The 116,235-nt window shown below is 43.5% G+C and overlaps 6 protein-coding genes across 7 annotated transcripts; 3 read left to right on the top strand and 3 right to left on the bottom strand.

Moving 5' to 3' along the window:
- Positions 1-6,654: 6,654 nt before the first annotated feature.
- Positions 6,655-20,366, top strand: LOC118771762 (neurotrophin-3-like). The gene is made up of 2 exons (XM_036519782.1): positions 6,655-6,766; positions 19,560-20,366. The coding sequence occupies exons 1-2, from the start codon at positions 6,749-6,751 to the stop codon at positions 20,364-20,366; spliced, it is 825 nt and encodes a 274-aa protein (XP_036375675.1). The 5' UTR covers positions 6,655-6,748.
- A 10,707-nt stretch (positions 20,367-31,073) lies between these two features.
- LOC118771758 (anoctamin-2-like) lies at positions 31,074-61,508 on the bottom strand. Its single transcript, XM_036519778.1, has 24 exons — positions 61,268-61,508; positions 60,558-60,896; positions 56,113-56,211; positions 55,746-55,900; positions 54,647-54,701; positions 54,181-54,232; positions 53,631-53,686; positions 53,415-53,465; positions 53,125-53,189; positions 52,844-52,978; positions 52,535-52,695; positions 51,182-51,264; positions 50,152-50,235; positions 43,855-43,929; positions 43,409-43,610; positions 42,072-42,183; positions 41,030-41,087; positions 40,538-40,638; positions 37,147-37,283; positions 36,140-36,292; positions 35,730-35,782; positions 34,863-35,044; positions 32,306-32,411; positions 31,074-31,957 (listed from the first exon to the last, which is right to left on the bottom strand). Exons 1-24 carry the CDS (start codon positions 61,298-61,300, stop codon positions 31,637-31,639), a joined length of 2,868 nt encoding a protein of 955 aa, XP_036375671.1. The 5' UTR covers positions 61,301-61,508; the 3' UTR covers positions 31,074-31,636.
- Positions 61,509-74,006: 12,498 nt separating this feature from the next.
- On the top strand, positions 74,007-89,771 carry LOC118771765 (CD9 antigen-like). Of its 2 annotated transcripts, none has more exons than XM_036519788.1 (8): positions 74,007-74,493; positions 84,148-84,250; positions 85,393-85,490; positions 87,402-87,476; positions 87,713-87,814; positions 88,934-89,023; positions 89,166-89,249; positions 89,386-89,771. In XM_036519788.1, exons 1-8 carry the CDS (start codon positions 74,425-74,427, stop codon positions 89,449-89,451), a joined length of 687 nt encoding a protein of 228 aa, XP_036375681.1. In that variant the 5' UTR covers positions 74,007-74,424; the 3' UTR covers positions 89,452-89,771. The 2 variants fall into 2 exon arrangements, with proteins under 2 accessions (XP_036375681.1, XP_036375682.1); XM_036519789.1 differs by lacking the exon at positions 74,007-74,493 and adding an exon at positions 80,194-80,315.
- A 10,037-nt stretch (positions 89,772-99,808) lies between these two features.
- Positions 99,809-104,546, bottom strand: LOC118771673 (forkhead box protein M1-like). Its single transcript, XM_036519681.1, has 7 exons — positions 104,177-104,546; positions 103,704-103,852; positions 102,256-102,423; positions 101,781-101,909; positions 101,116-101,170; positions 100,026-100,542; positions 99,809-99,944 (listed from the first exon to the last, which is right to left on the bottom strand). The coding sequence occupies exons 1-7, from the start codon at positions 104,544-104,546 to the stop codon at positions 99,809-99,811; spliced, it is 1,524 nt and encodes a 507-aa protein (XP_036375574.1).
- A 1,971-nt stretch (positions 104,547-106,517) lies between these two features.
- rhno1 (RAD9-HUS1-RAD1 interacting nuclear orphan 1) lies at positions 106,518-108,121 on the top strand. Its single transcript, XM_036519682.1, has 4 exons — positions 106,518-106,572; positions 106,876-107,088; positions 107,426-107,679; positions 107,986-108,121. The coding sequence occupies exons 2-4, from the start codon at positions 106,915-106,917 to the stop codon at positions 108,119-108,121; spliced, it is 564 nt and encodes a 187-aa protein (XP_036375575.1). The 5' UTR covers positions 106,518-106,572; positions 106,876-106,914.
- A 1,264-nt stretch (positions 108,122-109,385) lies between these two features.
- Positions 109,386-112,382, bottom strand: LOC118771675 (tripartite motif-containing protein 35-like). Its single transcript, XM_036519683.1, has 7 exons — positions 112,356-112,382; positions 111,633-112,043; positions 110,848-110,943; positions 110,539-110,769; positions 110,404-110,426; positions 110,196-110,311; positions 109,386-109,891 (listed from the first exon to the last, which is right to left on the bottom strand). Exons 2-7 carry the CDS (start codon positions 112,026-112,028, stop codon positions 109,386-109,388), a joined length of 1,368 nt encoding a protein of 455 aa, XP_036375576.1. The 5' UTR covers positions 112,029-112,043; positions 112,356-112,382.
- Between the last annotated feature and the right edge of the window lie 3,853 nt (positions 112,383-116,235).

The raw sequence follows: 116,235 nt of genomic DNA on the forward strand, positions 1-116,235 counted from the left end.
TTTTTCTAACCACACTGATTGGCCCTTAGCGAGCCACATACAGTTATGTGTGCCAAAACTTACTCTTTTTTTCCCTCTAAAGCTGATTCACTGCGTCAGAGCGCCTCATAAATTAGACTGTCTGTGGCTGCATTAACGGTGCTTCGGGGGCCCACCCACACTTCAGGCCCCCCCCCCCCCCCCACACTGTGTCCCTTGCTTGCTCCTCCGGAACACCACTGGGCTGATCCCAGGCCAGTTCATACTGCTACATGTTTCTAAATCTGCCGGACTGAGAGACTCAAAATCATCATAAAAACCTGATATTATTTTCATCAATTTTATGTCTTACAAATTGGGGGATATATTTCCAGGAGATGCCTACTTTTCAGATGCAAGCATAAACATGAGACTGGTAGAGAGCATAAATTTGAGTCCATTCTTGTACAGTACAGACCCAGAGAGGAGCTATTACTGTACAGTACTAACCCTGAGGAGAGTAATTACTGTACACTGCTGGCCCAGGGGGGGACCATCTGATCTCTTTCTTCAGACTGAGTACCCTGAGGCTGCTGAAACTAGTGCCTCCTTCACAGACCAGCCACATCACACATGGCCCCAGGAAACACTCATGTGAATCCCATAAACGCAATAGCAATATTCATGCTTGTACAATATATTCATTAAAATAATGGTAAGACTGGCCTTGTATTCAGATTAAAACAAATAATACATATTTATGTCACTTCTTAAACTTAAACTTTGTCACATAATTATATCATGACTACATAAACAATGTCCCCTGGAAGGCCACTATCCAGTTTTTCAGATAAGTTAAATAATCTTAATATTTATTATATTCTGCACATTTCAAACGTGAAAACAGACACTATCATATTCAATTCACAAGTCAAGTGCCTTGCCACAAGAAATGCAATTAACAGTTTGCCCTGCCAAAATGCTACATGCCACATTTCCTGTCCAAACAATTCTACAAATGCATCTATCTGGTAGAGCTTAACCACAAAAACGGGGGGGGGGTGTTCACTCTGACTCCAGCTCCTAGACAGCATGCATTCTACTCGAAGCATCAGCTGACTGGTTTCATTCCTTGAAGCTCAGGAAATTGTAGTACAGACTCAAATAAACTGAAATAAATAATATCTTTATGAGCAGCAATAATCAAGGAGTCAAGCACAAAATGTCCACCTCTTGTAATGAGTTTTACAAATGCGGGTGCTTATTTGGGACCTATGGGAGGGTTAAAATAGGGAAAAAATAATAATGTATACAAACACGTACAATAATCTTGGATTTATGAATTTTCTCACTACTGTCAAACATTAAGACACAAAAATCACCTTGTGGTGAAATATATAACACTGGAATGACTTGTGTGGTGTCCTGGAGAGAATATTTCGATCAGTGTGGGAGGGACGTATGGAATGATAAGGGTTCTGAATGTGCGTTTTCAGGACATGGGTGCACACATCCAGTGCCCAAAATAATCACTTCCTTGAAGTAACTAACATGAGAATGAGAAGCACCAGTGTGAAATTTTAAATCGCCATCTCCCTGCCTCCCCCTCCCCCTCCCCCTCTGCTGTCCCCCACACACCCTCTCCCAAATTAGTTTCAATGTTAGTGGCTTTATTGGCTTAACAAAGAAACATTTGTGTTGCCGAAGCACAACCACATTTATTGCAAACATTCCAAAGCAGATTTAAAAGTACCAAATGCACGGGTTAAAAAAGACACCTAGAAAACAAATGCATGAATTAGTTATTTTACAGGAGAATTTAATGAATCATAAAACCGATGAAATGACTGAAAATTTATGAGTTTTTCTCATTATATTTAGCCTGTTTTTGTACTTTCTAGGTTTCTTTTTAATGCACATGTGCACTTGTGTGCATAAAGGGTTTCACCTGGCTGTGTGTAAGATAAGTCAAATACAACCCTGTGCATATAGGGTTCTTCCTGGGAGTTTGTTAGGAAAGTGGGACATAACCCTGTGTAAACAACGTTTCTCCCAGGCATTTGTTTCATTTTGGAAAATCTTGCTCTGAAAGTGGATCACATAACACACCTCCATTTAGGACAATATAACTAGTTATGGAATGTAATATTCTTTGCCAGATTCTTCTTGGAGTTTAACTGTAACTACTTCTCTTTATGGCAAAGTCCCCTGCATGTTTTCTCTTCTACTCCCTTTCACTCTTCCCTGTCTGCACTTCTTTCACCTCTAAAGGTCTGATGTTGAATGCTGAATGCCAGTTCTGGGTCCACATTTGAGAGCCAGAATCTGACAACATTGTCCTTTCACACAGAGAAATTGTGTGCGCGCACACGCACACACACACACATATATGTACTGTTTATTCTCCATATAACACTATGTCTCTATTTCAAGCAATCTTTTTACAGTCTGTTTTATTATATTAATCCTGTTATACTATGTGGTGCATATGTGTGTGTTCTTGTCTCAAGAAACAACCCCATCTGCCTGCACCTGATCTAAACATCAGCTCAATATTTACTTAATGACTCCAGGTTCAGGCACTGCAACTGGAGCCTCCTGTGAGCTTTCCCCTAGTGGCTCCTGTGAGCATCTGAGGACCTGTCCGCTCTGGCTGTGCGTGATCAGTGGTGGGCGTGGTCACAGGTGCTCGGGGCGTTTGGGGGAACTGGAAATAGTGAGTCACACTGTTAATGGTCCTTTTCTGGAGGTCTTTTTTGACGTGTTTGTCAGCAGCACAGACCTGTCAAGACGTCAAAGGGTCTCATCACTGTAGCAGCAGGCTTCAGTGACTCACCTTGAAGGCAAAATGTCACAAATGGGATTAAGATGGCAATTAGGGACGGCTCCAACATACACGAGTGAGACAGACAGAGAGAGAAAAGGGGAAAGAGAAATGGAGACAGAGAGAGAAAGTGTGTGTGTGAGTGAGTGCATTATTCTTCCTGTTTTAGAAATCAAGCGTTTTTAAGAGATTAGTGGCAGTAGTAGTAGTGAAAATTGTTTTGGCAATACTGTATGTCTGTGTGGGCATGCTAGCAAAGATTATATGAATTTAAATTAGAATTTGAATGAGTGAAAAACAAAGAGAGAAACTGTGTGTGTGTGTGTGTGTGTGTGTGTGTGTGTGTGTGTGAGTGTGTGTGTGAGAGAGAGAGAGAGAGAGAGAGAGAGAGAGAGAGAGAGACAGATATAATTACTTTGGTTTGAATACAAATTCCACAGGAAATTTCAATCTGGCATAGAATGAGGTGAGAGAAAAGCACACAGAGCATTCTCGGCCATAAAAGGATAAATACACATTAAAATTCCAATTAATTTGGCTTAAAGTATTTGAATCTATAATTGAACTAATTGGCTTTTATAGCAGTGAGCCGCGGGATATACTTGCAAAGCAAGAGTTTACTCAGTGGGACAAACACCTAATTTAAACTCTACTTTAAGCTTTTTGTAAAAACAGTGCAAAGGAAAACAGCCCAGCGAAAGGGGGAGGGAGCTGACTGTGGCAGGCTGGAGGGTATAAATAACTGTGGCAGGGCAGTGGGGCAGTGGAGGGGGTAATAATGACTGTGGCAGGCTAGTGGAGGGGGTAATAATGACTGTGGCGGGGCAGTAGAGGGGGTATTGATGACTGTGGCGCGGCAGTAGAGCAGTGGAGGGGGGTAATGATGACTGTGGCAGGCTGGAGGGTATAAATAACTGTGGTGGGGCAGTGGGGCAGTGGAGGGGGTAATAATGACTGTGGCAGGCTAGTGGAGGGGGTAATAATGACTGTGGCGGGGCAGTAGAGGGGGTATTGATGACTGTGGCGCGGCAGTAGAGCAGTGGAGGGGGGTAATGATGACTGTGGCGGGCCAGTGGAGGGGGTAATGATGACTGTGGCGGGGCAGCATGGGGGGGGGGGGGGGGCGGTAATAATGACTGTGGTGGGGCAGCTGGGGGGGGGGGGGGGGGGGGTAATAATGACTGTGGTATGGCAGCTGGGGGGTGTGGGTGGGGGGATAAATAGGCACACAGGTGACCTGATTCAGTAAAACCTGTTATGTAAAGCTCATTAAGCTCAAACAGAAATGTCAAGCAGGTCAGAGGTCATGGAAGAGAGGCCAGAACAGCCCCAGCCGTGGAGCACACAGTCTGGGGTTATACACACCTCACACAGTGAGACAGTGAGGGTTTTAAAATAATTCATGATTGTAAGTAAGCCCAATTCAGCCAAAAATTGACAAGAGAAAAGAATGGCAAAATTTCATAATAAGCAGCTGGACACCCTGTACACCTGTGGAGGCTTTGCACCGGGCTGTACATAAAAAGTGTGAGAAGATGTAGCTATAAGTTTACAATATGGGACACTATTATTTCTCTCCCTTAATGTTGATCCATAGACTTACAGTAGCATTAATGTGGTAATAACATTGTTATTAAGTATTTAAACAGTCCATTTTAAAGAAATTTATGTCACATATGGCATGTATTTAATATTGTTAATGAAAGTTTCTACAATAAGTGAATGAACCAAGATCCAAAATATCTCAATATATCTCAATTTTCAACATGAATATGATTTTTTGGTGGGATCCCTTGGATATTATTGATCTCTCAAAACAAGCAGATTAATTGTCTGCACAAAACACTTATAATCCATCCTCAGACATATGAATCAGCTTTCAGGTGTAATACAATGGACCAGACACATGGAAAGAACCATTTCACATTTTCAGGATTTTTCATAGGCTTTTCATAGCAAATTAATAAGCACTGGTTAAATGATCAGGGAAACAAGGGGTAGTTATCCAGCACACTGATAGCAGGAGTCATACACATTCTTCACTAAGATCTTATATTGGCTGGTCTCTCAGCAGTGCAGTGTGGCAGAAGCTTTGAGAGTGGGAATTTCCAGGTGTCCCTGTCTCAGAAGAGGTCTCATATAGTTTATTTAGTCATTGATGAGAAACTGCACATTGATAATGGTTTTTATAAGTATGGGAATAAAAAATAATTCGGTTTTTATCTTTAGCAGGACATGGCCGACATGTAACATGTCCACAATGTGTAATATGGCTTGTCAAGTCATAGATGAGAGAAGAAATCTCAGCGTTAGAAATCTACGAGATAGTGGATGAGAGTATAATATGTCATGTTAGCCATGTGGAGAGGTGTGTGATGTGTCCCATAACATGACATACTGTACAAAGTAATGTGTGTTAAACATGACACATTGCATGCTTCTTTGCATGTGTAATGCATGTGTAACATGCAGAGAGGCGTGTAATGTCTCATGTAATGTTACACCTACAAAGAGGCTTATGTAATGCGTTTTGGTACACATGTAAAAATGTATGTAACATGACATTTTAGACAGGCAGGTAGGCGTGTAATGTGCCCTTTCTTGTTTGTGTGCCCGTCATCAGGCTTTGTCATAAACTGAGCTGACTAATTCATTTTTACTTATCCATACTGTATCCATACATATTTGATGATTTTTTTCCCCTGTCTAAAGTAATGATTAAACACGTACAGTACCGTGTGTTAAGAGTCACGCTGAGAGCCGGAGGGATCAGACCGTGGATTGAACTTCATTAATTTTTAACATCTTTATGAAAGCTGCTGGCCTCAGGCCCCTCTGTACAGGACACTACTCTTCTTTAGAATTCATCCTCCCAACAAAGACCTCCAAACACATCTTTTCATGCAAGGGATTGGAATATTCCACGCGCTTCCAAAAAAACAAAAAAAAACAAAATAAGCATAAAATGTTTGTCTCTGATGAAATGGATAAGGCTATTCATTATCACAGGAAGTGATTCACCTCATCCACAAAGTAAACATTCACCTCATGAGTTTACAGGTTCACAGACTGGGCTAATTTCACACCCACCTCCAGATACAGTACTCACTTATGGGCAGGCTATCTGTACTGGGCACTTACCAAAATGTTAAAGTACTGCAACAAGCTGCTTAATTACAGCATGAACTCATTTAGCCATCTGTCACAAGGTGTGTCTTGACATGAACAAGCAGGTAAACCTACTGACAGTGTCCATCACGGAGTAGATGAGAGGATTTTACAAAGGTATGCAAAGCTGACCAGTCTGCACATCCATTGAGCTTCCCTACTGTTAACAGAATCTCAGTACCGCAACATGGAGAGTCCCACGCTTCAGCTTCCAGCAAACACCGGAGACCAATGTCCAGCCCTACCACATCTCTCCATCACTACCATACTTGCCCAATGCTGCTCTGCATCTCCATCACTACCATACCTGTATATTGCTCTTTGAGTCATGCTTCTGGTGACATGGCCATGACTGAAACTACCACAAAAAATGTACATTATTATTAATAACTATGATGATGCCGACGAAAAAGAGGGTAATAAGATTGTGATGAGGTTGATGATGCAGCCTATTATTAGCATATTACTATTATTGTTAGTAGTAGTATACACACTTCAGTCACAGGTGACATATAGCATGTGGTAAAAGAAAGCTTCAAAGCCTGGCTTCCGGTTTGTACCGCCCAGGTCCTGAGGAGAAAGCACGCAGTGAGCCATCTGACTGCGCTGGATGGGTATAGAACAGCTGATTACGTCTGCAAGAGAACTGAGAGAGAGAGGCGGGGTAAGGAAGACAGATTACTCTGTGAACGCGGACAGGACAACTGCAGCACGCACGAGCTGTTCCACAGTGAGAAGTTTCAAAAGGAACATTTACACACAGATTACCTTAATGTCGACACCGCTGGGTCCGATGATATGGTTACTTTTATTACGGTAAGGCTGGTTCCAGCAGATTCTCACGTGGTTGTCGCTTGTTTTCACCGTACTTTATGTTCATGGGAACTAGAAACAAACTGCATGTGGCTCATGAGACCTGCTATATCGGAGCAAGATGCATGTAGAAATTGCAAAAAAGGCAAAGTTAAAAACACATAGGCGCTGCAGCAGCGGCAGGGACAGCACAGATACCAAGAGTGCGATTATTTTGAAGATCAGAAATAAAAAATAAAATCAGAAACGCCCGCACTGGAAATTGGGGCAGCAAGAACTATATCCGAGAGGAAGATGATACTTTAAAATCTCGTTTCTTCTTTTGATGGCTGTGGTCAAGTTGCGTTATTCCTTTTTCTTGCATTTACATTACATATTGTAAATCTACATGGAATGCAAAACTGTGCGCAGCGCGCGGCGCCTCAGGGGGAACTTAAAAACCAGTACGGGCGCTGTCTCCCCTTTACCGGCAGTGCTCTTCTACCTCAGTTGGAGGAAAAAAAAACAACAGACTAACGCTTCTGATGGTTCTGATGGTTGACTTTTTGTCCGTTGTTCATATGTTTTCTGTAACTTCATAGCAGGTGGTGTGTGTGTGTGTGTGTGTGTTTTAATGTCTTTATTAATGTTTGCTCGGGCGGTTCATCGGCACAGAGGCACAATTTATTGTCCCACGCTACACAGTATATGCATAACACAACTTTATGTTTGTGCGCGTGCCTGGCATTTTCCCTTTTTATCAGACAAAAGAAAGTTTTAACATGCATTGTTTGAACATAGCTACGCGCGTTTTCCGGCGAACGAAAACTACTAGAAAATCATACATCTAAAGTGTTGCGCATTACTTGGAGGATGGGTCAGTCTTGGTACGACTAGGACACAGTAAACGTGTACTCTGCTCGGCTATCAGCCTTCATGATCACCGCCTTTCTGAAAATGCTAATACACACTCATCTGTGCTTTAGTTTCCCCACATATTTGCTGGTTGTGTTCCTTGGCGCAGGGAGAGGTAGACAATCCCTACTACGGATAATCCACCGAAATCTGCGGTGGATACGCGATGGAGCCGCTTCCAAACACACAGCTGGCAAACTGTGGCGTTTGTGCAATTGTAAAGATACATATCCGTCAGTGCGCTACGCATGGCTTTACTTAAGTCTGTCCTGCACGTGCCTTTTTCCTTCACGAGTGCTGTCGTGTACAGGGTAGTGTCTTTTTCATGGAGGCATCTGTCAAAAGAGAACTTGATGTCTTCTGTGGGCCATATTGTAAATTAGTTTAGGTAGCAGGTACCTATTAACTATGGCATTAACTACCAGCACTCCACCTTTTTAAACGCAAGTTGTGACGCTATCATTAAGGGAAATGGCTAACTAATCAAAATGTAAGGATTCCCTGTTACACATACACAGTCTGCAACTAAGCAACACTTTTGAAACTGTCATTCCAAAGTAAAGAGCAAAATGGCAAAGGATGACAACTGATTTCCTTGCAGATTATTCTTGAAATGTCAGGCAGAATTTGCAGTCCGAACAACATACTGGCTTCATTTTCTAAGAAAAAAAACAGCAAGGTCTAATTTATCCTATCATGCACTGCAATGATATATCTTCATTGCATAAAGATAGGCCCCAATATTTAGCAGTGATTGATAAATTAGTGGGGAAGAATCCAATCCCATCGTATCTGGGAATACTGTACCACATTCGGATCAGAAGCAACCTGTGGGAATTCCCAAGCAACCATCCAGATAGCAGGCTGTAATCATCTATGTTTGGCTGCACTTGTGGGGTGGTGAACAGGGTTGTTAGATGATAGGTGATGTGGCAGGGAGAAGCATAGTGACATTGCTCCAATCAAGAGTGGCTGTACTTCAAATACTCGTATCTGCAACCAGATGGAGCCACATTCAATTTCACAGCTCTGCAGTAAAACGGCTTTATGTTTCCTGCTAAAACCTGAAAAATACAAAGATGCTATAGACGCTGAGCTGATAAAGAGGATGACATTAATCTTTCCGGTTTATAGTTCAGTGACTTCACAGTTCAGTTGGATATTACATCTCTGCGTATGTCATAATGACGTCATGCGGAAGAGAACACACATCCCTGCTTAACGTAAAGCTTCATTTGCACTAAATCATTATGTATATATTTTTTATATTACAGTTATCATCATAGTTGAGATAGAGGAGTTTTGGAAGTTGTAAGTCAAAAGACTTTTGTTACTTATCTGCATTTTGGATTGATCCATTAAGGCTGATTAACCCGATGAACTTCACTATCGGTGAGTTGAACTATTGGAAGTCACTAATTTCATGTGGTATTGTAACTCCTTTAAAAAAAATTAACTTAAACTCAGGTGTCCTTTATTATATGAATGTTTCACCAAATGCAGATAATTTGTTCTTGGTAATTTTACTGTAATTCATAGTCATATTCACAATCCCTAACATTTCTCATGACAGGATGATTGATCAATCTATCACAGTCACAGAGCATACTTCAGAAAAAAAACTATTTCGGTTAAAGGAGATATAGCAAGACAGGAAGGGCACTAATGCTGTAGCCACAGAATGGAGGTGACCAAGGGTGATAGCAGCAGAAACACTGAGATGCGATCAGTGTGTGAAAGACCTAAGAGAGAGAGAGAGAGATGTCCTGATGGAATACTTTGCAGTTATCCACCATATTGTAACAAATCATATAAGTGACTTACGCTTGAAGGAAGGAAAGAAAAGCAACCCCTCCATTAGTTCCCTTATTAGCACACTGCTAACAACACATGACATGCCAAATTGCTGATTGATGACACAATTATGAACACATCCTGTGTTCACTTGGTGGGTGTCGGAGAGCCAGAGGCTTTAGCCATTCACTCAGCCTGTGCTCAAACGGGCGAATGAACAGCCCCTTTCACCTGTTTCCTTCATCCATGTGCGATTCAGTCACCTGCATGCGATTGAGTCATTGGTGTGATTCAGTCATTATTATACAACAGGTGGCTGAGTGGTCTGTGTGATTCGAGTCGTCATTTTTATGCAACTGAGTCATCTGCATATGATTGAGTCATCATTATGTGATTCTGTCATCGTTATGGGACGCATATGCATCATCTGTATTCCATACATTTTAAGGTCTGTAACTGTCAGCCCTTTCAATGAGCTCCCCTTATCTCACAACATTTAAGCCTGTAGGCCAAACCACTCTGGGGGTAGAAATAACTCCACAGCAAATTTGAAACCAAGTGGCGTTTTACCACTTTATTTTGACATATATCGTTACTGGATGATGGTCCTGCTGAATACTCTTTTCCAGAGATAATCAGTGACTTGGGCAGTTCCTGAATATGACCAGGTGCTCTGCACAGGTCCACAGGTAAAAAGTACCTGACGGTCCACTATATGTTCATGTGCATCCTGTACCTCATGCTACTCACATGTGACATTCAGCGTTTGCATAAGGGACACACCGACTCACTGGGGATCATCCTAGCTCACAGTTCAGTGGTAGTAAATACCTAATTATTTTGCTGGTATTGCTACTTTTAACACACAGTAGTGGCTGCATACCTCCCAAACACAGAGGAGAGGGCATTCATGGACAGCAATGGGGATTCAGGCCTTGATTATTGGCCCATGATTATTGCACAAATTCACAGTAACAGTACCAAAAGACAAGCTTGCTGGACTCCAACTTGTCTTTAATGTGAAGCATGTTTACAGGCTTACTACAGTGGTTGTGTTGGTGTGTGCTGGACAAAGCAGGAGATGTGTCCATCTGGTGAGACATTGGTCTGACTGCACGGTCAGTGGTCAGTCTTGGTTACAGACACGGACCCAGTGACCACTGGTCACATACTTTTTTTTTTGGCAGCTGTTGATGCATTGCGTAGGGGGCATATCATTGATCTGGACCATGAGAACAACTGTGAAGTGTAAACACAACCCCAGTGCTAAACGGTAACACCATTTATGGGATCAGCTCACTTTATGGACTGGGAAAGAAGGCTTTGCTATTTAATAGGCCTGTATTTTTTTTTTAATTACCAGAATTTATGAGAGTTCAGCTAAAAACGCACTGACAAGTGACCTAGCAGTTAAATGGTGTGTTTTAGAGAAATGCTACTTGGGTAATGCTTTTAAAATATTGGCACTAGTAATGCAAGTGAAATCATCAGTGCTTTTTTTTCTTGTTTTATGGCTTCTTGCCGCTCAGGTTTCAGTGATATTTACTGCCTTGAACATCAGCATTTACTTTTATGTCGCAGAGGAGGAGAGACCGGGGGCGGGGGTGGGGGGAGAGGGGGGGTTCTTTCACAAGGATGGGCAGATTTTTTTTCTTGATCGCGATCAAATACAGACTGTGTTGAATCTGTGTAATAGAGAATGGATTTCATCACCGCATCCTACTGTCTGTTTTTTTGGCTTTATACTCCTCAATCTTTATTTTACTCTCTCTTTATGTATGCTCCTCTCTCTCCACTACTGTCAAAGGGCACCATAGGCCTCTTTACAGTAATTTCATTGACTGGTTCTAGATAATCTCTGTCCTGTAGGCATACAGTATTGCAAGGCATGTTTCAGAGGAGACATTGGAAACCCTTGTTTTTCATTAGATTAATCTTTCACTTTCAAAAACTATTAGCTCTCAAACATGGAATTACATACAGAGAAGCCAGATTAAACATGCATTCAACATGTGTGACAAAGTAACAATGGGACAGCTACACCATGTCATGTTAATGACCTACCAAGTGTAAATCTAGCACAATATCAGTGTAGTACAGTAAGGAATACCTTCATAAGGATGAGTTGTGAGGCAGTGTCACAAGTGATGCATAAATTAAATAAGTTTCACGTCTGCATAAATTTCACTCATCAAGTGACGTGCATAATTTAACAGCTACTGTTCCTTAAACAAAAAAATCCTGCAGGACCCAACCCAAGATAACTGTAAATCAGAACACACAGATACAAAGATGAACAGATGCAGACCTAAGAGCTAGCCTGGCGAGAGGAGTGAAAGTAAAACAAGGAAATTGATGCTGGTCAGAGGCGTAGCAGATGCTAGTGGTAAATGGTGGGGGTGCAGATTGCACAGAGCTCTGCAGGACCTTGTATACAGTCAGTAAAGTGCTTCGCGCAGACGACTCACCATGGCCTATTTCTAGTGTCAGGGCTAGCTGAGCTCCTACACATTTCACACATAAACCCATGTCCCAGAATCCCAGGAATCTGCAGCAGAATCACACTGCGGCTAAAGGGGATTGGATGTGACAGGGGCATGTGGGCGTGAGGGGGGCGTGGATGTGGGGGGGTTGTGGATGTGAAGGGGGGGATGGATGAGACGGGTGCAGATGTGCGGATTTTGTCCAGATCATGCATGTGATCCTCCCTTAATCCACTTGCAGTGGGAAACATGCTGAGTCACACGTTACAGAAATACCAAGGAGGCATCTAGAAGAAAATAAAACCCAGGGAGGGATTTTGCTGAGACTTACTGTGCATTTACAACTGTACTGGCCATGTACTTGCTCTACACTTAGGCTGCCCAGCTAAACACTTTCCCTGAAAAACATTTCTGCTGAAAATGGACATTACAAATCAACACATTTGACAAGTCGGAGCTCTGAGCACAATCACGCACACCCCTGCCCTCTCCAGATTCCTCACTTCATAGGAGAGGCTTTGTTTGATTCGCTACAGACAGAGGGGGCCAGTGGGGGGGGGGTTCATGTACAGTATTTCATCTCAACATCTGGAGCCTCTTGGAGGGCATTAGACATTTCCCTCTGAATCTGTGAGGCCCACCGCTCTTTAGTTCGTGTTAAATGAAGTTCATGATGTTCCCAGCAGCTTGGGGCTGACTAATCAGAAAGAGAAGACTGACAGCTCCCCTGCCCGGCCTCTGCATTTCAGTTAACAATAAGCGATTAATACATTTGCTCATGTTACTAGTAGCCCAAGACCTACAGTAGGTTAAGACATTTGTTTAGCAGAAGTCCTTATCCACAGTACCTTACAGAGATAATTTACAAACTGCATTTACACAGCTGGGTATTCAGAGAGGGTAAATTTGTCACACTCAGGAGTATCTCCAGATGTGGCTGGATAAAAGCTCTCTGATTGCTTTGGAGGGCCTGAATTGGAATCTGCACTGGGTGGAAGTAGTGCTTCTCTACCAGTATTTGAAGTTGCTGTTTAGCACATGGTTTCTATAGCTTCCATCTATTACTACAGAAAAGGGTTTCCATTCTACACTGACTCAAGCCTCAGACCTCTCAGATGCGACTACACTTTCCTGTTTTCACTGGATGCTCTGCTGGAAGAGCCCCGAGTAACTGACTGTAGGAGTCTCCAAGGTGTGAACCCAGCAGCTGCAGAGGGAGAACTGCAGGCCACAAACTCAAACTTACTGTTCTGTACTTTTTTCCCCAGCACGTAGGGCAGGTCACAGCGGCCCTGGCACAGTGCTCTTAAATAATCTCATGAGTTTACCTTCCTGGGTTCATATAATGGCAATATCTAAGCAAACTTTCTCAAATGCCATCAGAATTCCAACAAGCCTCCGTACGCACAAAGAACGTGGATACTGGGGATAACATCGAGCCCAGATGAATCAGAGGCATTGCATTTCTAGTGTTTTAAAAGACTGATAAAGAAATGCTGTTGCCAATGCATTCAAAGCAGGAAGTACTGTAATCTACAGTCCTCATGGTCAGTGGCCAGTTGCATCTGATCACTCGGAAAAGGTACAGCAGGAGAACATTCTCCCGCAGCACCACTCTTCTCAGTACTGAGAGGAGCCAGGTGAACGCTGGAATCTTTGCTAGTATTAGGGCAATTGATTTGTAACTGTGGTACACAGGTATTTATAACTGCACACAGATGAACCAAACTGTCTGATACGTTGCACTTGCTGCACAAGGATTTATGGTCAGAGAGCAGCGTAGTACTAGCACACACTTGAAAGAGCACAAAACACAATCTGGCTAAAACTCTTCTATTTAGGGGTCTTGAAGATCTAATTTTTCAACAAAATAAGCTAGCTGGCTGCTGGAACGAATTACACCGAAACTATGTAAGGTATCTTGAGGGCAGCAAACTGATAGCATTTGACCAATGTGAAACCAAACAATTTCTCCTATTTTTAGTACAAGCGATACGTTAGAGAGTGATTTGCTACTGGCATTTGAATGCTCAATTAATTTTGAAATAAAGTGAAGTCTATTTCAAATAAAGTGGACTGGGAAATGTCCATTTGAAAATATAATCAAAAATCATACCGTTTTCCCGGTGTGTCTATTCCTCTGTGATCTTACTATGGGAATCAAGCCCAGATTTTCAGCATGTCTTTGATTACGTTATGTTCCTGGCATCATCATGCCTTCAGGCTGAGTAGTGTGTGTGAGAGAGAAAGAAAATGGCAAAATATAATCTTGTTTACAAATGTTGAGCGTCCTGTTGCCATGGAAAATGGCAGTGTGTGTATACGTGCACAGTACCCGTAGGGGGTGCTCTGAAGCATGTATGAACATGGTCCGCACAGGGGTTTGGATGGCATTACTCCAAATTGCTTCAGAGTTGGCTCGCATTTATAAAAGAAACACCTCCTGCCAAGCTGAAGGAGGGTCTTGTGGTGACAACAACAGGGGGAACAGGAAGCAAATAGCATGAAATGTGTGCGTGTTTATTTTTCTGTGTTAGGCCTAAAGCAATTACCTCAAAGGAAACCATACACTGTGCGGTTCCTCGTGATGTGGACACAAATTAAAGTACACTTGTGTACAGCCGTTAATGACATGCACCTACACATCTTTACTGGAAGCGGTGCAGACTAGTTACAGCATAGTTGCAATGATTCAAATGGCTCTGTAAACCGCAACCCAAGGTCAGGCTGACAATGAAAATACTATGAAAAGGAAAGTACTATATAACAGTATCTACTGTAGCTGCTCATGTTCCTCTCACAAGGAAACTATGCCATGACGGGGGAGGTATCAGAAGATCAAAGTGCTCATTCCCGTTCACTCAAACTGATCCACCTAAATGTCCTTAGTGTAACTGAGCCACATATGACAGCAGTGCAAATGCAGGCAGAAAGCAGTGATCGGACACTGTGCAGGCAGCCAGAACACACCGTTTAAATGCCATTCTCACCGTTTTTCATTTAACGGTGGAACTGGTGAGTTTTTTTTTCTCCTTCATTAAGTTTTCCACAGTCATAGTGCGCTGAAGCAGTTGGCTGGTTACTGAAAAGCTGCTGGTTCAGCTCTGAGGCGCGGCTGCTGTTGCCTTCAGTAAGGCACTGAAGCTGAGCTGTTAACACTGTACAAAGGGGCAGCAAGTTCAATGCAAGCTGTGCAAGCAAATAGAGAGCAGAGAATCTGTGCTTTGTATGTAATGTACACACAAGTGCAACACATACATATACCATTACACATTACATTACATTACATCCATTTAGCAGATACTCTTATCCAGAGCAACTTCCATCACAATAGAACAGAAGTGTATCCATTCAATTTAAAACGAGCAACATTGTCAGACCAGGCTCACAGCACTCCCAGACCAGTGAGCATGAGCATAACACTGTTCAAGCTCTACCACAAGTTAACTTGTGCACTCTGACGAAAGCCAAGTATACTATGATACAACAGTCCCTAGAACAAAAATTCATAACACTACACATAAAATTAACATCAGATGCAGGTGTTAGGGGGTGGGGATAGAACCATGCACATGCATGTCTCAGACACCGTATGTCTCATGGCTCAGACTGCTGTCATTTCACAAGGTCATCAACACTGTGACAGGCACATGCAGAGCACCATGTCCACACGGAAACAGAGCGAAACCGCTGCTAATCCCGGGGAAATCCTCTCCAAGTGAGACTCTCACAAAGCCGAGGGCTTTAGGTGGTGTGCGAGGAGGGAGAAGAGCAGGGCCGGATCTGACCACTGCTGCCGCGTTGGGCGAGTACACAGATTACTACCGAGAGAAGCGCAGTGCAGGTGCTGAACCTAAACGCTGAATGAGGAAATATAAACCGACATCTTAGACACCTCCATTTGGAGGAGAACCAGAGGGGTGGGGTCTGGACACTGGCGAGGAACTGAAATTGCTGGGCAGAGCTCAGACAAGGGGGTGGGGTCAGGACACTGGGGTGGGATGGGATCATAGGACAGTGGGATGTACTGGGTGCGAACAGTGTCATAGGTCAGAGACAGCAGAGAGAAGAACAGGTCTCAGATCATCAGATGTCTCTGTGAGAGGCTCTGTGAGCCATCTGAATCATGCTCTGTGATCTGTATGTGCCGGGTAAAACTTAACTGTAAAACATAAAGCAAGCCAGTGTACAAGTGTCTCCAGCAGCGATAAAAATAACACTGAAAGAAGAGGCACCCGTTTGAACAGAAGATGGAATCCCTCAAAGTTTCACACATTAATATCACAAGATTTAGTTACATAAAAAGGAAAACAAATCAATATTCTTCTTTACTTAGATTACCATGATTAAGATTGCCCCTTTTGTAAAGAGTGATTGTGTTTAAAAAATAGATTTTCCTAATGCACCACCAGAAGCTTTTCTGTAGACGTTTCCCTTCAGGACTAAAGGCTGTGGGCAACAGGCCTTTCAACAATGGACCCTTGTGCTTTGAAAAAAACCCCTGACTACTCAATTAAGACACTCGCTTTAGATGGGCGAGGATGTAAACAGGTCCCGGGGTGTTTGGAGAACAGCTCCTCTCTGATCCCCCCCCGCTGGTCCTTAGTGCACCTCCAGCCCTGTGTCATGTGATCGCAGGAGCGGATCTGATAGCTCTGATTTAATTGCATAATTCCGCGCGGTGGCCCTGCGTTAGGGCCACTGGAACGCAGATTGAAGATAACAGCTATTTTGCAGGAAACAGAATCACTGTTCACTGAACCTCTAGGGGTGTAAAGATAAGTTTGGCAATAGTTTGCGAAACAAAAGGGTAACAGATAACATTTAGCTGCTTACGTGAATCGAATAAATTAAATAAGGTCTTTTTACACTCGATTCCCTCCCTCAATTTTGTGGTAACTGTTAATTCCCGAATACACTGCGAGTAAACAGCTCTCCCTGCGTACCGCATTTAAACAGATAAGAGCCGTAATGAGTTTGGGATGTTAAGATAAACAGGTGAGAGCCTCTGGTCTCTGCAGTCAGCAGGACCCGATGACCCTTAAATATCGCCCATTTTAAGACTATAATTGTGTAGTATCAAGAGCATCATGTGAGCTGTTGCCAGGGGTAACTGCTTCAGGGAAAATCTAGTTACATGCATCCACAGTGCTTAGGAATGCATGGTCAAGTGTTGTAGGGCAGAGAAGCAGGTAGGCCCTTTATTTTACCTTTGTAGAGAGATGTGTGAAGTTTCTAAACAGCAGAATGACAATCTAGACCAAACTATAGAATGATGACTGTTGCATTGACAAAAAAATGTTTTTAGTGTGGAGTGTTCATGGGCAGAAGATGGATATTCCAGTTTTGAGTGTCTGCTAAGCAGAAGCTGATATTCCTGCTGTGAACTTCTCACATTTCTTAAAATCGGTGTCATGCAGATTTCCACAGCACTTACATTGTGTGTGCACGTGTTCACATGCACATTGTCTGCATGTGTGTGTGTGTCATATTACCGTTTATCAGAGTCCATGCTGTAGCTGTATCCTTTTATTAAAACTCCAGCCTAATGAGGAAGTGCACCATATGTTTCTTACTGTAGTGAATAGCATTACAGTAAGCAAACTAAGCCTCTGTCCACTTGATTGTCTAAGGTTAGGCCTATCATGGACATTGCTTCCATCTCCCTCCGATCTTGCAGACAGATACCTCATGGTCATGTGTGGTCAGAACAGACAGGTACGTCACAGTTATACATGGTCAATGTGGACAGGTACCTTGCAGTCATGCCTGGTCAAAGCAGAGAGCTATTTCACGGTTACAAAGCAGTGAGTAGTCAAAGCAGATGGGTACCTTACAGTCACTATGGTCAAAGCAAAAAAGGTACTTCATGAGCATGCATGGTCAAAGCAAACGGGTACCTCAGGGATACAGCACAGGCTGTCTTCAGACAGCTGCTCAGCATAGCCATCTTCACTTCTTGAAGCTGGACATTCACAGAGACAAGAAAGAAAGAATCTTAAGGAAGTGTTTTCACATTTTGTATGTGAAATATTTATATTTTACAGCTAATTCTCTCACAACAGTGAATCCACAGCCCCACTGCAGCTGATGTTCCACTGTGGACAGCACAGCTCTTTCTGAAATCTAGAAGTGTTCTCTCTGTGTACACTCCTGCTGCAATAACCCTTCTTATGGAGTCCAAAACACTGATAAACCTACAATAAAATATTGTGGGACATGGTAGACTTTACCTCATTTAGTCCTAGCATTTCTGTTCAGCTTTCAAATTGAGTGAATAAATTCTTGTCCCTGTTCTTTAGGGGCCTTGTTATTTATCGTTAACAATTAGAATGAGTGACATCATTTTTAGCACATAATATTTACAGGGAAAGTTGAAAGTACTCAAGTGGGGGTCTTCTTTGTGTACAGACCATAATCAACCTGAGGGCACCTACGTGTTTACAAAAAGTGATGCCTCAGAACCAGCTGATTTGGTTTCTCTGTTGCATGCCAGTGTAAAGTTTTGTTTGCGAACAGGTGTACATCAGGTTTGAACAGGTGTACATTTGAGGTTTGAACTCTTGCACTGCACTCTTTTGTAGGGTGAAGCAGGTAGGAGTGAATTGCATGACCTACATAATGGTACTTATCATTGTCAATTTATTGATTTCTAAGTAAAAGGGTCATACATAATCTGAAGCAACTGTGAAGTTCTGTCTTTGAAGTGCTAACTGTAATGAACACCGCAGATACCAGACGTCTTATAGTATTACTATCATCATTATTGCTAATCTTGTCTTCTTGCATCAATGCCATGGTGCTACATTACTCTCTTGCACAAGTCCAAGACTCAAAATCCTAACCTGTCTCTTATTACCAGACATACCAGCAACCATGAAAATCCTTACAACAGGGAGTGTGTCTGTAGCAGTGGCAGTGTGTCTGTAGCAGCGGCAGTGTGTCTGTAGCCTTAGCAGTGTGTCTGTAGCAGCGGCAGTGTGTCTGTAGCAGTGGCAGTGTGTCTGTAGCAGCGGCAGTGTGTCTGTAGCCTTAGCAGTGTGTCTGTAGCAGCGGCAGTGTGTCTGTTGTGTCTGTAGGGTTTGCAAGGATTGAACAAAAGCATAAAACGCAGCAGCTAAAAACTATGTTGAAATAAACACTGACATTGTGTTCATCTCCTATCTGCACACATTACTACCTCAGTCAATCCTGTCGTTAGTGTGGTTCACTGAACAACTTTTTCCACCGCTTAGCCTCCATCATCAAACATTCACCACAAAGCTGACATAGCCAACAGGAAGAGGTCTGCATTCAGGAATTTCTCTGAACATTCTGGAATGCTCCACGCACGAATGCTCATGCGTGTGCATTTGAGACCCCTGCTGCAGCAAATTCACTTTTTCTCCGCCTTAAAAATATTGTTGTATAACAGAGAAGAGGATTTTTTTTTACAGCTGAAACCTAAGGTCAAGCAAAACATTATCCCTTGGTTTTAATATTCTAAAGCTGGCCTGACTTTTTCCTGTGTCTTAGTCTCCACATAGATAAGCATGTTAAACGTTAATAGTAACTGAATATGTATGCTGATTTCTTCAGAGAGGGATGCGAGCTGCCCCTAACGGTTCCTGTCCCTCTGTGCTCAGGTGTTACAGGTGAACCTCGTGATGTCCGCGCTGGTGTGCATCATGCTCCTGGCGTACCTGTGTGGATTCCAGGTGCAGTCCCTGGACAGGCGCATGCCCACGCACGACCCTGTCAACGCCCTCATCATCAAACTCCTGCAGGAGGGCGTCACCCGGGACCGGCCCCGGGAGGCAGAGCCTCAGGAGCAGGACATGATGAAGGATGGCGTGATGGCGGCAGCTTCCCACCAAGCCACCCAGTATGAAATTGAAGATTACCCAGAGAAGTCCTCCTCCATCCAGCGCCCCCTGCTGGACATTGGTGTGGAGCTGCTGAAACAGCAGAAGCGGTACAACTCGCCCCGGGTGTTGCTAAGCGACCGGCCACCCCTGCAGCCGCCGCCGCTGTACGAGATGGACGAGTACGTGGGGAATGAGGATGAGGCGGGAAACAGAACAAGGAGGAAGCGCCATGCCCAGCACAGGAGCTACCGGGGCGAGTATTCCGTCTGTGACAGCGAGAGCGAGTGGGTGACGGACAAGACCAGTGCCGTGGACATCCGGGGACGCCATGTCGCCGTTCTGGGCGCCATCAAGACCGGCGGCTCGGAGGTCAAGCAGTATTTTTACGAGACAAAGTGCCGGAACTCCAAACCCGTCAAGAGCGGCTGCCGGGGCATAGATGACAAGCACTGGAGCTCTCAGTGCAAAACGACGCAGACGTACGTGCGGGCCCTCACCGCGGAGAGGAGCTCCGTGAGCTGGCGGTGGATCCGCATCGACACTTCCTGTGTGTGCGCGCTGTCACGCAAAAAGCGCAGGACGTAACGCACGCTTCCGTAACGCGCGCTTCCTGCGAGTGCTTGTCGCCAGTCAGAAAGCACAGGACGTGATACCAGCTCTCACTTTGTGTTTGCGTGGTTTTTTTCGTGTGTGTATGTGTGTGTGTGTGTGTGTGTGTGTGTGTGTGTACGGATAGGGGTGGGGAGTGTTGTGGGGGGGAGGGGGGCATGGCTGTAAATATAAATTATTTAAATTATATTAACGGCATGTAGTATAACGTTCTATATAATATATACATGTAAATGTGTGTTATTTATTGAAATCAAAGAGACTGTGGAGGCAAACAAGGCAGCAGCAGCATGGTCAGATTACGTGCCTTTGCTCAGGATTCCCGATGATGCGGCAGCGAATGTCACGTCACAGCAGACCTTGTCATGGGGAAGAGAGAGAGGGATAGTTTGCCCTTGTCCTCGATCAAGAACCAGAACTGTATCTGAAGGGGATGGAGACGTGTTTTGTCCCCTCATGAGGAACTGTGTTCGCGCCCCAGCTTCTGCATTCACAGAAAAAAAAAGTGTTATCATGAGACTACCATGTGCTGTTTATTGCAATTTAATCACAATTTGTTCAAAGAAAGCTGGGAAAAAGCTAACCTTGTCACCTTCCAACTCGCTATGGTGCACATGTGATTTAAATAGCTCATTTAGCTTAATGACACAATCAGGCTACACTCAGGTTAAGAGGGGGAGGAACAACATCAGAATATACAGATCAGATTTCACTCCATTTCAGCCAATAGGAAATGGTAATATAATCAATTATTCAAGGTAAGACATGATTGGCAAAGCTATTTCTGCATTGACCATGAAGAACTCAGAAATGCTTCAGCCTGCAGGTTGAAGCTGGTGAAAGTGGTGATGGACCCCCTTTCAATTAAGTGAGAAATTAAGTGAGCTTTATTTACACCTGAGGGTGTAAATAAAGCTCAACATCAGGGCCTGAGCATGATACACTGAAATACATCACTTTTGTATTCCTGATGTGTTGCAATTTTTAATATTTGGTGAATTTTACACATGTATTTGTATGCTTATCATATAAATACACAAAGTACTGTACCCACAATACTAAAAAATCAAGAACTGTTTGTTGTCAAATAGTTTTCTCAATTCATTTGATCAATTTCAGGAAAAAAAAATAACATGCTGAAAAATCTCATCACTCATCATCATTCATATTCACATTTGTTGCCTTAAAACTGTGTTTTAGGCAGTTTGGTGAAATTCAGAAATATCCCGTTGCAACATTTTTATGTATTGTGAAGGCCTTTTAAGGATACACTGAAAGGACTTTTAAATGTCAACCAATTTAGATAAGAGTTTGAAGCAAAGCATGTGGAATAACATAATGTTAACAATGATCCAATGCAGACTGCAGATTAGCATAAATGGTCCCTGTGTTCAGCTGTGAGGCTTGTGTGTTTGTGTTCCGATGATTTCTCTGATTAAAACCTCATTTCCACTCTGACTTTCAACCCAGCCTTCCCACACCTCCAACAGTACTGACTGGACCAGCATCGTCCTTAAGAAGCCAGCACCCTCTCACACCTACAACACACTCTCATGTGGGCACAGTGCACCCCCAAGTACAGTCTAAACTACAGCCTGACAGTGCCATTACAGACCAAACTACAGTCTGCATGAGGGGATTGCTAACTTCATGGGCCCCTCATGCAGAGAGGGGATTTCAGTGTGTAAGCTTTCAGTGTGTAAGCTGTCGCCTAAGAGGGTTTGTCGGGCTGATCTGTGGAGATTGCAGTGTGCCAGGGTTATAAAGAGGTGTAGGTTACTGTGTAGGATATAAAAAGGTATAGGTTACTGTGTAGGATATAAAGAGGTGTAGATTACTGTGCACAAGATATAAAGAGCTATACATTACTGTGCCCAGAATATGTAGAGGTGTGGATCCTGAACCAATGGGAGGATTTCAGGAAAAAATGACCTGGATGGTTTGTCTCTTTCTGTCATCTTTTTGTTGGAAAAATGTTATTGTCCTTATTGACCCTGTTATCTTGTAAAGGCACCACGCTTCATCATCTGACTCTTGAATTAACCGCACGTAATTAGTGTGGTCTGGCGTCGAGTGGCCACAGATGCACACTGAAGAAAGAAATACAGATGCACTAACACACAAAACAATGATGGAGTGCAGCCACGCAGCATTCATTTTAAAGCCACAGAAGTAGCAGATGAGGCAGGGGTTTAAGCGAAGGCCTAACCCTCACAGCAAGCCTGAATGAAAAACGTTCTGAGAGCCTCTCTTTTACCTGCCAGAGGCCATTCCTGCGCAGCAGTGTGATAAAAATGTGACCGAACTGAAGCACAGTTTATCCTGAAGTACACAGCGTGCGTTTTCATAGGGCAGTTCTCTGTGGTTTCCAGAAGCAGGCCTAAACATTGCCTGGTTGTTTTGAATTTTTAGAGCTTTAATGCACAGAGCTGCACATGAATTTGGGACTGACGATCTAGAAGGAACTTGGAAAGTAAAGGTCACTTTTTAGGGTTTTTAGATGCTAATTAACTCTGATTTCCTTGTGTTTATTGGGTTAAAACCCACAACTCCCTGCAGCAGAGGGCCACACCTCATTGATTTAAAACTCATTTATAGTGCAGAATGCACAGTTCTAACCTCCCTCACATGCTGTCCACTTTGGAAAAAAGAGACAGTGCCAAATAAACTATGAAAAGTGGAAATGATGATTTTCTTCACCAAGAAAATGACACTACTGCAGAACTAAGGACTGTATTTTAGCAAGGATTGTGCTGACCAGTACATTAGCTTTTTGCACCACCTGGGATATTTGCTCCTGATGAGTGGGTAGTGTTTGGGCCAACAGGACACCCCCTCTGATACAGGATATACAGAGTCTGAATGGATCCGCAGAATAACTGTCTCCCCAGCTTGTAACACGACTGCAAGTGTGTCTGAATATAAACATCTTTTTTTCTATAATTGCATCTTCTTTCTTCATTATTATTATATTATATTATATCACATTATATTATATTATTATTTTATTTTTATTAAGAGACAGAACAAGCAGATATTTCATATTTGTGATTGAGCCACAGGTTTCTACAACTCCAGAAACATACATGTTTTCTCTATTCTTTCTGGGTTAAAACATGGTTGTTTCAGGTGCTAATCAACTGTAATCTAGAACCCTGACTAGCAAATGGGTCACATATGGGGTCAAGTCAGAGAGCAGGACATTTCTGGGATTTTCTGAGTAGGTGAACCTGAATGCTTTTTCTGTCAGAGCCCACACATTTGATGACCTAAAGCAGTACATAGCCATACTGTACAGAAATGTCTGTGCTCAATAGCACATTAGGTAGTAAGCCTCTTCCAGGACAGTCTAAGAGTTAAGCCTGAAATCCCATTTGGACTCTCCCATGAAGAGGGACATGGAATGCGAGGCCTGACAACTCAACACTCAAAGACATCGAAGAACACACTTCAGAACTCCAATGGTAATGTCTGGGGGGGGGGGGGGGGGGGGGGGGGCTTTCCCTCACTCTGTTTATATTCTGACCACCATGACCACACATTTTTTTACTCTGACTTTTGGACAGGAGGAGGGGAAGGGTGTGAGTCAGGATTCTATTTACAGACAGTCTTCATAAATAGGCCTTGTGTGGATTGTCAGTCACGGTTTATCAATGTAAACATGTCTTTTTTTTTCCTGTTTTATGGTGCTCTGTTCACACGATTCCAACCCTGACCCAAGACACCAGCCTTAAGGCAATTCCTCACTTCCACTTTCTAGCTCAATTTTTTTTCCCTTTCTCTCTTTTCAGTTTGTCCATTGACATGTTCTAGGGAAATGTGCACCTCGGGCTGCCATCTAACTACACAAACATGAAATAAAGCCTAAATAAAACGCTCAGTTAAAGTGCTTTTTTATGCACCACAGAGGACCACTATAAACCGGAGAGATGGTCTTGCTCTAAACCAGCAGTCCGGGATCTTCGGTGCGTGAGTTTAGGCCCACATTCTTGAGTGCAGAATTTACTTCGCTTCTGTAAACATGAGGGGTTACGTTACTGTTTTGTCCATTATGTGGATATAGCACACTGCTCTCCAAGCTTAGAACGCTACTATAAATGTGCAAAATAAACCAGTCTGACACTCAGCACATCTAAACAAACTCTTGCACTGGGATTCATTTCAAATGCAAAAGCCCTGCTCAAGAAAGCTTAAAATGAACTGCAAGACCTTACCATGCCTACAGCTTTAACGTGTCAAATGATGACGAGGAATGATGATGGTATCCATAGGTCCGTGCAGACCCTGGATGAATGACATCACAGTCACATGATTTCAACACACAGCAGCCAGGCTCCCACTCTTCAACTCTTACAGCTCTGTTGTGAAGGTCCACACACACACCGCTCTTGGGGAGCTCTTGGTGAGCTCTTGGTGGTCCTGCAGAACTGGCTCCAGTTCAGCCCAGCAAAGGTATATTCCTCCCTAGATCTGATCACGTCAAACATTCTAGGGCCAGGTCAGTCTGGCCAGGCTACCCAAAAACCTGCAGTACTTCATTTAACAAGTTGTCACACTTTAAATAAAACAGCACTCAAAATTTATGCTACAGTTGCTGTGTTTGGCACAAGAGAATGCTAGAGTGCTGTTAATCAACTCTATTTCTCTACCTGTCCTGCAGAATTATGGGTAATTATTAAGTCAGAGGTGCAGTTTTGGCTGCACAAATCTATCACAGCTAAATTCTGGTGATGTGTCTTCAGTTTTTTTTTCCCCCCTCATTCTTTTTTTTTTTTTACTCACATTTTAGGCCATTGCTGCATAGTCATAAGCTACACATATTATTTCCCTTGGATTATACTGTATGATACAAAATTTGAAACTATGACCAGTAACACACAAAGTTCTTTTCAGCTTTCAAGTATAAATTATTTAATAAAATCTACAGTTGAATAAATGGATTGATGCTGTCTGATTCATTAGAAACAGGAACTAACATGATCTCAGCCTCTCTCCAATCTGGCTGTCAGATGTTGTTTTAAGTCACTCAAGGAGAACTGACAGAGTGTTTATATAATGCTTCGTAAAAAAAGAGCTTTCCTTCTCCCAAACTAAACAACACAAGTAAAGAAGACGGAAATTTGCAGCAGGTGGCAATTTTGAGCTATAGCCTGGATGAAATTGTTTCTGTAGGTTAATTACAAACGTCTAATGTGTTTTAACTTTCATGAATTTTGAGACTTTTCAAAGCTCTGGGACTACAGTAGTAGATTAAGCCTGCGGTTTGAGATGTGATGTGTCAATCTTTAGAGTTATGCCCACAGCACACAGTTTAATATACTCCAGATGATTTCTTGCATTTGCTTTGAGGAAAACTTGTACGGCTAATTTACCATACTACAACTAACCTGGTTTTTCCATAGTTTCCATTTATACAGCTGGATACTTCCAAAGGGAGTACCCTACTCTTTTACTCCATCAAAACAAACTGTGGGTTACAGATGTATACCCCTAGAGCCTAACCAGAGCTAAGAAACAGTATACACATACACCTGGAAGCGAAAGCTAAAGCAGCAGTATAGTAGCATAGCAGCACTGAGTTAAACATTCTCCTCACAGTGACAGATATACAGGCCCATGGGTATAACACATTCACATTCACACTCACGTTATGTGTTCCTTCCAGGTCAGGACTGCCACAGCTACTGCGGTTACAGAGGTGAGTCTGACAGGATAACAGAGCTGCGCTTAAGCATTCCAACGTTTCCTCTTTCACATCAAAGCTTCAAAAACCGCAGGTAAGATACAGTTTCCCCATCTTACAGCCATGACAAGTACAGCCAGAGGGCAACAATGGAGTTTCCTCAATAAATCCCTGCTGCATTTGAAACACGTAGTTTTTAAAAAATACTACACTAAGTCTGATTGATTGGTTGCAACTTGTGTGTTTATATGACTCTCCCCTGTGCATACAATACAATTGCATATATTCTCCAACACACGATTACCCGTCTCGCAATGCTTCTGTGGTCTAGAGCTAGAAATCCTCAAAAAAAAGAATAAATTGGCAAAGTTTCAGAAAAGACATTTCTGTGGGAAAGCACCGGGGTGAGATGCCAGAGAGGTCAGGGTCAGGGTCATGGTTAAAGTCTGGGTTGGTGCCGGGTTGGGGCCGGGGTGGGACGCTGTTACGTTCACCTGACAGCAGAGACGCGGCAGCCTGACGCGATGGCAAATCCAGACCTCTTCCTTTCTTTACACAAGTGGATTAGCTGAGCATTCCCTGGTGCATTTCTGAGCAGCATTTCCCTTATGCTGCACATACTTTACTGACTACAGCCTGGACGGTTTATTTGATCAGCAGACTCCTTCATCCATAGCAGTGCAGAGTTTATATTCTACACACTATGCATTCTGCAGCTGGGGCCGGATCCACAAAATTCCTTTTTTAAATAAAGTACAGAGTGTCTCAAGAATATATTTAAGTGAAACAGAAGCTCCTGAAATGTTCTTACATATTGTTCAACTTTTCTAATCGACTATAATCAAAATTAACTTCATAAGAGGTTTTAGTTTTGCCCAACCTCTCGCCTACAGCATTAAGTGAAGCACCTTTTACACTGAATATCAGCAGTAAACTATACAGGTGTGAACTCCATGTAATGTAACCCGAAAATGCAGTTCCACAAGCAGTACTGTACATATCAGATCAGCTTTGTGTTACATGTGTGCAGCATACAGTCTATGTAAAATAAATAAATTCCTAACATGCCTGACAAGAGTTCTGCACATTTAAAAAAAAACACAGCAGTAGAAGGCCGACTGGTTATTACAGATACATACATTAATAGAGAAAATTACTTGATAAAGATTACTTGATGGATGGATGACCTTCTGAAAAGCATATATTCTAGACTCCATGTCACTTCACAGAAAAGCTCTGTAAAAGCTAGCCAATTCCAGAAAAATCCACCTAGACACGGCAAAAGGGGGGAAATGCATGGACAGCCAAAAATGCTTCAGAGGAAAATAGTTTCAAACCCAGGCTGAGATCACATTTTAGCAGCAGGTCCTGTTTAACCTCCTCCCCACCACAATAAATCTGGAGGAAAAATGTGAGACTGTCAAAACATGCAACAGCTAAATCCAGCCTTGCAGAGGCGGATTAACAGCAGGTGCTTTGTGTAAATCAGTATCTCTTTTTCATGTAACAAATCAAGGTGCTAGAACTGACTGAAGCCTTACGCAGATGATCGACCAGACAGAAGAAACGAAGAGGGAAAACAAAGTGTCTATAACATGCCACTCTCATCTGTAACACACTGCTCTAATCTCTAGCCCATTACCCCAATGGAAACACAACGCCGCAAACTGTAACACAGCGTGTCACTCCCCCTTATACGTCAGAGAGCGCCCCTGACATGTGACACAGCAATTTTAATTTCAAGCCTGTAATCTTGATGTGTTAAATCAAGATTAAATGTGTTAAATATTAAAATCTGTCCCTTTCAGAATACATGAACAGGTGTCAGAGGTCATGACCTCATGACTTGATGAGGCGGATTATTTCATAAGATTGAACCCTCACTGAGGGATCGCGGCTCCACACAGTAAAATGGCCGTAAGTGCTGATCTAGGACCAGTTTCGCGGGCTAGTTTATAATAGTTAAGGTTAGAACTGTTGCTGGGGAATCCGGTCCTCAGACAGCCTCAAGAGGATTCACACCTTTTAACACGCCATGATATCACCAAGCAATTATCAAAATCAAGTGAACAGGAAGTAAAGTAGTCATAAAAAAAGGATCTCTGGAAAGAGATTCCATCACCTTAACCAGTGACTGGCGTGACTGTATGATGCGTCTGACAAGACTTTGGGGAATTCTGGTTTCAGGTACATATGGGAGCAGCAGGGTGGAAGTGTGAGAGACGAGGGGATGCTGATGGGTCAGGCGTACATTTCTATTTGAGCATGATCTGCGCTCCCATTTTGGATGTTTCTAAAAAAAAAAAAAAAAACTCATTACCTAATTGATTTCCCCGATGTGTCTGTAAACATTGTACAGTACACCAGTACAGCACAGTAGCAGAAAGCAGTTGAGGATAATCACTTAGAGTAAATCTATTTATTTTAAGCACTGTAATAATAAATCAATGCAGGTGCTAAACAAGACATATTTCTATCCATCTCTCTTGTTATATATATTGTGTGTATCAACACACCTTTAAAACCGATTTAAATGACTGTATAATGTGTATATAGTAATAACTAAATAACTATGTTCTACACTAATTTATATAAACACACAGACACACACACAGCTCCTTGAGGACCTATTTGTGGGCCAATTTAGTTACTTCACCTCACAGATTTGAACAGCCCAGGCTGGGGGCGTGCCTTTGGGAGCTTAAGGGTGGGCTTTGGCCCCACGTGACAGAGCAGAGGACAGCACTGGTCAGCTACAGGAGAAGTCCATTAGGCAGTGACGCCATAGTGCCGGCTGCAAGGATAAAAACGTCAAAAGGTCATTTAAATCGGTGAAGGGCCGAGTGCAACTGGGAATACAGGCAGAGAACACAGATGGGCCACAGGGCATCTTGGGCCAGTCTCTGGTCAGATCTTTTAACTGCACAATAATTTCTTATGCATTGTAGTATCTTAGAATATGCATGAGCAAGGTGCCAATTCAGATCATCCCCTGTGTCTTTGGGGGCGTACCTTGTGAACAGTCAAATCAAACGGGACTGAAGGATGGATAGGGAGAAAGGCCGGTTGAGCAGATTATCTTCCGCTCTTAAAGCCACAGGAAATGCAAATATGTCCCTGTTGCACGCTGAGCCCACTTGTGTAATGCAGGGCACAGCACAGTGCACTATAAGGGTAGAGGACGTTACTCATTGTTTCTGCTGAGGGACTAATCCTCTTACAGGCTGCACTCAGGAGCTCTGGATCAGTTCAATTCCACCGTAACAGATGAGTCAGAATGAAAGGAAAGGACGCAAATCCCGCTCCACAAAAAGGACAGAGCAACATGTGGAAAGGTCAGCAGCCTCAGAGCCAAGCAGTTTTCACACACGTGAAGAGGGCAGCTTTCGTCCCCACTTCTCTCATTTTAGATTATGCCCTGATTTTTTTAAGTCAGAACGTGGGTGTGCATATTGCCAGTTTAACCCTTCACTGTCTAATCTCTGGTTATAAAATACGTCCACTGAAATACTGTTGCTGTATAGGTCACTAATAACCAGGGGAGCATGCGACATGGGACTTTATTGTATTTAGTTATCGCACACAAACCATGACATGATAACGCTGGAGATGGACAGACTGTTGGACAGGTGTCTCAGCAGTGAGACATCTCTACTGGATCACATCACACTTTCTTTGGCGGGTCTCTTTAGGGGCTGAGACCAAGAAGGGCTTGAGGAAACAGACGTCAAACCAGTGCATGTTCACATACACACACATTGGACATGCATCTTGGGTTTTGCTCAGTCCTAGGGCATTGTGGACTTGTTTTGTCCACAGACACAAAGCAAACCTCTCAGTCCAGTCCCATGTCCCTGACAAGTGCTGAAATAAGTTTTACCTGGATGCCACAGTCCTTTAACAACTGGGGAAAAAAAGCCATCTGCTTTTAAGCATAAAATAATGCCTGTGCAGAATTATTAGGTCATTAGGAATGTAATTAGGTTTTAGCATACTTTTTATAAATAATGCACGCTAGTCTCATATTTGTAGGCTAGCTTATTATTCAACATTATTCTGAACCTGTCCTCTCTTTGAAAAGGCAGTTACACACTGGAGAGATTATCGTCCACATGGAAAGAGGCCAGGGCCAGCTGTTAGACTTCCGAAAGCTGCTCCCACTGTGCTGGGATCAGCTTAGAAGATGATTAAAACTTGTAAAGCGTGTTCTGAAAGCTGCTCGCACTGTGCTGCGATCAGCTTACAGCATGATTAAAGCGTATAAAGTATCAGGCCCGCGAGTTGACGGGAGTACAGGGTGCTCCGGGTCTCGGAGCATGCAGGACTGCAGAAGAGGATAAGCCCTTCTCAAACAGGATAAGCTACATTTAAACTGGCCACACAACATGGGTACTGCTTCACATCCCGTTCCCAACGCACAGACAGCCTGTCTGTCTTCCTGTGAGCATCCCTACAGCGTCCCTGATATCTCTGGGAGAAGCCTGGATGGAGCTGTCCAGCCAAACAGGTTCTGAAGCACAGCCTTAGCACAGAAGGCCGTCAGTAGGGCCGGGCTGTGCTGCTTCTCCTCCTCAACTGTGCCGCTGTGGCCATCTCCTACCAGTGTGACAGGAAGGCACTGGCCTCCTTCCTCCTGTGTCATATCTGTGGCATGGGGACATCTACAGAATCTGTTAGTAATCCAGTGGTACCAACAGAAAGTTCAGTCAATCTTAAGCTGTCTTTTGTGTGTCTACTTACGTTATTATGCCAGCAGAACCATAACCCCAGACCGAGAACAGGAATCACACACGCGCAGGCACACACACGCGCAACTCTAGTATTTGATGTTAATATTTCACTACCATTAGAAGTAAGGAAAGCTTACAATAATGTTCACCATTTTTTTAAACAATAACATTTTAATATTTTCACCTTTAATATATTTTCATTTTTAAAACATTATTTATTTATTTTTTTAATTTATATGCTTCACATTGATAATATTCTTTTCATGACAATACAAATCTAAGGTGATGGAGTTACCTGAGAGGATGGAAAGTATTGCTCAGTTATGCTGTCATCTGTTTGTTTAGTCCAACGTACACAACAGAACAGTCCAGTCAGTAGAACACATCTTTCAGTGTGGGCAACAAAACCCTTTTCCCATTTCCATTCCTTAACTCTAAGATGTCAGATGCCATGTATCCTCACCTCCTCCATCCCTCCCTTTCTCCCGTGCCCCTCCCTCTGTTAGTTCCCTCTGTTAACTCACTCTGTCACCTCCCTCTTTCAGCTCCCTGCTTCAGGTTCTTGTCATGAGGGCGGAAGGATTTGTGCAACACGTCCTGTTGCAGCCAGACTTAAAATGACTCAGCAGAAGACATGGAGGAAAAGGAAGGGGAAAAAAAAGAACATTAGAAGACCTGACCGTGTGGCTCTGTACATAAACTCGCACATACACAGCGTGACATGAACAAAACACTGGACCTCACGGCGCCCCGACCCAGTCCAACGGGCCTACCCGGGCCTCCAGAACACGTGTCCCTCACACAGCCCCGCCGGGTGTGGCTGCACTCCTGGCTCACACCTCCGTGTGCTTCACTGGCTGCACGGGCGACGGCTGCCGGCTGAACTGGCTGAAGCTGGCGGCGCGGCAGCGGGGTCGAGGCGCAGTGTCCCCGGGTTGCTGCTGCAGAGGCTGAGCCGGGCCCTGGCTCGGCGCCCGGCTCTGGTCCGTCGGGTCTTTGAGGAACAGGTTCTGGATGAGCTGGAGCTTCTCCTTCTCCTCACGCAGGAAGACGTCCACCAGCATGGTCTTCTCTCTCTTCAGCTGCTCGCTGATGTCTTTGGGCACGTCCGGGATCAGCCAGTCCACCAGCATGCTCAGGAACATCACCAGGTTCTGTACGGAAGAGCAAGTGGGACACTCAGACTAACAGGCACCTGCAGAGAGATACCAACACTGAGCTCCATTCTGTAATAGCTTGGCTGGTTACTGGTTACCACTGTGTTTGCATCTCAAGGTTTATATGATTACAATCACCAAGCTTGGACTTGATCCGACATGGCTTCCCGAAATGGAAACGGGACTACAATCAGTGCCCTGCTCTGAGAAATGGACAAGCAAATTTGACAGAAGGACAGGAGGAAGGGTGTTAATTTGCATTCGGAAAGCGAGAGAAAAGCAGTTTTTTATTGTGCTGTAAATGTCAGAGAGTGTGCGCAGAAGCGGCCAAACCCAGCTCTGTACCTGGAACAGGATGACGAAACCGAGTCGAGCTGCCAGGACGGCCCAGTACTGCTTGGAGAACTGGTAGGCTTGCTGGGACCAGGGCGGCTCTCTGTAGTCTTTGTACCTGCAGGAGAGAGAGAGACAGCCAGGGCTGAGAGGACTGCATCCAAACCAAACCAGTTCCACAGGCGACTGTGAGTATGGGTACTGTGGCCGACATTGTGTTTGAACCAAGAAAATGTTCCCTGACCCTAACTAGACTTTTTTTTTCTTGATTTTTTCTGAACATAACGACGTCGTGCTTACAACAGCCTGTGGAGTCAGGCACCTACGAGAGCTCCAGCTCCACGCTGCAGTCAGACAGCACACCCATGAGCCTTCATGACTCTGCAGGGTATAAAAGGACTGTGACAGGTCAGGGGGAACAAACATACATCATAAACTACCCATAACAGCCTGTACACCTCGGTGGTGGAGGGCTGAGTGAATGTGACTTCTCATTCTTAGTCCTGCCCACTGCCCCAGGTATTGCACGGGAGACGAGGTGAATGGAGCATTCATTGTTTATTATGCACAATAGGACACACTCGATCACTTATGTTGACCCCTGGTGTGGCTGCGTTGTCCAGTTACCTGGAATTTTCTACAGCACATATTAGATGCTCTGCTGTAGGATTCCCACAATCCTCTTTTGTGCATATAAAATAAAAGCCTCAAATTATATACACCAATCAAAATATGTCTTGCCCACAATAGCGGCTGGTTGTCCCAATTTAAGCAGGAATTTAAACATAACTATTTAAACAATTACACTTGCGGGAATGGCAGCCTGGTGTCTGTGCATTAGCCAGTCAGCTACAACAAACACCAAGACTTTTTGACCAGAAAATCACTCGCCAGAATGTGAAAAGCCTGATAAGGGAGGAGGAGGCTGGCAGCAGGACTGAACACAGCCTTGTCACTCCTCAGCTCTCTCTCTCTTAAAATCAGCTCTGCTACACGCCTCACAACATGGCAGCTCCATTTTTCACAGTGACTCATTCAAATGCGAGTCCCTGACAGAATGTTTATGACATACAAGATCAACATTTTCTCCACACTCTACCCCTATGACTGTTGTATTTTTAAAATCCAACTTCAGCCCAAGGTGTGAATCCTGCTCTGCGAACTCAACAGCAGTAGCTTCAATCCGAGCATATTTCTGCAAAGAAAAACTGCACCCACTGACCCCCTCTAAAGGACTGCCAATTTGATATGAATTATGAAAACAAAATCAGTAGAACTGGGGACTTAAAGCAGTCCGTTTTTACTCCATTCCCATATAGGGTTATTGACCTGAATTGCACGTGGCTGGTTTGGATTCCTGAAGTCAGGGAACTGCATCTGCAATTACAATGCTTAAAACACAAAACAATGAAGAAGCGGGGTACAGTCCAGGGCTTCCTCCATAGGTGCTATACTTTACCCTGGTCAGGGTTTGAAGAACAAATTTTCCGAAAACAGCAGTGCCGTTTTTCCCATATTAATCTCCATACAGTCTGTATGCCCAGTAATTACAAAATAAATGCTCATCTCTCTAAGCCTAAATTAAGTCTGTGAGTTTGACGCTCACTGTGAATGAGTCTCACCCCCTGTAACTTCTCCACACCTGTGCTTGGTCATATGACTGATGAGGGTCTGGTCATGGTGGCTCCTTTGTAAATGTGATTGACGACAGGGGTTTAGGCTTGACAATGGAGCGTGTTACTGAGCGTGTTCTCATCCAGTATAAAGCAGCAGGTTTTCACACTTCATACACTTTAAATTTGGCCAAGGGACCCTACTGAGATCAAGAACGTATACACAGTTGCCAGGGTTACTATTTAATGTGCCGAGATTCCAGGAAATTTGTCAGTAATCATTTCCAGATGAAAAATGTTTTTTCAGATCAGATGTACCCGTCTTCATTTTTAATCTGGGGTTTTTGTCCCTGAAAGCTTGTGCTTTTCAGCATATTACACTGCCTTCCAAAAATGAACATAAAAATTGGAATTAACGCCCCCCCCCCCCCCCCCAACACCCTCACACACACACACACACACACACAGGCAAAAGGACAAAAAGCACAAAATTCCCTTCTTTTCAGCATCTGATCACTGAAAAAATTAGGAAATGACAAGTTTCTCTTAAGTCCTGAAATCTGTGTTAAATGGTGATTCTCTTGCTCACTATGTTTGTACCTCACAAATGACCCCGTTTTCTTCATTTCCTTTAAAGTCAGGGCTTCTGTGTCAAACTAAAGGACAAAGTGATGCTGCGAGGAGGTTCTATTTATAATACCTGCGAGTTTATCATGCACTATGAATGAGGACTTCTACCTTGTCTGTGAGTTTAACACACTCTGTGGATGAGGACTGTTAGCATGTACTGTGCAGTGTGTAACACACGGAGAAGACTACACAGTGGTGCAGAAGTAAATACAACGCAGCTACTCTTCATGATGGTGAAGCTGTTGTAGGACAGCACTGTTTCGCCTTAAAGACGTGTTTGGAGAAGCCTGACAGAAACGCTGTGGACTTTAGGACCAAGCTCTCACCTGCACACGAGAACCTCCTTGTCCGCCTGGGAGAAGTCGGGGGCGGTGCCTGGCTTGAAGTTGCTGACGTTGAAGTAGGAGAGGGTGTGGTCGATGAAGCCGTGCATGGTGCCCGTTTCGCTGTACATGTAGAGGTAGACGAGGCGAGGGATGAAGTCTGAGGTGAAGGAGATCACAAAGGCCTAAGAGGGAGACGGGGACAGGCAAAGGGATCAGAGACAAACCGAGCCGTTACTCACCAGAGGCGCCGGAAACTAAGGGAGCTGGCCTCTTATCAGTCCTTAATGGACCGCTGGCCCCAGGTGGGTCAGTTTTAATTCGGTCCTGGCCCTGAAGTGATGGCATAATTCCTCACAGAAAAACATTAATTATGAATAAAATCATCTTTAATGAAGACCAGCTGGCTTCTCTTGGAGCTTCCAGTGTGGTCTCCCTCTGGCCTTGTATTCACCCTGTGTCCTCACTTTCTTTAGTCTCACAGGTACAAACAGAGTCATTAGAGCTCCCAACCAGACCCATAAAAATATCATGCTGGCTCTTGAAAAATCCCTTCTAATACCTCAGCAAAGGGTAACAATATCCCTGGTTATGAAAGTATCAAGCCACATCAGCATTAATACAGCTAATTTAATAAAAATGGATAACGCAAGCTTAAGTAAGAAGCATACTGACAAAGTAACTTTCCTTTCAAAATTTGTTTTCATTGAGCCTTCATCAATTACTATTCTACAAACAGTAAGTTCACAACCTTTGTGCTAAATTAATCTCCCCAATGAACAACAAGTATGGAATGCTACTAGTAACTAAAGGGTTAACAAATGTGAGCTATGTCAATGAAGCCATTTTGACGCATAAAAACCTTCTCACATTGATGATGACGGAGAACTTGCCCATCCCGCTAAGAATATTGTACCAGATCCCTGTAGAAGAGGAGAGGAGAAACAGAATTTACTGTGTTGGCAATACTTACATTTGTGCGGTCACTTATCTGAATTGTAATGAGAGAGAACAGAGAAAAATGTGTTTGAACACAGAAACAGAGAGAGAGCAACACATACAAGACAGGGTTCCTTCAGGGGTGATTTACAGGTACTTAGTGTGTCTCAATGTGATGAAAGGATCTAGGCCCTCTGTGTAGTTTCAATAAATGAATTTGCCCTGTAAGTGCCACTAACTAACCTGGTGTGTGTGTGAGTCAGTGAAAAGGAAAGATTGTTTAGCGGCAATGACATCACACGACATTTCTTTTCCAGTTCAATATCAACGAGGAGAGCTACCAATGTCTTTGGCTCGGACAGCATCTGGTCGCCGCAACTCAGTGATGAATTTCTTGGCGTCAAGGCGGATCTCAATGACGTTGTTCAACAGAGCAAAGAGCGGAGCCAGGGGGAACGAGGCCACAAAGAGGGACACAAACCCGAACTGAATAACTGCAGCAAAGATGGAGAGGGACACAGAGGCAAAGTGAATAGCTGCAGGAAACATAACACACACACACACATCACACACACAACACACACATCACACACACCATACCTGAATTAGTTGAATAAACAGAAAGTCCAGGACTGAGGAGAAATACTGTTAAAATGATTCTGCCCCATATTCATGGTGGTCTTACCCATAGGCATTCACAAGAATATTTTTAATGTAAAAATCAAACACATTTAGGTTTCATATGTGTGATTGATTTATCAGGCGCACACCCACATTGTACATTCTGTAACACCTATTTGGTAGTAATTCTGTGATCAGGCTGATAAACAAGGCTCTGGAAATTCTTGCTGTGAAAACGAGCTGTCCCATGTGCACATAAACTTGTTTCCAGAAGAGGCATGACAGCGCAGTGCTGAGCTATGGAACACAGAGGGATTAAGACACCTCAACCGTTAACCTGGTGAGAACACAGCGTCATTTTGTCAGGTCAGAAGATGGGCTCATAACTGACTTTTTTCCCCTTTCAGCTAAGTGTCCCCAATGTCCTCTTATAAGGGAATGTGGGCGTTCTGTCGAAACGTCTGTAATCACTAAACACAGGGTGTTCTTGATATGGGAGGAATGTGCTGCAGGGGCACCTGGCCAAGCCTCACGTGTTCTCCACAACTAACATGTTTCTCTGTTCACAGAGCACTAGTTCTCCTACCTGTACAAAAACACTGGGTCCCAGACCTGTGCCATAACACTGGGTTCATATGCAGTAGAACTAACACACTACATGCAACTCTCCCAGCCCCGCCTTCCCCTGGCCCCAACAGTCAGGGCTTTGGGGATAGGGATCACTCACTCATCTCCATGTACTCAGGGGTGAGGCCCTGGAAGGGCTCCAGCCTATAGTCCAGGTGCCAGCGCTGGGCCTGTTCATCTGTCTCCTCTGGGGCGGAGTCTTTATCCTTCAGGGACCGATACAGCTTCTTCAGCTTCCTGCAGGGGGCGCACACACACCCAATATCAATATGGAGCGACATCAGTACAAAGAGGAAAAGATAAACATACTGAAATTAAGATCAGTGGTTATAGTCATTAAACCAAAGGTGGTTAAAGAAAATTTTCAAAGTGCTTGTCTGCCCACACTGCCTGTTAAAGGCCCAGGTCATGACTGCCACCACAACAACACACCCATAAATTTACCTGTCTTCAAAACTCACCAGCCTTGGTAGTTATGATACAGGTCGAGAGTTTTACATTTGACCTACAGTATACAGACATTGTGGTTTTGGATTCCCTTCCTATATAGCATACACAGTATTTTCCAAACAACTAGGTAAAGGAAAAACATGATTTAAAAAAGTGGCACACAGGTAGTGACATGTGGAGCAAAAGTCACATGATATTCGACTCTAAAGGTTGAACACCCTGTTCTGTGGTCCATGTCCTTCCCGCCAGGTAATACGTCCAGTAAAAGGCAGTGAAGGCAGCTCTGCATTATTGATGCTGCAGACATTACAGCCCTTTTCCTCCACATTACTCTTTCATGAATTCCTTTGTATCCGGAGTGCTTTCCCCCACCTGTCTTACGGCACGCATTTAGCAGCTGTTCAAGGTCATTTGCAACAAAATGCACACACGCACGCACACACAAACAATCATGTGTGTAAGACAACCGGTGCAGGGCCTGTCACTCATGTAGGTCACGTGATGGGGTCTTCCGGCAGGCCTTTGTTGCTGGTTTTCTCTGGTTCGCACTTGGTTTGAAATGGGTGATGCATTTTAAACACATGGCACAGAAAGCCCAACTCCCTCTCATCACTATAACTGAAAAAGTAGCTCATGCAGGAGTAGTTTGGTTTGGTTGTGCTGGCTGGGACACGAGCCCTTTTTACTGGTGCACCTAAAGTGTCTGAAGAGGCCCCAGTGTGTGCAGAGCTGTGATTCACAGGTCCATTCTAATACCTCACCATGTCATTATATTACTCCCATACTATTTAACCTTCAATGGCATCCAAATTAGCCTGGATTTTAAAACTTTGTGCTCAACATGTCCAAAAAGCCCAATTTTCATTTGATATGACCATGAGACATGTTTCCAGTTGTCAATCAGACAATTTTCCTTCTCTTTTTGGCTTGCATTCAGAAAAGGTGGCTTCATTGCAACTCAGCCATGAATGAAAGATTCAGGTGTGCTATTTTGAATGGATTATTTTTTGACTCTATAAGAGGCTGTTTTGTTTCACAAACCTCCAGCTGCTGCCTTTGAATTCACAGTTACCTCCCAAAACGCTTGTCTCACAACCCACAGCGGCGAGATACACATGCATCATCTTCCTGGCACAGTTGGACACTGTAGCAGTATCACTAAATTCAACACACTCTACAGTGAAAAGAGGAAGATTCAGCTTTTTGTGAATTTGTTTATAGCCATATTTCAACTTGTACAGATCACTGACCATTTATAGTGACCATGACAATGCAAGGTACTGATGAATTTCATGTCCATCTTAAAGAAATTTCGACCATTCTGAAGTCACTCCCTCCACCACTCCCAGTTTCCCCATGAACAAGCCAAACTAATCAAATGGACTAATTCAGGACAGCAATACTGCAAGAAGGAAGGGAATATTTTTACATAGTTCAACCGTTCGTTACCCGTGAGTTATGTGTCACCTATTATGGTACGTTGTCATGTTATGGTAAATTTATATGCTCCAACCTCTCCTCCCACTTTTCAAACAAACAAAGAAACTAGACCGCAGACCCTGAAGCCAGACGAGCTCACCTCCACCATTGTACTAGTGCAGGAAAGTTGGCAAAATGAATGCCATTAACTTGTCTGAGCCATTACGGCTTCATAAACCACAAAGAACACCTAGTCCAGTCATAGATGAAAATATCTGATAATTAAATCTTCATATTTGCCCTTTCCCAGATTATTGACAGCTTCCAGTTTGCAGGTTCTCAGACACCTCAGTTCACCTGGCAGAAGAGTAAACCTTAGTCCTGGCGTTGTAGATAGTTATTACAAACACAAAGCTGTGAGGAATTCACCTGGAAGAAAGCACGCAGCACTGATGTGTGTCACCTACACCAAAACAGCTACTGATTCATTTGCATATATCTGTGCAGTTGTTGTGCAACCCTGTCCCTGTGCAGGCATGTGACTGGAATTTGGGTCTAGGTGTCAGAGAGAGAGAGAGAGAGAGAGAGAGAGAGAGAGAGAGAGAGAGAGAGAGAGAGAGAATGAGTGAGCGAGAGATAAAGAGAGGGGGCAAAACTCAAAGACTGAGAGACAGTATTTACAGAGAACCGGGCAAAGTACTGTTAGCACTGGGTACTAACCCAGATCACAGGGCACTAGGTTTCATTTCAGCAAGCAAAGCACTAAAAGAGACCACAAGTAAAATTTCCCTTGGCCTGATCACCAGGGCATCAGAGCGCTTCCAAACATCCATAAATGCATTTATGAAAAAATCACCAGGAGCCTACAATGCTATAAGAAAGCACAATAAAAGATTTGCAATAAGCAATTTGGCTATAGTGTTCACAGTGTTTTCCAGCCAATCTTTCTATGTAGCAATGAAATTTGGGGCTGACACTTTAACTTCAATGTCAGAAAATGGGGGAACAACTTTAAATTTTCCATTTGGAATTCTGCAATACACAAAAACACAGGAACCCCCTACCAACAATCTGTGCGGAGCCAAGCTGGGCCTCTTCTTTTTAATACTCACTATTGGGGGAAAAAAAGAGCAGCAAAATTCTGAAACCAACAGCCTCAGCATGACACTCACTCCTACCAGCACAATGAGTTCAGAACAGCCAGCTCTACCCAGAGAAAGACCCCCTGGATCAACTAGCCTTAACACAAGCTTAACAAAAGTCCTAAAAAAAAAACCTCCAAATTTAAAAACATTGACCACTATAACTAAACTGAGTGCATCAGACATTGGCACAACTAAATAAATCAAACCAGTATCATATAATGGGCTTACACCCTGGCATGATCTCTCATTAGAGCAAAGGGTGCAGACAAACACAGACCTTACAGTACAGGATGTCCTGACAGGCTGCTCTAGAGGAGCTGGCTAACCAGAGAGACTGTGCAGACTAGAGTCATTGTGAGCAGGAAGGCAGTGACACGGATGAGAAATGTATTGTAGTGCAAATGCTTTGTAAGTTTGTGTGTGTGTGTGTGTGTGCGTGAGAGCGACAGCTAGAGAGAGAGAGAGCACTGTACTTACGGGATGCCTATCTCAAAGATGTTGTTCTGAATCAGCTGCTTCCCCAACATGATGATGCTGAGCTGAATGCAGAGCTCAATCAGACAGCCTCCAGGAGCACACTGACATAGGGAACGCACACACATACACACACACACACACACACACACACACACACACACACACACATTAAAGAGCTGATATCCAGATATCCAGATACTGAGAGTTCAGTACTAACTATGTTTCAGAACATGCCATATCTGGAATTGTGTACTTGTATTAAAATGAGCACATCCTTTTCTGCACTGATTTCCATTACATCTCTGCAGGATATTAGGGTAGGAGGCTGTGACTGTGCTTGCTAATTGTGTAATAGTGGTTGTGTTTGTTCTTGCCATTAATTATTTAATGATCATGTTTGACAACTCATCAAAAAGGTTAATGATGACTTCTCCTGCCACTACTCCTAATGATAATAATGTTGAAACAGCACTCTGTTCAGACAGATCTCACCTCCTCCATACGGTAGTCATTAAAGACATAGACATAGTCCCCCGGTCGGCCGGCAAACCTGTGAAAAAGAAACCTAGGACTTGCAGTCTGTTGGGTTTGGTTTGGTTCATTCTTGCACACAATCACAAAGGGAATGTTGAGTTTTTGGGTTCTGCTGCAGTACTGTAGAGCTCTGTCTATGGGGCAAACCCATGTCTATGTTCTGTCCCATCACACTGTTTTGTGATAAGGTGGCAGGGTGTTTCCTCTGGTAATAGGAATATTCAGTATTCAGTAGAAATCAGGCAAATCTGATTTCATTCATCTAGTGAGCCCTCTCATCCATACTAAAGCTCAGCCAAAAAAGGCATGCCTTCTGCGATAAAAGCTAGAACCCCCGATTTCCAAACATGGAATAATCACGGAAAGAGAACTGAATTGTGTGAAATGCAGCCAACCCTGAATAAGCAGAAAATCTATGGGGATTTCCTCCTCTTTCAGATTTTAAAGAATCAGGTTATTGTTTTTGTCAAGACTGGAACGTCTGAGGCCTCGTATCCAGACTTTTTGGTTTGGATCTGCGTTACAGTATGGTCCTCTATTGCACAGGAAAGAGCAGGAAGCTGCTCATGATGCTGAGATTCCCTACATTATCACAGAGCTTGAAGCCCATCAGCAAACACACCTCATGTGCTTTTTGCATATGAACCTTTTCTGTAACTTTACCAACTGACACAAATTCAATAAAGGGGTTAAAAAAAAAGCATTTTTCATTTCTTTATGATAATACGTCCACTAAGCCCGGCATACAAAACAGGATGGAAAGCTGACTCTCTCTCTACTGAGACCAAATGCATGTTCTTGGAATTTGAGCAGATGATATGGCTGAGAAAGACTCCTGCTACAGGTGTGGGTAAGGGTGTATATTATAGTGATATGTTTAAGTGACCCACTACATTCACTGTTCTTTGCTTCCAAATTTTGTGAAGTCTCAACAATTTTATTGTTAGAGGTGTGTTACGCAGGTGTGTCCACCAGTGGGGAGTGGCAGACATCTCCTTACCTTCCCTTGAAAAAGGCCACATAGAAGATTGGTGCATATGCGTTCATGAACTTCAGGAGAAAAGCCTTCAGGATCAGACGCTCCTCAAAATCTGACTCCGTTTTGGGGATCTCTGCAGGAACACGCCACGCCAAAAGTGGCATATCAGTTTAACAGTAATCAAGTGCAATGACCTTTGACCTTTAACTGGAATCTCATCGACCTCTGTCACTTCTGGCCTTCAGTGTCATGGTCTATCCACCCAGGTGTCTGGCCTGCTCTGTGCACATCACAGAAAATTCACACCGAGATTCTCTAAATCTTGTTGTCCTCAGCTCTACCTCTTAACTTTCCCTGACCTTTGCCCCTGCCCCTCACCTCCAGGCCCCCCCCCTTCCAGCTGTGCCCTCCTTGGAGTAATCCCCTTCTGCACACCCCTGTGGAACACCTGGCTCAGAGCCGTGATTAATGCCCACCCCCACACGCTGTAAGCCCTGGCCGGATTACTGTGACCTGCACTTTTCATGGCAGCCTCTGTCAGACGTAGCAGATTAGTCCTCTGCTCAATGAGGAAAGCAATACAAACAATAAACTACAATACTGTACACACACAGCCACACAGCAAATCCACAGCAACGGATGTGCAGGACAATTAGGTGCCTGTGGAATACGGCCTCAGCACTCTAGAGTCACTACACTGCTCCTAATATGAAAAAAAACTGCAAAATAAATATTTTCTACCACACTTCCCAAGAGGCTTCAATTTATTAAAGTCTGTTTTGATAAGATACCACTCCAAGCCAGTTGAGACCTAGCATTTTCAGTCTCCCAGGAAGAAGCAGAAATGAGTTCTCATCACTGATACTCCGCAGAAGATTGCATTTGGAAGGAGGGGGGTAGCTATGAGTGCTGTGGCTTTCTCAGCGGGTGATGGTCACAAGTTGCACTACTGAGCATTTTAGCTGGTTCTCCGAGATGCTAAACCCCGGGAAAGGTTTTGGGCAGAGCTTCATTACATTACACTACATTATTATCTTTTAGCTGAGGCAATTCTGGGATAAGTACCTTGCCCAAGGGTAGTGCCCCAGTGGGGAATCAAACCAGCAACCTTTTGGTGCAGCAACCTGCTTCCCACCATGCTACACTGCCACCCCTTGGAACATCCACACACATTATTATTATTTAGTTCTATTATTGTTATTTCCAAAACTACAGTCATCACTTCGTTTGGACTTCATGAAGAGAGAGTAAAGCACTGATCATCTCTCCTTCAAGAGTGTTAAGCCTGGCTCTGGCGGATGGGTAGCAACAGGACAGAGCGATGGGTTGGTCAGTGGGGCTCGGAGCGGTCATCTCACCGAGCTCGGTCAGCCACACCGCCACGTTGCCGTAGATCTCGTCCAGGATCAGGATGACCACCAGGTTGATGATGACGGCGGTCGCAGTGACGGTCACGCGCACGTTGTGCTTGAGCTCTGGGTCGGGACTCATGGCCAGCAGGGCTGAGGTGGTGATCCGGTAGATGATGACGCCAAACACAGCTGAGAACGTCAGGCCAAACTGAGAAGGAGAGAAGGGAACTGAGTTTTAGCTGAACTGAGCTTTAGCTGAACTGAACTGAGGTTGAACTGAACTCAGCAGAGGTTAACCACACTGAAATGAGAGGAAGACAGAGAAGGAGATGGAGAAAGAGAGAGAGAGAAGTAGAGAGGTAGATAGGAGAGCAGAAGAGGGGAGGATTGATATACTGCTCAGAAACAGGATAAAACGGGCAGAAGCACAATACGCCAAGCGTGTGACCTACCATGAATAAGATGGAGGAGATGTTGATTATGTATCCAGGCATCCGGTCTTTCCATGTCAGCTTCTCATTTCCTGGCTGTGTTTATGGGATAAAAATGCACTTTCATTAATACTCAGACACATCAACACAAATACCAGCAAGCAGATATGGGGCAAGTGTGTGACTCTATTTATACCGGATATGAAAGGATGTCTTTTTCCCCCTGAGTCAGACGCTGCTGCTGAACCGTTCTGATATTTAACACAGTTCAGTACTGCCCCTTTCTGTGTCATCACCTGAGGTCACCCAACACCTGCGGCACCTGCATGAATGGGCAAGTTAACCTGGAGGGCCAAACACTGGCTGACAGGTGATGAAATCTGCAGGTTGGCAGCCTGTGTTCTATTTCCTCCTCCAATCAGATCCCTTTTCGTGGCCAGGAGAGTCTTCTACAGCTTCAGAACATTCTAGCACAGAGGCCAAGTCATTCCAATAGTCCCATGGGTGTTCCGTGACACTGCCACACACCTCCCCACAGAGGGGGAGTGCACAGATCTTCCACGTGTCTGGGATCAAAGATGAAGGCATGAGAAATGTGTCACATGTCCACAAAACGCCCCCGAAAAAAGAGGTAGCAGCCAGGCCGTGACGTCAGTCCTGCCCACTCTCACTGCTCCATCTGTCCTGAATCCCACAGCCACCACCTAACCTTCTCTCACTTAGCTGCAGTCTGCGCCTTGAAATATCTGGCCTGTTTTTGATTTTATACTTCATGAACATTCCCAAAGTCATTACTTCACAAATCCACAGATCTAGATAGGCATGACATGATAAAAGCAATAAAAATACAGCAACCATGGCAATGAAAAATAATAAGGATCACTAAAAAAAAAAAAAAAAAAAACACACCAGCAGACTCCCAGCATGCCTCTGCCTCCCACACCCACTAGGTGGCGCTGTAGGCATCCTAACAGCAAGCAGCAGAGGCAGAGAGGTGGAGACTTCTGATTGGGTGGATTGAGCTGTTTGTGCACACTGACTCTTTCATTGGGACAGGAGCTCATACCTTTGGGGGCCTTATGAATCATTAATAACACCTCATCAGCTCCGTCTCTTCGGCTCAACACGACATAACCCTTGTTGACAGTCTGCATAAACATTGTGACTATTTTATATTTAACAACTGACAAGGCAATGAAAAATGTAAAGACAAGCTTTAGGACATTAACAACTTAACATTTAGTCACATGTCTAATGTTATAAGCTGTTTAATATATTTATGCACTGTATCCTCAGGACAATGTTTACAATGCATTATACAATTACGTAAAAGTATTTCAAGAAGTGTTACCTAATATTAACAGCTTTCAATTGTTAATTACATGAATGTTTACAAGCACAAAAACCTTGGATTTAAAAAGCAGTTAAGGATGGCAGTTCTATTAGCAAATGGCTCCCAGAGAAAGCATTTAGCTGTACTGACAAAATATTTACGCTGGCCATTGTAAGGGAGTATCTTAGAGCGTGCGTGGTGCATCCAACTAAGCAGCTTTCCTTGGGCTAGTCTTGTGAATGTTTATTTTCCTCATGCCCCCTCCCCTTTGTACCTTAACTTTGGAATCTCATACTTAATGCACATCACGTTTGCCCCATTGCAATGTACTCTACACTCTTGTGGGAGGGCTGAAGCATGACAATTGCAATCTGCCTTTACACTCCTGCGCAGCCAATGGTTGTGTCTGCAAGCCTCACCGTGCACCACATGGGAGAAAACAGAGAATGGATACATTCCTCTCCGGCACCACTCACAGGTCACTGATGAGTCTCTAGATGGTCCTAAATGAGTGGTAGGATGAGGAGATCCGAGCCTATGTAACACATCCTACCTTTTAAATCTGCGCAGACTTGAACTGTATGGCCCAACCCTGGGATTTCTTGTGGATCTGTTTTAAATAGGTCTGTAACGTTAACATTAACAATTCTCAGGCTATTTCAAACTGTATAAAGGTGCATCTGGTGCCTTGCAAGGCACCACCCCATTCTGTGTGTCTCTGTGGGGTCTCTCTCTTATCAATGGTCCCTATTCTGCCTTCTGTGGTCTAGAAGCAGAAAATGGTCACGAGAGGGAAAAATGCCCAGAGTTTAATTAGGTCATGAAACTTAACTAGCTGCCCAGAGGTATTTACAATATGCAGCTGAATCCAGTTTCCCCTATTTAGAGTAGCAAAATGTAGATGTGAACTGAGGACATGGCACGTATATGACATCACTTTAACCCCACCCTGAGGACACAGTCACAAAACCTGTGACATGGATAAGAATGTCATCACTGTCCTGTTCCCTGTCATTTCTTTTCCATGGGAAATGGCAGAAGAAAGATCTTCAGTAAGTCTAACAAGTTAATTCTAAAATATTTTGAAGGTAACAAGCACCATCTAGTAGCAAGGAGGCCATCATTCACCCACTCTACTCCAACAGCCCTAGGAAAAACAATTAATGAGACTCAGCACAGAAATTACAAGTGGTATATCCACTGATGTTACCAAAGCATTCGAATAAATATATGATTTCATGACAAGCTGAAAACAATTATCTTTTCAAAATAATAATAATAAAACGCCATGTATTCATTCCAAGGATGACTGCCATATGCAACAGAAACCAATTTGACGCAAAGGTGCGTCAGTCTAAACCTATGGACATTGCAAGAGGTGTTTCACAGGGGTTAATACTGGGACCATTGCACTTTTCCATCTTTGTAAATTACTAAGAAAATGATTACACTTGTATTTGACAAGTATTTGGGCAATAAATGGTACGGTCGAAAAATACCTAGGATTTTGAAGTGCTTGAGATCTAACCTATGAGAAAACACATCAACAAACTCATATAAAAGGTAACGGTACAGTTTGAAGACATCTATGAGCAAGAAAGAGCAAGAGTGTTAGAGAGAAAGTACTGAATTCTCAAAGAATAAATGTGGCCCAAAAGAGACCAGTTAAAACATTAACTTTCCAGTATAGACAGTAGTACTGCATTTGTTTCTGTTTTTGGTATAAAAGTCTCCAAGGACTGCATCAAATTAATGTAGCTGTTTGAAAAGAAATACGGCATTTTAAGCTCCCTGTTCTGTGGGAAATTTCCAATTTTCTTTTCCTTTTTTTGAACGGGAATTGAGTCGTGTGTTGCAGGTCTCCATGGCAATACTTCAGAGGTCAGAGTTACTGTCTGTGGTCTGGCCAGGTTCTGCTGAGAAAAGACCCACTTATGAGCTCATGGCCCTTGGGTGTGGCTCCATCTAGTGATCAGTCTTATATAGCAACAGAATCTGGGCCATTACATGATCATGACACAGATTTTGGACTTTTGCCCACATCTCAGTTGCCACATTCAGGTTTAAGTGGCACCGTGCTGTTCAAGATGATGGTACAAACTTTGATTGAATTTCCATGGGTATACCTGGCCAGTTCCGGTAACTGCAGTTCAGCTGGCACTGACTCCAAACCCCCTACCTTACCAGCAGAAGCACAGCAGACTGCCAACCTAGCGGGCAGATATATGACTCCCATAGTCTGAGGGACAGTGGACACACATTCTGCCACAATAGGGTTACTGATTACAGAGAGAAAGGAGAAACTGCACGAAAAAATTCTAATTTAAATTTGCTTTAACAGTCATGGTAATCATAACTGCCCTGAGACTCATAGGGGTTTTCTCTGCACTGTGATCTCCCGAGAATACGCGGTTATTCTTTAACATCATCCCAGCACATACTGCATGACACATCCCAGCATGCACTGCACTACAAATCCCAGCACACAGAGGACCACAAATCCCTGTACACACTGTACTACAACTCTTTGCATGTGCTGGACTACAAATCCCTGTGAGCACTACACTACAAGTCCCTTCTCACACTGCATTACACACCCTAGCCTTTGATCCTATCATGCACTGCACTACGCATTTAATATGGTAAATACAGCACTTAATAATATATCCCTTTGCTGAGTTGTTGGCAGAAAAATTGAAAACATGAAACATCCCATGGGTTACAAATAACCACAAAAGCAAAAAAAAAAAAACCATGAAATCTGAAGCAGAGAATTTTTCAAATATATATATTTTTTTTACCATAGGCACATCTCTCTGACTGCAGCCATCTGAGAGGTGTCTGCATCACAGAAAGGGCATGTCTGCACAAAATGGATTCAGTTCCCTTAATGACGGTGTGCAATCCCCAGATGTCAAATGACCAGTGGGTTTACACCTCTGCAGGTAAACTGATCTAATGAAATTACCCTCATGTGCAGCTTCACTTCACTAAGAGGATTAGAGCTTTAGAATGGCAGTGCTGCTATTTACACTGCCTCCTCCTGACCCACCTCTCTGACTTCCACGTGGAAAATTGTTACAGACTACAGCATTCTGAAGGATTCTGCACAAAGCTAACAGCACCTGAATTTACAGAGCATGTACCAACTACAGACTAATCAAAAGCTCGCTTGGTCAGCAGCAATCCAAATCTCTTTCGTTCTGTGCAACATAAAATACCTGCGCCTCCAGGGACAAGCAGATCTAAGTTTGACTACAGCAGGAGAGACAAATATACAGTACAGAACTGCACATGAAGACTATTGTGTGATCCCAGAATTCAACATTTCAAAAACATGCTTTGCAATAGCTTTCCAAGGCATTCAAGCAAGTCCAGCCCCACTATCTGAAATCCTGTATGACACCAGGTGCTGGGTCCTAGAGGCAGTTCCCATTCTCTCCCAGCAGAGGGCAGTGCGGGGACCTGTGAATGCATGCAGAGCCACACCCAAACCATAGAGGAAACACCAGAAGGGACCGCCCACTTAGAGGGACGGCCCAATGGGAAGCAGAGTAAGGTGCGGAGGAAATAGGAAAGGACAGGGAGGCATGCAGAGGGCCCAGCGAGGGGGGAAGGGTTACCAGCAGCGCTCCGCTCATGGCAGACAGTAATCTCTGTCTCCATTTCTCCTTCCCCATGTCCACTCTCTCCTCCATGCCCCTGTCAGACTGAAAGACAGAGAACAAGCCCGTCACACACCCGTCACTCTGGGCTGCCACACTCCTGGGTGTGGCCCTGCAGACAGCAAGCTTTTGCAGCCTTGGCTGAGCACAGCCCTCCAATCAGAAGCCCGAAGCCAGAAGATGCTAAATGCTTTTCACTGCCTGTAGAAAGAACTTTTGTGTTACCATGGAGATAAAGCCAACTGAATACATGTAGCTGATTATCCCTCTGTAGGGCGCATAGAGTTTAACTGTCAGCAGCATGAAAAATGAGACTGATCGTTATTTTACACTGCAGCACCAGAGCAGTCAGGTACACAGAAAGAAGGCAGCAGGCATGATGGAATTTTAAGCACACGTAAATGGAACTGAGTCACTCCGAGATGCTTGTGAGCACTTGCAGAAGCTCTCCTTAGTCCTACTCTGTGAGCAGCTTCTTTGTCCTTAGGCTAACAACAACAACCACAAAAACTCCTGCAAGATGACCCGTTGAGACATTGTCCTGGATTCAATGTGTAACAATCAGTTGATTACATGACTAAACTGGGCCAGGGAATACTGAAATACGAGGATGGATTAGGTTAATAATGTGGATTACTGCTATGCTAATTTGGCTAAACTGGCTGTGACAGGAATACTCTCTGTGTTAGTCCTCTGTGCCTGAGTCCCCGCTGAGACGGTGACACAACTGGGTGTGACCGCCTGCCCTGTAACACAAACTGAAAAACATACAAATAGCTGGGAGCTGAAAATGTAACCTTCCAAGCAGGGTGAAAACTCTGAGACACTCCCTCAGAGCCTGAGCTTGAATATGTTCATCTGATTAAAAAAAAAAAACATTACATGTCACACTATATAAACAGCCCTGACTAAGAGCGGTGAGATTCCCACAGAATGAAGTGCCATGGTTCTACAGCCTTCACCTAGGCACTTGTCACCTACACACCAGCTGTCCGCAGAAAACGCACTGCATGATGGGCTGGCATTACCACCGATGTTCTCAAACTGTGGTATCAAGTTCCGGTCGCTGAAGGCATGACCTGCAGGAGTTTCCAAAATAAGTCCCATATGGAAGTGCATTAAACATGAACATGCAAATCAGTTTCTAAGGCCAGAACAGGAGGTGGTTAAGGGTTTAAGTGAAAATCTTTCTTCTACACTCACACCTTCAGCGCACCTGTGCAAGGAGTATGAACGCTAACAGAGTCCACATTGAGATTTGAAAGGGGCCTACTCTCCCCTGTCTGTGCATAAACACCTGAATTCATCCCTGCATCTCACCTCTGATTTGCTCTTCTTTTTTGCTCTCCTCTTCCTCTGTCTCTTCTGAAGGAGGAGGGTTTCATATTTGGGTCGTGGATGCTCCTATGGAAGAAAAACAAGTTTTTCAGTTCCGTAACTAAGTGGGTGGGGCAATGAGATCATCTCCAGATAGGCACACGGAATTGTACTCAAACCAAACAGCAGGGGGCAGATCTACCTACACTTCAGGGGAAGAGCTCAACCAAAATACCGAGAGAGCTACTGTTTAGAAACAAAAACTCCAAACCTTCACTCGCTCCTTGAGGAGAATTGCAATTTAAAAGAGAAAATAAAACATTTACTTTCATGTAAGGTAAGATAATGCAATCATGTAAAACCTAAGTATTAAAAACACTCTATTCAAAGCACTGCAACAATCATATATCTTAATCTGACAGGAATTCAAACTGCAAATCAGGGCCAAACCTCCACATGGCTCAAACACTGTCCTGCTGGGTGAACAGGTAACCAAAACCAAGCCAAACAGCACACTCTGCTCTGACCCTTAGGGAAACATACAACTGAACCACAAAGTGGACACTCAAGAAACTTTTAAGCTGAGACCTCCCATCTTTGCTCCTACCTTTTGCAGATGGTCTGACAAAATGGAACTCAAAAATTAATGGCAACAGAGAAAGCGTCAATTTCCCACCCAGACTTAAGGACAATACACTTTGAGGTTTGAAACTAGGCATTTCAATCAGTCAGTCATCTAGTCATTTAATTCATGTCTTTAAATAACCCCAACTGTAATTCAAACTGTCATGATTACAGGGGCCAGATTTTTGAGTGTAATGCTCTGCAGATTCACTGATCTAAATTATATGGATGGCACGTCTCATTGACGGGCATTCACCTTATCAGCCCATTCGCAAACTTTAAACATCAGTGACCGTGCAGAATCTGCAGCATGACACACTCAAACAATATTTCTACCAATGTGCAGAGATTCCCCTCTGAACATCAGTGATCCGCTCAGGCTGAGAGGTCAGAGGTCAGACTCTCTCACCTCCTCTTCTTCCATCCCGGTGAGGTCCCAGCTGTAGTTCAGGCTGATCTGCCTGCGCTTCCAGTGCTCCAGGAACATGGCAGCTAGAGAGAGAAAGAAAGATGTCCTGTCAGGGGGGGGGGGGTCACATCCCCACCTACCGCGCGCACACACACACACACACACACACACACCCCTATGGATATATGCACACAAGCACATACAATCACGCGCACGTATGCACAAGAATGGACAAAGACGACACTTTCACCAATCCATATGCAGTAAGTAACTTGAGTAGAAGCAGGGATGGAGCTTAATAAAGCAGACTGCTCTGCAGGGGTGCAGTGGAACTGATCATAAACAATTTATGCCCCCGTTCCCTGTGTCTGAGGAGCGACGCTCTCTCCCACGCACAGACGCTCAGTAAGACGAGCTGGAGCATCAGAGCGGGACCGGAGATCGGTTTGACTGGCATCGGTGATGAGTCGGGGTGTAACCCGATGCCCTGCCATTCACAGCTGGGTAACTGCAGTCCCAAAAGGGTGTGGGGGCTTATCTCTGAATGCAAGTCACTGCCCCATGAAGGACTACTGACAGTGCAACACATCGTATCACCTGTAGGAATGGTGTGTCTATGTGTTAATCCGGCGGTTATACACCTCCAGCTACGTAATAAACTGAACTCACTGAATAGAATGAACAAACTAAATGAATGAACTAAATAGCTGTATCTAAGGCAGGCTCGCCGCCAGGAGAAAATACTATGTAGACATCGGGATACAAGGACACAACTGGGGGTGCACTGAGGTCCGTCTGGGGGTGCAGTGCACCCCTAAGCACCCTCATAGTGCCGGGCTTGATCTAAGGCATGTAACAATGGAAGCTGTCAGTCACCCTAGATAGAACCACATCAGTGCCATTTAGAGCTGGCTTTGATGTGCGTGGGTTAACCTGCTACAATGCCCACCCCCTGAGGAGCACATCAAGGAGCACAATGAAGCAAACTCCCGCGCACTACTGTAATAGTGGCCCTATTCAATAATCATCCCTGCCACTTCCAGAGCAAGTGAAAATTCAGCATGCACAGCGGAGATGGTTTGAATGATTTTGAAAACCATATACACACACACACACACACACGCACACACACACACACACACACACACACGCACACACATGCACACACATGCACACATGCAGACCCACACACGCACACCAGGTCAGTGGCACTTACAGGGCAAATTCATTTATTGCAGCTACACAGAGGGTCTGGATCCTCTCTCACATTGAAACACACTGAGCTCAGAGACACACAGAGATGCTCTGAAAGCGAAAAAGCTGATGTGAAGTGAAGCAACCCGGTCACCATACCCCAGAGGGACATGAAGATGGCGAAGAAGACGGTGGCAGGGTTGTCGAAGAGGTGGCTGGCCCGGGCGGTGCCACATGCCGTGCTGAGGTGCCAATAGTCGCACGCTCCGTCACACAGCGGACACATGGTGAAGTTCTGCCGCTCGTCACACATCTCCATGCTGGGGGAGGAAATTAGTTTTACACCGCAAGAACTGCACACCAACACAGCACTGGTGTTGCATTTCTGAAGTTACACTGCATCACATTACACTGTAGCATATTGTCTCTCTCTCTCTCTCGTGGTCAGAGACACAGACACACACACACCTGGGCACGTTGCTGTCCACAGTGGCGCATCCGTAGAAGAAGACAATGACACCCACCACAGAGGCTGGGATGAGCAGCTGAGTATAGACACCCAGCCAGGCAAAGTACAGGCCAATCTTCTCCCCAAAATACTTCCTGGGGGCAAAGATCACACGAATGCATCAGCCAACAAAAGGCAGGTTCAGGTGCCAAAGATGAAACCGATGACCAAATGCATGATGTGGACTGCACTGTCCACAGGGTGGCAGTGTTCAGACATGGTGGACAGAAGGTTCTGGTACCTGATGAGATCGACAGGCTGGTACTTGTAAAAGGCTCCATATCGAGCCCATTCATCATGCAGGAGCTGCAGGCATAACGAGATTGCACTGTAAGCACAATATTTCCAGCAAGTTAAATTATAAAATATTTCCAAAGCGTCTAAAATCTCTAAGCTGAAAGGAACACATTTTACCTTTTCATTCAAAATGTTTCTGTATAAAACTACACAAAACCAATATACAGATATATAACTCATTACCTATTCACGATTTTTCCCCACCAACCACACACAAACACACACTATACCCACCTGTCTGTCATTTTTCTCTGCCTCTGCCTCACCAGTGCTCTTAAAGTCACCCTGTGGGGGAGCGTTACTGTGAATATACTGTCCTAAAGCAAACCAACAATGAAATCAACTGTCCATACTACAAACCACCACAGTTATGACTGTGGGAGGGGGGGCAAAATGAACAAGGGTTTCATTTTCACTGCATTTGGGAAAGGAACAGAAGTCTTCACTCACATCATGTAGAGGGAAGGCAGAGTCATAGACGCCTTTGGCGATCAAAGTGCTTATACCTGAGGAGAAAGCACAGCACTGTCAGCTTTACCGTACCGTAAAATTTCCTAAACACAATTCTGCTTCCTACTGCATTCACTTCAAGAGAAAAATAATCCCCCCCTTCTTTGGTGTGGAGAACACAGAAAACGAGGTTCAATTAAAGCAATTAATTAATAAGTCCTCAAAGGGCCGACATTAACACTTGAGTGATTAGGCCGTGATAATGGAGGCGATTCACATCCTCAGCTGTGGGGAGGTGACTCCCGATGGGTCGTGTGCCAGTTTTATGACAAACCCTGGAACGTGGTGACCCATTTTCCTCCTCGTGGACAGGCCATGCCGCACTCCTGATTGGGAGCCAGGCTGGCCGTGTGCTCACTGTGTTGTTCTCTCCAAAGTGGCATATGGCGGGGACCCGCTCCCTCCCCTGGCGCCCACAGCACCCCCGCTGGGGCGGGGATTCTGGGAAACTCCTCAAGAGGACTGTCCCCACACGGGGGTTGGCTCGTACCCATGGTTTGGCAGGTCCGCGTGCAGGCGGTGCGCCTCAGTATCTCGTACACCTGAGTGAGAGGGAGGGAAAGTCACAGCTTCGGTTCTCAGAAAAAGGAGTCTGGTGAGACTCGTTACCGCAAAGGTGTTTAGGGAGCACGGAGCTGGTTCATTAGAGACTGCAGGTTAACGCAGTTTGTTACAGTTGAGATGCTCCGGGTTAATCCTGATTTATGTACTACCTTTCAAACTAGCAAGTGGACACCAGAGAAACCACACTGCAGACACCCTGACCAGAGTCTCTACATGCAGCTACCAGTCTTTAGCGTTTTTCTGCAAATAGCGGAATTATAAGGACCTAATTTCTTCATAAACTAATAAATTACAGAACATGTGCATTAAATGAACTAATCAGACCACATAATCAATTAGAACATATAAAATTCTTACAGAATATGATCAGAGAGCACTAATGGTTGACTTACTATTCGACTTCGTGTTGTGTTGTCAAAGAACGTGTCCCTGTTTTTGATATTGTACCTGGATGAAATCAGATAAAAAAACAATATTGGAAAATTCTGTCTTGCATCAAATGTTAAAGGTCATCCTTTTCCAGTGGGAGGGAAAGTCATTTTTCTCTCACCAGAACCAGGTGGATAAACAGACCTTCCACTCTGCATTTCAAACACAAGAAGGTAATTTATTATCTTTTAAATGTCTAAAAGGGCCTTGGCATTGTTTTCTGTGAAAATAAAACCCAGAGAAAGACTTTCAAATCAGGCTTACAAAGCAGTGTTTCTCAACCCTCTCCTGGAATACCCCCTGCCCTGCATGTTTTAGATCTCTCCCTGCTCCAACACAGCTGATTAAAATGATCAGTTTGTTATTAAGCAGCTTCAGGAGTTCATAATGAGTTGGTCATTTGAATCAGCTGCGTTGGAGCAGGGAGAGAAAGGGCCAATAATGCGTTTTTAGTGTGGCCAATTGAACACCTGTGTTCACCTGTGTTCCCTGGTGTTCATTAATAAAATCTTAAAATCTTCATTTAGATATAAACTATCCTGCAAAGTCATGGGACATGGGTAGATACGAATATCTAAAGATATTCATTTTGTGTTTTGGTCTGCCTTTGGCTTTAATGATTACTTCAAGGTGTCGTGGAAGACTGGCAGCATTGTCCTACGCGCCTACTTTGAGGCATTAGCAAGCTCCACTAATGAAGAGTCTTGGCTTTGCCCTAATTCTGCGCTCCAATTCATCCCAAAGAAATTCTTCTGGGTCAAGGTTGTGGCTCTGTGCTGGCCACTGCAATATTCTTATATTATTCTCATCAAACCGCACATACCCACATCCATTCTCCTACAATAAGATGGAGCAGCCCAGAATTTCTGTTAGGATAGAGTTGATGACAACAATCAAAAGTAAACAGCTTCTTCCCAGAAGACGGACTTAAGCACACTTTTAGTGACTAAGTACATCACATAGGGCCGTGCTATCACCATGAAACATAAGTCCTTAAACTAGATGAGAGCATATATGTCCCTCCCACACAGAGCACCCCCCACCTCCACCCCCAAAACTCACAGGTGCAGCTTGTCTCGGGAGAAGGAGTGGGACAGGAACTTGGTGCGGCTCTGGTTGTGGAGGTGTGGCACTTTGGGCTGGAAGGGCTGGTTGAGTTTCCGCCATACTGCGCTCATGGTGCCCGAGAACCCCTTCTCCTCCTTCAGCTCGTAACTCTGACGGAAGCCCAACAACCACAACACGAATTTGTGAAAACAACACAATTCACCTGGATTCACCTTTGAAAACAAAAGCAAGGGGCCCACCCTTGGCCTAGTCTCCTTTTGCACAGTTTAACCCGTCTTGGTCTTGACCCCCGTTGCCCTTCTATCCTGCAGCACCTGAACTGGGCAACCTTGCCTAGCTCCAGAGGTCAGAAGTACCTTACCTTCTTTGTGGGCACTTTGATCTTCAGGAACTCGGCTTCTCTGCAGAGGACGGGCCAGGGAGCATGCAGGCGCAGGAAACTCAGTCCGTGGGCCTTGTGCTGGGGGGGACAGGTGGCAAAAATTCAGGATTACATACACACACACACACACACACACACACACTTCTGAGACCAATTTCCTTGGAAATAAGCCCATCTGTTTCTGTTTTATCACACACAAAAGTATCAGAAGGTTGTTCAGTAAACAGTAAATATATGTGAACATGCTCCATGCTGTAGTGGTTAAGGGACTAGGCTTGGAACCAGAAGGTCACGGTTTTGATGCCCAGGTAGGGCATTGCCACTGTACCCTTCATCAATTGCTTCAGTAAATACCCAGCTGTGTAAATGCCCAGCTGTGTAAATTTCCACTAGGCTTCAGTACATACCCAGCTCTAGACATGGATAATGTGTCACAATAAATATCCAGCTATATAAATGGAAAATATGTGCAAAAGTGAGCTATGCAAGTTAACCTGGTCAAGGACATCTCCTAAATAAAAAAAACCTGACCCACTGCAGGAGTGCCTGGAGTTCTACAGGAATCTCTTGAAGTGTCCCATGAGACCAGTTCCCCAAAACTGCAGGCATGACACCTAATTTTATTCCTCTTTACCTCTAGAGACTGTAAAGGTTTTCACTTGCATAAACACTCCATTCTAAACATGTTTTAACTGGGAAGCAATGTTAGGATGATACAAAAGAACAAAGCCATTTACACCAATTGCAGCAATGAGAAAAAAAGCTTTCAAGAGAGTGACACTTTTCCCAGCAGCAACAAGTAATTATTTTTTGTTTTTAACGAAGCTTATGTATCTCATTATCACTAACATTTCTATCGGTATCTGAAACCCATACAATTATTATTTATATATGTATGTTCCTTGTTTTATGAGTGGTGGTGTTATCATAGGATGCAAAACAGGCCAATGATACTTATTGTTGGAAAAACTTGCACACTTTTGACACCTTTCCGATTAGTAAATAGGATTAATTACATGGTGACTGGTTTCATGTGTTAGTGGCTGTGTACTTGCTGAGGAGTGAGAGAGCGCTACACTGCACCTGCAGCTGCTGCCGTCACCTGTGCGCAACACTTGTGTAACAGGACACGCTCGGGACACGGCTATAGCTCCCACGGGTGTGGCCGTAACCCTACGCCCCACGGCAGGTATACTTTCACTTGCACCACAGCGCAAGTGAGCGAAACACCATGATTCCCGCTAATGGTGCGCGCTGAACCTCCATCATTCTTTCCCCTCTTCCTAGTCCTGCACACAACCAGGAGGATAAAAATATCACGCACATCAGAGAAGGTTAATTAGGATAAGAAATTCCAATTAGCATTTTCATCTCAGCAGGGAAGGCAATTAGGTCACTGTCACTTCCTGCCTGGGATGGAGCCGTCGCCACGGAGATCGCAGATGGGTGACATTTCAGGCCCTCGAAAGACCCAAAAGTGGAAGTGTTTCCACGCAGCACAGGAAATTTCACTTTCAACATTTAAATCACTGAGTCACTCCGAGCATTTAAATCACCGACTCACTCCCAGAGTTTAAATCACCGACTCACTCCCAGAGTGTAAATCACTGACTCACTCCGAGCCTTTAAATCACTGACTGGTTAGAAGAGGAGGATGCATAGGGAGGACCCAGCCTGTGTTTAAACTCATATTCACCTGTACTTGGAACACAAGTGCAGAAAAAAAATCATTAGTGGTTTGACCTTCTCACAGTGATTAAAAGGGGAATTTAGCTTGATGTAATTCAGAGCCTTACAATAGGGACAGAGCAAGGCAGGTGACCAACATGTTTGAGTGTTGGCAGATGTCACGCACTGTGGACCGTGCGTTGATGCATAACAGAGAGCCCTGAAGGACGTTTGCAGGTCAATAACCCATTTGTGGGTTATCTCTGGCACAGCTTTCCATAAAACTTCTATTAAATGCCAAGTCTCTAACAAGCGCAGGTCCTTTTTAGCGTCCAGGGATAAAACTGCATTTTAGTAAATATATACCAGTCTCTAACAGTAACCAGACTCTTATAGATGCTGGGGCTAACTTGGGTTCTACACACATAACCGCCGGAGCTGCTGAAATAAGTTTTATGGTAAATGCAACTGGATTTAGTGGGTGATAGAACCGTGCTGCTAAAATCGCTAAGCGAGTCCTTGTGGTATCACATTAAAGATGCTGGTCTGGTACACTTTGCATCATCCTCCTTCTTGGACAATCGCCCCTTTCATGGAGTAGCCCAAAGCTGACCCAATCAGAGCAATGGTAGCAAGGCATGGCTTGTTGGTTGCACTCGCTAGGCTGAGGGCCATGGGAAAGCCCCCGTCAGCAAGTGTGTGATTTGATTAGAGGAGGTTAAAAGGATCAGGAGCAAATAGAAGCTTACAGAAGGAATACACATGGAGGGTTACCACGGGAACAGATCCCCAAGCCCTACTGGAGATTCCGGAAAGCTGGTGGGTCAAAAGCACTTCATGACGGCTCCTTTAGCAGATGCCACTTATCAAGGCCAGTTTCCATTTTTGCACATTACACCCCTGCACAGCTGTGTTGCCAATTAAGTCCAGGCCTATAGCTGGCGAGTGTATAGCCAGTCTTACAGCTAGGATTCACAGATGAGAGATGGAGTAAGATGGACTACACTGGGGTTTTTTTAATGAAAGTTTAAAATAATATCAGTATTTTAATTAGAAATTAATAATAAATTACCAGCCTAAATGTTTCAGGACACCCATCTGTACATTTTTTCCAAGACTCAGATTAAGATCAGGAAAAATTGACCTGTTGCAGGGGGTGAGAAATCAAGTGTCCATTCATCACTCATGTTTAGGGGAAAAGGAAAGTCACATGGCATTCTTCCAAAGCGCTGTGAAACTGGCTCCTAGGTTCCAAGCAGGTCATTAAAGTATAAGGTACAATAACACATTAACATATTAAGGGATCGTTCTTTGACATTATGGTGTAGAAACAGGATTCTGTCACTAGAGCTGCTCTCAGGATTGTGCTGCAACTCTGCCAAGAAGCTGACGCTCCCAAGACCATCAGCAATAATGACTCCAGGCATAGCTCTGAGAGTGAGCAGCTCAGTACAGAGAGCAGCCAAAGCCCCATGAATATCTTGAGGTTCGGTGTTCTGCTTCTGAGGATTGTTGGATCTGAAATCCTCCTTAATTTCTGTTGGACAGTCATGATATTTGTAGGTGTCTAACCAGGCTTACAATCACCATGGCAGCCAAAACATTGCATACATTTACCTCATTTACCCAAAAGTTGACAAGACATATGAATGAGTGCATTATTATATTACAATCATTTGCCAGATGCTCTTATCCAGAGAGACTTCCAGCACAACAGAACATAAGTATATCCATTCAGGTTAAATGAGCAACAGTGTCAGACCAGGGTAACAACACTCCCAGACCAGTGAGTGTGAGCATAACGCTATTCATGCCCTACCACAAGGTAACTTGTGCAATCTGACTAGGCAATGGAAGCCAAGTATACTTCCATACATCAGTCACTAGAACACAGAATCCAAAATGCATGTAATGTAATGTAATGCAATGAATAAGTGCATTCTGTTTTAATTGGTGCTGTATGGTATACTAGACATACAAATGACTGGTAACATTTTGCACCATCTTGCTGAGGTGATGATGGGAGTTGAAGTCTGGATGTAAAGTAAAAGTAGTTTACCATAATTATTTCTGGACTTCATCTCCCATCAGCACCTCATCAAAATGTTACTCAATGTTTGCCGCTTGAAGTTACTCTTCATTTACATGGGTGTGTTTACATGTTACTGAAACGTTATGTCAATTTGAAAGAGTTGCCTCAGTGGAAGGTAAACAAAATTAATCATTAACTTCTAATAATCAATTATTACTAATATCCAGAAGGGTCCTGCTCATAATAATAGACTAGAAAGCCAGAGGCTTGTGGGATCCAGTCCCAAATGTGTCCTCTGTGAGTTCTTTGCCTTCTGTAAGCAGCATGATGCCAAACTGGGACAGTGACTTTAGGGGAACTGGCCATAATCCGAGTGCTCCGACTACAAACTGCCAAATACCTGATGCTTGAAGCAGGGAGTCACCAGCAGAGCAGCGCCCACACACACACACACACACACACACACGCGCATTAATGAGTACACAGGTACATGCATACAACTACAGCGCACTGACTCAAACTACAAAGCACACCAAAATTACAAGTTTGCTCAAAAATATATCACACACAGACGCAGAAACTGTGTGGAGCCCCTGTCCAAATATTGCATAAACGGCACATCCTACGCTAAGGTAGAAAACGATCCAAGCAAACGGAGCATCTGAGCTGGACTTCTGGAGCCGTGTGCGGCGCAGCAGCGGGACGGAGCCGGCGCACACCTCACCTCTCTGTCCCGTTCAATCTCCAGCCCAGCCTCCACCAGGCTAGACTCAAACTCCTCCCTGATCATGATCTTCTCCCCGTCCGCGGGGTCGCACGGCCCCATGTCCACCGCCACCTCCTGCTCCCCCCGCGGCCTCGGTGTGTCCTTCACCATGGGGAGCGGGATGTGGAAGCTGCCGTTGGAGATGATGGAGAGCCTGTGCTGCTGACCGGGGGAGCCGTGCAGGGACGAGCGTCTCCTGTAGTGGTAAACCAGCACATAGTCCACCTTCCGCTTCCCGTCAGCGAAGTACAGACCCCTCATCGTGTCCTGAGCCGTCTCCAGGAAGTTGTTGACAACCTGCGGTAAAACAAACACGCACACAGACACACAAACACAGACTGAATGACGGAACAAAATGGCATCGCTTTTTAAAATCAGTCCCCGATGTGCTCAAAAATGGAGGGCAATGACACCTCAGGTCACCCTCTGTTTGGCTGCTGTCATTACAAATTCAGATTTATCATAATAAACGACCTCACCACACTCAAGGAACATAGAATTAATGTAACAAACCAAAAAAGTTATTTACAAATCAAGTGTATCATGCAAAAGTATAAGTATTAAAAGGTTACACAAACATAGTATAATTTATAAAATAATACAACAGTATCAAAATCTATACAGACAATATGATGATGCTAGTCAAATCACAAACACGGGGCACTCACCGGTAGTTTTTCATTGCTTGACGGCTGTGGCATGGTATTCCTCTTTAAAAGAAACAGAGCAGATCGCAACGATGATTAGAATGACCGCCCTCAGCTGCAGCACTCCTCCTACAGTAACCGTGCACGCTCAGCGCACGCCGATATTCCATTCACCCCGAGGAAGAGGAACAATCCATCTCTCTATCAACACCAGCTTTCTCTACCTCACAATACATGAAATCCATCTGCTCGCCCGTGTTTGGCGCCGCGCTCTGCTGACAGTTGTTGAGGAACAGAGCTCCTTGGCACGAGTGCAACCGCGTATCTCCATAGAAACTTCGCTAGTGATTAGTCCCTGCCTAATTCCAAGAACCGAGCAACACCTGCGAGGTTTGCTCAGGTGTTAAAGGCGGGCTCTCGGCTCACTTCAAAGTAATCCCAGGTTTCCGGCATATTATGACGAATAAAAAACCCTAAATATCAAAACAGACTGACAACACAATTTCCTCTGAGACTGGAAGTTACGTGAGACACGTTTTCAGAGAATCTAAATTATTTTTAGTTTATATGACATTTTCCAATTGTTTTTCGAAAGATATACAACTTTGCAACCCCTTGACCCCGGAGATATATTTGTAGTTGAGCAATCATGTTTCAGTGTATTAACGTAAAGCCTAATTAATTGCCGTTTTTGAGTAGGCTAAATTAAGGTATGACGTATGCTGTGTATGCCACACATTTCATAGTGCCCTAATGTAAATGTTTTCAACTTTTCTGTTGGGTTTAACATATATTGTGAATTTTCATTTACTCCCCTCCGTCAGTTGTGGCAGTGTGTCCCCTACACGTACAGTTTCTGGGCGTTCCTCCACGTAGTCCAAAGGGTCGAACACACCATTGATCATGTCCAGATCCACTTCTGACGGTCCTCTCGGCAAACAGAGGAATTTGTCACTGTGGATCGAGGAAGACTCACTCATGGCAGTGGTGACTCGGACTCGCTCCTTGCCGCCATACGGTGTTTCTGTACGTAATACACAAATTAATGAGACATTAGCGGAAATTTGATTTCATAGATGGATCTGTGTTGCGCAAGTGAGTCCGATTTTTAGAAGTTTACTACTGCGTGTCAGCTGGTGAAATATCGAGGAGGACGAGTATCAGGACCATGGACAGAGACAGAAACACAGTGCGTTTACGAATATGTTCTATAAACTAACGACAGTTATACCGATACATTTGAAAAATACTCCTCACCAAGTGTTCAATTATGTGAGAATGCTTTAGGTCGTTTTTTTTCTATTTTATGTGCGTATCACACTGAAATGTCCAGGCCGCAGGTAGATAGGGTGTCTGATGGTCAGACACTATAGTCTAAAGCGAGTCTTTATTTCTACCAGTATGGTAGCGGTTTTTGGTACTAATTAAAACGGCCGTTTTAATTCATATCATGACATCATGGCAATTGCGTCTCTGTTCATGGTCCAAATTACAACGTCACTCCAAGTGTAAATACACTAAAAGTTGCGACCAAAACACCAATGTAAAATTATGAAATTGATAAGATCTGATGTACACCAAAATGTAGAAACAATAGACTCAGGTCGTTGCTTTGATGCTTTACATTTAACAATAGTCATAAGTTAAATAGCCTAAATTAGCTAACCTTCATAAACGATCTAATGTAAGACTATTTTTTTCTATCCACCACAGAATGATCTCATTTTAAGAAATAACCCTGTGAAATGATCTACAGATGCAGTAACTGAAAAATGCCAACAGAAAGCACAGAGAACGTTTGTCAAACGTATGCCCCCAACATGGGTACACAAATATAAACATTCCTGAAATAGCCCAGATTTACATGGCTAATTATAAAACGCTAAAAGCGTATTCCCATTCACACATCTGTCATCAACGTTTGCTTCTGATTGCCAGTCTGGCAGGTGGGACAGGAGAATGATTTATTAATAACAAAATGAGGCGCACTCCACTATTGTGTACCTCTTAGTATCACGACTTGCAATTAATGGCACTCATAGCAAATGTATGTACCCTATGTATGATCTTTTTCTCCGAGTTGTTAAATCCCTGCATTGGTCTTGGAGTTTACAAGATAAGATAATGTTGTAAACAAACAACCGACTGATTGCAAAACAAGCGCCGCAGACTCCTCAACGCGTGGCATCCGATTACCCAACTTCCTGCACCTGTTACACTCTGTGCTGCCGCTCAGTCCCCAATTCGACCGTTGCATTTAAATTCTATCCACACAACCCAACGAAAAAAAAAAAATTAAACGCGGGAACATGCGCGTCCCTGAATCCCGGAGTGGAGGCTGACCCACTTACCGGCACCCGGGGGTACTCTCTTTGCCATTTTTCCCGTGAGAGGTTGCGAGGCAGGCGGGTGAGATGAGACACGGGTAAGAAGTCGAGGGAGAGCTGTGACCGTGTACAATCCGCTCCTGGATCGGCACAGGCTTATCTTGCGGGGGGCTAATTCCATGAGCGCTTGAGAGAGGGCTTATGTTCAGTCCAAACTTCCACTAATTGTCCAGACCTTCTGTCTCCCTTTGACGCACATATGTATGGTGATAACACACCATCAATACATCTAATAACAAAATAAAATGAATATTTCATACAAATAAACAATTAACCGAACTCCCACTACACTTACTAGTCTGACCCTTCATCCATTTCTGTAAAAACCTATGACTTCCCGTTGGAGTCTATTGATTGTTTAAGCCCACATAAGAGAAAAATGTTTGAACCCCCCACGATATGTTTTACCTTTGAAACAGAGTCAGATTACTAAGGACTCTGTCAGTAAACGTATCTAATGATACAGTGACCCTCGCTGAACTACCACGAACCACAGCCGCAAACATTCACTGTAGTCCGAACATTCAGCTGTGTCTCCGGTTTCCCGCTGCACGCAAATATACCCAGATGATTAAATATTAAAATGCCTGTGTTGTAATCGAGGAACGGGTTACAGGAAAGCTTTAAAAGTCGTTTTACTACTCTTAGCCTTTAATGTTTTACGGCGAGGCAGTAAGGCTCTCACAAAAGGAGAAGGGATTGTACCTTTTGTGATCGATTTTTTTGTCTAATATGTTCTAAGCTGAGGTATGACGTAAAATGGATGTAAAAAGGTTAAAGATATTAGAACTCTGCGAGGTTATTGTACACCATGCTTACCTTGGTGTGGTTTAGGTATTAGAGACGTAACGTTAAACACCCCGGGTCTCAGGTGAGGTTAAGTTCAGGTTAAAGAGCTGTTGTTACTGTAGTGTCAGCAGGTGCAGGTCAGGTATCCTGTGAACCTAGAGAGCAGCAGGTGTTGGGGCCCCAAGGCTGGGACCTGGAGGATATTTAGGCAGGCTTTTGTATGCTAAGACAACAAAACAAGGGTAATCGGATAAAATACAAGTCATATTTACCCATGGAAATATAATAATCCCCTGGTCTAGTGATCTGTTTGCTTTTAGGGTAGAGCATTACATACTCTCATTACATGCTCATCAGAGCAGACCAAGGCTCTGGAGATGCTAACAGAAGGTCAATGAATATGGCTGCATTTCAGGACAGCGCTCTCCTCACCCACTTCTCCTCTCTCCTCCTCTCCTCCCTCTTTTCCCAAACCCACCCAGTGGAATCCTGCTTACCCAAAGGTATACTTCAGATAAAAACGTATTGCGCTTTACTCATTTTTTTTTTGTCCCAGTGGTGTTCTCAATGTAACTTTCAGTGTATTTCCAAAGACTGAATCCTCCCCATTCACATACATTATAACATGAGTAATATAAATAGAATCATTTAAGACAGTGCTGGCATCGCTCACAGCAGCTGCTCCTAATTTGGCAGACTTCCTCCTGGAAACAGGGACACCAACATGTCACAAGCAAGGCTGTGAAATCTGTCATGATCACCTCTTTCATATTCATCAAATATGTCAATGTTCTGGTTTTTAAACCCCCCAAAATGCATGAAATTATATTCATATAGGGAAATGCAGGCACTTTGAAATTGCGTGCTTCTGCAATGGCTTCCATTCAGACAGCAACTGGTATGATTGTACTTTGTCACCTACAGTACATGGAAACCCTAAACTTAATGCGAACTATCACACATTATGTACATGTATGTATGTAAATCATATTAAAATGTGTGTATATGTAGAGGTGGTAGACATATTGGAAACATCAAATGAAAAATGAGTCATACTTTGAAGTAACTAAATCACAATTAAAAGGATTCTATACATGCGTTTCATATTAATTTCAACATTAATTACCAATATGGTCATACTGCTGTGACCCAGTCTCAACAAAAACTGTATGCCATGAGCTTCACAAAGCTGATATGTTTGGTAGAGCTGCCGTTCTGAAACCACTTGTAACCAAAGCCAATGTACAACAATGCATAACCTGGCGTAATGAGCACAAAACCTGGAATTCTGAGTAGTGGAAGAAACTAACATGGTCTGATGATTCAGCTTTATCTCTTTTTCCTACATCTGAACAGGTTTTTGTTTGGAGACAGCCAAAGGAAGTCTTCAACCCACAATGCCTCTTCCCAGCTTCCCCATGGTGGTGGATGTCTTATGGCTTTGCAAGCTATCTCATGCGAATCACTAGGTACGATCATTACCCTGCATGGTAAAATTATGGCCAGGGAATACAAAGCCATTTTAGGTGACCAGATACATACTATGGTCTCAGGATGGACGACAATCATGATCCCATGCACACTACTACTAAAGGGATTAAAGAGTGGTTTCATGAATGCCAGGAAGAGGTCGAACACCTTGCACGGCCTCCCCAATCACCAGATCTAAACGTCAGTTTTATCCCAGTAGAAACAGTTCAAAACTTGTATGACAGAATTCCAAGAAGGACTGAAGCTGCTCTGAAGGCAAAGGTTGGCCAAACTCCTTATTAATTAATAAATATTAACATATGCAGTAACCCCTGTCTTCAGGGACACAGGATGGAAGCAGATGTCCGCAGCTGGGCTGTCTAGAACCAAGTGTCCCTGGTTGGTCTCTCTAGGAGACCAGATATACCTGACTGGTTTCTTTGGAGGACAGGGCTCCCTGGGTGGTCTCTCTGACAGACCAGATGTCCCTGGCTGGTCCCTCTGGAGGACAGGTCTCCCTAGTTGGTCTCTCTGCAGAACCAGGTGTCCTTCATCTTGTGGAAGGTCCAGCTATCCTGCAAACACAGATACACTAAGAGCAGACAGGTGTATCTCACGGCCAAGGACTGGAAAGGACAAAGAAGAGTGCATGCTGCTCTGTGCTTCTAAAAGTGTGGCTTGTTAATTTGGGAACGCGACTTGTAGCCGGAGGGCTGTATGTTGAAAGCTCTTGAGAAAGGCAGGTGACCTGGATTGCTTCAGTAAAGGTGTGTATAAATGGATAACATGTAAAACAGTGTGAGCTACAGGGGTGACCCCATATCAGGACATTAGCGATGCAGTCTTCAGAGTAGGCTGAGGGAGCAAAGCAATTCCCCCCCCGCAGGAAGGGACTCTACGGGAACCTCTACAGGGGCCCTGGTTTTAGGTAGCCCCTTACAATGATCATGATGATGATGATGAGTAGAAGTTATAAATTAACTTTACAATGGTGATGATGACATTGATTACTGTGATAATGTAGTGATATTTACCCTTAGGAGTGCTGCTGGTCCACAAGCCCCTCTTCTCATTTTCAACACTAAACACTGAACCATCTGCGTTCTGTGTTCAAACTGAGACTGGCATTCATACATGAATGATGATCAGCAGGGTGTTAAACACTAGAACAGCTGGAGGAGAGACACACACATGCTCAAGGATTAACTCCAGCTGGCAGCGTTTTTCTGGGAGGGTGAATCAGTAAACCAGGAGTGCAGGTGCTAGATCAACAACATCCCTAAAGGAAGAGAGGGATAAAGAGGAGGACTGCTGGGAGACAGCAAGACAGGAACACACCACAGATGATGATTTTGTAGGACACCGAAATCTGGGAGAGAAGTGGGGAGGACAGACAGCCTATTTTTAAAATCGGGGAAGGTCATTATAAACACAGACCGGCTCTCCAAGCAGAAAAGGCCGAGGAGATGAACTCCTCCGAATCACTCGGAGTCACTCGTCTATTAAGAAAAAAGAACACATGGCTTAATCAGAGCGCATGCACTGAAGTCTCTGAAAAAGCAGGACAGAACTGAAAAGGTTAGAGAATTAAGGAAGTTGAGAAAAAGTTTTTACCAAATCATCACAACTTCAACCAGATGTACACCCTAATGTCCTCCAAAAACTCATATTTCCCTGCTTTATTGGATTTTTAAAAAAGAATGTGATTAGGTGTAGCATGAAGGACTGTTTTACAAGGTGGTATATGAGGGTAAAGTCTAAGGCATCCTTATCACTAAAATACATGTACACAGACAGTAAGTGTAGCATCAAAATTGAAACAGAAAGTACAGAGATCTTCATGTAGGGGTGCAGAGAGCACCAACAAGTTAGCAACAGTTTTGGGACAGTCTGTTGTCCCTGCTCTCACTTTGTATGAAAAAGAAATGAAATTTCTATTGTATGCGGATGACCTGGTTGTGCTGTCACCCACAGAAGAGAGGTTACTGCAGAACCTGGAACTACTCAAAAGATTCTGTCAGAGCTGGGCAGTGACTGTAAATCTGGAAACTCTCTATCCCTGCCATACCACAAGAGAGGAAACCAATTAAACCAATGAAGAGAAAAACACTTGCACATCTTTTGGGTTTGGCAGTGGGGATACCATTCAATCATGTTGTATTGTTTTGTTCTTAGTATACCTTTTTCTTGGGGCCATAGCTCTGTTTCATGAATTTGCATTTGAACAGAGAAAGGGAGAGAGAAGGAAAAAGACTATGGGAGAGGAGGAGGGAGAGCGAGCAGGATGGTTTGACATATTCCCCTCGCAGTAGGTAGGTGGGGGTGTCCAGCTGGCGAATGGAGCAGGACTGGAAGGCAGACTCACCTGCTTTTTGGATGGGCAGCACCTCTTCAATATAGACATTCTCATTCTCTCTCTCTCTCTCTCTCTCTCTCTCTCTCTCTCTCTCTCTCTCTCTCTCTCTCTCTCTCGTGCACGCACGTGCACACACACACACCCACACACACACACATTTTCTCTGTCTCTCTTACACTCTTAGCTGCACACACTTACCTATACCGTCTTTCCTCCTCATAGGCACACGCACACTCACACACCTGAGAATTCTGGGACAGCAGCAATTACTGTTTCTTCGCTGTGTAAATGTAGGACACTGTGGGACCACTCTGAGTGACAGTTCTGTAGTAACAGCACATGGGATAACCACTCAGGCAGGCAACTGCCCTGTGTGAAGGAACTGAGGACCCCTGGTGGACATAGTTGTATTGTGTTGCAGCAGAATTTGTCTCAACTCTCAAAGGTCACCAGCTGCAGTCTCGCAGAGGTACATAAGCTGAGCTCTCAGTTGATTAGCTTTGATTCATCTGATAACTGAACACTGTTCTGCATTTAACAAATGGTTTGACATACCTGCTCTTAGTCCTTTGAAAAAAATGTGTAAATGGAACAGAGTTTGCGCAGAAGGGAAAGAACAAGCAAATATATTTCATCAGTTTCTGTCCATGCATACCCTTTACACAAATCACATATTAGTACCAAATTAACTGTTAGTTAAATGCAAGTTAAGCTTCATTCAGACAGTGGTCCCAATCTGATTACAAGACACAACAAATTTGACCAAAAGCAGATCCAACAACACAAAGGACGCCAAGAGATGTTAAATAAATGCAAGTATTCAATTAACAGATCTACAATCAATTAATCAAACATAAGTAATTAAAATTGATGAACAAAAACAAGCACTTGGTGTTCACTCATAAGCGGAGGTAGAAAACGCCAAGCCACAAATTTAAGTGCAGGTATCATTTTTTACCACAAGAGGGCGCCATTCATCCATAATTTTTCTATGGACTCACTTATAACTTGCGTAACATCCTTATTCGTCTTCGTTGAAATTACAGTAAGCAGGTACCATCCTGCCAAATTCTCTCAGAGCAACACTGCTCCCATTCTCTCAAATTCAAGCACACTCGCACACCTAAAGCACCAATTTCCTCATCCCAGTTCTCAAAACAGGGTTTATTTGTATTGCAAACGATCTTATAGATCTTGTGGATCTATCATCTCATACACAGATGAAAGTTAACAGAGTAAAACAGATGCTCTAGCTTTTTTTTTAGCCCACACCCTCTCTCAGATTGAGGAGATCAAAGACATTGGGCAGACAGATTCTCTTCTGCATAAGAATTGTAATTTTTTCAGAGTCTGTTAGATGTTTAAATTGATTCACCTGTTCGCAGATTTTAGGGAAGTGTTTGATCCTGATGTACAAGCACTATTATTAGAGTGCCAAAGGAAACACATTTCAATGTAATTTTTGTTCATATTTTTACTTCTGTCTTTCTCTCCCTCTCTCTCTCTTTTCTGACAAACCCAGGTGACATAAAGAGGAACCAATACACAAAACACTAGCAAAGTTTCACTTCACAAGGAAAAACAGTACTTCTCTTTCTCCTTTTGCTCATATGTCATTTGGTCTTCTGATAGAAACCCATTTCCACTTCAACAGCTTAGTGTTTTGTTGAAAATGCTAGTCTTTGCTGTTTACAGCGTAAGGAAATTCCACAGCAGCCATTAATGCCTTTGACTCATGTACATCTTTATTACAAAGGGGCAAAACAACAAGCCGAATGCCCTACTCTTATTCTATAAAGCTCTTAATGATAAGCTGCCCTTCACTGTCAAACAGACAATATGTCCTAATATCCCAAAATAATATGTGTTATAACATGGATGCTATTTGTTATAGGTAGAGATTGTTTTAATGTACAGTACCAGTCAAAAGTTTGGACATACCTGAGTAAGATGGAAAACATGCATTCAAAAACATTTTGATCTACCTTATTGTTAAATGCTTATTGACTTATTGTTAAATGCTTGGAATTTGTTTCTTGGACAATATAAATCATGATGGCAGCAGAAGGCAATCAAACAGTTTTTTGCTCCCTCTCTGTGAAGCAGCCATTTTATCAGGAGCAATGTGGTTGTGGCTGTGGTTGTTTGCATCATTACAAATATTGCTGCGACTAGAGCATAAACAAGACTGCAAAGAGCTTGAAGTGTAAACCAATGTAAAAAATACAACCACTGCCCCACAAGACATTTGCTAACACATGTCTCCGTCTGAGGCTGCACCTGGAGAGAGCTCAGCTGTGCTTCCCCTCCATCACAAAGCAGCACTGCGGTTTCTTAAGGTGGGGGGAACCAGGTTTGCACTGTTTGTTTGAGCAGGGGTTGGATGTGATCATAAAGAAAAGGCTTACTGCGTTCCTCTCATCCCCCCTCACCTCTGTCTCTAGACTGGAACAGTCATTTTTATGCACTCTGAATAAGTAAATTCTGAAAACCACATCCTGAGACTGCCTTAATTTCAGCATCTAAACCATTCACCCAAACCAAATACACATCCTCATACTGGCCCAGGTCACTGCGGACTCTCTGTGGAGGAAGGGTGGGCTAATGTTCCTATTGACACATTGTTTAAATTTCTTTAATAAATAAGGATGTAGAGAAAATTTTGAGCCACATTCACATAAACATTACTGTCGCATTACGTCAAAGCCACATGTTAACTGTTAACACCGAGCCTTTTCGAAATGGGCTGCAGGAGGGGCAGAGTGAGTAGCTCAGTTGGACACGACTGTTGCAGCAGCTTCAGAAAATATCCAGCTGCCTTTTTTTTTTTTGCTTTTTTCACCCCTTTTTGTAAACATAAATTAGCCTTGTCTCACCATATCCTCTCAACATCCTCTGCACAGTGGCACTGGGGAACACAGAATGTAACCTTTCAATAAACCTGCACTGCAAAAAAGACTACAATTCATACAGAGCATAAGGAGAGTACATATATTACGGAAGATAGGCTCGTTCCTGATATCATCCGAGTGACTCACGGGTGTTGGCGTGGTCCAAAAAGGGAACCCTGGCCACAAATCCCACCCTACCCTGGTGGAATAAAGCTAGCTGTGTTCTGCAGGTATGGACTCCTGATCATTGCCTGGGAATGACAAAGGGCTGAGTTGTGGAACTAACCCAGCGATTGGAGCAAGTGCCTTAGCTGACTGAGCCACTCCGGAGCACCCACGGCTGCCTTAATTAATTACTAATAAAGTAAACTGCCCTGGTTAATTGTAGACTGATAAGTAAAAAAAATTAATGCTCATTCCAAATTAAGTGTTTTTCTCCTCATGACCATACATGGTGAAGGATCTGAACAGAGGAATGGTCATGCATAGCTCCATTCATCATTTCACACACTGGAGAGATGTCTTTTTGGATCCGTCATAGAATAATCTCAGAAAGCACAAACGTACGGTCTAAAATCTGCTGTGCGACAACAGGAAATTCATATGAAAAATGTTAATGCAATACATACAGCAGTTATAGATAACTCTCTGCCCAGACTCATCAGACATGCACAACAGTTAGAGATGACTCACTGCCAGCACTCTGTTTGTTCTGTGTCACCCGGGAAAACAAAGCCAAAAGCAATGACATCATTCAACCACAGATGACATCATCATTCCAGCAGTCACAAAGTGCACTGGGTCTATTCCCCCATGCTCCATAGGCAGCAGTGATTCTGCCCATCTCTCAGTTGCATGGGAAGAACAAGGGAATGCCAAGGCAGCCGAAAAACTGTTGACCCGGAATGAAGATGCTGCAACCTTAGAGTGAGCCCCTGCAATAGCAAGCAAAATGAAACACAAAAGCCCACAACCGTCCCCAATAAGAGTCAATTATTTAAAAGACAACAATGATAAATTGTTAAATAAATTATTAAATTGTTGAAAATAAAAAGCAGGTAAAAAATTGACTTATTGACTGTACCAGCATTACCACATCCGCCTTAGAAGGGCCTTCAGCAAAACCCTTTCAATGGGCTCATTTCCAGTAATACCGGGGGGGGTCATTTACAGAGGTCATATAAATAATTTAAAGCTCCAATTACACAAATGGGTTAAATGATTGCAAAGCTAAGTTGCTTAATTGTAAAGCAAAGGCAGAGTATTGAACCCGCACCCCCCTATGTGTAGCTGTGCCACAGCTGTGGGTGCGTTGGCTGCTCTAGATTGTGAGTGGTGAATAACAGAGGGAGAAGGGTCACAGCACTATGAGTGGGCGTGTCCACGGCTGCCCCTTCCCTCACAATGACCTTCATTGTAGCGGGAAAACCGCACAGAGAACGGGCACATTCGCACCAAGTTAGTGTCATTGTTACTGTCCCTAACTGACTCTGCTTGAAAAAAAAAAAAAGAAAGGATTACAGAAACCAACATTAGCTAAGAATGGATACTTTGTCACTCTAGGCACATGTGAGATACCACTTGAAAGAAGAACATTCATCATTGCATTATTTGTGTGAAGCTTTTGCTTCTTGTAATGTCTGAGGGGGTGACCTGAGACCAGGCTCAGCACCAGGGTAAAATACAGAGGGATGCAGTTGCAATCCATGGTTGGGGGGCGGGGGGCGGGGGGCACAAAACGTCATATCTTATAAAAGCGTAGTAAATACTAAGCAGACATTGGGATATAAGAAGACAACTGAGGGTGAACTGAGGTCCTTCTGGGGGTGCAATGCACCTCTAAGCACCCCCATAGCGCTGGCCCTGCCTGAGACTCTTGGCAGTTTCTGTGCTGAACTGAATAAAATGCTGCAGGATCTCCAAGTATACAGACTTCCACAAACACACCGACCAAACATCCAAGTGACCCGAGTCTCCTTGCGAACGCTGTGCTGGCTGTTTTTTTTTCCCACTCTTGAACTCCTGACCACACAGTGCATATACAAGATACAGTCGTGGGATGGTGAAATACAGACTCAAAATTTCCACTGTGATCAGACAGTTAAAGCTGATTCCTAATCTCATGAATCAAGTTACCCAATAATGTTTATGCTGATAATTGGATAACTAGCCTAATATCTGACCAAAGTGCTGTCTAGACTGTGGATATTTCCTGAGGGCAACTAGTTCAGGCCAGCTTTCCACCAAGGCACAAAGATAAAAAATTATGTTTGTGCAACTTTATGTTCTGTACCAAATTTGATATGGGTATAATTCAGCAATACTGAATTCAGTATACTTTAAGAGTATTTTCTCCTGTTTCAACCTGATATCCACGATGCGCGACAAATGAGGCAGAGTACAACACAAAAAAATTGCATTTTCATTTTATAGTGTTAATACTTCCTCTTATAATTTGGGCATAAATTGAAATATATTTGTACAACTCATAACAAATTTCTCTGTAATTACTGAGCACTGAGTAATTACAGAATCCTCACAGTGATGCTGACATCCTGTAACTGTCACTAGTGCCCCACTCACAAAGATATGCTGCATGATGCCACTGGTGGTTACTGCATCATAAACTCGCTCTCACTCAGATCTCCCTTGGCTGACACATTGTTCCTACCCCTACTTAAGGGATGAATTGTGTGGGGTCCATAAAGACACACAGCCTCTCCCATGCTCCATGTCCCTGCCAGTTCAGATGGCTGTGGTGTGCTCTCTCTGTGTGTTGTCACAGCCTTCCCCCAGCTGCCAGATTCAGCAATCGATACGGGTTGTCACAGAGGTGTTGTGCTTGCCCAGGACAGGACCGAAGTGTTGCACTCAATCGCAATTTCAGGAAACTTGAATAAGTGTCAGTAAATGCCATTCATTTAATTCAAGTTAAGAGTATTTATTAACAACATCTCATTTAAATAAGAGGAAAGTTAGCCAGAAACACAGAACGACGCAATCCTATGGAGAGGTCAATCAATCTCCGATAATGGTCGGACTCGCGTCAGTTCTCCGCCTGCAGCGCTGTCACAGTGAGACTGGAGCATTATACACGCAGGCGCTCACTTCACCAGCTCCTGAACAGCGAACCGGACAACTAAACCGCTCACGATAAAGGATTTACAGGACTTCCTTTTTACTCTTTTAAATACACTATTGCTAAGAGTTTCTAAGTACACTTACACGTGTTATATTTTTTTTGTAAAAGGGTTCTTTGCACCTACGTTCTTCTATAATAAGAACATGGCAGTGCTGACTGCAGGAGATAAATGCGTCAAGTATTTGCTGTTCACGTTCAATTTTGTTTTCTGGGTAAGTTTCGATCGGTGTGGTTTTATTCATCTGTTTTGGACCTCATGTCTGTAAGTTATTTTCAGTTGAACAGAGAAGCAGCCAGCAAGTAACGGATCTCGGAGTGCGTGCGCGTGGGTGTGTTGCACCTCAGATAAGAGTGTAGTCATATAATCAAATATTTCCGGCTGCGCAGATTCTATATTCTATATGGATTACCTATAATTTGTGTCTATATCCGGTTTTATTTCAAAACAATCTAATTTTGATGTTTTTATGAGTGTATTCAAAACTGTTTGCATATTGATTCCTTTGGATTAAAGTATGGATGTCTAAATTCCATGAAATATTTTAAAGCAGTATCTGAGATCGATCTATGAAGATGCGCTGAAGGTGGCGCGAGAGATGTCTTTTCGGTCATTTTCTACGTTAATCAGTGACCGGTCGTTCACTTCCCTGGCCATCTCTGTCCGAGTGACCCAATTTCAGTTTGTGTTATTGACATTCTGAGTGCGCGCTCCCTGACCGGGAGCGACAAAGGGCGTTTTGCGTGTGGGTTGATTAGTGTTTCCAGTGACGACTCCGTACACTGAAGCAAGGGGGTTGGAGTGTGCGTTCCTGGATCGTGGAACTGGAACGTGCACAAGATGTATTTTGCGAGCTAATTTATTTGAAAGCATTGTGTGCGTCTCGTGAGCAGGTGAATTAATAGCATAGCCAGACGCCTGCCATACGTCGCCCTCTAATCTGAGGTTCTATCATTAGAATGGGTTAATCTCCTAAACAAATTAAGATTACAGGGCGCGCCTCACCGCGTGGATGTGTCCTGTAGGCTGGCATATGGAGTCATCGTGGCTCACCAACTTAATGTAATTTGCCTGAATAATAAAAAGGCTGGATGGCAGAAACTGCTTTAGGCTACTCTGACAATATGGACTGTATATGTTTAATTTCATGCCCGATTTGCATCTTCCAAAATTCAGAAAAGTTAAATATTTACATTTATATTGTACATTTTTAAATGTTTGACACAGCATTCCTTCTATTTGTATTTTGCCGCAACCACTTGAGTTCTACTAAAGCTTAACAAAAGGGTCTCTTAAATAAAGCTTTTATGAATGTTGTGAATAATGTGATTGGGTGTGCCTACTTGTTCTCCTGGCAAGATTAGTCTGGATACTGACCACCACATGGCCTGGCCTTTCTGACAGGCTTTGCTTAGTATACTATATATTAGTATACTATATATTAGTACACTATATAGCTTCATCATGAAAGAATCAATCATAATGCTCAACGTTCAGTTCCAGTTGATATAAGTCAGGTTTTTTGTGCATAAGAGGTCATTAAATCTATCCCTGCAGGCTGTTTCAGGAAAAGTTGTATTGTCGGTCACGATAACTAATGAGGTCCAAATAAACTGTTCTTTATAAGTGTAATCAATAATGCTTCACCCAATTCCCTCTTCGTACAGAGGGAGAACTCATGCTACATCCATGCTCTGCCATAGGCATGCTGATGTACTGTTATGTTGCAGCTTGGAAGGGCAGAACGTTGAGAGGTGGTCAGAGCACGGAACTCTGGACTTGAGGCCGGTCGGGGCACTGCCGTGGCAACCCTTATTGAAACCTAGCTGCATCAGTGCAAGTTCTTTTAGATAAGGGAGTCTGCTAATTAAATAAGGTAAAGTTGCAAGTCATTAATGCAAACGAACAGTGTTGATTTGAAAGAGCACGTGCCCTTTCTATGTTACTATACTGAAGCCTGCAGTGACTCAAGAGATCCTTCGCCATGAGGAGTTGCAGACAGGAGAGGTTAAGGAGATGAGCTTGTTGGATAAATAGACTGCAGTTGTGCTCTCGAGCAAAATAATTAACCCAAATTGCTTCAGTGAATATCTATCTGTAAAAATTTATGACATGTAATAAGATATTAAGCTATTCACAGTAAATCAGACTGGATAATGGCATGCAATAAACCCATAACTAAAAGAAAACAAAAAACAGTCTTTTATTTACTTACTAATTGCACTGAAAGTTGCAAAGTTGAAACATTTCTGATTTTTTTTAACAAACATCACAATTAAAATAAGTTTACCACTGGTTCTATTATTGGATTGTACATAATGTTTTACATTATATTTGTGTCTCGCATGAAATAATTGCAGTTCTATTATAATTGACCTCTTTTTGTTGTCAAAATGATGTAACGTTTTTAGATTACCTTTTAAAATCATTAACTCATAATGCCATCACATTAGACACAATCAGGTAAAAAAGGTTCTGCTGCCGATGGATGCTATTCACAAAATTTGGCAAGCCTGTTGATAATGAAAAACAATTAAAAAAAAAGTTTTGGGCTATGTTCAGCTTACAACTGGTTTTCTGTCTCCCCTGTGGGCTCTGCTTCACTTTCAATAAACATGACTTGGCCTCACAGCCAGCTTATGCATCTTCCAAAATTCAGAAAAGTTAAATATTTACATTTATATTGTACATTTTTAAATGTTTGACACAGCATTCCTTCTATTTGTATAGAAGGAATATTTGGACACAGCTTTGGAGGCACTTGAGGGCCCAAGATTTCCTAGAATGATAGTGCAGTGCAATAATATGCAGGTATGGCATGCAGTGAAAGTGAAGTTAGTGATCAATTTACTAAGGCATTTATGGAAAGCAGGCAATTACATAGGCACAGTGAAACATGCTGTTGTTGCAGTTAGTGGTACATATACCACAGAATACAATGGACCACATATTACCTGGTCCAAAGGAGGGCAAAAAACATGAAACTTTGAGAGGGTAATTAAAAAATGGGAAAAAGCCAAATACTGAAGATAAGAGGACAAATGAAGAAATGTGCAAAAAAAAATAAAAACAAAAAAAAAAAAATCTGCATTACAAATGGACAAATGAAACACCTGAACAGATGAAAATGGGCGGCTGGCCAGAGACATACAAATGGAAAATTATTTTACTGCCAATGAGTTGCAGCTAAAACACACACACAAACACACACACACACACACACAGAGTAGACCTCGGGAAAAACTCTCACTGTCACATCTTTAATATGCTCATGAAGCATACAGAATAAGCAGGAAACAGATATACCACAGAAGTAGTAATGTGGTGATCAGGAGAACCTCTGAAGATTACTTGATTTACACAGTTTGTAAGAGCATGTAACTCAGCTGATGGCTATTATGGTTGATGGTGTATTATATGATTTGTGTCCTGGTAGTCAATTTATACAACCATATATTGTGACCACAAAGTCATTATTAACACCTGCTTTTGTAAAAATTCTGTGCAAATATCCTTGTGCACAATATTGGCTTTAGTACATGTGACATAATGCTTAAAGTATTAGTTTGCAAAATCCAAGCCCACTTTCAGTGCTTTCATCCTCAGCCTATGTTACATTTGAAAGACCAGATACATGTCATGGGCAAAGGTGTGTGGTGTCTCTATCCCTGAGAAGGAGTTTCTAACTGTGAATTTCATTGAATAGGTTAACATAATAGATTAACCAGTGTCGTGGGATTTTGATGCAGAGATTTAGGAAAGAAAGAAATACTATCCATAACGGGTTATTCAGTATTCTGGTAAAGTGTGATCTCAGGTTACCAAGTGACACTACCCTTGAATTCAAAGCAGATGTTAAAGGATTGCCTGTTGAAAAAGGTGCCATTATTGTTTGTACTGTTTCTCAATGTCAAACGTTATGCGTTATATAATCTTAAAAATTAAAAATATTTGAATTATGCACCTGGATAGCTACATTGTAACTGAAGTACACTCTTTAAGCCCTCAGCTGCCCCCAGGGAAATGCAGTTGTGTAGAGTGAAGGTGAGGTTTCCAGTCTTGTGCCTGTGACATCAGGGCCTTTGCAGGCAGTGAGCCACTGCTGGTATACTGGGACGTGGTTTTGAGAGGCTCTGTGCTTTGGGTGCTGAGTTGAAACGCTACATGAGGTGTTTATCCTAATTAATCCTTGAGGGCCCATCACTGACTGACTCCATATTTGCACGGAACTTCAGCTTGTTTACTCAAAACCTGACAACCAAGCTCACCAAGTACAGCTATGGAGTAGCCAATGGGACGAATTGTAGCAGTAGTATGATGGGAATCCCGATGGTGTACTTCGTAGAAAGCTATATTGTAAACTTCTTATCACGTCTAAAAGTACCTTCAGCTTTAATTGATTGTATTCGGGCTTTGACACTGCATATTTGTGAAAAGCTTGCCTTAACTGGATAATCAGGTTGCTGTGCAGAGCTGCCAGGTGTAGACGCTAGAAGCTGATGTAATTCCCACTAAGATGTCACTTACAGCATATGCAAGTATGTCTGTGATGTAGCTTTTTCTCCAGAAAAAAGAGAAAAAACCTCATCCTGATTTGGTCTGTGCTTAGTTCATCCAAACATGGTGACTCACTTTTTTAATTTAAGCATTCCAATATCCTATAAATGGCAAGACGTCAAACTAAAAAAATAATAGTAAGTGTACAATGTGTTTTTCAAGAGACTTTCAGATGAATATCTCATGTGCCCTGTAACCAAACAGTGTACTGCTGTCCTGGATCCTGTTTCTGCCCCACAGACCCTGAGCGATCCCTCTTTCAGCCAAACTATTGCACAGAGACAAAGGCTGTGTTGTTGGATCCTGTATGTCCTATGGGAATAATGCTTTGAGCAGTACCTGTTCTTCAACATTAGAGGGCGTGACTCCTGGAAGTGAGTCTTAATGTTGTCCTGGCAACCAGCACAGCCCAGTCTGGGACAGAGAGGGAGACCAAAGTGAAGAGAGGGCTTAAATCTTTTTAATTCGTCTGCCCTGTCACTGGCCATTCATCACAGTTTCCCAAGTGGCTGCCCTCCTTTTTCAGAGATAACAGGGAAGAGAGTGGAAGCTCCACTGCTGAAATGTCATTTACACAAAAAATGTTCACTGTTGTGTTTAATGAAAACAGGTTAAGTCTTTTTTAAAGGTGCTTTTGGAAACTAGTTATGCATTTAGATAAGCAAATGTATAACGGTATGAGCAAACACCAAGCCAAATGCAAATGCCAGTTCACAGTTGCCAGGATCTGATTTGCATGTTTTTGTCATGAGTAACTTCAAACTCATCATCGTTCCAGAATTATATCAAATCAAATGAAGTACTGTATGCAGCCTGATGACAGTAATTTGTCTAACTAAAAAGGAAAGAAATCAGAGCAGGTAGTTTCTAAAACAGGCAGGAAAATGTTACTGGAAGTTTCTAAAATAGGCAGGAAATGCAGCTGGTATTTTTTTAACTCAGGTGGGAAAATATAGCAAGTAGTTTGTAAAACAAGTGGGGAAATCTACTAAGTCGCATCTAAAACAGGCAGAAAAATGTTATAGGTAGCTTCCAAAACAGGTACGAAAATGTTATAGGTAGCTTCAAGAGCAGGTAGGAAAACATTGCAGGTAATTTTGAATACAGGCAGGCAAATAGAGCAGGTATTTTCTAAAATGGGCAGCGAAAACCTAGCATGTGTCCTTTTAAAACAGCCAGAGAAGCATGGCTGGGTTTCTAAACCAGGCAGAGGATCACAGTAGGAAGTTTAAAGTTTCCTTTCATTTAGTTCACGCCCTACCTAAGTACAGCCCTTCCCCCACCTTGCCCAATTATCACAGAGCAGTTGAGTGACACACAGGCACCGTTCCCAGAGAATCACTCAGTCAGAGGAGTACAGCCGCAGTCTGCAATACATCTCTCGTACTACAGCACCTTATCAAGAAAAACAACATGGGAGTAGTAGGAGGAATTAAATGCATCAAGTACCTGATGTTTGTCTTCAACTTTCTGTTCTGGGTAAGTTTGTATGGTTTCCTGTGTTATGTAGTTTCGAAGTGAAAGACAGGAAACAGACTTAGTTCACTTTGGTGTAAAAGGAGAGAATGCTGCATAGATTGAAAAAATACTCAAATCTTGGAAATCAAAGGCAACTGAATAAGTTTTTCAAAATGACTCAGTTTCTTTTGAGTTGAAAATTCTGAACATGGATATCAGATTTCCCCATATTCCCACAGATTGACGTATTAGTTAAAGACCAGTGATTCATATGATATGTTAGATCTAAATACATTTATTCATGCTTATAAACAGTTTAAAAATGTGATTGAAATAGAGAGTAGTGCAGCCTGGGTTAATGATTTCTTAAACTGGCTACGGGATTTAAGTTCATGCAAGAGGAGGCCCTGCAGTAATCAGAGTTTGGTAGACATATGGGTAAAGTCCTGAGGACTGGGTGTGTTCTGAAAAGCAGGATTTCACATGAAGTAATTGGGCCATTGGGGGTGGGGCTGAAGCCCTGCATGGCTGAATAACCCTATTGCATCCATGTTAAACTACGTTTACCATGTTACTATGACGCACACACATATTCATTATTAAAGGACTACCTTTGCAGGATTTGGGAGCATGTTCGCTGCTCAACCTGGGATCTAAATACATTCACCTTGATTTGAAATTAGAAGCAAAATTCCTACATGGAAACCTCCAAAGCAGACACTGAGTGTGTGCTGCACCCGTTGTTTCCGTTGAGTAGGGTTAACCACAATGTCTTTAACAGGCGGCATTAACTAGGTGATGTATTCCAGGGGTGGGGGTAATTTGCCATTATGTTCAAGGGGTTGGGGGTAACTGGGGATTGTGTTTCAGGGGTGGGGGCAACTGGGCATTGTGTTTCAGGAGAGGGGGCAACGGGGCATTGTGTTTCAGGGGTGACGGTGACTAGGTGATGTGTTTCGGAGGTGGGGTTAACTAGGCGATGTGTTTCAGGGGGGTGACTACCTGGCTGATGAGTTTATCAAGCAATGTGTTTTGGAGGGGGCAGCGGGTATCCAGGCAATGGGATGCAGAAATGTTGCTCTCTGCCTCTTCTAAAGATGGAAGAAGGAGGTGCTGATTAAAACACTGCACGTGTGGCCCCTCTTCCTCCAAACCAATAATCAGTGTCTGTTGTAGGTGGTCTCATTGTCACAGTATCCTGTAGAGATTAGTGACTTTGCCATGTCTCACATGCTTCTATTTGTGCCTCATGTAGAAACATTTCCACTTGTAAACACCAATAATTGAGAAAGAAATCTTAAATGAAAAATGCTACAGATAAATATACTCATTATGTTTCCCGTGACTATCCATTCAAGTGATTGTGTTTAAACAGTGGCCCTGGGGAGCAGGGGTTGTTGGTGATGAGAGACCCATTAGATAGTTTGACGGGTGGGGGTTTCTGTGGATGTGGGCTAATGCCCTGATGTGTCTTCCCTCTGAGCTTCTGAAGAAAAGGGGGGCAAACCTGGTCTGGCCTAAGGGGCAGTGTTCAGTCCAGGGCAGTGCACTGAACTTGCTGTTCTTGACGTCAAAATGATCATTTCATACCAACTACTATATCTCACTGAAACCTGACATTACAATTTTCTGGAGATCAAAACATATTTCAGAATGAACCCCAGGGAATGTTTTCAGACATACCAATCTCACATCCATTCAATGGCTGTTCTTTAAATGCATTCAAGCTACACCTGTCCTTGGGTTTCACTGGGTCATAAAAAGGGATTTTTAATTGGCTGACTACTGTATGCTGAAATAATAAACAGATTAGGATGCAGCACAACTGTCTTTATTTGGGAATGGTCAAGCATTGTTTACCATTTTGTGGCCTGTGTCCTTTCAGATGTGACAGTATAGTGTTAAAAGACAGCCTGCTACTCAGGGTCACTTAATGTCCACTTGTTAATGAAGTACTTGGACGAACACCAGGCCAGACGCAGCTTTCAAACCGGTTTCAAACCACTCCTTGTGCTGACTGAGTCAGAGCATGTACACCAAGCCCTGTTTAGCAGAGGCATCCGAGGGAGGCTCCCGCATTGGCGTGTGTTGTAGCATACTGTGGAGCTCTCCATGGCCCTGGCACTGAGAATTATAGTGCTCTTTCAGCTGTACCACCCACTCCCCCCCCCCCCCCTACAAATACAGGAACAACTCCCACTAACATCATAAGAGCCCAGGCGTCAGGGAAACAGTGGGAGGCATGGCTCACAAATGAGCAAGCCAGCATGTGTACTACATATATTATTATGTCTGATTATTATTTATCATCATCACAGGAACAAAACATAAAGTCCTAATTATATTTATAAAAAGACGAGTGAGACCAGTGTTTCTGTATTTTACTTTGCAAAAAGTATTTCCGTGGACATTAACAAGGATAACGTTAAATGAATAATAAGTGTTTAGTGAAAATGACTCCGGCAGCGTCTGCTGCGTCAGACTGACGTCTCCGTGCCGCAACATGCTGTGGCAAGCCCCGACTATGTGCAGCATTACTATCATGTACTTCCTCATCACAACCGTTGCTCCACAGGATGTTAAAGACCAAAGCACATGACTTCATGGAAATTTCCTAGCCCAGGATTTGAGCGCACTTCTTGTGAGTGTGAGAACTTGCCATTTCTTGTTTTGTTTGTTGGAAACACCACTAACTCACTGTGCGCTGTCTAGCACAATCAATGAATGCGAGGCTTGCACACCCAATTCACTGAAGCCTGGTACATTTGTCACATTTTACTGCACTGTCTGATCTTAAAGATTTGATTAGGAGAATTAAGTAATCCGGCCTTGTGTTTGCCACTGTCTGCAAATAAAAGGTTAAAGATTGTACTGTGCCATTATCTCACACATTCTGCTGCATTATATTTTGGAAAATATACACATGTCATTTATTCATTGGACCAATGAAGACAGGGTAAAGCAGCATGCACACCAGTGTTTAGTAGCCTAGTCAGAGGGGCCAGTGTAGGGACTACAACCGGAGAGCACTTTTCCCTCCATCCTGTGAGAAGCGGCATGTGCCCCCCGTATGCTCTGCAGGAACCAGCATTGCTGCAGTTTCACAACACATGGTTTCAGAGGTGGTGGCTGCATTCTTTCTCTCGGCTGACCTATCGGGTTTCATTCCCCGGCACTGAGCTGTGTTTTGGCTCTGGGACCCCGAGTCCTGCATGAGACGTCCTGAAGCCTGCTGCTCTCTGCACAGTGCTCTGAGCCGGGACCCACGGCCATCAGCTCTTTGGCACATGCAAATACAAAATGCAAATATTACGCTAATGTTGATAGTAATCTGGCCTCTTGTGAACTCGTAACCTCGCCTCTGGCTTCGTGCAGGGGTAGTCGTATACAGGCAGAACACACTAGCTTTAAAACAATTCCATTTAGAGTACTTTACTGTGGAATAATGCGTTCGTCTGATGTTTTGAAAATCTGTTTTCCATGCTTACCTCTGGCACCGCTCCATGGAGAGCGGCTGATATGAACATCCCATTGCTATGCTCTCTCTTGGGTAATGACGCATGTTGCTGCTAACCTGAACTGACAAGGGCAACAGATTATTTTAGCGATAAAAGGCTAATGTTGAGGAACTAATTTCACAGGAAGAGTCCGTGCTAAATGGTCGCACTGCTCAGTATCAAACAGGGCCTTCCTCTGCTCTCAGACCCTGCAGTATCTCAAAACTCCCAAAGATATGGGAAACAAGCCCGTCATTCAGCAGCAGAACCAAGCCCAGGATTGAACATTTCGCATCAACTGAAATCAGAAAGCGAACGGACGGCCACACAGACTAAATGGGCTTGTTTGTTTTCAGCTTGCAGGAACAGCAGTGTTGGCTGTGGGATTGTGGCTGCGCTTCGACTCCAAGACCAAAGGTCTCTTTGAAGGGGAGGACTCCCCCGTCGTGTTTTTCACAGGTAAGGAGGACCCTTCATGTGTGTGATATGAGTGGTTACCATGGGAATGGGTCTCTCTCTCCCTCACACAGTGAGACAACTGTATCTGTAAAATGTAAAGAGGAAGTTCCCCTCTGTTTTCACAGTGATAGAATGAGACTGACTTCTGTCAGCTTAATAAGATACAGTATCAGGCAGACACAGTGATGGCAAGGTTAAACTGCTGAGTTTCAGGGAATGAACAAGATCATATCTTGAACATGAATGTAATAATTTGTGTAAATGCAAATGATTCAGGCATGAGAAAAGAGAAAATAACTACTGAAATCCAAACTAACTAGTTATACTTTTTACTTTATATGCTTCTACAGCTTAAAAAAAAATCACATTTAAATTGGACAAATGTAAGTAAGGAAGAATAAGTACCACCAGTATCACTAAGAGAATTCATCGGAAGCCAAGACCAGTGCTGAGCAACTTTTTTAGGACCCTTTTTAGGACTGACACTACAGGGCTGTTATGTTGGTCATGTTTTGTAAAGTGATGTATCTGTACAATGTCTTGGCTGAGTGAAGTGGCACTCACCCAGCAAACCTCTACAATCCAAATCCCAGCAGGGCAAGTAAAGTACAGAGGAGCTGTGAGTGGGGAAGGAGGGCGTCTCTCTGGGCGGGATGGGGCTTGTGTTCCGAGTCTGCATTAACTCCACTGTGTAAAGAAAGCTTGGATTCAGAGTGGCAACAGGGGACTTATTGTGCCAGGCTTCTGTTTGTATGTGTTCACTGTCAGAATTATGCAGAATACTCCCTCTTTCTTAGTTTAGTTAAAATGATAACTTCATTGTGGATGGGGGGGGGGGGGTTGGTGTCAATGGAAGAAGTAGGGAATGGAGCCATGTTGCTTTGCATCCCAACGGCAGGCGAGGCGCCAGGACTGAGAGTAGCGGCATGGAATGGTGTTATGTGGACATTGCTATTGCCACCAGCGTTGGTCAGAAATGCTGGGTCCTTTTATCTTTTACCTGAGCTGTAGTGCAGTCTTTTTTATGCCAGATGCTCAGAATGTTACTGCTGTACAAAAGTGGGGGCTTTATAGGTATCCCAACAAACCACTAAATCCTAAAAATCTGGTTATGGACTGAGCGGGGTCACTGTGTGCCATAGGCGTGTACATCCTGATCGGTGCTGGGGCGCTCATGATGGTAGTGGGTTTCCTGGGGTGCTGTGGGGCCATCCAGGAGTCGCCGTGCATGCTGGGATTGGTGAGTCAATCACTGTTTGATCAGTTAGACATTTTGCTTCTTATAAAAACTAAGCATGTTAAATATTTTGGCCCATACACAACACCAGTCAAACGTTTGGACACACCTGATTAAGACAGTGGGAAACATGCATTCAAAGACATTTTGATCTAAAGACTTATGTTTAAATGCCTGAAACTTGTTTCTTAGACAAATATAAAGTTGATGAAGCTGATGCCTATGTATGAATGTCTTTCCAAAAAAAATCTTTAATTTTAATACATGGTTTTTAGCTACTTTGATGAATCTAAAATGTCAAATTTTGATTTAACACTTTTTTGGTCACTTCATAGTTCCATTTGTGTCATTTCATAGTTTTGATGTCTTTACTATTATTCTAAAATGTGGAAAATAGTAAAAATGAAGAAAAACCCTTTGATGAGTAGGTGTATCCAAACCTTTGACTGGTATTGTAAGTGCAGGGTCACCTTTCCCCACAGGCTCAGGACAGGGCTTGTAAACTCAGGGGGCAGAGTGCATGGCTAAGACAGACCCCCTTCATCTGGAGCAATTGGTAATAATGCAAATCAGAGGCCAGGGGGTGGGGGCAAGGGGCAGGGATTAGAGTTCAAAGCTTCTTGCACCAATTCCCTTTGCTCCCATGTGTAAACCCATCTGTGACACAGGACAGCTGTCGCTCTGTCACACTTGGTCAAACCTCTCTGTGGTAAGAAAACCAAACACCACCACCACAGAGAATCGCACCAGCCTCAATACCAAACCAGACAACTGTGCTGGCCTTATTACTAAATCAAACAACTGCATCAGGCTCAATGCTAAATCAGACAACTGCATAGCACTAAAACAGAAAGTGTATCTGTCTCAGTGCTAACCCACAAACTCTGCACCAACACAAATGTGCATAAACAGGGAACTGTACAGCTATTATGATCACTGTCTATGCAGGCAATCTCCATAGCTTACATTTTACAAATTTGATAGCACAATGATATAATCTATATTATGGCCATGGAGTGGTGCATAGCAGAGTCAAGCAGCACTTTAGGCTGGAACCGCTGCCTCTCCCAAAGCATATGACAGCTGAAATTTTCTGAAGGCGTACAGCCTTAGCCTATGTGCATGTACATGTTAAAAACAAAACAACAGAAGTGACACTTTGACAGGGCAGTTCGCTTAACCCACTCTGACTTGCCAAGTCTGTGGAGATCAGTCTCTGATCAGTGTTGATCAGCACCTCAGTTGAGGTGGTTTCCTTCACTCACTATTTCCCGCAGTCTGTTGAGATTGGTGCTGATTCAGTCCATTGGGTTGGTGCCCCTGCATTTCCTCCATTTAGTTATTTAATTCAATTAGGTTTTAAAACCCAGCGCCCAGCAGAGAGGCACACTCCTAGGTGGTTTGAACACAGCAAAAGGAAGTAAGCCTTCCACAGCATCTCCTGGCATGCAAGGCCTCTTATCAGGAGTTCTAGTGAATGCACAATTGCTGTGTCAGACACCAGTAACAGTGGCAGAATGAGATTAAGGTGAAAGCAAATTCACCCCCAGTATCCAGTCTCCACAAAACAAAGACACCACTAACTGACCTCACCGATAAAAAAGCCCTTTGGCCGAGCATCCAAACATCAAAGCCACAAACAACAGGCAGTGACGTCTATGACATTGCAAAAGTTCCCCCCACCTCTTTCATGCGTTTCCCCTTTAGGAAGGACACGCCTCATGCGTCATGACCCTGCAGCTTGCTCTTGATAAAGCAAAGAGCACAGTGTGAGGAGCATGTATGACATAATCCTCAAACCAACAAACCCAGCTCTGTGACCACTCTGCCCCCAAAGAGTATTCAGAGTCTACAGCATTACCCACCTTAGGCCTGCTGTTTGCTGCATTCTAACATTTTTTTCCCCCCACCTAGTTCTTCTTCTTCCTGCTCATCATATTTGCAGTGGAGGTTGCTGCAGGAATCTGGGGCCTCTCCAACCAAGAGAAGGTTAGTCCCCCCCCCACCCCCCCCCACATTGCTTTCTTGTCCAGCAAGAAGGTTGAGGGTACCCACTGTTAGAAGTGCGAATTATGTGAGGAGTGGTGCCGAGTTCATTTGGCCATTTGCTTCGTTCTATTTCACGTGCATATGAGACAACTATCCTCAGCATTCCTGAGTGTGAAACAGTGCAACGCTCACCCTCTGCATCTTTTTCTCTTTCACCTGTCCACTGGCTGATACAGATCGTGAATGACATCACAGAGTTCTACAAGAGGACCTTTGAAAACTACAAAGCAACAAAGCAAGAGGTGCTGAAAGAGACGCTGCGCCTGATCCAGTATGGGGTGAGTCCAGGGCCAGCGCTCACTGAACCTGTGAAACGCAGAGAGAGCTTAAAGACAGGTGTGGAGGAAAATGCCACTCCAGTCTGTTTAGGAGGTTAATACAGCAAGGTCATTTTATTACAAGAGCACTTGGGGACTAATGCATTAAAGCGCGTAAGAAAGGCACAGTAGAGGTCTGCAAAAATCTGCCACTGGGGAGGGCCCCCCCTATTGTCTAAAGGCTTGTGTAACGATGTCTGTGAACCAATCAAAACAGAAGCGTTAAACATACTCCAACAGTAATGCGCATTATCAGTGATACAGTTACAACAGTCCAATCATGACAGAGACTTGTCTATGGCACAGAACTTCAAAGGCTGGAGGAAAATCCAGGCATTCTGCCAGCTCACCTGCACTTGCTCGATAGGTGCAATGAGCTGCTAGATAACAGAAACACACTGAAAAACAAAACTTAGTCACACAGGGTAATTTAAGGTCAACAATTTTGTGCTTCCACAGAGTGAATGTCTTTGTGCTGGTTTTTTGTGATGTGGGGGGGTCACTTAATGCCTATCCCAATGAAGAAGGCCCCCCGCCCACCCCCCAGTGCTGTTACGTCACAGGCATAAGGAGGTCTTGCTTATACTGTCTGATGATGTCTGGGATCTCCCCAGATATTCAGGCGTGTCACTGTCTTATCAGTGTAGAACTACTGTATGTTCTCTATTTCACTACCTGACTGGAGAAACAGTCTAGGAGTATGGTTGCCATCTGGGGCAGGGCCCAGTAGCCTAAGCCCTGGAAAGGCATTAAAGATAAAGATAAAGGAGACCATGCTGAAATGACTTCTCAAAGGGTTCAGATCCTGACGTGCCTGGGATTGAGGTGACAATGTGATCTTCTGGATGTCTGATACCAGCTCGCCTCTTAACAATCTGCATTCTCACAGTTGAAACTAGATAGATGCTCTCTGCCCCCCCCCAGTGGTGAGTCAGGTTATGACGGCAGTGGGAAAAAGGGTTCAGGCTATGACTACATTGGACAAATGGGGTCAGACTGTGAACACAGGAAGAAACAGTTCAGATTAAGATCGCATGGGAAAGAGGGCTCATGTTATGACTGTACTGTTCCCCTCTTCAGCTCGACTGCTGTGGGATCACAGGGACCATTTTCGATGGTGCAAAAGACACCTGTCCCAAGCAAGAAGGACTGGAGTTGTTAATCACCAAGGTAAGAGTGCCCTTACATTTACAGCAATGCTTTGAGTCCCATACATCATTGCGTTACCACTGAGCAAAGGAGAATGTCAGCACCATGGCTGGCTGCTTGCCTGTGTCTGATGATGTAATTCTGTTTCCCCTGTCTGGATCAGAGTTGTCCTGCTGCCATTGATGAAGTGTTCAACTCTAAGCTACACATCATTGGAGGAGTAGGGATAGGAATCGGAATCGTCATGGTGAGATGGCTCACTGTTCATCCATCTGTCCTTCAGTGATGTATAAATCAGAAATGGTCCCAGCGCTACTCTATGCTCCACACCCAAATTTTACAACCATTCTCTCTCCGCCTCTCTCTTTTCTCTCTGCTCCTAGATATTTGGTATGCTCTTCAGCATGATGCTGTGTTGCGCCATCAGGAAGAGCCGGGATCTGATGTGACACCCCTATCGCCGTGACTACCATGCACCTTGCTATTTAGATGATGTCGCCAACTGTCTTCTATCCCAAGACCCCAGCTCTGACTCCCTTTCTGTAATCTAATATCCCCATCCATAAGCCAGTTACATCACAATGCTTTGTCCAATCACTAATCACCACCTCTATACCGGGTGAAAAGTAGGTTTAGACTGGTTTGGATCTACCCCTCCATGTTCAACATTTTTTATACACTTAGCTAACAATTACAGAATTGTAGTTAAGTAATAGCAGCTAGCTTCATTTTCATGTCTTGGATGTTTGAGACAAAAAGCCTTCCAGTTTCACCCTTTTGTATTTTTTGTAACGGGTTTTTAAGACTTGTGTTATTGAATGGTGATTGTGGATTTTTTCCTAAATTACAAATGATACTGAGTTTTGTAACATTTCTTAAGAGTAACCTGATTTATACTGTTGATTTTATGTATGTATTTTGTTGAAAACAAAGAAATAAGTAACATTTTAAAATGACAATTAAAATTGTGATAATTAATTTGGACCTTGGACCGTAATGAATTTTTTTTTCCATCTAATTTTGATATCTATTATGCTTTAAAAATGTCTTGGTGAAATTTTCCAGGCAGTGTTACTGTTCTATACTGAAAGGTCACATGCTAATGTAGACACGATGAGCTAATGTTTGAGATTTTTCCAAATGAACAAACCATTAACCACAGTATAGAGGTTTTTTTTGTCTTGTATAAAGTTCTCTTTTCATTTGGCTTGTTTTCTACAGAGACAGCAAAAGCAAATGTTACTAAAGAAGCCAGCCTGTATCCCACTTCCTGTTAACACTTCCTCATCCATTCCACATTGAGACAGCTCAGAGCAATACACATAAATCCAGCTGAGAGGCTGCTAGCATATAGCTTTTACCTTGTGCGTAAACATATAGGACTGACTGACTCACCCCACTCTTTCGGATAACATGTGCGCATTAACATTCATGGTGTCTTGCTCTGCTATGAGAATGTAATCAAATGTTGATATGACCAGCAAAGGAATAGCTCGCCTGTGTTTAAATGAGGTACTGTCACATGTAGCGGTTCATAGGAAACTACATATTCCATCCTGAAAGGAGCCACAAAATATATGGAGAAGTCATACAGCTTACAACTTTAATAGATGCTCTTTGTTTCTGTTGTCCTGGATAAGACCAAAAGTAAAACAGAAATGACTGACTGTAATCCATGTAATACATATAAATGCCTGACTATTTAAGTTATGTCAACTGGGCAACTGTCCCTTTGGAATTAGACAGTGATTCTCCTGTTAAATGTATCAGGCTGAGTGCAAAGTAAACCCACCCAGTTTCCAATTACAGTACCCATCATCATGCTCCAACATTGAAAAGCAGCACATATTAAATTCTTTCCCTCAAGATCAACAAACAACAAAAAAAAGATTGTATCTCTGTCTCCATGTGAACTTTCATTCGGAGATGCAGCAGCAGCTTCTGCTTATAACCGCCATGATGAACGAACAGATACCAGTACAGCTTTGAGAGAAATTTTTGAGAATGAATGAAGTAAAGAAGGAAACCATGGACCATATCCATACATGTCTTGGCTCACTGGCCACAATGCAAGAGCTCGAGACTCTTGTGAACTGTAACTGGATACAATTTAAGGATAACGCTTTATTTTGTGATGAGACATCAGCAACCAGGTTATATTACATTCCATAACATCACTGTACTTTAGCAAACACCTCATCCATCTTATCCAGAGTGACATATACAGTGCATCTAATGAAGTGCATCAAGTTGCATCAACATGACGCCACTCACCACATACGAACAAGTATCATTTCCAAATATGGTGCTGAGATCACAAGTGCCCGGATCAACATGTGAGCATACTGAAATGTTCACCATTGCAAACACAATGCTAATACATATCCTGAAGTAAACCTCAGCATTTTAATAACATAAAATTCTGAGGCCCACTTCCACATACATAATTACATATAAGGAGAACCAAAATGTAGGAATTGAGTTATATGAAGTTGATACGTTGGCGTTGCTTTGTATCTGTCTGCCATCATTTTAAATTCTTGCTCATGTCGTTCTCTCAAAATAAATGCCCGGTATTCAGCAGGATATCCTCAAGTGACAGTGACTACAAATATTCTGATTAGTGATGGCAGTACAGCCCTTTTCATTGAATGGAACCCTACAGTTCAGCATTGTTTGGCATGGTGATCCATTACATTGACTTTCTGAAAGTGGGTGTCCATTATGTGGGTGTTAATTATAGTACATTCTGCTTTGCCTTAAGCGCCGACTGCCCTACTGTAGCATTTTCCTCCGCATGCTTGTCATTTCCAGTTTTGTGGTTTTCTACAGGCTGAAGTAAACTTAGCTAAAAGTGTTAGGGCCTGCCTGAGTGGTGACTAATGGAAGGAATCTTTTAAAATAACAACCCTGTCCATAAAGAACACTGGAAGGAATCATTAACGACTCACATCTTAGACTGACATCACTGCTACTGACTGTAGAGTGACCCTTACTTGCATCAGTGCTCTCTCCAGCTGCCAAGACTCATTTCTCAAACAGCTCTCACTCCTCGCTCCCCTGTGGATCTGGTCTTTTGCACAGACTGATGTCCACCAGTGACCCACTGGTTTTCATCATCCCTCCCTTCCTTCTCCCACTGTGTGAGTCTGTGGGACTGCCGTTTGGATGCTGGTTCGCCAATACCTTTTTTGTTTTCCTATGGGAGTCTGTGCGAGTGATGATTGGACACTGGCTGGTTAATAACTTGCTCCTCCCCCTGTGTGAGCCTGTGGGATGGCTGATTGGATGCTGGCTGGCCTGGGGCCCTGAGGTCTGGGAGGACTTGAGGCTTACCATCTTCTCTGACATCTCATGCTTGCCAGACTTCAGCTTCAGCGCATTCTCGTGTAGCACCTCCAGGAAGCTCTGTTCCACTGGGGGTGTCATTCTAGCCTCAGCCCAGGATGGGGACTGGGTTACTGGGATCTGATTGAGGTCTGGATCAGCTGACCTAGAATGAGTGAGACCACGGTCTTCCCTACTGTTCTCTAGTTCGGCCTCCACCCCACTACAAGCCAGTGATGGGACCACTGTTTGAGGCTCCCACTCCGCCTCTTTCCTCTCTTCTTTCCTCTCCTTCCTCCGGAGCCACTCACCGTCGGTCTCTCCAGGACCTCCCCCTTTAGAAGGACAGCTCTGTTGGTGAATGAGTGCCCGTGACAGGTGGGACGAGGACTTCGGGAATTTCTTGCAGCCTACTGATGGGGTGTCTTTGCGATGTGGAGAAATGGCGAAGGCCACTTCCCCGTTTCCATTTGACACAGACAGCATTTCTTTGGTTTCTCTGGATGAATAGGGTTTGGTGTCTTTGGAGGGCCCCAGCTGCATGACTAAATTATCAGAATTAACTGAAGATCCAACGTTTTTCTCCTCCATTTGTTTCTTTTTACCACTGGAAGGTCCTGCTTGATTGGCCACAGTTTGCCCTACCCCTCTACCTTTGGGCCTGGCCCTCCTTCTTGCCTGGGACATGGCCGTTTTTGCAAGGCTTTCCTGTGGAACAGCAGGTGATGTCAGCTCTGTGTCATGTGACAGGAAGTCTCTCTCTACGGAACACGGTCCTCCAAATGTGTTCTTGTCTTTCCCTTTGTCCGAATGAGAGGTGAAAACCACTTCCTTCAAAGGTGAAGCCACTGCATCAACCTGCAGAAATCCCTGTTGAGTCACTGTGCTTTCTACCTTGCTGTCATACTTCTTCAAATTTGACTCTTTTCCTGGCTCAGATAAGACACCCTTTTCTCCTGTGTCTTCCCTCTGAGTTTTAGCTGCCTTCCTCCTCTTCCTGTCCATCCAGGCTCTCACTGCCTGCTCCGACAGCTTTGCCCTCTCCTGCCTCTGTTGCTCCTTCCTCCTCCTCTCCTCCCTGTTTGCCTGTCTCTCCTTCCTCTTGGCCACTCGGTCCCTGCGAGCAAGGCGATCCTTCTCTTTAATCCAGTCCCTCAGCTGGTCGTTCCTGCTGCCGTCCAGGCGACACTGAGTCGCCGCTTTCCTGGGCAGACTCCTCTCCTCACCCCTCTTCCCTCCGTTCTTCCCCTCTTCCTCCTGCTTCACTCGGCTTTTCCTTACTTCCCCCTTCCCGCTGCCATTCCCCTCACCCAACTTTCCTTGGCTCTTGCCCTTTTCTTCCCTCTCCTCTTTGTTCTTCCTGTCCTCTTCAACCTTCACTCGGGTCTTCCTCTGCTCTCCCTTCGCTGGTCTCTTTCTCTCCTCTTCAGCCTCCCGTCTCCTCAGGTACTTCACTGACACACTGCTGTCAGGTGTGGCTAGAGGCTGCAGCCTCTGAGTGTTTGGTGCTTTAAGGACTACTATGATGATGTCATCACTACATCGCCATGCTCTGACTTGTGTAGGGTATCCCTGGTGATGGCCCCTAGCCTTCCCAAGGACACCCTTCAATTTCCACATCCAGGACTCTTCTGGAGTATAGAGACAAGTGGCCGCTGACCCTTTTTTCCTCTCTCGGGAATGTGGCTGCTTGCCTCCAGCTGTGGTCTGAGAGTCACTCCCTCCCACAGCTCCACCCCAAACCGAGGGCATTTCCACTGTGACGCTTCTCCTCCCCTTCCCTGGAGTCTCCGCTCCAATCCTCGTGCCTAAAGCCGTCACGTCCACCCTTCCACAAGCTCCAGTTCTCCTCTCGTGTCTGTGGTGCATTCTGGGAGGCGAGTCCCTCTGAGTCATCTGTCAAATACAAGCAGTGTTGGCAAATGACTACAAGGTATATTTTGGGGGTTATTTTGTCTCAGATTTCTTTAAACATCTTAGCAAATATTCCATATTCATTTCAAGTACCATTTGAAATACAGGTCACAAATGTAGCTTGAATTTTTTTTTTTTTACAGTTTTAGAAGTGTGTCCCCCATAACTAAATTAATTATATATTTTGATGTATATGTGTCATCTGCACCCATGTTAACTGTCATGCAGTCAACATTCAGATGTGTGCCATACAGACCAGGTACCCTGATGTCATGGTGATGCAAAGCCAGCTACCCAAGCATACCAAGTAGCCTTACAAGCTGAGGGCCTAGGACAAACCCAGTATTTTACTACTGTGTTACACCTGGGTAGATGGTCTGTGGTAAACCTAAATCTCAGTCAGTGCATGCAGTCATACTTACCAGAGTGCATTACCGTGTGACAGTCCTCCACAAGGTTCAAATACAGATTCCTTCTTCTCACGCTAGTAAATATGGATTTTCACAGCGTCTGTAGGTCCAGGTAGTTGTAGGTTTTTCATGCAGCTATTTACATTGGCTGTAAGTTCAGGTAGCTGTGAAAGTTTCATGCAGATATCCAGAGCAGTGGTTGGTCCAGATGGGTATAGAGGTTTGAAGCGGACCTTCAGAACATCGGTAGGTCCAGGCAGCTGTGGATGGTTTTCTCCTGCTCTGTCCACAAGTTAGTGTTTACACTGCAGTATGTTTGCCTGCACTTAGCAACCACTTTGGCCACGTGTTTTAAAACAATACATTGCACCTTGCTCTGAATTCTGTTCTCACCGCCTCATTAACCACAGAGGTAAACCCACAAACTGCAGAAGTAAAACATTCCATTGTAATTAAACTCCTTCTCGGTTAATTTTCTTTTGTACTCAGCAAACCCATTCACAATGGCACATTGATTTGTTTTTACTGCTGACCTCTTGCTGCCTTTGCAGGACTGAGTGTGAATTAGTTGACTGTGTAGTAAACTTACACGTTTGGTGTTTTTTTGACCTGCATAACAGTAAATTACCAGAGAGGTATGAGCTGAACGATCTACATGAGCTAACTAGGCGATTAAGTGCAAATAAAGATGCAGACCCTGCAGCAGTGCAATTCAGCCATCATTATAGAGGGCTTAAGCTTAAGTTGTTGTCAAGCTTGGTTCTGGAAGGGCCTCTGCCCACATCCTGCATGGGCACAGCTTCATGCTCATATTGATGGGCTATTGACTTAAAATGGGTGGAAACCTATGCCATGAAATCACACTCACCTGTGGAGGTGGCACTCAACATCGGAAATCTCATTTGCCAGCTGAGCTTTTCACCAAATCCTGTCACAGATGCATGAGACACTCATCAAAGAGGTGAACCAAGCAAGCACAACAACCAACTGCTAATCAAATTACTCTTAATATTTAAATATAGCTTTTTAAAATGAATTGTTACAAAATGCATCAGAGTACCTTTGATAGAAACAATACATAATCAAATACAGTATGAGATGACAAAGAATGAAGGCCTCTTGAGATAACTGGTTTAAGAAGAAAAGTGAGAAGGTGCCCCTGGACTTTAAAGGTAACCAAACCTAAACCTTCTAAAAGCACACTCATTTCACCTGCTCAGGTTCCTTGTTAATACTGTTGCACTCTGACAGCTGGGATAGCACGATATTGCCGTTGCAGGTGAATGGGGTTTTCGGTACATACCTGACAGTGGAGGAGTGTTTTCTTATGGTCTTCCAATCTGTCCATGTTCTGCGTCGGGGTGCTTGTGTTGCCTCTCCCCTGGTGCTGCACAGCACGTTGTCAAAGCTGCTGAGGGACCATAAGAGGAACTGCCATGTGCAGCCGCCAGCCTTTCTGTCCTCGCTCTGCTGAAGGGAGCACCCCCTCCACAGCCCCTTCTACACACTGTACTGCCAGGCAGCTGGCCCCTTCTCCACCACCCAGCAGCCACCTGGCAGCAAGTAGCCACTAACCTCCTGCAAGGCCCCAAACTGTCATGTGATTGCTGGAAGAGACCATGTGGTCAGCTGGACTCATTTTAACGCGAGCCCTTTGTTTTAGGCGCACACATGGATGTGTCCATATGCCAAGGAGACCAGATGGATGTAGAGCAAGTTCTTGCAAGTGCTGAACACAGTTTAGGTCACAGCTGCTCTCACTTTGGAGCATTTTCGGAATCTCCTCTCATCGCCGGACTTTCTGTCCCAGCTGGAGTGTGACAGGTGTTCTCAGGGGATTGTTCTCAGCGGTATGTTCTGGGGCAACACAGGGCAGGTCGAAATGGCTACCTGTCGACACAAGGAGAGCACCACGCTCACCATCATCTGTGCGACCTGCAGGGTGGCAACAGACAGCAGAGAGTATCAGAAACAGGAACAAGATGTCAAATCTCCCTGTGGAGAACAGTCTCAGGCATCCTCTGCAAAAATACTACAGGGATGACATCATATCAGACTCTTGATGAGCACTGTATTCTGATCGTCTCACCAGTCACATGTGAGTCATGTTTAAAAGTGAGGAGATGGAGGCTTTGACTCCTGTTTGCTCTTAAAAAATGCTGGAAATCAACTTGTAATTTGCATTTATGCTAGTCTGATTGACAATACCCATTTACCACACTTGCACTTACATTTTGTAAATATTTTGTTTGATAATAAATGTTATTTATGTATATGAATTATTGTCTCATTACTCAGTTGACTCCACAGATTCATCATACTCTTCTTTCAGATACAAGTAATTTTTAAATTTAATGGATTTTTTTAAACATTTTGGTGAAATTCCTCTGCTGGTTTTCCAATATTTTTTAACTGCCGAGAAATGCTGCACCTTATTAAATGGTATACCAAAATCAAGGATAACGATATCCTTAACATTATTAATTATAATACACTGATAAAGTTGCATCAGTGGGGTGACGTAGCCTACAATTAGCTTACACAGATATTCTGGTAAGTCAAATCCACCTCTAACTCAGCCTATTTAAATTTTATTTGAGTCAGTATTAACATGGTTTAAGAAACAGGCTAGGCATAACTGCTAGACTGCAGAACTGTGAACAAGAAGTGCTGCAATCTGAATTATTCTTGACAATATACCAATATACTCTTGGCAATATAAATTCATTTCAAAATAGATAAAGAATTCTAAAAATGATACATGAACCTTCAGTTTTATACAAAAGAAGCTGTTTTACAATGTATGTACATACATGTGTGTGTGTATATATATATATATATATATATATATATACACACATACACACACATACATATAGTAAAACGTGAGTCAAGCGAGACAACGGTGGCTTGGTTACTCCGTTCTTTCTGAATGTAGACATCTCTAAATCAAAGAGGGTTGTGTTCATGTTTTACAATCCCTTCGTTATGTAAAATCTGGTTTACTGCGTTTATTCCCGCGCACCACATTACACAGACACAAAACCTCTCGAGTAAGTGAAAAAGAATAGCAGAACAGGTCTCGGGTTCCAGTCTTGGGATTTAGTCTTGTTGTTAAGTGCTCAAAAGGATTAATAGTACTAAGTGGATTGTAGAAATTATTTCAAAGTAAGAGACCTAAGTGCAAATTAATTAATGGGGATTTTTCCCCTACTGCCACTGAAGTACACTTAGCTAACTTACCTCACTGGTTTAACGTCACCATGGTTTGTAATAGTAGTGGCTAGAGGTGGTTACATGAAACTTCACACACTGCTAGAAACGAACTAGACTATAATAACATACAACATTTTTTTAAGGATCTCAAATAAGTCTTGTCTTACATAGCTAAAATTAAGAATTAGCAAGCTAAAATGTTACGTTTAACCTGAGGACGCTTCACGTAGTTTGCACGTGAAGGTAGTTCATTAGAAAGCTAGCCGTTACCAACCATAAATTTCCTTATCTAGTTAATTTCAGGTTAAAATGTGTTTCGTACGTAAGCAGTAAATACAAATGACTTGTTGCAGTATTGTATTTCAAACATTACAACGAAACTTAATATTTACCACCAGAAGTACCTCAGCCGTAATCACAGCCATCGCCTTCCGCAAAATACCTAACATAAGGTTACTAAATTTGCACCCAACAATCCCAGCGACCGTTTTTATTGGTCAATTAACATTAGCGCGAATTTCGCAGCTGTGCTTAGGTCACAGCGCGCGACTTCTCCACTATTTTATGAAATGCAGCGCTTTATCAGACCCGGCAACAGCAGTTAAAACAATATGAATATAGCTTTTCCTCTCGGTTACATAGCGTAGCTATTTCTCCTTTTTATTTTTGTCACAGAAATCACCTTTAATGTTTGATATATCAGTGTGTAGCTACAGTATATAAACACACTTGACCACAATTTTAGTGAAGGTTTTTACGCATTTTCTTCTAGATACTGGTTGTAATGGACAAGAGGGGAAATCACATTGACATATGAACGGAGTACTTCTCTAATAAACTATTACAAGACGGCTATCCTTATCCAGCAAGAATCTCCATTTCGAACCCCATGATCAGGAATTTAATGCCGCTCATCCTCGTTACCCTGATTGCCTCTTAACAGATGGTGCAGTACTTTACACAAATAGGTGTATACAACTGCCAACGTGCGCCACCTGGCGGTAATTTCCCTACCGAATTACTTAAACTTGCCTAATTCTCAACTCTAATACACGATTATAACTGGACTTGACATTGCTGAACCTATGGCTAGTTAGCTACGGTAAATGGACAGAAATACACTAATCTATAATAAAATAAAAATAAAATAAAATAAAATAAATAAAATCTAGTATAAATTGCAAACACAAGGGTCTAGCTAAATGATGCCATAAACTCCAGTGTTGAAAACTCAAACCTGCTCTGTCCCAAACTGGATGTTAAAGTCTTTATTAGGATTGCTTTCAAACTTGTTGAAACATAACATTTAGTAATGCTTTTCTCTCCTCTTGAATGCATGACATTGATGTGAGTGACTTAGGTCAGAGGTGTCTCTCATAGCGTGCAGGTTTGATGCCTGGAGTTTGTGGCACCCTACTAGTGAATGTCATTGGCTGTGTCCATGAGATCACAAAAAGATAGCTGAAAAGGCCATTGATGTTCTGCAAACAGAAAATTTGTGTCTTAGAATCTATATTACCTCACAGAATGAGGAAATTAAAGTCATTTTATTCCCTTATGTTCTGATTTTATAAATGATTACATATACATCATGCTAAATTTAATTGCTCACAAAGATCCCATTAATGACAGGTTCAAACACGTTAGCATGGTGGTCTTACTCAGCAATTAGGTGCATCCATCTTTATCAATTTACATTTGAAACAACCAAATAATACAAATATACAGAATGTGCAAATTTAAACAAATTCTATTTACATTCACCAGTTATGCCAGGAGAGCAGACTGGTGTATTTGTGCTTATTTGCTTTTCCTTCAAACCAGCGTGGGAAGCAGTGCAGAACCAGGCAGGAAACAAAAAACAGTCACACACACAGTGCACGCCCATCCTCAGCCAAACAGACAGAGGAAGTGGGGCCCACCAGCAGGGTGTGGCAGATCACTTCAGTTCAGTGATGAGCTGTGACCAGCTGATGTTGCACATGTCCAGCTCCTCGTCCTCCAGCCCGGAGAAGCTGATGTCCACCAAGATTTTGCTCAGACTGTCGTTCATGGTGTCCAGCACAAGCCCCTCAGTGAGGGAGCGATTGGCAAAGGTGGCGCCCCCTGTCTGCAGCTCCCGGGAGCAGGGCCGCGGGCGCTGGGACCCTGGGGAGCAGTGGGTGGAGTGGGAGGTGAGGAGCTCACGAGGGGAGCTGAAGAGGGGCGTGTCACTGAGGCTGAAGGGGGTGTGGCCATGGTGCTGGGGTGTGAGAGCAACTCCGCAAGGTGTGCGAATGGGGCTGAACTCCAGCACATCACGGCCCTCCTCGCCCTGAGGGCTCGCCACCCACGGCTCAGGCAGTGTGGGAGGGGGCTGCCCCGTGACGGGCTTGCTGGGAGTGGAGGAGGCGGGTCGGCTGCATTTGATGGGCGTCTTAAACGCGTACACCCTGCCAGGGCTGTCGGGCTCAGCGTCCCGCGTGTCCTGGGAGGTGGAGAGGTCAGAGGTCAGGCCTGAGTCAAAGAAGGTGCTGTCAGGGAACAGGAGAACAGGCTCCTCCCTGGAGGGCGGGGCCAGGCACTGCTTGCGGCGAGAGCCACTGAGTTCTCTTCTCCTCGGATGTGGGGGTGGGGCCATAGGGGCCTCACAGGTCAAGGGGACAGAAAATGGCTCCTCCTTCAACAGTTCCACTGGGGGAGGGACACTCTGCAGAACCACACACAGACATACAAACGGTAATTACACTGTCAAAACCTTACTGGATTTCAGTTTCATCCCAGTTGAAGGTCACATTTGACTTTTAGAACTAAAATAAAACTCAGATTTTGAGAAACAGCAAGCAAAGAGGTAAGTAAATTGCAAAGCTTCAAACTGGATGACATTCCACCTGTGAACAGCATTCAGGAGACCCTGTGAGCGAGCAGTCTGCAAAGAACGCTTTACCTTGGGGGCAATAAGGACCCTCTTGCCTCCTCCCTGGAAATCAGCAGCTGAAGAGCTGCAATTCTGCAGCGGTGCAGCTAGGGGGAGCTGTGCAGAGGAGGGCAGGAAGAGAGATGGGCTGAGAGACAGCTGGATGGGGACCAGGTAGGAGTCGGTGCGAGGTAGTAGAGGCTTCATCCTTCTCTCTGATTGGGGTTAAAGAGAAAAGAGTCACAGGAGCCAATAATCTCTGAAAGCTGATTGGAAAAGAAGATGAGAGGGCCAATTATGCGGACTAATTGGCTGCTCTACATCCAAGCTCCACCCCTCTGCTCACTCACCTAAGCTGCTTGCAACTGTTACTTTCTTCATCTCTGGGACAGCTGGCTTCTGCTGCTGTGGGGAGATTTCCAATGTTAATATCTCACACCAGCTAAGCTTTGAGGGCCTACACCCCTCCTCCTGCCATATACTGCAGTTCAGCTGATGAAGGTAACCTGAACTGGACCTGCACAGGGTCAAAGGTCAGTGTCCTCAACCTGCTGAAGTGAAAGAGGGATGACCATGGCTCATTGCCTGCACCTCAGGTCTCTTCCTAAATCTCATTTCCAACAGATCAGCACAAAAACAAGATCCTGGCAAATGTACACATGCCCTGCCCTGGAGTCAGCTTGGGGGTGGGGGGGGCATTAAGGGGTTGGCTTACTTGTTGCTCACAGACATGTGCAGCCTGTTGAGAGTGGGGGGCAGCTGGATCCGATACAGGCTGTGGGAGGAGGGTGGGGGGAAAAGACAAAGTCAGAGAAAAACAATAAACTCCAATCATTTCACCCTGTTTTCCCTGTACTTCAAAAGCATTTGATCATGTAATTTTGGATAGTGATTTGAATGAACAGTCTAGAGAGAGGACTGATCAATGCTTTTGCAACAAGCACATGCTGAATTAGGGTCACTGAGGAATGTCTGTTGAAACCTCAGTACAAAAAGCCTTCGCTGGGACACTCACCTTGTAGACCTGATCCAGGGTCAGGCAGCGGTTAGCCTCTGGACGGATGGTCCAGTAGGAGATCTTGCCATCCTGGGAGGTCTCTCGGATGAACATGTCATGCAGGGAGAGGTTGTGGCGGATAGAGTTCTAAAGGGACCATAAAATAGAAAACAGTCCAAAATCAGCCAACTCACATAGAAGGACGCTCTGCTTAGCAGACACCCTCACAAAGGGTATCTAGATTGCATAAATCACATTTTACATACTATCCACTCAACTAGTCAATCCACTGGTTCTAAGTTCATACACAGGCCTCCAAACCCTTTCAATTAAAGGCTCAGGTGGCTTACCAGTTAGTTTTAGAGATGCCCAACAAGGTTTATTTTTTTGTTACAAAAAAGTGAACATTGCTGTCCCCAGATCAACAATGGCTTTTATGCTTTCAATACTGCTCATATGCCATTGGGCTGTTCAGTTGCTTCAGCATATTTACCTTCCAGCCTGGCTTGGCCACATTTTTGAAGTAAGGGAAGTGGTTCTCGATCCAGGTGTAGATCTCCTTCAGGGTCATCCTCCTACTTGCCTTGCTGTTGATGGCAAACTGAATCATGGCCATGTAGGAGTATGGGGGTCTCTGCGCCACACCAGAATTTTGGGGGTGCTGAGGAACAGAAGAGTGGGAACACTACAATGAAAGTCAGGAAAATCAGCACATTCCCTTTACATTAGACCAGACACTCCACATTGCTGTCGATGTGCAATGTGACATGTGTTTGTCCAGTTCACTGCTACCATAATTCAGGAACTGACATCCTTGAAGAAAAATGTTTGGAATAGATCTTAATGTTTTAACAGGTAAAAGTTTTGTTGCTCCCTCTCAATTGGCTGCTCATCCACTCATTTTCTGTCCAAAGTATTTATTGGGTGTGTCTGCAATGAAGCAACAGCTAAAGTGGCAGCCTCATCAGATGAAGACTGAGTCATGCAAAGACAAGGGAGTCTGTTTAAATCCATCTAGAGAAGCCACGGAGGGAGTATTTCTTCACTGTTACATTAACATAATTAACTATGTGGCACAAACCCAGGGAGACCCTGGGAATGTGCTGGCATTGTGTTGGAATGGTACATTCCTGTATATTGTGTTTGCATTTATGGTCTGAGCCTCGTGTGCTTGACAATAACTCTTGTGCATGTGTGGATGATGGATTTCTTGGTTGTGTAACATTTAGCTGGATGCCTTTTGTTCTTGACTTCTAGAGTGAGTCGCTCTGTATAAGTGTCTGCTTGATGTCAATAATGCAAATTTATTGTGAAATGTCATTACTCATATGTACATTGTTCTGGATAAAAGCATCTGCTAAGAGACAAAATGTAAATATAATCACTGTTAACAAAACAGAAACATTTCAAGCACCCACTTTTTACTATTGATTGTTCTATTCTCAGTAGCAGCCTTCAGCATGTAGCTCAGTAATTAGCAGCTCATCTCTAAATCATGGTAACTGGAAGAGACATATTTACTGTGAGTTACCTAGGAATGTGTTCTTGAACCTGTGCATTCAAGGGACTAAAAGTGCTTTACCGAGAGGCTGACAATCACCTCATCCACCCCTGTATGTCGTTCTCATCTCAGTCACTGTCCTGAGATCAGTGAGCTTTCTCGCCACCTGTGTGATGCAGTGGTCACACAAGCCTGGACGTAACTACTGGAAGACCTTACAAACCAGTTCCTGTTGTCTGCTTATAACTGAACAGTTTATCAGCTTGATGCTTCATCACTGTGTTAACAACAGCTCTGTGCTGATATTCTCATTGTTCTTGTTGCTTCTGCCATATGTATTTTTATGTATTTTGCCATGGTGATCATTTAAGTCAACCTGGATCGGAATGTCTGCCAAACAAATAAGTGCAAATGCAAGAGGCTCTCGTAAGCCTGCTGACCTGAATACGTTGGGGGCAGGACTCCCGGTTCTCCTTATTGGAGGCTTTTCTAAAGGGATCTGATCTCAAACCATCTGTGCACAAACCGCCCAGCCATTGGATGTTGGTCAAACTGTCATCCAGCGAGCTGCAGTCCACCTGCTTGTTCGCTAAGCAACAGGAAACAGAACTCATGAAACAGGAAACATAAATCAAGTCTCTTCACTCTCAAAAGGTCCCTCCTGTTAAAATTATCAGGCTCAGACAGTTTTTTCCCCTCATTTATGCAGCGATGTAAGACAAATGTAAAAATCACCCAGTTGGTACTGCAAGTCAGAATAAAAATGAATCCATGCTGAGCAGAAGCTGTAGATTCAGAAGAGACTCACAAGGTTTCACAGTGGCCAGGGGCTTGGAGTCCATCGGGCAGTCTGTTCCGTCTTGCTGAACAGCACCTTCCTCTGGCCCTGTGCTGAGTTCTAAGTTGCTGACACAAGTACCACTGTCCTCTTCCAAAGCAGGGAGGCCCAGAGAGGCTGGCCAGTCCTCCACACTGCCGCTCCCTCCACTCAGCAAGATGAACTTGTTGGGCCCCTGGGGGCCACATTCCTTCCCTTTGGCAGAGAGAGCATCAATTACACTCTGGAGGTCTGCGGCTTTGGGGATGACCACCACTTGGGTGTTGGGCAGGGAGGGGTGGTCCACGATGCGAACGCCATCTGGGACATGCACTCCACTGGAGGGCGCTGGTGGCTCGCTGCGCTGCAGCCCGTCAGGTTCATCACGAGGGGTCTCCGACTCGTGTTTCAGAAAGGGCAGCTTCCTCCTCTTGAGGATTAGGGGCCTCCTGGGACTCCGTTTCATTCTTTTCAGACGTTAGTCCGTGGTGATGCACGATTGGCTGACAGACTGAAAGAGAAATCATCTATCAGTGTTAAAAAGCATTTCTTTGGTGCTGTCATAAGAGTGAGAATAAAAGCTTTGAACTTCAAAAGAGGAACACCGGACCTAGATTCTACTTGATACTTAATTTATCTGCTCACTGCCAACTCCTGGATTATCAGTATTTACCTGTATACTAGCAACTAACACTGGAATAAGCAAGACTAATCGCAGCTCTTCCATGGCTAACCTGAGTAGCTATACATTACATTCGACTCAGATTTCTATCCTGTGCATTGCATACCCAGACTGTGTTATTTATGGTCGGTTTATTTTGTTGTTGCTCTTCTTTTTCAATTCAGTAACAGGTTATATCTCTTATATCTTAAAGTGCATTGTTTGTCTTCCTAATGTGGCCTGTGAGAACTCCTTTGTTCATAGCGGTGCAAACTGTAACGTTACAGTGATTAATTTTGCAATGAACTCGTCATCTGACGGCCCGAGATAAATTTGCAAGTTGAACCGTCAGTTACCCCGTTATCAACCACGTTCAATTTACATTTACATTTATTTATTTAGCAGACGCTTTTATCCAAAGCGACTTACAAAAGTCGCAATAACGAAGTTAACTAACGTTACCTGGATTGATGTCCTGATCGCAAGCAAATATCAAGTCAATGTAGGTGTTTGGCTCAAAACAAAGCAATTTTTCTAAATTCCTGCTGAGGTCCAGCAAGCCCGAAACGTGAGTACATGAATCAGATATTGTTTATTGAGCAAAAACCAAATTACAAGAGACGATTTGAACAGATATAGAGAATGTATATTAATTTATATTAGCAACGATTAATCAACGATATCTAGTTAGGTGGCTGTTTTTCAAATATCTACTCAGGTTGTGACGTAGCAAAGTAGCTAGCTACCTTCTTCTAGAACTGAACCGTTGAATTAATTTCAGTTCAACACCATTTCAAAAATGTTAGTTAGCTAAATCACCTTAGCTGTCAAACCACAAGTGATGAAACCCAGTTTGGTATCACTTAAGATATTAAGTAACATAAAGTTGGCTGGCTAAAGTTAACTGATCACTAGATAGTAACTAGCTGCTAGCTACCAGTTAATTAGTCAAAATATTGCTGCGTCGTGGTGTAGTTTAACTATGTGGTTGCCAGGAATCGGAACCCCCATAACTAAGTTACTGTTTTAACATAAATAGTAACAAGCGCTCTGAAAACAGCTAACTGTTGGTCATTCGAACAACATGAGATGAGACTTGTTAACTAGCCAGTCAAGTAACGTTAACGTCAACTAGACAAGTTAACTATCAGTAAATGACAGAACCCCTAACTAGTCGGATGGCACAACTTACCTGCCATTACAATAGCTATGCTGGCTAACGTTAGCTGACTAGCTAAACATATGAATCATGTTAAATTAAATTAGAGGTTCTTGTAGAAAGTTATCACAATGGAATTTCAATCTGTGTTTGATACCCCACTTAGGATGTTTTTTATCCTGTTAATGTTAGCTAACGTTAGCGACTAACCTCACATTACAATGTTAGCCAGGTAGCTAGTTAGCTAACGTTAGGTGGCAAGCGAAGTAAAGGGAACAGACATAATGTAGCTATTTAGATATATCAAACCTTCATATTTGAAGAATGTCCTTTTGACTCTTAATTCCTCGTTTCTTGACAACTTCCAGCATTAATATAAAAACTGACTTTCGTGCTGGGTTACTTCGTATAGGGGATTTGAATTTTGGCGCAGTCCTACCCGTTCTGGTCAGCTGGTAACTGAATACCCAATAGGATTCACACATTGAATTCCCGGCTCAACTCTGAACCAATCATAAGGGTGGAAGTATCAAATTTTAGTATGCGTAACTTGCGTAAGTGTAGACCCACATTAACTAGCCAGTAGTCATATGGCTATATGGGTGTTTTGATTTTATCGACGTGACCTGAATCCCTCTCAAAGTAAATATGTGAACATAAATGACAGTTTCGGTATGTATGGCATGGTTTTGTTAAACTGGTAACCAGCTTGTTGATAAAATATGTAACGATTTCCGATGTCAACAGGTGACAAAAAGTACATCTGTTCATCTAGATTGTTAGAAGCTAGCTAGACTGCTATGTTTCATTCACAATGCCATTGTCCTGAGTTGTGCGATAACTGTCGCAGTTTGTGTTTAAAATGTTAACAATTTCGTGCATATCAGTGTACTTGTAACAAACCATGCTTGGACAATCGATTTTTTAGAATAAAAGGGTCATGCCGTAATGCGTTGATGGTCTTATCTGTGTCAGGAGTAGCCCTGTCTGACCTCATGCCGCTGGCTGCTCCTGATGCCCCGCAGAACACGGAAGGGTAGCCTGTTGAAATCGAAGCCACAGCTACTGTTCCTCGAACCTCCGGTAGATGGCGCCACACACCACTACGGGCCTCAAGTGCGAAGCGCACTCAACCCCAGGTCTTTTCTGTCGGAACAGCGGACGAGCAACTCTGAGCATTCTTCATGGGTAACGTAGAAATATTATATGTCGACATACTGTATGTGTGTGCGTGTATGCGTGTTGTGTTGTACACGCAAATTCTTAACGATTAAGCCAGCTTTGTATTTTCTTGAAGTGCCCACCGTAAGAAGAGGTACATTTTGCATCCAGGATAAGTGTTGTACTGCATGAACAATTATTTCATTGGTATTACAAGATTGAGGGCCTCCATGACGCTTATATGTGCAACTGTAGTCCGGTCATTTGATTTGCTCACCTGAGTATGTTGTTAAGAATGCTTATGTGTTATCCTGTGACATGTTGTAGTTTGATAGAGCACTGTTCTGCTCTCTCTGACTCTCAGGTGACCCCCCAGTTTGACTCCAGCATGCAGCTGCAGTGTCCTGTACGCAGAAGAGGAGGAGGGACTAGGAAGAGCTTGGGCAGCAGTGTTCTGGACAGGAGTTTGCTGCTCTCTTTACCACAGCTCAGGAAAACCAGCGTCTGCAAATTCCCCCCTCTGTCCTTTGAGAAGCACGTCGCACCCCAGCCTCGCCCCCAAACTTCCACGCGTGGAGATAGGACGAATCACCCCCCCACAGGGGCCCTGCAGGAGAGGCAAGCCTCAGGCCCTCTTTACAGAGGGGTTTCTCCGAATAGTCAGGGCGTTGGGGACAATGCGACGCCAAAGCTGGCCCCATCTCTTGCGGAGGGGGTTACAGAAGAAGCAAGAGTATGTAGAGTTGCTCCAACCATTGCTGCTGCCCACACAGCAAGAGAAAACCAGGGCCAGGACTGTACCATCATTACTCCTGTCAGACACAAATCCCCTGGCACAGACATCGGATTCACTCCTCCTGATATAGAGACTCCAGAAATGTTACAGGGGAGTGGGGGTGCTGCAGGTGGCTCTCACCTCTCCAGGCTCTGCCTACTCTTTCCTCTGACTCCGCTCGGCACACAATCACCCCCTGATGTGTTGGTGAGTGACACTCCAGAGCAGGACTATGGGCTGAGGGTGAGCAGAAGGAGGAGGAGGAGGAGGTTCCTCCAGGACTGATAGGAGCTGCCCACCACAGGGACCTCAGGCAGTCTACTGCATGGCTGAGAATGATGAGGGCCTGCAGCTCAGGAACTACCATTAACAGAAGAACAGTGACTCGTCACTCTGTTTGTGGATCTGTTTGTGGAGGGTTGCAGGTTTGAGACCCTGGTGAGAGTTAAGATCTGGTTCTGTACCTGAACTGATGAAATAACGGAATCTAAAAGATAAAATTGTACACTGCAAGTAGCTGCACATGTTAATAGGAATTCATCAGTTGTTCTTGTGTGGATTGTAATAATATATATTATTTTTTCATGCACATTTGGCTGGATATCCAAGCAAAGAATTGAAGTCTTTGTTGGAATGAATTTTTGTTTAATAAAGATGCAAGGCACTGAGGTGGTGTTTTTATTGTAGCGTTAGATCTGACTAGAACATTGCTCTCAAGGCATCACATCGTACTTTCAGCTGAAGTGGAGACTGAATTGAAGGTAATCTTTTGGCTGGTTTGGTAGAGCTGTGTAAATCATATAATCATTTTGGACTGGACTAAACTGTTTACTCCAATCACACTGTGATGGCATTAGTATGAGTGATTCCAAGACACCCCACATTTTGTCAAAAATAGGATAGACACACTCTCTTGTTAGCAGTTTCCATGTGTGCAAAATGGACAATAACAAATACCATTAAAAATTGTGTTACTTCCTTTATTTTTGTGTTGTTATTATGGTTATGCCTATGATTCAGAGTCAAATGAAAAATATAATACATATATGGATCAAATGAGAAAATTTCACAAAATACACACAAAATTTCATACACAACACACAAGATTAATAAAAATATAAAAATGTACAAGATCCTGAGCCCAAATACCTTGCATGGCCCTGCCCCTCTCTCCTGAACATGGAACATGAAAACAGTGTTTGTTTTGTTTTGGTCTGACCATCCATGCAGTTGAGCAGTTGTTCAGCTTCAACCTCTAGTACTTACCTGGCTGCAAATGACTGAAGTAAACTTAACATTTTGATGCACCTCCAGGCATTAGAAGAAAGATTCATGGGCACATCTATATACATGTATATATACACCACCTTGATGCTCACATCCAGGTTAACCTCAGATTGAGGCATCCAATGTCTGATTTGAGCAATTACCAGACACTGTTCATGTTCTTTGATAATGACTGCTGCCTTTACTTTGAGCTATAATTAACTCATATAGTAAAATTCTTCTTACCAGTAAATTGTAATTTTGCAGAGGGATGAGAATTCATTCACCGACCACCTGTTAAAACTGTTATTTTGACCTTGGAAGGTATGATCTTCAGACGATCTTTCGCATAGCTAAAACCAAAGTATGGAAAGATTGGCCCCGCAAAAGTGTATTTAGTTTCATCAATAACTTTATTGCCATGGAGATCAATGATTGCTGCCTTCCTCTGGTCACAGTCCAGGTCCAATCTAAAGTTGTAATTTCCCCCTCTTGAAACTAAATAATAACAAGCAGACAGCTCCAGAGACCACTCTCCATCTCCTAATTTGTTTCTTTTAGTAGGTGTATTAGCAATACCCATGTGAAAGACAGTATTTTCCTTGATCTCTACATCCCATTGGTGTTTCCCCGAGCTGAATCCCTTTGAACCCAGAACCTTTTTTATGGGATAGATTGACTCTAGGTCATTATTGTTCGGTTGTTCCTGTTCACAATCCTGCACACTGGTCAGATCTGCAGACAGTCTGAGTGTGTGATATGCTGTGTTGGGGTCTAGAATAACGGGAGCTGAAAAACAAGAAGAGAAGAAGATGATAAAAAAGAGGACAATTCAGTCATCTGAAATACATAATCCATCCCCTGACCTTCCCGCCTCTGACTAAGGTGTCTATAAATGGTTGTATATTTAGGACCTACCTGTAGGTGAATTACATGCATTAATCAGCATTATGTGTACGGAGTATCACCTAAGAACATAACCCCTGGCACTCATTGCTCTGCACTATTCCAAGTACTGATCCCTAACACTATCTGCACTAACCCTAATAGTGCCTGTATTGCACCATCCACACTACTCATCCCCAGTACTCACTGTACTGCACCATCCCCAACATCTTCTCCCAGACTGTATACTTCAAGTTTCCCACGTGTTTGGCCACATCAATCAGTAGTCCTGAAGCATCTGGCTCCTGAATGGTGCACTGGGCTCTGCAGTAAGATGCAGGGGTCAGTGCTGATGTGGGTTTACATTCATACAGCACACTGACAGAATGAATGATACATGCACTCACATACTATACCTTTTCATTGTTGCATTGAAGTTCTGCAATAAAATAGGAGAAAAATGTCAAAACCTGGTGCCCACCCTGAATGTTTAAACAAACAATACATCTTTCTCATATATTTCTAGGTCACAGTTTAATAAGAGCTCTTACCTGCAGGAATAGTACATCTTCTTTTCCCATGTCCTTTTCAATGGCGGAGATTGTGGTTGAAAGGGCTTCTATCTTTTTGGATGTTTCCTCCATCTTCCTGTTTAATGCTGCACTCTTCTGCATCTCCTCCTGTTTCAGGGCGGCGATCCTGGCTGCCTCTTCACGATGCAAGAACTGGTGAAGCTCCTTGAACTCCTCTGTAATCTGCTTCTCTGTGTACTGGACCTGGTGCTGAAGAGGGCCCAGGTGAGCTTAACTTGATTAATAAGTCACAATTTACCTCTCAAACTAACACTGTGATTCTCATACCTTAATGTGCTGCGTGGTTTGACTTATAGTGTCTTTGATTTCATGAAAGACCTTCAACTTTTTCTGCAAGGGTTTCAGTGCTGTCTGGATCTTCATCTGAAACATAATGATTAAGGTTAAAGAGAACAGCATCTAGACTTTAATGTTGTGTGTGTCTGTGTGCCTGCCTGTGTGCATGCATATACTGTGTGTGTGTGTGTGTGTGTGTACATGTGTGTTTGTGTTTCTGAATATTTGGAATTTACACTCACAGGAAATGTACAAAAAACTAAAACTGATTCACAGGGAAAACAACAACCCAACACAAATGCCATCAAGGTTTCAGTATAAATTATTTCCAGGCATTTGAAAACTCAATGGTGTTAACTGACAATTACTGTGTATATATCCTGAATGATATGTAATTAAGGAGCACAGAGGCGGAATCAGCTTCTGAGGAATATGATTCACAGCCACATCACAAGGAGGGCTTCCAAAGCTTTTAAAACTTTTGCTTAGAACCGAGCTCATACTTGGCCATAACAATGATGTCTAATCTCTCTATGGACGTAATAGATCAGTGAGAGATAAAAATGGAGAGAAGCAGGGGGAGGGATGTTGGGAACATCTGAGATGAAAGGGTAAAGGTATGTGCCATGTATTCCTGTACATAAAACCAGCCTAACAGGTTCAGGTAAGAGCAAAGGGATTATCTGAAAATTTCCCTCCTGAGTCTACAGTAAAATGTACATTTAGTGTAAGTATTAAAGCCTGTATTGAAAGAATGAGATGCTTATGTTTCTCACCTGATGGTCCCGCACAGCCACCTTTATATGGCAGAGCTTGTGATTGTTGTGCAGGTTTGACACGCAGTCGACGCATATGGGCTGCTTATCCACCTGACAGAAGAGCAGCAGTTTCTCCTGGTGCAGGCTGCAGAGCGTCTCTGAGGCCCCGCCAGCCTCCTGCTGTAGGGCGAACCTCTCACACAGGTTCTTTAGAGCCAGGTTTACCGGGGGGTCGGCCCCTGGGGGGGCCACTGTCCTGCAAAGCGGGCATTTCCGAGTGCCGTCTCTCCAGCACTGCTGTAGACAGGCCTTACACACGCTGTGGCTGCACGGCAGCAGCACCGGGTTGGTGAAGACGTCACAGCACACAGGGCAGGACACCTCGTCCACGGAGACAGTAAAGTTAGTAGCCATTCTGCACTGTTACACCTGTTCCAATGAGACAGTAACGTTAGTCGCCATTCTGCACTGTTACTCCTGTTCCAATGAGACCACAAAGTTGTTCCTGTCACTCCTGTTCCTCACATACAGATCACACCCTGACTATTTTCTCCACTCACCGGTTACAAACAAGCTGTCTCAGAAGTGTTATGTGACGTTCAGATTTTCCCTCAATACATCTATTTGTTGCTTACTATGCTAACGTATAGCTATAATCCAAACATTATTTTAGTTTGTATTTTTGTATTTTTGTATTTTTACTATTGTATTTTGTAGCTTTACTATTGTATCTGTTCTCACGTAAAACTAACTCCTGGGGAACATGACAATGTAGCTGCTGTGAGGAAAAGAAAGTGAAAGAGTAAAGACTTCCTGCTTGATTAAACAGAGTACAGAATTGGCCAATCGCCGTACAAGCAAGGGCTTACTCACACCAATCAAGATTGAGGGTTCAGTCTAAAGTTCAACTAAAGTTGAAAGACACACACTCCCTTTGTCTCTTTGTCTCTCTCTCTTTCTCACACAGAAAACACACACACACACACACCCTCTCACCCGCAGACACAAGTACACATATACATATATACTCCCTCTTTATGTCTAACACACAAGCTTCCTCTTTCTCTCTCTGTCTCACTCACACACACATGTGCACACAGTCTCACCCTTGTACTTTGTGTTTGCAGAAGGAGTGACTTATGCAGCATCCTTTTAGTTGGCCATTAATGCTGTCTCACTAGTGAGTAACGGGCAGCAGGTCAGTTCTGTCATGTCCTTTCCTCTCTGAAAGGAGTGAAGCGATCGATATGAGCGGAGTGATTTTCTCTCTCTCTGAACAAATATGTTATCTATAATTGGACACAAGCCCCCCTCCCCCCCCCCAAAAAAAAACATGAGCCCACAGAGTGCTTTCCAGCAGCAACTGAAAAGAAAACCATTGTGTCACTGTTCAGTGTCTTCTGAAAATACTGTTATCTGTCATACATAATTCTGCATTATATCAAAAAAGCCCTGACAGGTTTTTGAAATACTAGACAGGACTCACGATTGTCCAAATAAGTGATTAGCTGGAAGCCAAAGGCATACTGAGTTTCCTCATATGCAATGTCCCTTTGTAATAATTGTAAATGCTTTATCTTGCTCAGTGTGTGTGTGTGTGTCTGTGTGTGCATAATGCATACCTGTGCTTATCTATGAACATCTATTTGTCTAGAGCAACTAACAGTACAAGCCTTTTGTGGTGGGATGCATTAAACTGCATTGTGGCATGTGTATGCCCATAGGTACAGACAAGGGAGTAACATAAATAAAACACAAAGGGAAGAGTGCTGACACAGGTGACATGATAGAATATTTAGGGGCAGTCACTAAGTGTATGCATATAATTTATGATGACATTACATAGCAGCTTCATGGTCATTAGTCAGGCGACTGTATTACTTTCCTCACTCAGAGACTTGATGCACATCTGCCATTGTGAATTAAACACACAGAGCCCAAGGTTAGAGATGAGAGGTGTGAGCTCATAATGAACAGATATTCCCAGGCTATCTGTACCTGTAGAGAAGTCTGAGTTAAGTGATGCATTTGGGTCACATGATCATAAGCGTTAACCTCGTGCTGATTGCTTGTGTAGTTCTCTCTGTGGTCCTGTAGATGTCTGTAGCTACACTAAATGGCACTTCCTTTTATAGCATCTCTGGGATGCAAGAGGAAAAAGCCACACAGATAACTGAGTCCCCTAAATCATCTTTAACTGTCATCTTCTATATTCACCCTACAAATGGATTATCACCGTGCAGGCTTGTGTTCATTTATGGTCTGATAGAGGCCTTCTGGACACCAGTTCAATGTAAATTAATAGGAGTTCGAATTTCCACTGATACAAGTGAAAGGATGATTTTACAGTAATGCGTGTGGTTATTGTGAACAGGCGAGAGAATTGTGTATACCTGTGTCTATACATGAAGAAGATTATGTGCTGTGCATCTATGGGAGGTTGTGTATACAGTATGTGTAGCTGTGTAAGAGTAGTGCAGTATAATGTGGTGTAGTTAAGTGTGGTGTGGTGTACAATTGAGTAGTGCTGCTTAATGTGGTGTAGTGTACCATAGTGTGACGTTGTGTGGTGTGTTGCAGTTTAGTGTGAAAGCGTAGTATAGAGTAGTGTCCTGTAGTGTCGTGTAGTGCAGCGTTTCTCAAACCTCTCCTGGAGGACCCCTTGTCCTGCATGTTTTAGATCTTTCCCTGCTCCCACACAGCTGATTCAAATTATCAACTCGTTATGAACTCCTGAAGCTGCTTAATAACAAACTGATCATTTAAATCAGCTGTGTGGGAGCAGGGAGAGATCTAAAACATGCAGGACAAGGGGTCCTCCAGGAGAGGCTTTAGAAACGCTGGTGTAGTATGTTTGTGTTGTAAGAAGACATGTCTTCCTTTTGCACGATCCTCTCCAGTTTAGAGATGGTTTGGCAGAATGTTTTGGTCTCTTTGCCTTGGAGGGAGACGCAACTGCAGCTCCAGTCAGTCTGCTGCAACTGTCTGATTCGAGCTGGTGTGAAGTTTGCTGAAAGCCATTCTTCATTTCAGCTTTCTAATTGTCCTAAAGTAGGTGGGATCAGATCCCGAAGTGACGTATTTCTCCAGCAGATCTCTCCACCAGATATCGCAGAAAACAATTTCCTGTAAGGCCTGTGTGTAGTCTACAATTTGTTCTAATTTCTTCCAATACAATAGATAAACATAAAACATTCTCATGATCGTTGTCCTGCTTTGGATGTTGACAAAATGTAGCTGTTTTAAAAACCAAAAGAAGGAAACGATTTAGACTCCTTCATAACTTACCAAAGGAGCCAGTCCTCTGGGCATCACTGGATGGCGTTGGAATGCATGGGTTTTTTATTGATCCATATATGAGTGGACAGCCAGCCAATAGTGAGCCTGGGGCTGACAGCATACCCAACATTCCAAACTGCAACTGACAAAAAAATCACCTGCAACCTGCTGCTGAGGAGGGACACAGTGAACTCCACACAGACCAAGCAGGAGACATTTTGCCAGACTGCCAAATTGCATCATGGGTAATTCATTGTCAACACAAGAGGCCTCACCTCTGCAGGGCAGATATAACCTTAAAATCATAACACAGGTGACAGATCAACAGACGCATGTGAGAACTGTTCATTAACATATTTTTTAATAAACAAAATAGCCTATTTTGAAAGAAAACTATAATCATGCCACATGAAAAACAGACTATCCATTACAACACTGATTATTGTTATTTCTAACAAAGTTTATTCCATGCCTGGAAGATTATCAGTTACACAAAAGGAAAAAAAACAATAAGAAGTTTTTTGAACAGTACTGACATAAGATGCATTCAACTGAAAGACAAGTGGGGAAGCAATTAAGGAAGAAATTCAGAAGAACAGAACAAAATGACATTGGCTGTTTCATCACGACATCCATCATGCTGTGTATTGCAATCCATCCTTTCTGTCTTCTGTTGAAACAGCACCAAAAGGAAGAGGGAGTTGTGCTTGTTCCCCATTGAAAAAAAAACTGTTCCAGCTGATTACAGCTCTCTCTCCAATGATGTTCATTTCAATCACCTGAATATTTGTTAATGGTGAATATGACTGCATGTAATGTAACTAATCTCTTATATTATTGCTAAATGCACATTTATATTTGCTGGAAATAAAATGCCTGATATGCTGAGGCTTTTCTGGCAGCATATGCTGTTCTCAGTGCACATTTTGGCCAGATTCAACACCAGCTTTGGAGAAATGAATGTTTTTTTTTCCATGTGTTTGTTTTTGAAAATGCAACTGTTGAAGGGCACAGGTGAAGAGTCTGGGGCAAAGAAAAGAGCATAGAGTGGTGGTATTTTCCACAAATATCTGAGTTTTTTATTTTTTTATTTTCTCTCCGGTGATGAATTCTATCATGGCACAATGTGTGACTCCAGCTATTGTCCACTATGCTCAAATATTAAACTATTAATATTGAAATATTAAACGGGGAGGCAGGACTATAGAGATTTGGGGAGGACATACTTAAATAGCCGTTAATGTGTACATTTTATAACAATTGAATACAATGCATACTATACATATATGTACACACACACACACACGCGCACGCACACACACACACATCGACACACACAATT

Source organism: Megalops cyprinoides, chromosome 25 (assembly GCF_013368585.1).
Source record: "Megalops cyprinoides isolate fMegCyp1 chromosome 25, fMegCyp1.pri, whole genome shotgun sequence".
NCBI classification, from domain to species: domain Eukaryota; kingdom Metazoa; phylum Chordata; class Actinopteri; order Elopiformes; family Megalopidae; genus Megalops; species Megalops cyprinoides.

Excerpts from the sequence above, each read along its gene's own strand:
- LOC118771673 (XM_036519681.1), bottom strand. The coding sequence starts at position 104,546 with ATGAAACGGAGTCCCAGGAGGCCCCTAATCCTCAAGAGGAGGAAGCTG. Across the intron at positions 102,424-103,703 it reads CCTGCCCCCAACGTATTCAG|CACCCCCAAAATTCTGGTGT; the intron begins GTCAGCAGGCTT and ends TCTGTTCCTCAG. Across the intron at positions 101,171-101,780 it reads CCCTGGATCAGGTCTACAAG|CAGCAGAAGCCAGCTGTCCC; the intron begins GTGAGTGTCCCA and ends ATCTCCCCACAG.
- LOC118771758 (XM_036519778.1), bottom strand. The coding sequence starts at position 61,300 with ATGCCACAGCCGTCAAGCAATGAAAAACTACCG. Across the intron at positions 55,901-56,112 it reads TCAAAGTGCCCACAAAGAAG|AGTTACGAGCTGAAGGAGGA; the intron begins GTAAGGTACTTC and ends GGCTTCCGTCAG. Across the intron at positions 32,412-34,862 it reads AAGGAGGTTCTCGTGTGCAG|GTACAAAGACTACAGAGAGC; the intron begins GTGAGAGCTTGG and ends TCTCTCCTGCAG.
- rhno1 (XM_036519682.1), top strand. The coding sequence starts at position 106,915 with ATGCCCCGCAGAACACGGAAGGGTAGCCTGTTGAAATCGAAGCCACAG. Across the intron at positions 107,089-107,425 it reads ACTCTGAGCATTCTTCATGG|GTGACCCCCCAGTTTGACTC; the intron begins GTAACGTAGAAA and ends TCTGACTCTCAG. Across the intron at positions 107,680-107,985 it reads ACAGGGGCCCTGCAGGAGAG|GCTCTGCCTACTCTTTCCTC; the intron begins GCAAGCCTCAGG and ends TCACCTCTCCAG.
- LOC118771765 (XM_036519788.1), top strand. The coding sequence starts at position 74,425 with ATGGCAGTGCTGACTGCAGGAGATAAATGCGTCAAGTATTTGCTGTTC. Across the intron at positions 87,815-88,933 it reads TGCGCCTGATCCAGTATGGG|CTCGACTGCTGTGGGATCAC; the intron begins GTGAGTCCAGGG and ends TCCCCTCTTCAG. Across the intron at positions 89,250-89,385 it reads TAGGAATCGGAATCGTCATG|ATATTTGGTATGCTCTTCAG; the intron begins GTGAGATGGCTC and ends CTCTGCTCCTAG.
- LOC118771675 (XM_036519683.1), bottom strand. The coding sequence starts at position 112,028 with ATGGCTACTAACTTTACTGTCTCCGTGGACGAGGTGTCCTGCCCTGTG. Across the intron at positions 110,770-110,847 it reads AAACCACGCAGCACATTAAG|CACCAGGTCCAGTACACAGA; the intron begins GTATGAGAATCA and ends GGCCCTCTTCAG. Across the intron at positions 110,427-110,538 it reads AAGATGTACTATTCCTGCAG|AACTTCAATGCAACAATGAA; the intron begins GTAAGAGCTCTT and ends ATTTTATTGCAG.